The following is a 112,823-nucleotide window of genomic DNA, read 5'->3' as shown; positions in this document are numbered from 1 at the left end:
CATTACTGCCTTCCTCTGTGCTTAGTTGATTTTTTTTAGTGAACTGTTTTGAATCCATTCTCATTTCATATATATATATTCTAGATATTTCCTTCATGGTTATCATGGGGATTATATCTAACATCTTAAATTTATAACAATGTCTTTTGTATTGATACCATCTTAACTTCATTAGCATATAATATCCTACTCTGATACAGATCAGCCACCCACCTCTTACATTGTTACTCTGTACACATGTGTGCCCAATAATACATATTTATAATTCTTTTCCTGCATTTGTCCTTAAAATTATGCAGGGCATGAAATGTGGATTCATTTCTTTTTACAGCTGGCTTTTATCTTTGTCCAACAGTTCCCTTTCCTGGGGGTCTTTATTTGTGCATGTAACTTTAAGTTACTCACTAGCATCCTTTCCTTTCAACCTGAAGGACTCCCTTTAGCCATTCTTTTAGGGAAGGTCTATTGGCAAAAAATATCCCTTAACATTTGTTTATCTGAGTGTGCTCTAAATTTCTCCTTCATTTTAAAAAACATTTTTATTGATTGTAGAGAGAGAGGAAAGGAGAAAGAGAGAGAAACGTTGATGTGAGAGAAGCATCGATCCATTGCCTCCCGTATGCACTCGGACCAGGGATTGAATCCGCAACCTGGGCATGTGCCCTGACTGGAATAGAACTTGTGACCTTTTGGTTCATGTGAAGAAGCTCAACCAACTGAGCCACCCAACCAGGGCTCTCCTTCATTTTTTAAGATTACTTTTGTCAGATACAAAAGTTTTGGTTGATTTTTTTTTTTTTTTTTTTAGTAATCAAATTTGTCATTCCACTGCCCTATGGCCTTCATGGTTTCTGATGAGGCTGCTAATCTTACTGATGATACCTTTTATATGATGAGTTACTTCTTTCTTGCTGATTAAAACTTTCTCTTTGTCTTTGTCTTTTGACTATTTGATTGTAATGCATTCTGCTGTGGATGTCATTGAGTGAGTTGAGCTTCTTGGATGTGTAGATTTATGTTTTTCTGGTGGCCACTAATCTACTCCGGTCTCTGTGGATTTGCCTATTCTGGACATGTCACATAAATGAAACCATCTATAATAATAAAATCATAATATGCAAATTGACCGAATGGCCGAACAGCCGAACGACCATGACCTTCCGGATGAAGCTGGAGCTGTAAGGGCCGAGGCAGCCGGGGCTGTGAGGGCCGAGCCCCTTGCACGAATTTTGTGCATAGGGCCTCTAGTACAATATGTGGTCCTTTGTGACTAGTTTATTTCACTTATCATAATGTTTTTAAGGCTCATTCATGTTGTAGCATGTATCATACTTAATTTCTTTTTATAGCTGAATAATGGATATATCACATTTTACTTACCTATTCAACAGTTCATGAATATTTGGGTTGCTGATATTTTGGGCTATTGTGAATAATGCTGCTACAAACACTCATCTACCACTTTTTGTGTGGATATAGCTTTCAATTCTTTAGGGTAAGCACTCGGGTGGGATTGCTGGGTGTACAGTAATTCTGTGATTACCCATTTGAAGAGCTTCCAGACTGTTTTTGAAACTGGCTACACCGTTTTATGTCCCTGCCACATTCTTGCCAACATTTATTTTCCTCTTTAAAAAAATTATTTAAAAAAAAAGAAAACAAAACACACACGCACACGGACACACACACATGCGCATACACACACACATAAATAAAATAAAAAGTTCTAGAGCCCTCCTTGTTTGACTGGCATTTCCCTATGGCTCATGCTGTTGAGCACCTTTTCTTGTACTTCTGGGCTTGTTGGCTTTTGCATTTCCATCTCTCTCTGTACATTGGGTTAGCTCCCTGTCTGTTTTTAAGGACAATTGCCGCCATGCCATGCCTCCACTGCTTTCCAGCTTTATGTCATTCTTTGAGCATGTTCTGTACCTTTGTCACTGACTGGATTCTGTAGTCTTCCAATGCCCTCCGGTCTAGCTGGGGCAGAAATGTAAGTTGCATCTGATTGGGTTTTGTGGGTTTGGCCCTGTGGGTACAGCAATAAGGTCACAAATCATTGAATATTTAAATGTCACAGAAAGGCATAAAGAATATAGAATACCTGTAATTTACAATACTAGATGTAATCGATTTTAACATTTTATTTTCTTTCTGCTGTTTTTTAAAGGAAATTAAACATTACAGTAAAATTTGTTTTTAGTTATGATTGCATTGTTCTGTGAATAACGGGAAAAATCAATTTGTTAGAGCAGACTGGCTGCAGGAAATCCGGCCGTGGCTGTGGAGGGCAGTGCCTGCCGCAGGGTGAGGGCCTCTGCAGGGCCATCACGGGGTGAGTCACAGGTGTAGCTGGACCGGGGGCTGGGACACCACCTGCGCTTCCCATGATGCTCCACATCCGGGCAGGGGCTGCAGCACCTTCTCCTCAGCACAAAGACGCATGTGCTGCCAAGCCGTGTGCGATGGGTTGGATCAACCCATAGAAGGGGCACTATAAGGGCTAATTAAAGTCCTGGTCCCAGGCTTAGCTTATCGTGTTTCTCTGACATACATGGGTCATGGACCAAGATGGCTCCAGCGTTGCTATTGTATTCCAGTTAGTAGGAACAAGGAGGGAGGGGAGAACAAAACACTCACACACTCTCTTTAAAAATATGTCCTGAGTGTAGCCCTGGCTGGTGTGGCTCAGTTAGTTGAATGTCGTCCTGTGCACCAAAAGGTCACCAGTTTGATTCTTAGTCAGTACATGTCTGGGTTGCAGGCTCAATCGCCAGTCACAGTGCATACCAGAGGCAGCTGATTGATGTTTCTCTCTCACATTGATGTTTCACTCTCTCTCCCACTTCCTTCCTCTTTCACCCTAAAAAAAAAATAAAAAAAAAATCAGTCAACAAAAACTTATTTATTTATTTATTTAAAGTATTTCCTGAAAGTTGCCCATACCAATTTTGATTTTATCCTGTTGGCCAATATTTAGTCACATGGTTATACCACGTTGCAAGAAATGTACAAGTAGCCTTTAACTCTGATGAGCTTATTTCTGTGAAAGATAAAAAAATGGATTTTGGTAGACAAATTGTGGTCTCTGCCAAGAAATGTTAACAGTTGTGGCTCTTAAAGTTCTCATACATTCATCTTGCCAAATCTCAGGCATGCTCCTGCTTAAAAAAGAAGTTCCCTGAAAAAGTTATCATTTATTAATGGGAATGTTAATGTAAGAAATGTCCAAACCTGTGGAGAATGTTTATAGGAGTTTATCTGAGCCAAACTGCTAACATAGGACAGGGAGAAAGATCTCAAGTTCTGCAGAGAGTAACAGTTTGCAGCTTCTTTTATGCATTTGAAAGTAAGGATGATTACATGGAGGTGGGAGAAAGCGAGGTGGGGGTGGGATTTTAGGATAGTTAACAAGTTTATGTGCTTTCTTGAGGGTGTAATTTCAAAGGTGTATTAACCTAAATGCACACAAACAGGGACAGGGTTAGCTTAAGGCAAAGATATATATATATAATAACTAGAGGCCTGGTGCATGAAATTCATGCATGGGGTTGGGAGGTGTCCCTCAGCCCAGCCTGCACCCTCTCCAATCTGGGACCCCTAGAGGGATGTCCGACTCCCCGTTTAGGCCTGACCAGGCCTAAATGGTCAGTCAGACATCCGTCTCACAATTCAGGACTGCTGGCTCCCAACTATTTGCCTGCCTGCCTTCCTGATTGCCCCTAACTGCTTCCGCCTGCCAGCCTGATCACCCCCTAACCACTCACCTGCCAGCCTGATTGATGCCTAATTTCTCCCCTGCCAGCCTGATTGCCCCTAACTGCCCTCCCCTGCAGGCCTGGTCACCCCTAACTGCCCTCCCCTACAAGCCTGGTCCCCCCCCAACTGCCCTCCCCTGCAGGCCTGGTCCCCCCCAACTGCTCTCCCCTGCAGGCCTGGGTCCCCCCCCAACTGCCCTTCCCTGCAGGCCTGATCGCCCCCAACTTCCCTCCTCTGCCAGTCTGGTCACCCCTAACTGCCCTCCCCTGCAGGCTTGATTGCCCCCAACTGCCCTCCCTTGCAGGCCTGGTCCCTTCCAACTGCCCTCCCTTGCTGGTCATCTTGTGGTGGCCATCTTGTGACCACATGGGGGCAGCCATCTTGTGTGTTGGAGTGATGGTCAATTTGCATATTACTCTTTTATTAGATAGGATATATATATATATATATATATATATATATATATATATATATTTTTACTAAAGGTTATATGCCTGGGGAGTGACTTACCCACCATAACATGCCCAGTTAGGAATTTATTATCAGACTAGAGGCTCAGTGCACGAATTTGTGCATGGGTTGGGTCTGGCCGGCCCGGCCCCAATCGGGGTGGAGCGGGGCCAGGCCTGTTGGGAGGAGGAGATGGCGGGAAGTTGGCCAGCCAGCCCACCCCAATCAGGGCCCAATCAAGGCCTGACCAGCTAGAGGGAGGGGCCATAGGTGATTGGCCGGCAGGCCCTGCCCCGATCAGGATGTGGGGCCAATTGGGGGTCAGCAGCCGGGGGAGGGGCCATGGGAGGTTTGCCAGCCAGTCCCACCCTCAATTGGTTTGGGGGGGTGATCAGGGGCAGAGCCAGCTGGGGGTAGGGGCTGTGGGCCAATCAGAGTGGTGGGGGCTTATCGGGGGTGGGGCCGGCCATGGGGAGAGACTGTGGGTGGTGGGCTGGCTGGCCCCGGCCCTGAATGGGGTGCGGGGGGCCATCAGTGGTTGGCTGGCTGGCCCTGCCCCTGATTGGAGTGGGGGGGGCCGATCGGGGGTGGAGCTGGCTGGGGGGAGGGGCCGCAGGCCGATCAGGGTGGTGGGGACTCATCGGGGTGGGGCCAGCTGGGGGGAGGGGTTGCAGGAGGTTGGCCAGCTGGCCCCATCCCCTATTGGTGTGTGTGGGTTGATCAGGAGTGGGGCTGGCCAGGGGGAGAGGTGCGGGTTGATTGGGGTGGGACCAATTGGGGGGAGGGGCCATGGGAGATTGGCGGGCTGGCCCCACCCCACGATCGGGCCAGTTTGCTGGCCACAGTGGGCATCATAGCGACTGGTCGTTCCGGTCATTACAGCTTTCCGGTTGCTGGATTTTTATATGTATATAGACTAGAGGCCCAGTGCACGAAATTCATGCATGTGTGGTGTCCCTAGACCTGGCCAGAGATCATGGCCAGGCCAATCAGGGCCAGGCCGGAGAGGATGTGATGGTCGCCAGGCTGGGTGCAGAAGGAACGGATGCCGGATGTCGCCGTGGCCATCGTCAGCACCCTGCCACCATGTGGTTCCTCGCTACTGCACAGTTCCCTGCCTCCCCTCTTCTCATTTCCTCGCCGTAGCAGGTGGGCAGTGGGCCAATCGGGGCCTTCCAGCCAGGGGGAGGAACAGGGCATGGGAGGTTGGCCGCCGGCCCTGAGGAGGGAGCCGGCCCTCAGACCCCCTAGGAAAGGGGCCATGTCTGCTGCCACCCACCCCTGGTTCCTGATTCCAGCCCAGGGCCTGGCCCCAATCAGGCAATCAGGGCCTGCCGGCCAGGGGGAGGGACAACGGGAGGTTGGCTGGCCGGGGGAGGTTGGCTGTGAGAGTGCACTGACCACCTAGGGGCAGCTCCTGCACGGAGCGTCTGCACCCTGGATGTCAGTGCGCATCATAGTGACCGGTCATTCTGGTCACTTAGGCTTTTATATATATATATATATATATATATATATATATATATATATATATATATATAGATAGATAGATATAGATAGATATAGATAGATATAGATATAGATATAGATATATATGTGTGTGTGTGTGTGTGTGTGTGTGTGTGTGTGTGTGTGTATATATATATATATATATATATATAGATAGATAGATAGATTACCTTGTGAGTTACTTTTTATAAAACCCCTTTTTCATCCACATGTCCCCCTTTTTGTCAAAAATCAATCCAAAGGATGCAATGATGGCAAATATTTTGGTTGAATACTGTCTGTAGTCTCACAGCTCTAGGAAAGCTCATTCCTAGGAAGTTTCAGTATATTTTTTATTTTTTAAAAATATATACTTTATTGATTTTTTTTACAGAGAGGAAGGGAGAGGGATAGAGAGTTAGAAACATTGATAAGAGAGAAACATTGATCAGCTGCCTCCTGCACACCCCCCACTGGGGATGTGCCTGCAACCAAGGTACATTCCGTTGACTGGAATCGAACCTGGGACCCTTGAGTTCGCAGGCCAATGCTCTATCCACTGAGCCACACCAGTTAGGGCGGACATTTCAGTATTAATGTCATCTTGTTGATGATTGGAGATGGGGCAATACTGTAATTATGGGTTCTGAGTTGAGGCTGAATTTTTTTCAAAAAGGGAATGCAGGTAAATGAAGGACAAAAAGGGGGCTTCCAGTCAAGATGGCAGAGCAGGTAAATGCAACTCACTCCTGCACAACCACATGAAAAATACAACTAAACAATGGAACAGTCATCATTGAGAACTGCCTTAAGTCCAGCTGAACAGAAGCCCTGTAACTAAGGACATACAGAAGAAGCCACATTGAGACTGGTAGGAGGGGCAGAGACATGAAGCAGACCAGGCCTGCATCCATGTGCGGCTGTTAAAAACTGGGAGGGGTATCTTGGCTGTGGAGGTTCCTCCTGAGGAGCAAGGAATCCCAGCCCCACAGCAGGCTCCCCAGCCCACGGTTCCAGGGCCAGGAACAGAAGCCCCATAACTGTTGGCTGTGAAACCAGCAGAGATTGTGCTGAGTGAGACAGGGCTCCTGGAGGCCCACACATTTCTCTTTAAGGGCCTGTGCACAGACTTACAGACAGAACTCACTCACTCTGAGCTCCAGCCCCGAGGCAGCAGCTCAAAAGGCACCAGAGATGTGGAGGAGGGACCGAATTGTCTGGCGTCAGGGTGAGGGCTGCAGGGGCAGCTTTCTCCCAGGCAGAAGTGCTGGCAGAGGCCGTTGTTCCTTTGCTGAGCTCTCCCACTGCAGGCAGGTGCCATATCAGAGTCTCCATCAACCTGCCTAACGTGGGTTGCCCCTCCCCGGTGATTCCCGGAGACCCTGCCCCACCCAACTTGCAGGCCTACTCAAGTTGCTTCCAGTGTCTGTTCATGCAAACCTTGTCTTGGCTCATGCTGTGGACGTTCCTAAAATCTCTCCAAGGTTCACAAGTCCTAAACAAGCATCATCTGGCTTTGGCATGCCCTCTATCTCTTGCTAAGAGACTCAAGCCCGGCACTAGTGGCATCCAGTCCCCAGCCCCCTCCAAGCCCAGCACAGTGGCAACAATCTGCAGATGACTTTGTAGCTCATACTGCGTGGCCCTGCCAGGGCAAAGGCAGTAGCTGATCTTTGCCTGCACCTCCCCAGAGGCCCAAGAACCAACACACCTGGTGGACAGCTTCACACACCAGAGTGCCACCCAACCACCTCCATGAGTGACACGCACAAGGGGCAGACTCAGCAGGCACCAGAGCCCACTAAAGTGAATCCTGCTTTATAGGGTCAGCCCTTGTACAACAGCTGTACTCAGAGCGAATCCTTCCAACCAATCAACCTGAGGGTCAATCCCTCCCACTGACATTCCAACAGCAATCAAGGCTCAACTGCAATAGAGGGCATACACAATCCACACAAAACACACACCTGGATAATGTGGCTCAGGTGACCACGGAGACTGCAGCCCTAGACCCCACAGGACACCTACTACATAAGGCCACTCTGCCAAAACTGGGGGTGTAGTAGCTCTACATAATACATAGAAACAAACAGGGAGGAAGCCAAAATGAGGAGACAAAGAAACATCCCAAATGAAAGAATAGAACAACATTCTATAAAAAAGTTAACCAAAATGGAGATAAGCAATCTGCCAGATACACAGTTCAAAACACTGCTTATAAAGATGCTCAGTGAACTTTGGCAAAGAGTAGATGAACTCAGTGAGACATTTAACAATGAGATAGGAAACATAAAAGAGAATCAGTCAGAAATGAAGAAGACAATAACTAAAATGAATAATACACTAGAGGAAATCAATAGTAAATTAGATAAAATAGAGGACTGAATCATCAATTTGGAAGACAAGGTAGCAGAAAATACCCAATTAGAAGAGCAAGAAGAAAAAAGAATAGAAAAAATTAAGATAGTTTAAGGAGCCTCTGGGAAAACTTCAAGTGTACCAACATTTACATCACAGGGGTACCAGAAGGAGAAGAGAGAGACCAATAATTGAAAACCCATTTGAAGAAATAATGGCAGAAATTTTCCTTAACCTGGCAAAGGAAATAGATGTACAAATTTGGGAAGTGCAGAGAGTCCCAAGTGATATGAAACCATATAGTCCCACACCAAGACACATCATAATGGAAATGCCAAAGTTAGAAGGGATCCAAGATGGTGTGGAGTAGGTGGAAGTTACACTCACCTCCTCACAGGACCAAACTGGAACTACAACTAAAATATAGAACAATCAACCTGGATAACCAACTGAAGACTAGCTGAACACGTCTTATGACCAAGGATCTACAGAAGAAGCCACATGGAAATTGGTAGGAAGGGCAAAGATGCAAAGAGGGAAGGCCCCTGCAGCCAGCTGAGGTGGCTGAGGATCTGAAGGGATATTGCAGCTGCAGAGGTTTCCCAGGAGCAGTGGTAGGTTTCAGCCCTATGCCAGGCTCCCCCGCTTAGAGCACTAGAGGTGAGAAGAGGTACCCATATAACATATGGCTGTAAAAATCAGTGGGGATTTTGACTGCCAGAGAGAGACAGGAATTGAAGAAACCTTGGTGTCATCTTAAAGGGACAATGCACAAAATATCATTTGCAGTCAGTCACCCTCCGCTCTGGTGGAAGGTGGAGAACATGAGAGTCATGTGAGGAGAGACTGGGTTTTGTGGTTCTGGGAAGAGAGCGGAAGGGAGAGCTGCTATGGGCCTTGTGCTGGGTCCCTCTCCCACACAACAGATGCCATCTTCCTTGGGTTGAGCACTCGCCTCCATACAGCATTAGCCTGGAGGAATGCAATAGCTCCATTCTCCAGACTCCCCGTCACCTGCCCTGCAGAGCTCATGCCCTGCGGATAAGTCCACTGCCTGGGCCTAAGGCGTAGCAGTCCGGGTGGACTCAGACATTACAGTGACAGAGTTGTGTGGCTCTGGGGCAGAAGTTATTGCCCCCACCATCTCACAAGCCAGGCCAACCACTCCCCCTCACAGTGGAACCACTAGCCCCACCCTCCAAACTCCCAGCGGCTCAGGTTGCTGAGCTCAGACATTCCAGGATGTCCAGGCAGAATTAGGGACAGACTGATTGTGTGGCTCTGTGACAGAGACCATTTTGCCATTGCACACCAAACCTCCTTGCATATAGCCGGATCCTGATTTTGGGGGGGCCCTGATACACTCTGCTGGCCTCACTCTGATGATTCCCTGAGACCCCACATGACCACAAAGGTCTGGGGGAAACTAGCGGGTGGAAACTAGCTTCAGTGCACCCTGGGATTTTGCTGAGTGGCCTCAGACCCAGCACTGGCACCCAGTTTGAACATATAGCAATCTGGCTAACATCACTTGCCCCTGCCTACCTGGTGCTACTGAGGACCTACCTCACACAACTTGTGTACTGCCAGAGGCTCTTTGAGTGACTGAGCCTGACAGGCAGCAGCAATTGGAGGCAGCTCTTGAGGTTCCTTGGGCCTTTTGATGATCTACCTCTGCACTCTGTGCTGGTGGAAGCCAGCGTTAGTGCACAGCGTGGCACTTCCCACACACATCCAGGCATAGCGAGGTAGTCACAAACTCTGAATCGCTTTGTAGCTCCAAGCAGGTTGCTCAGGGCCAGTAACAGGCAGTGCCTGCCGTTGACCTGAGCCAGAGTCCCTCCCAGAGCTCCCAGAAACAACACACCCAGTGGCCAGCTTTAGACCTCAATAGAGCATGATCCAATTAGCTCCATAGCAGCACCTTCAAAGGAAGACCTTGGCAGGCACCGGAGTCTGCTGAGGAGAATTCCACTTCATGTGGTCAGCACCCACACAGCGGCTCATACACTGTGGTCAGGGCTGATCCTCACATTCGGCCAGCCTGAGGGTCAACCCCATGAGTAGATGGGCCCACAGCAATCAAGACTCAGTTACAACAGGGGACTCACATAATGCACACAAGGGACATTTCTGGAGCACTCAGCTAAGGAACCAAGGAGACTGCACCACTTGGTCCCACAGGACAGCTACTACATACTGGTAAGGCCACACTACCAAGACAGAGACATAATAATAAAACTATATTAAAAAATAATACTTTAAGGGACATTTGGGACCACATTTAGTGTAACGGCATCTGAATCATAGAGATTCCAAAAGGAGAACAGTAAGAGATTGAGAATCTATTTGAAGAAATAGTGAATGAAAACTCCCCTAGCTTGGTGAAGAAAAAGATACACAAGCCCGGAAGCACAGAGAGTATCCAACAAGATGAAGCCAAAGAGGCCCACACCAAGACACATCAAAATTAAATGGCAAAGGGTAAAGACAACAAGAGAGCTCTCATAAGACTGTCAGTTGATTTCTCAACAGATATTTCAGGCCAAAAGAAATTGGCATAAAGTATTTAAAGTGATAAAAAACAAAGGCCTACAACCAAGACTACTTTACTCAAACTATCACTTCAAATTAAAAGATAAATTAAGAGCTTCCCAGACAAGAACCAGCTAAAGGAGTTTATTACCACCAAATCAGTATTATAAGAAATTTTAAAGGATCTTCTTTAAGAAGAAGAAAGAAAAAGCAGAGGAACATAGTTTTAATCATTTTAAATAAAAATGACATAAGTGGCCAGGGTCGGTTTGGCTCAGTGGATAGAGCGCCAGCCTGTGGACTGAAGGGTCCCGGGTTCGGTTCCGGTCAAGGGCATGGACCTTGGTTGCGAGCGCGTCCCCAGTGGGGGGTGTGCAGGAGGCAGCTGATAGATGTTTCTAACTATCTCTCTCCCTTGCTCTCTGTAAAAAATCAATAAAATATATTTTTTTAAAAATGACATAAGTGTTCCAATCAAAAGACATAGGTCAACTGAATGGATAAGAAAGCATGACCCATCTATATGCTGTCTACCAGAGACCCCCCTCAAAACAAAAGACACACACAGACTAAAAGTAAAGGGATAGAAAAAGGTATTTTATGCAAATGGAAATTTTTAAAACGCTGGGGTGACAATACTTATATCAGGCAAAATAGACTTTAAAACAAAAACTATATTAAGAAACAAAAAAGGACATAAAGGGAGAGACCAACAGTAATACAATCACAGTAGAAAAATTTAACACCCCATTGACATCAATGGATAGATCTTTCAGAAAGAAAATCAACCACAACACAGCAGCTTTAAATTACACACTAGATCATATGGATTTAGTTGATATCTTCAGAGCATTTCACCCTAAGGCAGCAGAAAATACATTTTTTTCAAGTGCACATGAAACATTTTCTAGGATAGACCACGTTAGGACACAAAACACGTATCAATAATTTTAAGAAGATTGAAATCATACCAAACATCTTTTCTGATCACATGGCATGAAACCAGAAATCAATCACAAGAAGAAAACTGAAAAACACGAAAACACATGGAGGCTAAATAACATGTTACTAAACAATGAATGGGTTAATGATGAGATCAAAGAAGAAATCAAAAGATGCCTTGAAACAAATGAAAATGAAAACAACACAACCTAAAATCTATGGGACACAGCAAAAGCAGTCCTAAGAGGAAAATTCATAGCATTACAGGCCTACCATAAGAAATAAGAAAAATCTCAAATAAACAATCTACACTTAATGTAACTAGAAAAAGAACAATTTACAAAGCCCAAAGCAAATGGAAGGAAGGAAATAATAAAGATCAAAGTGGAAATGAATGACATAGAGAATTTTAAAAAGTACAAAAGATCAATGAAACCAAGAACTGGTTCTTTGAAAAGATAGACAAGATTAGCAAACCTTTAACCAGACTCATCAAGAAAAAAAGAGAAGGTTCCAGTGTTTAGTAGTCGCGGTTGGTTGGTAGGCAATAACCGAGCCAACATGCTGCAAAATCTGCTGTCTCTTCGTCAGATTTCCCAGAGGACCATAATTACTGCTTCACGCAGGCAGTTTGAGAATAAAGTTCGAGAGAAACAAAAGCTATTTCAGGAGGACAATGGAATTCCAGTGCATCTAAAGGGTGGGGTAGCTGATGCCCTCCTGTGTAGCGCTACCATGATTCTTACAGTTGGTGGAACAATTTATGCCATATATCAGCTGGCTATGGCTTCATTTCCCAAGAAGCAGGGTGACTTCAGTTATCCTCCCAGCAATCAGCTGGTTCAGTTTCATTCAGCTCTCTATGGATCAGTAAGCTGACAATAACTGAGTTCTTCTTTGGGATCAATATTTACTGACTTGTACTAACTGCCACCAATAAAGCAGTCTTTACCATGAAAAAAAAAGAAAAGGAGAGAAGACCCATATAAATAAAATCATTAGTGAAAGAGGAGAAGTGACAATTGAACCAAAGAAATACAAAGGATTACAAGAAAATATTATGAACCACGATTTGCCAACAAGTTGGACAATACAGAAGATATGGCTAAGTTCCTAGAAACATACAATCTCCAAAACCAAATCAAGAAGAAACAGAAAATCTGAAGAGTTGATTACAACTAATGAAATTGAAGTAGTAATAAAAAAATTTTAAAAAACCTTTCAACAAACAAATGTCCTGGATCTGATGGCTTCACAGGTGAATTTTATCAAACATTCAAAGAACTAACACCTATTGTTCTCAAACTATTTTTTTTTTTCATCAAGGAAAGGGAAGACTCCCAAGCTCATTTTATGAGGTCAGCATTATCCTAATTTCAAAATCAGATAAAGACACTACAAAAAAAGAAAATTATAGGCCAATATTCCTGATGCACATAAACACAAAAATTCTCAACAAAATATTAGCAAACTGAATCCAGCAATACATTAAAAAGGCATACATCATAGTCAAGTGGGATTCAAGGTTGGTACAATATCCAAAAAACAATTAATGTGATGCAACACATAAACAAGGTTAAAAATCATATGATCATATCTATAAATGCAGGGAAAGCATTTGACAAAAACCAACACCCATTTATGCTGAAAACTCTCAGCAAAGTGGAAATAGAGGGAAATATTTCAACATAATTAAGGCCATCTGTAAGAAATCTATAGCTAAAATCATACTTAATAGGGAAAAAATAAATCATTTCCCTTAAGATCAGAAATAAGAAAGGGATGTTTATTTTCACCACTCTTATTCAACATAGTACTGGAAATCCTAGCCACAGCAATAAGCCAAGAAGAAGAAATAAAAGGCATCCAATTGAAAAGGAAGAAGTAAAACTCATTGTTTGCTGATGACATGATACTGTATAGAGAGACCCCTAAAGATCTCACCCAAAACTACTAGAACAGATAAATTAATCCAATAAAGTAGCAGGATACAAAATAAGTATTCAGAAATCAGTTTAAATTTTTATACACCAAATATGGGAACCTAAGAAAACAATCCCATTTACAATTGCATCAGAAAAATAAAATCAACCCTAGCCCATGTTGCTAACTGGTTAGAGGGTCTGCCCTCAGACTGAAGGATCATGGGTTTGATTCCTGATCAAGGGCATGTACCTGGGTTGCAGGTTTGATCCCCTGCCCTGTTTGGGGTGTGTGCAGGAGGCAACCAATTGATGTGTCTCTCTCACATCAATGTTTCTCTCTCTCTCTCTCTCTCTCTCTCTCTCTCTCTCTCTCTCTCTCTCTCTCTTCCTTCCTCTCTCCCTCTCCCTCTCCCTCTCCCCCTCCCATCCTCCCTCCCACTCTGTCTAAAAATCAATGGGGAAAATATCCTCAGGTGAGGATTTATCCCTGAAGAAATAAATTGAAAAAAATACAAATAAATGGAAGTATATGCCATGCTCATGAATAGGAAGAATTAACATTGTTAAAAATGTTTATGCTCTCCAAAGCGATCTACACATTCAACTCAATTCCTATCAAAATATCAATGACATATTTCACAGAACTAGGAAAAATAATCCAAAAATTTATATGGAACCATAAAAGACTCCAAATAGCCCCAGCAATCTTGAGAAAAAATAAAGTTGGAGGAATCACACTATCTGATATCAAATATATTCTGGCATGGAAACACACCTATAGATCAACAGAACAAAGAGCCCAGAAATAAACCCATGTCTATATGGTCAATTAATATTTAACAATGGGGGAAACAGTCTATTCAATAAAAGGTGCTGGGAAAACTGGACAGATACATGCAAAACAATGAAACTAGACCTCCTTGTTACACCATATGCAAGAATAAACTCAAAATAAATTAAAGACGTAAATTTAAGATTCAAAACCATGAAACTACAGAAGAAAAAACAGGCAGTAAAATTTTGTACATTTCTCCTAGTAATATTTTTTCTGACATGTTTTCTCACACCAGGGAAACAAAATAAAAAATAAACAAATGAGACTACAGCATAATAAAAAGATTTTGCACAGCAAAAAATATTATCAACAAAAAGACAGCCCACTGAATGGGAGAACATATTTGTCAATGATACACATTTGTTAATGGGTTAATATCCAAAACTCATAAAGAACTCATGCAACTCAACACCAAAACAAAATCCACTTAAAAATGGGCAGAGAACCTGAATAGACAATTCTCCAAAGAGAATATACAGACGGCCAATAGACATGTGAAAAGATGTTCAACATCACTAATCATCAGAGAAATGCAAATTAAAACCACAATGAGATGTCACCTCACATCTGTCAGAATAGCTACCATCAATAAAATAACAAACAATAAGTATTGACAAAGATATGGAGAAAAGGGAACCCTCATGCCCTGTTGGCAGGAATGCAGATTGATGCAGCCACTAAGGAAGACAGTACGGACAGTCCTCAAAAAATTAAAAATGGAACTGCCTTGTAACCCAGCAAATACACTTCTGGGTATATATCTGAAGGTACCCAAATTACTAATTTGAAATAATATATGCACCTCCATGTTCACTGCAGCATTATTTACAACTAGAGGCCCAGTGCATGATTGAATCATGCACGTGTAGGGTCCCCTACAGGCTTTCGCTTTAGATCGCGGGGGAGCTGGGAGCCTGTCCGCTGGTGCACCAGGCCTTTCAGAAGCCTCCGGCTCGGCAGAGGCTTCCGAAAGGCCTGGTGCCTGAGCAGACAGGCACCCAGCTCCCCCGCTTTTGATGGTCCGCAGCAGGACGTGAGCTCGCTGCCCCAGAGGCCCCTTCTGTGACGCAGCACAGCCATGGCGCAGACGCTGAGCTCGCACTGCCACTGGCAATGGGAGCTCAGCGTCTCGCTGGCCCAATTGTGGGCGTAGCGGAGTGATGGTAATTTACATATTACCATTTTATTAGGTAGGATAGCTAAGCTATGGGAGAAACCCAACTACCCATCAATAGATGAGTGGATAAAAAAGCTGTGGTACACATATACAATGGACTATTAAACCTCCATAAAAAATAATGAAATCTTACCATTTGCAAAAGCAGAGGATATTGTGCTCAGTGAAATAAGTCAGTCGGTGAAAGACAAATACCATATGAGTTCACTTATATGTGGAATCCAAATAACAACATAAACAAACAAAAAAACAGAAACATACTCACAGGTACAGAGAATAGACTGATGGTTGCCAGAGGAGAGGGGCATTGGGGGATTGGGTGAAAAAGATGAAGGGAGTGAGAAGTACAGATTGGTTGTTACAAAATAGTATTGGGGATATAAAATATAGAATAGGAAATACAGTCAATAATATTATATAATAAAAGGCTAATATGCAAATAGACCAAAGGTGGAACAACCAGAACAACCAAACAACCAGTTGCTATGACGTGCGCTGACCACCAGGGGGCATGTGCAGAACATGGCAGGTGTTGGCCACAGCGGGATGGTGGAGCAGGTGAGCGGGGGTGCCAGACCAAGGCGAGGCGCCGGTCACTGTCATTGGGGCGAGCCTCTGGTGGTTACTGAAAATTCTTTGCTCCTGCACGCTGAGGTCCTGCCCGGTGTTCGCACCTGCTGCCAGCCCCCTCACACCTGCAGCCAGTGCTGGAGCCACCATTCACTCCCACTGCCAGTGCCCAGCGCTGGTCCCAATCACTGGGCGCCATCAATGGGTGCAAGCGGCTGCTGGCCCCCATTGCCCCTGAGGGCTTCTCCATCTCCCCCTGCTCTTGAGGGGCAATCGGGGCAGCAGCCACCGCTTGCACCCACTGACAGTGCCAGCCCCGCTTGCACCCACTACTGGCACTGGCCCCAATCGCTTTGCGCCGTCAGCGGGTGCGAGCAGGGCGGTGCTGTCAGCGGGTGGGAGCGGCGGCGGGGGTGGGGTTTCTGGCAGACAGGGGACCAGGGCTGCAGCAGGAGAGGCAGGTGGGGTTGCGGAGGATGGGCTGAGACCCACCCCTGTGCCTACCGCAGCCTCGCCGCCCACAGCTCCTTTCAAGGTGCATGAATTCATGCGCTGGGCCCCTAGTATTGTAATAATTATGTATGGTGCCAGTTGGGTACTAGAAATGTCATGGGAAATGCTTTGTAAATTATGCTGTTGTCCAACCACTATGCTGCACACCTGAAACTAGTACAACATAATATTTAATGTAAACTATAATTAGAAAAAAAATTAAAATAATAATAAAATGCCAAAAGTTGAAGACAGTGAGAATTGTAAAAGCACTAAGAAAAAAAGAAGTTAGGCCCTGACTGGTTTGGCTCAGTGGCTAGAACATCGGCCTGCGGACTGAAGGGTCCCAAGTTCGATTCCAGTCAAGAGCATGTACCTTGGTTGCAAGCACATCCCCAGTAGGAGGTGTGAAGGAGGCAGCTGATCGATGTTCCTAACTCTCTATCCCTCTCCCTTCCTTTCTGTAAAAAAATCAATAAAATATATTTTTTTAAAAAGAAGTTAGTTGCCTACAAGGAAGCTCCCATAAGACTGTCATCTGATTTCTCAACAGAAACTTTGCAGGACAAAAGGGATTGGCATGGGATATTTATAGTGATAAAAAGCAAGGTCTTACTACCAAGATTATTCTACCCAGCAAGGCTATCATTTAGAATTGAAGGACAGATAAAGAGCTTCCCAGGCCAAAAAAAGATCTAAAGGAGTTCATCACCACCAAACCAGTATTTTGTGAAATGTTAAAGGGTCTTCTTGATGATGAAGCAGAAGGAGAAGAAAAAAGAGAAGAAGAAGGAGGAGGAGATGGAAGAGGAGGATGAGGAGAGAGAGGAAAAGAGAGAGGAGGAAGAAGAGAAAAAGATAAAAAATATAAATAACCAGCCCTAGCCGGTTTGGCTTAGTGGATAGAGCATCAGCCTGTGGACTGAAGGTCCTGGGTTTGATTCTGGTCAAGGGCTCGTACCTCGGTTGCAGGCTCCTGGTCCTAGTCAGGGTGCATGCAAGAGGCAACCAGTGGATGTTTCTCTCTCACATCAATGTTTCTCTCTCTCTCCCTTCCACTATCTCTAAAAATCAATGAGAAAATATCCTCAAGTGAGGATTTAAAAAAATATATGAATAACCAAAAGACATGGCTGAATGGATAAGAAAACAAGACCCACATATGCTACCTAAAAGAGACTTACTCCTGTTAGACACACACAGACTTAAAGTAAAGGGATGGAAAGATATATTTCATGAAAATGGAAACAACAAAAAAAGCTGGGGAGGCAATAGTTACACCAGACAAAATGGACTTTAAAACAAAGGCTATAACAAGAGACAAAGAAGGATCCAGCAGTTCCACTAATGAGTCTTTATCCGAAAAAATCCAAAACACTAATTTGAAAAGACGTAGGCATTCCATGTTCATTGCAGCATCATTTAAAGTAGCCAAATTATGGAAGCAACCTAAGTGCCCATCAATAGATGAATGAATAAAGAAGATGTAATATATATAAATGGAATATTACTGCGCCATAAAAAGGAATGAAACCCTGCCTTCTGCAACAACATGGATGAGCCTAGAGGGCATCATTCAGTCAGAGAAAGACAAATGGCATATGATTTCATTTATATGTGGAATCTAAAAAACAAAATAAATGAGCAAAGAAAACAGAAACAAACTCATAGATATGGAGAACATTTTGATGGTGCCAGATGGGAGTGGGGTTGGGGGAATGGATGAAAAAGGGAAGGGATTAAGAAGTACAAATTGGTAGTTACAAATTAGTGATGGGGATATAAAATGTAGCATACAAAATATCCTATGTAATGAAGAGGGAATATGCTAATTGACCCCCACACCATCACAAAGATGGCGGCACCCACAGCCAATAAGGAGGGAATATGCTAATTGACTGCCCCACCCTCAAATATGGCGGCACCCACAGCCACAGTAGCGGCAGGCGCATGGCAAGGCTGGGCCCACCTCCAGGCGGGCCCAGCCACTCTGTGCGCCTGCCTCTGGAGTCCCCCAGTTCCCTCAGCCCCCCCAGCCACCCAGGGCCAGCCTGAGGCGCAGGCAAGCCTCAGATGGTGGCTGCCCCACTGCCCAGGGCCGCCCGAGGCTCAGGTAACCAGGGCCGGCTGAGGCTTGCGCTGCCGGCAGTGGCAGCAGCAGAGGTGTGATGGGGTGTTGTCTTCCCCTGATCGCCAGGTCCCCTCCCGCCCCTGAGGGCTCCCGGACTGTGAGAGGGGGCAGGCCGGGCTGAGGGACCCCCCTCTAGTGCATGAATTTACATGCACCGGGCCTCCAATAGTTAATAATATTGTAATACCTATGTATGGTATTAGATGTGTTGTAGATTTATTGGGATGATCACTTCATAAGTTCTATAAATGTCTAATTATTATGTTGTACACCTAATATTATGTAAGCTAATATAATATTTTATGTTCACTGTAATTGAAAAATATATATACATTTTAAAATAATTGAAAAACTCAGTTTTTCTGACTTTTATTGTAAAAAAACACTGGCTCATTTCTATCTTGTAAGCTATCATGATTTATGTTCTGCCTTCTGTCTCATTTTTCTGTATTTGGCATCTAGCATAGCATTTACATAAGTTATGAAAAGATTATTTACAGTTAACTTATACATGTTTGGTGATTATAAACGTTGAACTGTATACAGAAAACTAAAGAGCAAGTATAACTGTTAGTATGACTAATGTCATTAGCAGACAGATAAAGACAATCCAACGGGATGGATTCTGAGTTCACTGTCAATCTGTAGGCATGAAGGCCTCATAGATTTATTGGGAAAGCTGATATGTCTGCTGTCCGCAGCTTCTCACCCTTGAGGACTTAGATGACGGTTGTAGGTAAAGGCAGGAGTCAGAAACAGGGTATATGTTCATTCGTAGTTGGACATCCCATAGGGTAAAGTCTCTTCCAATGAAATTGGAATATCTTTTATTTCATGTCCTTACCCGCCCCTCCCCTCCTCGCCACTCCCCCCCCCCCCCCAAAAAAAATCTCCAGGTGGAAGTTAGTGACCTTTAAAGTTGTTGTCTCCTGGGACTTGCTGTGAAAGGAAGCAGTTACCAACTTGGCATTTTCTTGAAATGACTCTGTCCGCTGCCCCCTTTCAATGACGTCAGTCTTGGCAGGCTCCAGGCTTCCTGAGGTAAATCCCACTCTGTAAACTCAGCCCCCACCCCACACAGCAGATCATATATTGTGGTTGTGGCTAACCCTCAAAACCAGTAAGCCTGAGGGTCAACCCCACCCACGGACATGCCAACAGCAATCAAGGGGCCACTACAACAGGAGGGCACACACACCTGCAGAAGGTGTTCTCCTGGAGCACCAGGCTCAGGTGATAAGGGAGACCATGCCAATGGGCCCCGCAGGTCACCTACTACATAAGGCCACCCTGCCAAGACAGGAGATGCAGCAGATCTACCTAAAGCATAGAAGCAAACAGCGGGAGGCAGACAAAAATGAGGAGACAAAGAAACTTGTCACAAATGAAAGAACAGGAGAAAACTCCAAAAAAGAAGTAAATGAAATAAAGACAAGCAACCTATCAGATACAGAGTCCAAAACACTCAAGGAACTTAGGGGAAGAAGAATAGATGAAAAGCAAGGACCTACAACCAAGACTGCACTACCCAGCAGCGCTATCACTTACCATTGAGCAAGAGATAACAGCTCCCTGACCAGAATAAGCTAAAGGAGTTCATCACCACCAAACCAGTATTACAAAAAATATAGCAGAGACTTCTTTAAGAAGAATTTTAGAAAGATAAAAAATATAAATAATAATGACAATAACTTCATACCTATCACTAATCACTTTAAATGTAGATGGGTTAAATGCTCCAATGAAAGGACATTGGGTAGCTAAATGGATAAGAAAACGAGAACTGTCTACTATGCTGTCTATTAGAGACCTACCCCAGATCCAAAGACACACACAGACTAAAAGTGAAGGGCTGGAGAAAAATACTTCATGCAAATGCAAACAAAAAGAATGCAGGGGTAGCAATATTTATGTCATACAAAAATAGACTTTAAAACAAAGGCTATTATAAGAGACAAAAAGGACATTTCATATTGATAAAGGGGTCAATCCAACAAAAGGGTATCACCTTGTAAACATGTGTGACCTCAACCCAGGAGCACCCAAGTGTACAAAGCACAGCTGGAGGGACATAAAGGGAGCGATCGGCAGTAATAGGTCTACTTAGCAGGGAACTCATTTGACAAAATTCTCAACCATTCTTGTTGGAAACCTTTAGTAAAATAGACTCCATAAACACGTCCTGAACAGGATTTTAAAAAGCATGCACACACAAATGTGTGTGTGTGTGTGTGTGTGTGTGTGTGTGCGCGCGCACGCGTGCACATGCATAATACATAGAAGAGAAACTTGGGAAGCATTATCTCTGAAGTCCTGAACAAGACAAGCACACTAACGCCACTGGTACCACAACACTAATTCCAATAATAGCGCAACGATTTAGTATACCAATAGAGGCATTAGGGCAGGAAAAATAAATCAGTGATATAAAATCAGAAAAGGACAATATAAAATTAAGATTATTTGTAGAACATATGATTATATCTTTGAAAACCCCATGAGAATCAACTGAAAACTAGTGCAAACTATGAGTAATTCAGAATTGCAACAATATACAAAATTCTCGACAGCCATTAACAGCCCTCCCCCTACAAACAACAGCCACTTGAATTATGCAACGAGAGGAAGACCTCATTTACAATGGCAACAAACGGATAAAAAGTCTGGGAATAAACTTAACAAGAAACGTATAAAAGCTTGACAAGGAAATGAGGGGAAGCTAGCACTGCCAACCTGCTCAGCAGATATCTGAACATGGAAGTTGAGAGAATCAGAGAAGCACCCGTTTTATGAAAACAAAATGGCTTCCAGGTCTTGGATCAAGATAATGACAAAGAAAATTTTACTTCTTCCCTTCCACTAAGGGAGCCTTTTACTTTTATTTTTCTTGCCTTCACCTTTCAGCACTATGTTGAATAGAAGTAACCGAAGTAGGCATCCTCGTCTTGTTCCTGATCTTGGGGGGAAGCTTTCTGTCTTCCATACTGAGTATTATGTCAGCTGTCAGTTTATATATGGCCTATACCATGTTGAAGAATCTTCCATCTTTTTTGAATCACTTTTACATCTTCTTCTCTCCAGTTTCATTTTTAAAATTGATGTAAGATGTACATAGCATAAATTTGCCTTTTTAAAGTGTACAATTCAGTGGCATTAAGTACATCCACCCTAGCCGAGCCCCGTGTGATTGATTTTAATGCTCCTGGTATTTTGGCAGCTAGCATTAAATAATTTAATTATTAATTAGGCCTTGGTTCACATGTTAACCCCTCTTCCTGCTCACCTCCTTTGTCCTCACAGATGTAGTCAGAGTGTCTCATGGTCAAGCAGAAGGAGGTGCCTTCAGGGTCGCGAGGAGAGTTTATGGGTTTGTTTTGCAGAAGGAAAGAGATCCTCAAGGTAGCTGCAACCAGCTGCTGACGCCCAGGAGTCTGTGACTAAAGACTTCTCTCTCTGTTCCTGGAACTCCCTCCCTGCCTGCTCCCTCGCTGCATAAAAACTCCCTACTTCTGCTTTTTGAGAGACGAATTTGAGAGACCTTGCTCCCCAGTCCTCTCACCTCGGCCAAATCAAATAAACCTCTCACTGTCTTCAAGCACCACACCTCAATGTTTTGGCCTACCAGTGCACTGGGCACACGAACCTGAATTTTGAGGGGTAATTTGGTCCCATCACCACCATCCATCCATCTCTCAAACCTCCTCCACACTCCACATTAAACAGAGCTCCCATCACCCCACTGCCCTCCGGTCCCCGTGACCACCGTGCTGTTTCTGTCTCTATGAATTAGACTGCCCCAGGTACCTCCGAGAGGTGGGATCAGCAAGGAGGTCCTATGTGTGTTCCTTCTGTTGCTGAACTGTGGACACGACAGCTGCGTCAGGCATGTATCTGCTGGCGAAGGTGTGGGAAGAGTTCGGACAGGCGGCCAAGGCCGTCTGAGGCTGCGATGCAGGTTTGCTGTCCTAACACTTTTCATCAACTCTGCTATCCCCTGCCATGGACACATATGTAAACAGCCATCAACATATGAAAATGTGACCTTATCATTAGCCACTAGGGAAATGCAAGTTAAAAACACAATGAGACAGCATTACACACCCACCAGAATGTTACGTTTTAAAAAGTGACATTATCAAGCCTTAGAGAAGCGGTGAAGCTACTAGACTGTCATATTACTGGTGAGGAATATGAATTGTTGGAAAACTATTTGATGACTGGTGAAGTTAAACATGCAAAGCATTTTTTTGCTTTCACCCAGAAATTCTGCGGTAGCGCTTGGGAGGAGCGTGAGGACGCCGGCGATGTTCCGGGTGGCAGGTGCATCGGTGGCTGATGGTGGTCACTCACGGCACACAGCTACAGCTATGACTGCTTTGCATTTACCCCATGTCCAGTAAAAATGCAACATTCATGCCCCCAAAAAGGTGTTTGCAAGGCCTAGACGTTGGATCTCCTCAGTTGTGATCTGGGAGAGCTTTCTTAAAGGCAAGGGTGAAGCAGACACTTATTCTCTCAGCCACGGAGGCTCTGGTTATAACATAACCGGGACGTCCATCTCCTCCTGGCCCTAATGTGTTCTCCTGGGAAGGCCAATGATTTGCCATGACGTCTGCTCCCCTGCCAGGAACACACCCACTGCTCCCACAGACTTCAGACCTTCACCCCCCGGGGAGCTAACCTGAGGGCCTGGCAACAGAACCAGGGAAATGTGACAAGTCGCTCTGTGATCAAAGTCTCTTTCGGTAACAAGTGGCAAAAATTCAAGTTTTGGTTCCCTAACATTTGGGAAAGAATTGGCTCATGGGATGGTGAAGGTGTGCTCACAGGCGTGCTTTCAGCGTCAAGCCTTACCAGCCACCTGAGCTTGTGGAGACTGCCTCTGGGCTGCTCCTTCCTCTGCATTAGCTTTATCCTCGGCAGCTCTTGCCTTCCGAGTGCTGCGGGTGGCTCCATAATTATGTCACCCACTGGGGTAGAGAGCCCCCCGGGCAAAGCTTGTCTCTTCCGCAATGGTGCTAACCAAGTCCCAGGGAGGCTGAACGCCCGGCCCGAGCCACCTGCACATTCCTGAACCGATTGCTGTGCTGGGAAGACTTGATTCTCCGACTAGATGTGGGTCATATGATAACCCTATGGTTGTGAAGGGGAGGGGTGACGGAGTGGATCACCCACAATAAAGAAGCTCCTTAAGGACATAAAAAAGGGGGGAGAGTAGGAAAAGGCCTGCGGCACACTAATATGACCACAGTCTGCATTTCCTGAAAGAAGTCGCTTGTGAGCGTTTAGCCCCTGGTCCTACCTCCTGCCGAGGTGATTTCCTTGGCCCACAGTCCTGAAATCAGTGAGTATATCATATTCAAAAAGTTGGGAGAATGTTTCAACTTGGAAATTTGGTAAAAAAAATTCCCAGGCCTCTCTTTGGTTACATAAATATATCACATTGTTTATTAAAGCATTTGGATGTGGTTTTAAAATATGCCCAACAAAATGCCATCAACTGATTTCAACAGTAAAGAAAATGTTCAAGAGTTGGTGAGGAGTCAAACTCTTGGTGATTGTGTCATTAGAATAAAAATATTCTTTTCAGGAAATGCCCACATCTTTTCCTTAGCAGAGAAGTAGCTCTTTGCTACACAGAGATTAACTTGCCTTAGATGATACTGATTTCTGTTCTGTTTTCACATTGAAATTCTGTTCATTATTAAAAAAAATTTTTTTTAAAATTGTGGCATGGCCCGGCTGCGGTGGCTCAGTGATTGAGTGTCGACCTATAAACCAGGAGGTCACGGTTGGATTCCCGGTCAGGGCACATGCCCGGGTTGCAGGCTCAATCCCCGATCGTTCAGGAGGCAGCCGTCAATGATTCTCTCTCATCATTGATGTTTCTATCTCTCTCTCCCTTCCTCTCTGAAATCAATAAAGGTGTTTTGTTTTGTTTTTAAATTGTGGCATGATTCATACCTCAAGTTACCTAATCCCTTACATAATGTTTATTAGCTCGGGGTTAATGGTCCTCGGATCAGATTAAAGAGATAATTGGGACAACTGTGGTGAACTTTGAGCTGATTTTAAATGGTGCTCCACAGTTCCAGATAGCAGCAGTACGGTGGCCAGCTGTGCACAGGCCGCCCCGCAGCTCGCAGGGAGCTGGTCTAACGACTTGGTGTGTGTTGGAGGCTACAGCTTTCCCCGGCCATGTAAGAAGATTGCTCACCTGCAGTCTCCCATTTAACCATGGCATCCCCGTCGGACTGTCCTTTTTTTTTTTTTCTTTTCCAAAAGAACACAGAGTAAAAGTAGAGGTAAAGAGTTTGATGTTCATGCCAACCCCCTTCCTTCATCAAGAATCTCTTTAAGCCTCTACTTTTACAGGCTGTTGAGAAAACCACAACAGTGGAGAGTGCCAAGACACTGAGGCTAGAGTATTTGATCGTTTACTGTCCATTCTGTCAATAATTTATTGAGTACCTACTACTGGCCAGGTTCTATAATAAACACTGATACTACAGTGAGCACGAAAAAGTCCCTGACTTTGAAGACTTTCAGTGGGGATGACAGACAGAAACAAACTAAAACATGGCAAGGGGCCGAGTAGCAGGCTCCAGGTGGGGTTTAAAGCCATGGTGATCGCCAAGGCTTCTTTAAGAGGCAGCACGTGGGCAGAGATTGAGCTGGGAACGGCAGGCAGCGGGCACGCAGGCAGAGAAAGCAGCGGAGCGCAAAGGCCCCGAGCGGGATGCAGCCAGTGCACAGCGGGCAGCAAGGAGCCACTCCGGCCGAGAGAATATCACAAAGTGCGCCCGAGGGGAGCTGGGGGCCAGGGCATGCCGGGCTCACCGCAGGCGGTGTGCGTTGGGCTTCCTTCTCTCTAAATGACATAGGAAGCCGTTGGGAAGTTGTGAGCGGGGAAGGAACACGGTCAAGGCACCTCCCGAAGGGTTGCTGAGAGCAAGTTGTTCCGGCCAGGACCCAGCCAGGAGGAGAATCACTCCAGGCTTCCGGGCAGAGGGCATTGTAAGAGCAATGCGCGGCCAAGGAGGACGGGCGGTACGGACCAGCAGCCCACCGTGCCCGCTGGAACCCGTGCCGCTGGGAGGCGCTGTCACCGCCAGCCTCCACTTCCTGGGTGGCCATCGGGACCACGGCCGGCGCTGCTGGTCCGGAGCCATCCTGCCTCCCTGCTCTAAGCAAGTGGCCACACACTGACTCCCGGGGCAAAAGGAACGCTCCCTTCCCGCCTTAGTTCCCGCTCGTGCCTCCTCCGTTGGAAGCCGTGGGGTGCGAGAGCAGGGGCAGCGGTTAATCCGCTGGGGCTGGGGCCCTGCGGGCAGCACACAGCGTGGCAGACGCGGAGCTGAGAGGCGCAGGGCCTCGAGTGCAGAGTAGGACAGGGAAAGCAGGAGGGGGCCGGGGCCGGGGCCGGGGCCGGGGCCGGGGCCGGGCCCAGCGCAGAGGCTGCCCAGGACGTGGGCCGGGGCGGGAGTGGTGGGTTCCCTGTTTTTGAAGACGGGGCCAGAGAGGAGGGCACGATGGCTCCGGCACTGTGGCCTGGAAGTGGGTCAAGGCGGGCCCCTGGCGGAGGCGGGCTCGTGTCTAAGTTCGCAGAGGCCTGGTAAGTTCAGACGGACACGGGGCAGGCGGCCGCGCCCCTCGGGGCTCAGAGGAAGGGGTGCGGCTCCGGGCGGGCCCACGGCCTTCGCCGCCGCCATCGCAGGGACGGCGGAGGAGGAAGAGCGGGGCCGTGTCCCGGCGGCCGCCGCCTGGGCCTGGGGCCGGCGAGGGCCGAGCCTGCCTCGTGGGTTCGGAACTCGGAGGCGGAGGGGCGGCGGCTCCCCGCGGAGCTCGCTGGGAAGGGCAGAGGGGAAGGAGCGGAGGGTGGCGTGGGCGGGGCGACCTCTCCCTCCGCCTGGCCCGCGGCCGCCCGCACCCCGCAGGCACCGAGCCCGGCCCGCCCGCGGCCGGTGCACACACACTCCGCCGCAGGGCCGCGCCCGCGCCTCCGGCCTCCCGCGAGCGCCCCTGCCCCGCCCCGTTTCCCCTCCGGCGCCCCCGCCCCGCCCCCCACCCCACCGGCACCTGGGCCGCTCCGGGATCCCCCCGCCGCCCGTGGGGTTGGGAGGCCGCGCCCCAGCCCGGACCCGCCCGCGGTCAGCTCCCGGCGTGGGCGGTGGGCGGGGCTCCGGCGGGGTCACGCGTCCCGCCCGACCAATAGGCGCGCGGCTCGGGTGGATGGGGTGGAGCCCGCCCCCGGCGGCTGCCGGCAGTCCGGCTGGGCGGGTGCAGAGGACGCGTCGGGCGGGTGAGTGGGGTGCGGCCCGGGGTCCGCCGCGGAGGGGGCGAGCGGGGGCGGCCGCCGGGTCCCGCGCAGCGCCCCGACCTCCCTCTCTCCTCAGTGCAGGGAGCCATGGAGCGCCTGGTCCAGCGGGTCCGAGACGCTTTCCGGAGCGGCCGGTCGCGCCCGCTGAGGTTCCGGCTGCAGCAGCTCGAGGCGCTGCGCAGGATGGTGCAGGAGCGCGAGAGGGACATCCTGGCGGCCATCGCCTCGGACCTGAGCAAGGTGCGCGCGCGGGCACTGGGCCGGAGTGGGGAGGACGCCAGGATTGGGGGACGGGGGTGGTCTCCAGCGGGGGTGGGGTGGGGGGTGGAGCCGAAGGTGCCCCCACTCTCCCGGCCGCCCCTCGCTCAGGCAGCCCCGCGGAGCGTGTTTGCAGACACAGAAGTGCGTGCGTTTTCTGGCTTCTGTCAGTGAACTGCCTTTTATAGTTGTGCCTGTTTTTCTGTTGCATTTATGGTCCTTTTCCCGTAGGAATGTTTTTATATCTTGGATTTCGGTAATTTGTCGGCGTAATATATTGCAGATATTTTTCTCAGAGTCTGTTTCTTGTCTTTTAACTTTGTTTACTGGTTCTTTTGAAGAAAGGTCTATTGGTTGCCGTTGTTGCACTTACATTTTCCTCCATGACTTGGTTTTAGGCCAGTGCTCCTTAAACTGGCGAATCCCTGGGGATCTCGTTAGAACGCGGACCAAGGTTCAGAAGGTCTGAGGGGCGGGTGAGAGCCGAGTTTCTGATCAGTTCCCAGGTGATACCATGGCGCCTGTTTTGGAACCAAGCTTTGAGTAGCAAGGGTTAGGGTGGTGCTTAGGGCATAAATTTATAACCCTGTGTTTTCTAATAATATTGTCGTTTTGGTTTTACTTTTTTTTTAAAATAGTTGTCCCCTTTATGTTTTTACTTTTTATGTTTATTCCACAGGGAACAAGATTTTGCTCTGGCTTTGTGAGTCTCCCTCTCCCTCACTTCTCCCAAAAGATTATTTTGAAGGGTAGTAGTATCTTAGTATTAGTAACAACAGGAACTATACAATTCCCTTTAGTGTGCTTTAGGTGTAGAGTGGTTGTGGTATCAAATAAACAAGATGGAATAATTAAGATTTTTAAAAGTCTGAATCATTTATTCCACAAGCATGAAATGTTTGTGTGAATCTGTCTATCCTCCTTTATTATAAAACCCTAATATGCAAATCTACTGAAAGGCAGAACGACTGGTCTTTATGACGTGCACTGACCACCAGGGGGCAGACGCTCAATGCAGGAGCTGCCCCCCGGTGGGCAAGCGCAGCAGCGGTGGCAGGAGCCTCTCCCACCTCCGGGGCAGCGCTAAGGACCCCTCATGGGATGTCTGACTGCCGGCTTAGGCCTGCTCTGCACCAGCATTCGGACATTCCCCCAAAGGGTCCTGGACTGCGAGAGGGCGCAGGCCGAACTGAGGGGACCCTCCCCACTCCCCCCCCCCCCCCCACACACACACACGAATGCTGTGCACCGGCCTCTAGTCTTCTATATAATAAAAGCCTAAGCGATAAGAACAACTGGTTACTATGATGCGCACTGAACACCAGGGGGCAGATGCTCAGCAGGAACTGCCCCCTGGTGGTCAGTGCGTCAGCGCACTCCCACAGGGGACCGCCACTCAGCCAGAAACCGGGTTCATGGCTGGCGAGCACAGAGGTGGTGGTGGGAGCCTCTCTCGCCTCCGTGGCAGCACTAAGGAGTAGCAAGCTGAGCAGTAAGGAGCATTGAGCAGGCAGGTGACTAGGAGCGAGGGGTCCCAGGCCATGCTGAGGGACCCTCCCCCCCCCACACACACACAGGCCTCTAGTATGTATGTGTGTGTGTGTGTGTATAAAAGCCAAGCAACCGGAATGACAGAACAACCAGTCACTATAACACGTACTGCAGCAGCCAACCGGCCCGATCAGGGCCCTGATTGGCCCCCCACAACCTCCCGTAGTCCCTCTCCCGGCCGGCTTGGCCCCTGATCCGGCCCCCTACCCCAATCGGGGGCAGGGCTGGATGGCCAACATCTTGCATCCCCTCCCCCCGGCCAGCCTGGCCCAGCCCTGATAGCCCCCATCGGGCAGGCTGGCCGGACCCCACCTGTGCATGAATTCGTGCATTGGGCCTCTTGTTAGTGTGTGTGTGTGTGTGTGTGTGTGTGTGTATGTGTATGTGTATGATTACTAAAGAAATACAGTAACTTCCTTGTCCTTGAGTGTTTTAAATTTGGTTGGGAGACAAAACATACACAGATAAAATATGAGAATAGTTATAAACGACTGTATTAGGGTAAAATATTAAGATGCAGGTCAAAAGCATAGTTGCTATGGTTTATAAAGTGTGATCAGGGTAAGCCATTATTAATCAGGGAAGTCATCCTGAAGGTAGTGTTTAAGCCTGATTTTAAATGCCTTGGATGAGCAAAGAGGTTTTAGAGGGATTGAGTCTATTAGAGAGGGAATTAGCAAGTCTGACAGCTTGGAGGAGCAAAAAGAATCTGAATGGCAAGCCCGCTGGTCTGATAATGCCAGTTTTCACTGCAGGTGTACCTGGCCTGAAGTGTTAGACACTCGGGTTGAATGTGTCGTACTTATGCAAGGTTTACTGTGACTCTTTGAACAGAGTGAGCTGAACGCATACAGCCAGGAAGTCATTACCATTCTCGGGGAAGTTGATCTCGTGCTGGAGCAGCTTCCTGAGTGGATTACTGCTACGCCAGCCAAGAAGAACCTGCTCACCATGATGGACGAGGCCTACATCCAGCCAGAGCCCCTGGGGGTCGTCCTGATTATAGGGGCTTGGAACTACCCCTTCGTGCTCACCATGCAGCCACTGATCGGAGCCATTGCTGCAGGTCTGATGTCAGCTTATGTCTCTATACCTTTTCAGAGGGTCCTGTTCTCATTGATTACAAATTAAGGATGGTGGCTAATTAAATATATTTGCTTTGATGGCATGCCTTGGTTGACACCAGCAATGTATGGAGAATGTAAGAATATAAAGGCATGAGCTGACAGGCTCAGGAATTGGAGTCAGGCATCCATATTCTAATGTGGTTTCAGTTGCCAGCTGTGGCCGTGGGTAAACCATTTGATTCTGTCTGACCATTTCTTCACTCAGATAAGGGCTATGGGAGCAAGGCTGGCCTGGGTTTATGCCAAGAGATTAAGGTCTCATTTCTGCAAGATCCAGAATGACAGCTTTATGTTGACAAGGCCTGTTTGCGCGATAATTCCAGGGCAGAGAGGAAAGTCCAGGCATGGGAGTAGGAGAAAGGTGATGGAAATAGAGAGGAGTGGGGGTGGTTAGTTATCTGAAGATGATGAGAACTAAGAAGTTAGCATTTGGAAAAGAGAAACTGAGATTAAACTCTTATGCTCACAAGGAAGAACAGAATTAAGAGCAGCAGAAATAATTGGCATACTTAGCCTGTACTCCCTGCATGAACACCATTTTGGTAGCTATTAAAAATTTAATCAAGTATTAGGTGATACTGTTCTGCTTTTTGCTTTGTTTAGGAAATGCTGTGATTATCAAGCCTTCTGAACTAAGTGAAAATACAGCCAAGCTCTTGGCTAAGCTCCTCCCCCAGTATTTAGACAAGGTAAGAATGCCTTGACCGTCTGCCAAACATCTGTTTGTGGTGGGAAATGCCCATTTGACCTCTCTTCCAGTGCCTGTCATTGATGGCGGGGGTCAGTTTGCAGTGTCCTAAGCCTCCAGCAGTTGGCTTGATAAAAGAAGTTCGCTCCAAAAGACCCTGAACAGCTCAGCTGCTGTGCTTATGCCATACATTGGAGTCAGTGGCTGCATGGGCCCCCTGCTATTACAGACCCTCTTCTGCCCTTCGGCGTTGGATCAACCTTTGTTTTTAGGTTAATCCTAACGTGATTTTAGGTGTGTTCTTTTGGTGAATTACTTAATGAGGGACTAGCTCGGTGCTGGGTTCTGGTCACCTCTTGTCTTAATGGAATATGTCTATATAAGAACACGTCACTTTAAATGGGCCTGTTTGTGGCCTGAAGCTACAGGGAGAAAATGGCCTCCCAAACCAGAGCTGTCCCTCGGGTTAACGTGCTGGCATTTAAGGGTGTCGCGTTGGGTAAAGAAGATGCGCTCTGACCACAGGGTTCCGTCTCTGTTCGAGTCGGAGGTCCTCCTGCCACCATCACGGCGCTGGGACTGTTTAGTTCGACCTGGGATTGCTGCAGGAAGGAGCAATGACACTTCACTGTCATTGAAAGGCAACTTTAAATGTCATACTTGTAGTTGTACGCGTTAACTTATAATAATCTAACTCCGGCCCTTGGAATAATACTGTTCTTTGTCGTCTTAACCACAGAACAGGTTTGTTCTAATAGCTGTGGTTATCTAGCTCAGAAGGATGATGAAAACAGAGAGATGTCGTGGATTGAGTAGGATTAGAAACCAGGGGTAAATTCTTCACTATCTGACTGTCCAGATGGGCATAGTGATGCCCACCCTGCCTCACCTAGCTGTTGGGGCATCAGTCACACACGCTCTGTAGATTGAGCCATACGCAAGTTAAAACCTGAAACAGCTGGGCAGTTGAACTCTGAAGTGAATGAGGACTAATTAGCCCTAATTAGCAGGAGACCAAGTGGAAACATGAGGCCCACAAACCAACTTTTACTTCATGCCAGCACCTCAGAATGTTCTAACACATCTCCCTCTGTCTTCCTCGTCATCTGTCCTCTGTCGCTGCTCTTCATGTCGTTTTTCAAAATGTTCCTTCTTTCATAGTAGTGCTGATGGGAGCGCAGTCCTGTAAGGGCTCAGCCCAAAGCCGTGGGACCTCCCAGTAACAGACGAGGAAACTGTCCAAGACACGTAACTAGTAAGTCACAGAGCGAAGAGTTAGTCAGATCTGACTTCACAGCCAGTTGCCTGCCTGCTGCGCTTCGCACCCGTCAGTCAGCAGGCAGCTACTTGGTTCCTACTGTGGGCTAAGCCCTGCGCCGTGTTGTAGAGAGAGAACGTTCCGGTTAAGACATTAAGTGGGGGCCTGTTCTGCGGTCATTCATAGCAGCCACTTTTTCTCACCTAAATCCTCAGCTTGCACAGTCCCCATCTTACACATTTCCCTGGTCCAGTCCACCCATTTGCTCTCTTCTCTTTTGTGTCTTCATTGCTGAGCTCATGTAGAAAACACTGCACTCTCCAGTCGTCCCCCTGTGGGATGATGGCTCTCAGATGCCACTGGCCTCTTCCACCCTGTCCTCCATCTGCTCCCTCTTCTACCCTCACAGGACTGGTCTCCATCTTTTTGCGGTTTTACTGAATAGTATATGTCCATGTTGAAGAAACTGCTCTTTAGGCAATTGATTAATTTGGCAATGCAAATGTTTATCTTTCTTTTTTTAAAAAAGATTTTTTAAAAATTGAATTTGGAGAGAGAGAGGAAGGGAGGGAGAGAAATGTCGATTGGCTGCTGCCTTCATGACCGACCCCCCAGCCCTGCGGGGGGTGGGGGGGGGGGTTCGAGCCCTGACTAGGAATTGAACTAACAACTTTGAGGTGGGTAGGACAACACCCAACCAGCTGAGCCACACCAGCCACGGCTGTTTTCTTTCTTTAAGGACCTGTATGTTGTGGTTAATGGTGGTGTTGATGAAACCACCGAGCTCCTGAAGCAGCGATTTGACCACATTCTCTACACTGGAAACACTGCGGTTGGAAAAATTGTCATGGCAGCTGCTGCCAAGCATCTGACCCCTGTGACTCTGGAACTGGGAGGGAAGAGTCCGTGCTACATCGACAGAGATTGTGACCTGGACGTCGCCTGCAGGTGAGGCTGGCCCCGTCCATGGGGCTTTCCCAGCAGAGTGGGGACTTTGGGTTGATGTATCCTCTTTGCTCTGGAGCCCTGCGCCTCTTGACCCTGAGAGACACGAAGCTTTGGTGGTTGATGTCCTCACGGGTAACAGAATTCTTGCACAAACTCTCTGCTGCCACTGCCAGCAGCGATGAGCAGTGGGTGCTCACTCCCTAGGAGTCATGGGAGAGGGTCTTCTGTACTTGAGATTATAGAGCGACAAGAAATTTTACTTCTCTGCTGGTAGGTGACCCAGGAAGTAGGTAATCCAAAGTATTGTGTATGCCTAATAAGATCTTTACATTCCCAATAGGAAGGGTATTCTGTCCGTTTCTTAACTGAGCTCCTTTGTTGGTAAACCAGTATTACTTATCTTTAACTTAGATTAGCATCTTGCTCTGGGAACTCGTAAACAAAAGGTGTCAGGTTCTCTCTGCTAAATCAGGTTTCGCCAGCAGGAAGGACAAAACCCCGAGGGCTGTGTGCTCAGGGGTGTGTGGCTTCTCTCTCCTTCGGAGACACGGAGCAGGAGGAGGTCTAGCGGGTTAGCTGGGGTCCAGGTTGTCTTCGTAAGTAGAAGTCTGCTTCCAGAATATGGGACTCTCAGTTGGTGAATGTCCGTGTCCCAGACTTTGACCCATCCATGGGCACAGCTCTCCAGGGGGGCGGCTGCTGTTCTGCCTGCCTGAGCTTCCTGCCAGCAGGACTAAAGCCGCAGCCAGGAGGCGGAGCCTGTGTGGAACTCCTGCCGTCCCTCAGGTCCCTTTGGCGGGAGTGGGGGAGGAAGAGGGTGTTGAGGCTATTTCTCTCTTTCCTGTAGCGGGCAGAGGTCTCTCTGCGCGCAAAGGGCTGTTTCCCATGAGTTGGCATGAGAACTCCCCGCTCCTTAGAGCACTTCACATCAGCTGGAAAATGCATTCCAAATTCCAGCCAACTGATTTAGAGACGAGTTCTTAAAATATTTTTATAAAGATTGCCAAGTGCCGTGGATGGTTGCTCAGTGGTTAGAGCATCAGCCTACGCATGGAAGGGTCACAGGTTTGATTCCCAGTCAAGGGCAGGTACCTGGGTTGCAGGTTCGATCCCTGGCCCAGGTTGGGGCGCATGCATGGAGGCAACCAATCGATGTGTCTCTCACATCGATGTTTCTCTCCCCCTCCCCCTCCCCCTCCCCCTCCCACTCTCCTTCCTTTCCACATTCTCTAAAAATCAATGGGAAAATATCCTCTGGTGAGGATTAAGAACAACAACAAAAGATTACCAAGTAAGTGTTTGAACACACGTTAGTTGAAAACATTCAAACAACACCAAAGTGTGTAACAAACGAAGAGTAGACTTAATCCTGTGGCTCTCTGGGCTTTCCCCTTCAGACGCATAGCCTGGGGGAAGTACATGAACTGCGGCCAAACCTGCATTGCTCCCGACTACATTCTCTGCGAACCATCTCTCCAGAGTCAAATCGTGCAGAAGATTAAGGAAACTGTGAAGGTTAGTGGTTAACGTGTCTGACGCTGTTGGTTTCATGAAGATGAGTCAGATCAGCTGTTTGCAGGCAGCATCCTTACACCCTCGCTTCCCCGAGAAAATCCCAGAAGTCTATGTTCTGCATTAACCCACTGGCTAATTAAAATGCTCGCACCCTTTCCGTGGAGTGTCTGCTGGGAGTAAGGTCAGGTTGGTGTTAGGTCCACTTGTCTAGTTGATTTGCTGATGGATAAGCGGGTTAGCTGTGGTACATGCTTTAAAGCAGCAATTTCAGCCTTTTTCATCTCATGGCGCACAGACTAATTACTGAAATTCTGCAACACACCAAAAAAATTTTTTTTCCTAATTTGACAAAAAAAAAAATAGGTATAGTTTTGATTCCTTCACACTGGATGGCTGTTGTTGTGTTTGCTCTTGTAATTTTTTTTTATTGGAAAAGCTAAAGGGAAAGAGGTCAGTGCCCCTGACTGAGCAGTCAGGTATTGCACGTTTTAAAAACGCTTGCTGCACACCGGGTAGATGACTATGTGTGTGGTTTTGAGAGAATGTTGCCCGTCCTTTGAGTGTAATCAGGTGGCATAGTGGTCATGCCAATTAAGGTTGTCGGTGCTTGTGTATGTAGAGTGTTTGGAGGAGTGAATTAATCAACCACCTGTTTATAGTATGTTCTTGACATGGTTATTGGTCTTCCAGGTGTTTAAAGTAAAGATCTCTAGGGAGGAAATCAAGGAAGGCTGTATGGGAGTGTCCGAGTGCCTTGAAGAAAGGAAGGGATAAACCAGTGTGACGAGTTCCCCGGAGGGAGGGGTCACTGAGCCCCCTGGGTGGAAGGAATTATTGTAACGATCATAGTTCACTTGACAGGCGCTAACTGAGCACTGAACAGAAGGATCCAGAACACCAGAGAGCACCGTTTGTGACCAGAGAACAGAAACCACACCGGTAATTTAGGGAAGTTCACTGCTCCAGGCAGGGTCACCGGCCTCAGGTGCCGAGGGGCTTGGACAGAAGTGATGGGAGGGAAGATGGAGCCAGACAAGAAGAAAATGAAAGCAGAATTGGCCAGACCCGGGGGATGTGAGATGGCAAAGAGGGGATTAAAGACCCCTGTGAGACGATGAGGACGTGAGAATTGGGAAGTCGTGCTTTGTTGAGAACCTGGCTTCAAAGGAATAAGACGCCGTGGCCTTTGAGGCATTTATTCTCTGGACTGAGGTCCCCAGGGAGCCATGTGAGAACAGTTCCCGGCCCTCACCCTCCAGCTGTGGTTCAGTTGGTCTGGCGTCTCCAGGGGATTCTAAGGTGCCACCAGCGTGGAAAACCGTGGTTGGTGGCACGGGTCGGGGCGGGGGGGTCGGCGCCAGGAACATACATGTCCACAGGCTGCTGGGATGATGCTTGTTTGTTTGGGGGTGTTGTCTGGGTTGAGAGGATGTATTAAGGCCGGGGCAGTGAAACAGGGCGGGCGCGGGAGAGAAGAAGCGGCAGGAGAGCCTGGCCGGGCTGCTCTGGCTCTCTGGGGTCAGGGAAACGGGGCCTTGGAGACAGGTTCAGGGGTCAGCCCCGGACGGGCTCCGCTGCCCATTTCTCCCCTGGTTGCAAGTCTCCTGGGGTCCCTTGGAGTTTGGGAGGTGCCCGCCTGAGAGGGAAGGAAGGCGTGGCTGCTCCTGCTTGGAGATGCTTACCCAGACTTGAGCTGTGTGTGGAGGTATTTTGACTGGAGAGTAAGTTGAGAGCTTTCATAAGGCTTTGAAGTGATGCAGCAACTCAGTCATTTCGTGTTTGTTTTACATAATAATATAGATTGATGGCCTTTGAGGTTTTTTGCCTTGTTTAATTGACTGGGCTGTATTTGGATCTTCTGAGTGGTTGCCCTGTTGTCTATGACGGGTGGAAATGCCCGTCTAGAGAACATGGAAAAGCGCAAACTCAGCGACCTGCATGAAAAGGGCAAGGTGGCAAATACTCTAGGCTTTGCAGGTCATGGGGTCTCTGCTGCAGCCACACAGCTCCGTGCAGGGAGCAGCCACGGCCATAGGGAAACAGGGTCCTCAGATGGAGCAAGACCTTCTAGCTGCCCTCGCGGCCCCGCTCGGGCCACAGGTAGACACAGAGATCCCTCTGAGCCCGGAGACGGAGAGGGACACACGTGTGCGGCTGCTTGAACTGCTGTCCCTGACATGCCAAGAGGCCTGGCTGTGCCACTGTTGCAGGTTCTCCGTGACGTGCGGTGGGGACCTGATCAGCCGTTAGAAGTGGGAAATGAGTGGAAATGGGTTTGGCACCGAACCTGCTGGACGTCCTCGCTTAGTGCAGCGGGGCTTCCCCGCGCTCCGCCTCTCACGTTGGCCGCTTTTGGGCGCAGTCACCGCGCTGCCGCTGCCGCTGCCCACGCCTCACCGGCCCGGGAGGAGATCACAGTTCGGAATACACTTCTACTCAAGTCGTACCATTTTGTACCGTCATAAGGTCAACAGATCTGAAGCTGAGCCCTCAAAGTCGGAAACAGTCAGTGCCGTTAAAGCACTTGGTGGGGTGGAATGTGGTGATTTTTGAGCATGAGTGGGTTTTGTACCTGTAAAGAAATGGAAATATGGGTCTTCTGTGACAGTGAAACACTATTGTTTTAAATAGGAATTTTATGGAGAAAATATAAAGGAATCTCCTGATTATGAAAGGATCGTCAATCTTCGTCACTTTAAGAGGCTCCTGAGTTTGCTTGAAGGACAGAAGATAGCTTTTGGTGGGGAGACTGATGAGGCCACCTGCTACATAGGTAAGGGAGCCCCCTTCCTCGTGGGAGAGGGCAGCTTGACAGTATTTGTTGACACTAAGCAAACAGATCTTTAGTGTAAAATAAACTTAAATGCGCTTCGGGTAAACTGTAAAGATGATCACACACACACACACACACACACACACACACACACACACACACGTTGAAGTAAACCACTTGTGTGGCACTAGCTTTTCTGTGTTTACGCATAGTTTTTTTCCTACCTACCCTGAGAAGCAGAACTCTGGAATTACTTCCAGGTTACGCCTGGAAAAACGGCTCAAAGAAATAGCCTAGCCATCATTCCACAACTAGCCACTGGCAACGCTTTCGCAGAAATTATTTTTTGATCTGTCATGCTTGACATTGTTTGTTTACTTTCTGTGGCTTTTATTTTCTGCCATAAATCTGTATTAGTTTTGAATTTTAAGCACTTTTTCCAAAGTAATATATAACAGGAGAATGACACATTTAGTTGGCAAAAAGGCTGCCCCAACCAGCTTTACTTGTCTTATCAGATAGGATGCTGTGCATTCCAAACCCCACTTAAAACTCCCAGGGCTCAAGCCGTAAGGAACACTGTGTTCTCAGGTAAGGCGCAGCCCAGTGCCGGCCTGTGAGTTCAGTGGCTCCGTCATACCTCAGGAAGCCCCAGTTGTTGGTCTTTCTGTCCCCCATCCTCAGCGTGTTGGCTTGCCCACTGCTCTCTAATCAGTGGCCTGGGAAAGGGCATTCATGATGAGCTCAGACTAGTCAGGAGCTTTCCTCTGACCAGGAGTCAGGGTCACTTTATCTGAGCTCATGGCTAGGCCAGGAGGGTGGACACCCAAACCGAGTCCGTTCTCTGCCCCGGGGAAGCATGGGTGGGGGTGCACATGTATACCCCCGAGTGCTGGCAGGACTGTCCACCGTGCTGCCAGGACCCGGTCGGAGACAGTCGCTGCTGTCGGGTGCTTCCTTTAGTTGACCGCCCAGCGTGTGACAGGTCCTGGGGTGTGCTGCCCGGGACGGCGCGGCATGAGGCTGGGGTGCTCGCCAAGCTCCTTCCGCGTCCACAGTGCCGCCCTGTGCCCCTGCCCGCAGTGGATGGAGCACTGACTGAGGGGGAGGGAGTCTTGGCCACTTAAGTGTGTTTTCTTAACGTGTAACAGAATGGACTCAGCTCAGTGAGACTCTGCAGGAAAGCACTGGTTAAGAAACGTGGATGTGACCCAGAGGGGCTGTCTGTGCTCCCAGACAGAGGTACACACTCGTGTCAGGCGTGTGCTTGGCCAGGGAGGAACGTGAGGAGGCTACGTCCAGGCACAGCTCTTCTCTTGGTTTGCATGATGGCCCCGAGTCTCGTGCTTGCAGACATTCAGTGAGCACTGGCTCGTCCCATACTCGGGGCTTTTCCACGGCGGGTCCCTGGGGGAAGGAGGGATGGAGAGCTGGCCTGCTGAAAGGTAGGCGGGGTTTTGCATCTCTGTCTCCTGTAGCATTTTCATTTGCTTATTTTGTTTTCAGCCCCAACAGTACTTACTGACGTTGACCCTGAAACCAAGGTGATGCAAGAAGAAATTTTTGGACCGATTCTTCCAATAGTGCCTGTGAAGAATGCAGACGAAGCCATAACGTTCATAAATGAGCGCGAAAAGCCATTGGCTCTCTACGTGTTTTCTCACAACAACAAGGTAAACGTTAGAGTGCAGCCGCTGTGAGTCGTGTCCCTCTTGGCAGCAGAGCCTGCGGCTTCCTTTGTGTGGTACTGGGACCCACCGCCGCTTCTCGGGAGGCGTGGGGCGGTGACCGTGCGTACCCCTTGGGGATAGGTCTCCGGGGGTGCGTGTCCGACTCCTCCCCTGTAACTGGGAGCCTCATGGACCAGCGTTAGAAGCTTTTCTGACATTAACCCACTGGGCGTTTCTGTGAGGGCCCCCCTTACCATGCAGCGTGCCGCCGCTCGGGCTGGGGGCAGGGTCTCTGGTGCTGCCGGGGAGGTGGTGCGATGTCTGCAGTTCCTCGCTGCTGAGCTGGCCACCTCGCTTGCCGCTTGCGGGGGAGCGTCCGGCAGGGGGTGGGCGCTGTGCACTGTGCCCCCAGCCTGCGCAGCCCCACCCCTTTTCTGAGTGGCTGGCCTACTTGCATTAAAGGGGGCTGGCTGCTGCTGAGGGACAGTGGCCTCGAGGTGGGCGCGTGGGGTTCAGAGGCCTCCAGAGAAAAGCGAGGCTGAGGGGAGCCCACGGTCGAGGTCTGAGGCGCCCCCCCGATGCAGCGCTCAGGTGCGGGGAGACGGTGAGCGGGCTGCGTGGAGCGTGGGCTGTCCACACGCGCAGGCCGACATCTCAGAGGCCGTAGGCGTGGCGATGCGGCCGGAAGCTCAGGTCCCCGGAGGCACTCGGTGGGTGGCCGTGCACAGTCCCCACGGCGGTTCCGTGAAGAGCTCCGGGCTTGTCGGCTCCCACGTGATGTGGCACTTACCGCCAGGTCTCTGTCCCCATTCAGATCTTAGGACAACCATTTCTTCAGAAACTGGATGCTAAGTCTTACGTATTTGTTGCATTCCATAAAAACTAAATGACAGCTAGAAGTCATGATCTATATCTTAAAGCAGAGATAGAGAAGTACTGACAGTTTTAAAAACCAGAGTACAGTCCGAACTCGCCCTTCCTTTTAAAAAGGCTTTGCTACCGTTTTGGCGAGTCCGGCTCTAAGAGGGCGATTCGGGGCGCCTCCCGTGGAGTGCCTGCGAAGTTCAGTGGGGACGCATTTGCTGTCTGCCCTGTGCGGGCGCCTCTCCTTGTTCGGGCTCATGTTTGAGAAGAGCAGGGGCTCCCCGAGTTCCATTGGAGGTGAAGCGCGGCGCCCCCACGCCCGCGTGCAGCCTGAAGCGCTGACCCCGCCTCGCTCTGTCCCTCAGCTCGTCCGGCGGATGATTGACTGCACGTCCAGCGGGGGTGTCACGGCCAACGACGTAATCATGCACTTCACGCTCAGCTCTCTGCCCTTCGGAGGCGTGGGTGAGTGTCCCCGCGGGCGGTCCTCTCCTCAGCGCCTCCCCGGTGGCAAGTCCTCTTGCTCCCTGCAGGCCCCCTGCTGGGGCTCCTCTCTGTCCTGCCACCCACCTTTCGTCCTGACCGCACCTGCCACAGGCTCTGGTTATTTGTTCCTTCCGTTGCTTTACGTGCTGATTGTCCTTCTCCCAGATGTAGGGGTGTTTGGAGCCAGCAGTCAGGTGCCCCATCTTGGTGAGGGAGGGAGTGGGTGGCCGGGGAGAATGCCGAGCTGTCCCCGGCACTCACCTCGGTGGCGCCCTTTGGGCTGGGACCTGCCTGCCTCTTCCACCCCTGGGAGGGCGGCCTCAGCTTTTATTTTTCCTTTGGGATCTCAGTGGTGGCGTCCCTGTTACCGCTCAGAGAGGTTACGAGCTGACAAGTGCGCAAACGTTCTCATAGCAGACAGCACACAACACAAGCCCTGTCTCACCACCGCCTGCTTCCCGCCCTCTGTCGTGACATAAACGGCCGCATGGGCGGCACCTGGCCCGCTTGGCCCGGTAGCACCTATCCAGGTTAAGGCAAGCCCGTCCCAAGAAGCCCGCTGCCTTCCCCGATGCCAGGGCCTCGCAGGATGTGCGTGCGCTGCCAGTGCCCAGCGCGTGACTAACGGGAGGGGCGGGGCGGGGGCTGCAGGATCCGGACTGGCGGGTGGTGGTTTGGGCGAGGATGGTGGCGGAGAGCTAGTGGGAAGGGAGGGATCTTTTGGGGGTCGAGCAACATGATTTGCTGATGGATTGGATGTGTTTGGGTGTGGAGAGTGGTGAAGGAAGGGGAGGATGGTTAGTGAGATTTGGGCTGTAGTTATGTGGTCTCGCTGCCCACATCCTTCAAGGATTAGAGTAGACTCCGTTGTGTCTGGTTGCTCAGTGCCCACGGGATCCCCGCTCCCACCGGCAGGGGCAGCCGAAGACTCCGGTTGGCCCTGCGAGGCCACAGGGCCGCCAAGTGCTGATCCAGGGACGGGCTCAGTCCTGTCTGAGTGGGTACATTTGGCACCATTGACCAGACCCTCTTCTTTATAACAAAACAAACCTTCCCCCCAAATGCGAAAGGCATTCGGCTTAGTAAGAAAACCCGGGAAAGATGGAAGAGCCCAAAGAAACAGATTACCCGTAACCCACTGTTTAAAGACGGCCTCTGGTGTGTGTCTTCTAAGTTCTTTTCAAAATGCTTATCTTGGGATCCATCTCGCAGATTTCCCTGCAGCTCAGCTGCCATCTAAGTGCTGGGCCACTGAACTGCCTCCCGCCCCGGGTGCCCGGGCTGCGCACGGCGCCGGACACGTGTCTGTCCAGCACACACAGTAGATCTGAGAAGTGAAAACTGGCCCAGGGAAGGCTTTTGAGAGGGCAGAGACTTACCTTGCCTGTCACCACCCAGCAGTGTCGCCGGCCATCCTGGTCTTGGGTGCTTTCTGGGAGCTTGGAGGAAGCCAGTGGGTGCGTAGGGCTGTGGAGTGGAGCCGCGTGGCGGTCTGGGCTCCATCCTGGCTTTGCGTTTTCACCGCGGGCAGTTCCCGCCCCTGCTGGCTCCCTTCCCCTCGGGGCGTGGGGGTGGTGAGTGAGGTGAGAGGCCGCACGGCACTGTCCCTGCCGGGGAGCGTCCTGTTTGTAGGGAGACCGCCTGGCGGGGACGCTGGGAAGAGTGTCCTGAGCAGAGCCCGGCGCCGGCCCAGAGGTGGAGCCGGTCCGAGGCCGCAGCGCCGCCTGCAGCGCAGCCACGGTGTCTGTTCCCTGTGTTTCAGGTTCCAGCGGGATGGGAGCTTACCACGGAAAACATAGTTTCGATACTTTTTCTCATCAACGTCCCTGCTTATTGAAAAGCTTAAAGAGAGAAAGTGCTAACAAACTCAGATACCCTCCCAACAGCCAGTCAAAGGTGGATTGGGCAAAATTCTTCCTTTTGAAACGATTCAGCAAAGGAAAACTCGGTCTCCTGCTCCTCGCCATCCTGGGCGTGGTGGCCGCCGTGCTGGTCAAGGTAAGTCCCGCGGCGCGTGCCGGCGTCGGGTCCTGCCTGGTGGCCGCCAGCTGCATTCCCGTGGTGGGGGCTCCTCGGGTCTTTCCACTAACTCCGCTCAGGTTAAGGCGCCGGGCGCACGGCCTGCCGGCCGGCCTCCTGTTTCTGCAGAAAGGTCGGGCACAGCCCCGCCTCGCGGGCCTGGCCTCTCGCTGCTGTTGTGCCGAGACTCGTGGCCACAGAGCCCAGGTCCGCGGCACAGTCGCCGACCTCTGGTCTCCGACTTCATGCCACGAGAACCGCCTGGCCGGCTCTGAGCTGCCTAACCCTCTGCCTTTGCTCCTGGTGCCTCCGTTTCGGTTTCGTTCTCGAATTGCCTGAGGGAGGAGGAGTCCCGGTGGCCGTGGTGGTGGTGAGCGACTTCGGTGAGGGAGGTCTGAGTGCTCTCCCTCCAGGTCTGACTCCGTAGAACGTCTCTCTTTGGTGACTAGCGGCAGAGCGGCGGGCTGACTGAGGCCCTGACCGCCCCTCCCAAGGCAGCGTGTGCCCTCGAGGTGCGGGCGATGGAGCTGAGGTGGAAGGGAGGCAGTGGTTCTGGGGGCTGTCACTCCGCCCCCCGAGGCTGCATTGAAGGGGCACCGCCTGTGAAGAGCAGGCTTGGGGGGGCGGAGCTCGAGCACGCAGTGGGAATAGCATGTGTGTGTATCTGTGTCCTGTCCCACCTGAACGCGGGGCTGGCTCCTCTTCCAGCTGCATGGCTCTGGTGGGTCGGAGATCCCAGCTGCATTTGAGGTCATTTGGGTTTTCTCAGAAACACCGGGCTGCGCTGAGGAGGGAGGCCCTGCTGGGCTTCCTGGCCGCCCCGGGAGCCGTGTGAGCGGACGTGTCGGGAGCCAGCTGTCTGTGGGAGTGAGGTAGGGACTTCTCCTCTCTCTGCAGCGGGCTGGGGCTGTGGAAGGAACAGTGTTCATCTGCCTTCGATTGTGACGTTGGGCAGGGCCTTTCCTTAGGCCGCCGCACCCGCACCTGCAGCGCGAGGGGGGCACCAGGCTCCCGGTCACTTCCCGCTCCGCCTCAGGTCTCAGCCCTGAGCTGGGGTGAGGGCAGTGGTTCAGGCTGGCTGAATTCAGGGTGAGACTCTGTAAAGATTTGGTTTTCTTCTCCTCTTAGCTGCTTCTCTGCTATTCTCTCTGAGCTTTTATCCATTTTTTTTAAATCACCTTTTATTGTAAATAAATGACGGAGCCTATATTGGTCATTTACTTGAGGAAGCTTTATTATAATTATGTGTGGATGTGATTGTATTCATTTTGCTAGAATTAGGATGGACTTAAAACACTTTTTAAAAATCCTCTCCCAAGGATATGTTTTTACTGATTTTAGAGAGAGAGGAAGGGAGAGGGAGAGAGAGACAGAAACATCAATGTGAGAGAGAAACATCACTTGGTTGCCTCTCACACGCACCGACCGCGATCGAACCCGCAACCTTTGGAGTCAGGACGATGCTCCAACCACCTGAGCCACGCGGCCAGGGTGGGTCAGAAACACTTACTGGTACATGGGAAACGGAGAGTGTGAGTGCTGCCTGCACAGAGCCTTCAGCGCTCCGGCAGCTTCCGCAGCCAGCGGAGCACGCACACAAGCACGCACGCTCCCGTGGAGTGCAGTCCAGCTGCAGGGGCCGGCGGAGGGCGTGAGGAGGGCTGACGTTGATGAGTGTCACTCGGCCTTTGAAACTCAAACATGACAGTTGAACCCGAAGGTGTGTGGCAGCGCTTCTTCAGCCTCAGTAGTACGGGTTGGAGTTAGTAGGACTTGGAATTTTAGTAGTGTTTTTAATTAATTTTTAAAGGGTGAGAGAGAGAGAAACACCGACTTGTTACTCCACCTCCTTATGCGTTCATTGGTTGACTGCTTGTATGTGCCCTGGCCGGGAGCAAGCCCTCAGCCTCAGGGTATCAGGGTGGCGCTCTAACGGGCTGAGCTCCCGCCCTGGTGAAGTCTTGGTGGCATTGCAGCTGTGAGCAGTTTTCAGCTTTCACGGAGCGGCTGCGGCTTCCTGCTCGCAGTGTGAGGACAGTGAACAAGCATTTCAGCGCCGTCTCTGCCAGTGCTGTCCTGCCGGCACGGAACGGGGTGCCGCCGTGTGGCTACAGGTGTGGGGAAGAGCGTGATCCCCACCCCAGCTCAGACCGCACTGAGGCTTCGGAGGGATACGGTTTGGAGTTCGCATACGCAGCTCACGTTCCAGGCTGGTCGGGTAGTTTTAAACCAGCAGAGTAACCGGGTCTCTCTCTCCTCTCTCCAGGCTGTATACTACTGAAGAGTGATCCTGTTCCGCCTCCTCGCCGCCCCCACTGAATTATTCCTCTGTGAAGCAGTTAATGAAGCCATAGGTTTAGCATCCTACCAAAAATGGAAAGAGAATATGCAGCACTGTAATCAACCGACGTCTTTGCCAAGCGCCATTAATGCGACTTGCATTTCAGCCACATCCCAGCGTTCCCCACTGAGGACACTCAGGACCTACTCCAGACTGTGCTGCCGGATCGGGGCCAGGGAGGGAGAACGTCTGGAGCTGCCCCTGCGATCATTCCCTGGCAGCCTAAAGGCGTCTCGGAACAGCTCGGGGACTATCTCCCCCCAGGTCATGGGACTTGGGACACCCCGCCCCGTCCCTGCTGTTGCCTCCATCACTCGGGAAACTTTCAGGAGTTCAGTCCAGGGAGGTGAGGATAGACTGTCCCAGGCTCTAGAACCGGGGAGAGGGGTCCCTGTCCCTCATCCGCCCCTGGGGACCTGCGGACCTGACCTCCACGAGGCGGCCCCCCCCCGCAGACCAGGCGCTCCTTGGTTCCCGTCCACTCACCGTCCGGCCTTGTGTTTGGTTTGTGGCATCTCTGGTTCCTGCCCACAGAGGCTATTGTGACGGCAGCCCCCAAGCACCTGTAAACCCTGGGGCCTCCTGGAAGACAGCGCCCGTGTCGCTCGGGTGTCACCGTCACTCGCACGGTGTAGGCGTTCTGGGATCTAATCTCACAAACCCTGACCGGCACTTTAAAGGGAGCAGTGGGAGAGCTGTACTTACAAGGCTTACCCTCTGTCAGGGCCTGGAAGTTGCAAGTTAGTGGTTTTCCAAGGACAGATCTTTAAGTTTTTTATTTCTGTAGCACAATGCAAGTAAATTTCACTTCTTTAAGCTTCAGAGAGGCCCCTTTTGGGGAACCCATTTCCTGTCTGTCTTGGACAGGAGGCCTTGGATGCTCAGCACCTCGGGGTGGGTCATTTGGAGAAACCTGCAGGAGGACTCGACGCTGTAGCAGTTGGCCAGGCTGAGGGGATGGAGGACCGAGCAGCTCACTGGAGGGTGGCAGGACCTGCGGGCCCTCAGCCAGGGATGAGCTAACCAGGAGCCCCGAGGAGGGCGGGCTCCCCGCGGGGCCTGCTGAGGGACTGGCGGCCAGAGCCCCACCTTCCCCAAATTGAAACAGACTCCGCCCACTCAATGAGAGAATGTCGTTTACTTGATGGAATGTATAATCAGCTTTGTTGAATGAGTTTGTTCCATGAAGACTGTCTGAAGTATATCTTTATTACAGAATGAGGCGTCAAGAATTAATCACTACACTGGTTTAGGAAAAAGTTGCTTAAACTGTAACAATAAAATAATCATAATTTCAATATGGCACTTTCATTTAGTAAATTGTAATTATAATTTCTAGTTAAACTAAATTATTGGCTTGTCTAGTAGTATATTCTGCTTCAGAATAAACCATTATATTTGATGAAAATGGTATGATTTCCATAACATTCTTAGCGTGGAACCTCAGACATGATCTTTGGGAGAGAATTCTTTGATCATATATTTTCTCCAACTATAAATACATACTTTGTCTTTACCAAAGGTGGTGTCTCAACTTTCTTTAAGACATGCGTCCTCGTTTTAAATTCTAGCTAAGGAGATTTTCTCAGGCTTTGCTTTCTGCCCTTTGTGAGTTTGGTTTTTGTTTTTTAAAATACCTATGTAGTAAATAGTTTTTTTCCACCTACATCCTCTGGGCTGTTGTAATTTGTAATAAGAAATAGATATGGTCTTTGTCCCTGTTCCTGCCACAGAATTCCTAAGTGATGAGAGTGACTAAGGTGTCTTGTTAATGTTAATGATGAGGATTTTAGGGCAGGGCCTAAGGATGAGGGATGGGAGGCGGTTGCCAAGGAAAGCAGCTGTTTGATTAGAGGGGTGGAACTTCCCCTCTAGACCTAAGAGGGGGAGGGGTGCTGGAGGGGGAGTTAAGTCGCCCGGTGCCAATGGTTCGATCAGAGCCTCTGATGAAGCCTTCATAAAGCCCCAAGGCAGGAGTGGGGAGCACGGGGAGACAGGCAGGGAAGCCCTCCCCCTTTCCCTGCTCTGTGCCTCTCCCATCTGGCTGCCCCGAGTTATATTTTTTAATAATCAACATCCAGTCAGTAAAATATCCCTCCGAGAGTTCCGGGAGCCACTCTGACACGTTAATTGGGCCTGAGGAGGGGTCCCTGGAACCTCCCATCCGTGTCTGGTTGGTCAGCAGCTCAGGCGACACCTGGACTTGTGTTCAGAGCCTGAAGTTGCCGGTGAGGGCGGGGCGGGGGGTGGAGCATCTTGTGGGACCCAGGCCCTAGCCTGTGGGATGTGATGCTGTGTCCGGGTAGATAGTCAGAGCTGAGTTAAGTTGTGGGACATCAGCTGGTGCCAGAAATGCTCTGGCCTGGGGAAGGAAACATCGGAACCGGTGTCAGACTCTTACCCTCCAATCCCCATTTGCTGATCTAAAGAGTTTTTGTGAGCACATTCGTAGGACCCTAATCCCACAGCTTTCACACAAAAGGTCCCCCCTCCGGCCCTGCCCCCGGGGCTGGTGGAAGACCCCCGTGTATCCAAGTGCCCACAGCGCAGGGCCTCCCAGGTGCCCGTGTTTCCACGGCTCGCTTGACTATGGACCTTTCCCTCCTTGCCTGGGAACCACGGACACGGTGGGAGAACCAGCGGCATTACCTCGCCGCGCTCTGTACCTGGTGGGTGACGTGGGTGCTAGAAGCTCGCGAACAAAAGGCGTTTGTGTCAGACAAGGGTGCAGGCTTGCCTTCCTGCGGGCTGGAGGCTGGGTGTCTGGACGCTGCGAACAGGAGACTGAATTCACAGCACGTTGGCCTTCAAATCGGAGCTAGACCCCATCCTGTCTCTGTCTTTGGTCACTCATCGGGTTGGTTTGTGAGCGGTTACAGCCGCTGATGCTGAGGGACGGCCATGGAGGCCGGACCGCCCTCTGCCCTCGCCATGTGCGTGCGGCTGAGGCAGCGAGGAGCCCGCAGGTGTTCACCAGGCTCCGCATTCGGGTCAACCCGCGTTCCTCCTGCGGCGAAGAGAGCCGGGCTCTGCGCCCTCCTGCGTCACCACTGCGGTGGGAGCGCGTTTCTCGAGGTTCTGGCACGGGAAATGCCATGGGATGAGGGGGCGGTGGGACGGTGAGGGCGGGCTGTGGACAGCCTCGCTGGCTGCCGGGGGGGGGGGGGGGGGGGGCCGTGGGGCCGGCAACGGGCGGGGTCTCGGCCCACTGGCCCCTTCCAGAGCTTCGCGAAGGCCGCGGACAGATTGGGCAAAGACGGGCTAGGAAATGCACCCTTTTTAATGTGACGGCGTTTGTTTTGGTTTGAAATGTCCAATTGGAAGCCGTTTGCGTTATTGAATAGGCGGCGATCCCGGAGCCTCGCCTTCCCGTCGGGGGCGGAGGAGAGAGCCATTGACCACACGGAGTCGCGCAATTCAGACCTGCGGGGCCGCGGCTGGGCCCTTCGGGGAGTGGCCCGGTGTGGCCCGGCACCGCATCCCGGGGGTACAGCGTAGGGGGGCCCGGGGTCTGGCTGTGCGGTGGGGCGGCCTCGCAGCTTCCTCCCAGCAAGCCGCTCGGCTAGCGCCTGGAGGCCAGGAGGCTGACCACGAGCCCCACGGTCAGCGTGGCCGACGCGGCCCCCAGAGCAGCCCCGCGGCGGAGGGCCAGCTGCTTCCCCGACAGCCCGCCGGGAGGAGCTGGGGGCGCCAGGGCTGCGTCCGGCGTCCTGAAGAGGTCCGCGTGGCACCCGGGGCTCGAGAACTTGGTCAGGGAGACGCCAGGGCAGGTGCCTGTGGCCACTGCGGAGCAAACGGAGCAGCTCAGCGACCCCCGGCAGGGAGGGCGGCGGGGAAGCCTGGCGGCCCCTCAGCCGCAGGCCCGCTAACGGCTCTGCCCCCACAGCGAGCGGCACGGAGCCCCGCCTTTCTGCGCGGCAGCGGGGGGCCCCCCCGGGAGGGACCGTGCGGGAAAGCCGTCGCTGACTTTTACGCACAGATAACGTTACTACGGAGGCCAGGCGAGGCGTGTCCCTGTCTGAGCCTGCCTTTGTCATGACAGGGCACGCTCTCAGTGGTTTCGAGTGCGTGTGACACGCCTCGTGGGTCATGCGCCCAGGCCGCGGCGGCCACTGTGCCGGCTGGGGCGGCGGGGATCAGCACAGCCGGGGCAGGAGCCGGTGCCCTGAGCCGGGCCGTCGTTCACCACAGACACCGGTGTAACGGAGGTGCCCGCCTCCGGTGCGGTGCAGGCAGACCTGCCCCCGCCGACAGGACAGCGTGGGCCGGAGCGGCCTCCTGCCCTGAGCAGCGGGAGCCTCAGCTCTTGCCTTTGCCAGAGGAGGGCAGCGGGGAGGGGACTGAGCTCCCCGTCTGAGAGCGGCGCTGTGGCTCGCGGCCTCACGTGAGGGCGTGTGTGAGGGTGCCTTCCGGGGCTCAGGCCTCCTGTCGCGCTGAGCGCACTGGGCTCCCGCTTCCGCCGCCGGCGACAGGGCCTTGAGGTCTGAGCCCAGCAGAGGCGCCTCCGGCATTACCTGCAGACACGGCCGCTTCCTCGGGCCTGGCTCTGGGGGCCCCGCTCGCGGGGTGCTCGGTGCCCTGCCGCCGCAGCCCCGCGTACTTCCCAGCCTGCAGGAGAGAGCCTGCGGGTCAGCTGCCAGCCCTCCGGCTCCAGGGGCTGGGCCCACATCGGGAGCTCCCACCCCCCCACCCCTCGTGCTGGGACTGCGCTCCGCTTCCCTCCCTGCTCCCGCTGCCCCAGAGCGCGGCCTCAGAGCAGCGTGGGGGAGAGGAGGACGTGGGGGAGAGGAGGGCGTGGGGGAGAGGAGGACGTGGGGGAGAGGAGGACCGTGGGGGAGGGGAGGACGTGGGGGAGGGGAGGACCGTGGGGGAGAGGAGGACGTGGGGGAGAGGAGGACCGTGGGGGAGGGGAGGACGTGGGGAAGAGGAGGACGTGGGGAGAGGAGGACGTGGGGGAGAGGAGGACGTGGGGAAGAGGAGGACGTGGGGGAGAGGAGGACGTGGGGGAGAGGAGGACGTGGGGGAGAGGAGAGAGGAGGACCTGGGGGAGAGGAGGACGTGGGGGAGAGGAGGACCGTGGGGGAGAGGAGAGAGTAGGACCTGGGGGAGAGGAGGACGTGGGGGAGAGGAGGACGGTGGGGGAGAGGAGGACGTGGGGAAGAGGAGGACGTGGGGATGAGGAGGACGTGGGGGAGAGGAGAGAGGAGGACCTGGGGGAGAGGAGGACGTGGGGGAGAGGAGGACGTGGGGGAGAGGAGAGAGTAGGACCTGGGGGAGAGGAGGACGTGGGGGAGAGGAGGACGTGGGGGAGAGGAGGACGTGGGGGAGAGGAGGACGTGGGGGAGAGGAGGACGTGGGGGAGAGGAGGACGTGGGGGAGAGGAGGACCGTGGGGGAGAGGAGAGAGTAGGACCTGGGGGAGAGGAGGACGTGGGGGAGAGGAGGACGTGGGGGAGAGGAGGACGTGGGGGAGAGGAGAGAGAAGGACCTGGGGGAGAGGAGGACCTGGGGGAGAGGAGGACCGTGGGGGAGAGGAGAGAGTAGGACCTGGGGGAGAGGAGGACGTGGGGGAGAGGAGGACGTGGGGAAGAGGAGGACGTGGGGGTGAGGAGGACCGTGGGGGAGAGGAGGACGTGGGGGAGAGGAGGACCGTGGGGGAGAGGAGAGAGTAGGACCTGGGGGAGAGAAGGACATGGGGGAGAGGAGGACGGTGGGGGAGAGGAGGACGTGGGGGAGAGGAGGACGTCGGGGGGAGAGGAGGACGTGGGGGTGAGGAGGACGTGGGGGAGAGGAGGACGTGGGGGAGAGGAGGACGTGGGGGAGAGGAGGACGTCGGGGGGAGAGGAGGACGTGGGGGTGAGGAGGACGTGGGGGTGAGGAGGACCGTGGGGGTGAGGAGGACGTGGGGGTGAGGAGGACGTGGGGGAGAGGAGGACGTGGGGGAGAGGAGGACGTGGGGGAGAGGAGGACGTGGGGGAGAGAAGGACGTGGGGGAGCGATGGGCCGGGTGCGGCCCACCGGTCAGGGCTTCTGTGTAAACGGCGAAGGTCCTGGCGGGCGCAGTGGTGCTGGTCCAGCTGCGCCTCAGGCGGCCTCACGTCCTGCTGGGTCGGCCGGCCCCGCTCTGCCCCGCCTGCCTCCCGTGGCGGCTCCCTGCTGCGGGGCAGCCTCCCTGGCCGGCTGTGACCCCCCGCGGAGGCCGCACACCCTCGAGGTGGGCAGGCCTTAACGTGGTGCTGCTTTAAACGCGTGTTACCGTGGTCTACATGCCAGACGACTTGCTCCCCGCATGAGGGCACAACCGTACCCCTGGGACCGGGGCTTGGAGGGGACACACCCTCCTGCTCTGCCCGCGGGCGGCCTGCGCGGTGTGGGCAGGGGTTTATGACCGCTCCCCAAGGCTCGCCCCGCCCCGCCCCTGGGCGGGTTCCGGCAGTTGCACCAGGTCTCTGCCTGGGGCTGGGCGCCGGGCTGGCTGAGGGGGTTTCTGGTGTGCACGGCTCTAATCGGAGAGCGGGCCGCTCCCACGGCACCATCTGGGCTCCGGTCCAGCACCGAGCAGCTGGGCCCTGAGGCCCACGAACCTGTGGCCTGGGCCTGTCCGGCGGGCAGCCGCTTCACCTGGCTGGCCAGGCGGGCGTGTCCCGGGCCGGGGCTGACACTCACCTCCGCCGCCGCCCGCGCCCAGTCCATCCGCGCAGTGTAGGCCGCCAGGGCCGCCGTGGCCAGCACGCCGCAGGCCAGCAGGCCCAGCCAGAGGCCTGTCGGGACAGTGACAATGGGCGCGTGTCCAGTGCCCACCCAGCCCTCCCCTCGCTTCCCACACATACCCATGGTTCTCATTCTGACCACAAAGGCCAGAACGATGCCCAGCGGGAGGCCGATGACGTAGTAGGCGATGGCGTTCACCACGGCCCCGAAGGCCTGCCGGCCGGTGCCTCTGAGGACTCCGCCGTAGACACACTGGCGGGAGAGAGGGCGTTAGCAGGGATGGGACGGTGCGGGCAGCAGGTGCTTGCTAGGCGGTTTACTGAACTCTCACACATGCTCTCAGCCCTCTGCTCTGTGCGGAGCGGAGCCCGGGAGCCCGGGAGCCCAGGTCCCGCCCGTGGAGCCCAGCGTGGCTGCGTTTGGAGCACAGCTCAGGGCCCGCCTTGGCCTCCGCGTCCTCGCCGCCCCAGAAAGGGGGTAAAACCGGAGACTGCCCGCCAGCTGGCCTGGGAGACTGGCCTCACTTCTTTCAGAGATTGAGGTGTTGTTTTCTGTTCGTGCCATAGCAAATCACTGCAGGCTTAGTTTTAAAACAAGACACTGCCATTTTATAGTTCTGGAGACTGGAAGTCCGATGGGTCTCACCACACTGAAGCCAAGGCTGGTGCCTTCTGGGCCAGGGCCAGTGTCTCCGGCTTCCCCGGCTCCTGAGCCACCTGCGCCCTGGGCTCCAGGGCCCCGGCTACAGCAGCGTCGCTCCCACCTCGCTTCCCTCACACGTCTCCTTCTCTGGCTCGCCGCCTCCCCGCGCAGGAGGCCCCTGGGACGGCGCTGGGATCTGGATAATCCAGGATCGTCTCCCATCCCAAGACCCTTAATGGCATCGGCAGCATTCCCAGGCCCGGGGTTAGCACGGGGTGCTCCTGCCGGCCTCTCTTCTGCCCCCCACCTGCCAGGCGAAGGTGCGGTGCGGTGCCGTCTGAGAGGCAGCCGTGCCGGCCGGAGAAGCACGGCTCCGCTTTATTTCCCAGCCTCATCCTCCGGGACCGGAGCTAACGAGCTGAAGAAGCGCAGGCACAGCTCACGCGTCCGCACCCCAGTCGCTGGTGTTGGGTTGTTTTTACTTTGTTAAGATGAGGGCTACGATATTTGATGGCTTCTACACATTTGAGCAGAGAGGTCACGCCCTGGGGACAGGAGGTGTTGCCTCTTGAACTTTGAAATCTGTGCACACATTGCTCATTGTTATGCATCAAGATATAGAAGATGAACTTTTGATTAAGAAAAAGATGTCTCCAAAATTATGCTTGACATGCTCTGGATCAGTATGTCTCAACCTGGCCGTTTGGCCTCCTGGAGGTGTTTGGCAATCACTTTGATGTCACAACTGGGGGGAGGGTGCTCCTGGCATCTAGTGGGCTGAGGCCAGGGATGCTGCGGAACATCCTCCAGGGCCCAGGGCAGCCCTCCTACACCTGGGAATGGGCCGGAGGCCAAGCTCGAGAGGCCTTTAGAGCATGGGAGTCACCATGCCACGCAGGGCAGTGCACAGGGGGCCTGTGGCTGCGGGTCTGCTTAGGAGAAGCAATGGGCCGGTGGACTCAATAGTGAGCTCCATGCGCTGAGATGGCCAGGGGCGTGGGGGGAGCTTGCTCAGTTCTCCGTGTACCCACGTTGGCTGGAAGCTGAGCGTGTGTGTAGCAGGGATGAGCAGACCCATGCCACCCACACCTCCCAGGCAGTGGAGCCTGGCATGGACAGAAGAGACACAAGAGGACCCGGAGGGAAGTCAACACTGAGCAGACAAAAAAAACAAAAACACCTGAGTGTGCCCCCAGCCCACACTCGGATCCTCCAGCAGGAAATGGGAGCCTTACCAATGGTCAGAGGTATCTGAACACAATCTCCAATCAGTACTGGCTGGCCACTGAGCTATGCAGACAGGGAAGTGACCCCTAGGAAGCTAAGCTTAAACACACACACACACACACACACACACACACACACACACACACACACAAGCAGAGATACCAGCTGCAGGCTGTGGAGGCAGGATTCATAGAATTAGTCCAGGAAAGTTACTAAACAGAACAACAGTGCTTGGGGAAAAGTCACACACGACATTCTCCAGGATGGACCTATGCTAGGCCACCAAACAGGTCGCAGTCCATTTTAAAATACTGAATTCATATAAAATGTGTTCTCTGGCCATAACAGAACTAAATTAGAGATGCCTACCAGAAAGAACCTGGGAACAGCCCAAACATTGAGAAATTAACTCACTTCTAAACCATGAGTCAATAACTCACAAGAGAAATTTTAAAATATTTTAAACAGAATGAAGAGAAAAAAACAACATGCCAAAGCCTACTAGCTGCAGCTGAAGCAGTTCGTACTAAGGGGAAACGTGTGGTTATAAATGCCTAGATTGGGAGAGAAGAAAGAGTTCCACCAATAGCCTGTATTCCGCCCGCTGAGGCCAGTGAGGAGGAGCACACTGCGCCCGCGGGAAGCAGGCGACGGGACAACAGCGGTCAGAGGATTGTCATCGGAGCCCAGCATTCTAGTTCTCCGATGAGATCCACACAACCGGCAGACACCAAGGGCTGACACTGGTGAATAAGACCGAGAAAATAGCAAAGTGAAGACACAGATTACCAAAATCAAGAATGAAAGAAGGGACGTTGCTGCTGACTATAAAGAAAGGATTATGAGGGAATATTATGAGCAACTTCATGCCAAAGAATTAGACGGCTTTGTTGAAGTGCATACATTCTTAGAAAGACACAAGTTAGTAAAACTAACGCAATAATAGAAGGTAAATATACCTATGACAAGTCAATAAACTGAATTACTTTAAAATCATCTGACAAAAGCTCAGGCCCAGATGGTATCATTGGTGAATTCTATCAAATATCTAGAGAAGCAATGCCAATCCTTCACAAACTCAAAAAGTATAAGAGTAGAGAAGACTTTCAAAATCATTCTATGAGATCAATGTTTCCCTTACACCAAAGCCGGATCAAGATATTACAGGGAAAAGATAAAACTGCAGATGAGCACTGGCTGCATGGCACAGTTGGTTGGAGCATCGTCCTATACAACAAAAGGTTGCAGGTTTGATTCCCGGTCAGGGCACATGCCTCGGCTGCAGGTATGATCCCCAGTTGGAGCATGTAAGGGAGGCAACTGATGGATGTTTTTCTCTCACATTGATCTCTCTCTCTCTCTCTAAAAAAATTGATAAAAACATATTCTTGGGTAAGTATTACAAATAAATAAATAGAAAATTTAAAATTACAGGTGAATATGCCTCATGAATGTAGATGCAAAATCTTTAACAAAATATTAGGAAGCCAAATTCAGCAATATATAGAAAAGATATACACCATGATCTGGAGGGGTTTATCCTAGGAATGCAAGGTATAACATTTGAAAATCAGATCATGTAATTATACCATATTAATAGAACAAAACCCATGTGATTATCCCAATAGATACAGAAACAACATTCTTCAAATCCATGAGAAAATGTTTCGGCACAGCAGGAGAAGGGCTCGTCCTTAACCTGGAAAAGGGTGTTGATAAAAACCCTGCAGGTAACGTATTTGATGCTGAAAGACTGAAAACTCCCCTCAGCATTGGGCACAGGCATAGAAGAAATTCTACTCAATATCGTACTGAGATTCTAGCCAGATGAAAAGGAAAAAGCAAAACTCTATTCACAGCTGACACGGTCCTATATGTAGAAAATCTTAAGGAATCCACATACAGAAAATGACTAGAATGAATTAACCAGGCCACAGGAGAAAAGATCAATAAACAAAACCCCTTCACTTTAAGCTCTCTGTTGGCGATAGTTTGAATTCTTTCCTACATGAAGCCAAGAGCCCAAGTGGGTGGTGGACCCCGGGCCCCGAGCCCCCGGGATGCCTGCACCACAGCCACTTCGGGAAACAGTTTGGCAATGTCTTGGAAATTTAAACATAAGCTTATTATTCAACCGAACAATTCAAGTCCTAGGACTGTACCAAGAAAAAGGGAACCATCTGTTCACACAGAGACTTGTATGAGAATGTTCCCAGCAGCCTTAGAATAGCCAAAACCAGAATCAACCAGAAGCCCACCCACTGGTGACTGATAAGCAAAAGGTGCTACACCCACACAATGGGCTATTATTTACTCACAAAAAGGAATGAAGTCCTGAAAAAATACTACAACATGGATAAACCTCAAAACGTCATCCTAAGTTAAAAAGGCAGCCACAAAAGACTACATATGTTTCATTTACATGAGATGTGCATAAAAGGCAAAGTTCACACCAGTGTCGAAAGCACCTCAGTGGGTGCCTGGGGCTGGCCATGGGGCAGGGACTGACTGTGAAACACGCCCCCGGAAATTTGGGGGGTGATGGAAAGATTCTGAAATTAGATTGCCGTGATGGTTGACAACTCTAAATTTACTTAAAATCGTTAAATTATTCACTTAAAATGTGTGAATTTTATGGTATGTGATTATAATTCAATGAAAGTATAAAAATGAAAATAATGTCCATGGAAAACATAAATGAAGAATAATGTCAATATAGCCAGGCGGAAAGGCCCCTTGCAATTGCAAAGTTGTTTCCAAGTTCCGTGAGCGCGAGCGTGAAGGTGAGCGTGAGGGTGAGGGCGAGCGTGAGGGTGAGCGTGAGCGTGAGTGTGAGCGTGAGGCTGAGCGTGAAGGTGAGCGTGAGGGTGAGCGTGAGCGTGAGGGCGAGCGTGAGGGTGAGCGTGAGCGTGAGGGTGAGCGTGAGGGTGAGCGTGAATGTGAGGGTGAGGGCGAGCGTGAGGGCGAGTGTGAGGGTGAGCGTGAGGGTGAGCGTGAATGTGAGGGTGAGGGCGAGCGTGAGGGCGAGTGTGAGGGTGAGCGTGAGGGTGAGCGTGAATGTGAGGGTGAGGGCGAGTGTGAGGGTGAGCGTGAGGGTGAGGGCGAGCGTGAGGGCGAGCATGAGGGTGAGCGTGAGCGTGAGGGCGAGCGTGAGGGTGAGCGTGAGCGTGAGGGCGAGCGTGAGGGTGAGGGTGAGCGTGAGGGTGAGGGCGAGCGTGAGGGCGAGCGTGAGGGCGAGCGTGAGGGCGAGCGTGAGGGTGAGCGTGAGGGTGAGGGCGAGCGTGAGGGCGAGCGTGAGGGCGAGCGTGAGCGTGAGGGTGAGCGTGAGGGTGAGGGCGAGCGTGAGGGCGAGTGTGAGGGTGAGCGTGAGCGTGAGGGCGAGCGTGAGGGTGAGGGCGAGCGTGAGGGCGAGTGTGAGGGTGAGCGTGAGCGTGAGGGCGAGCGTGAGGGTGAGGGCGAGCGTGAGGGTGAGGGCGAGCGTGAGCGTGAGGGCGAGCGTGAGCGTGAGGGCGAGCGTGAGGGTGAGGGCGAGCGTGAGGGCGAGCGTGAGGGTGAGGGCGAGCGTGAGGGCGAGCGTGAGGGTGAGCGTGAGGGTGAGGGTGAGCGTGAGGGTGAGCGTGAGCGTGAGGGTGAGTGTGAGGGTGAGGGCGAGCGTGAGGGCGAGCGTGAGGGTGAGCGTGAGGGTGAGGGTGAGCGTGAGGGTGAGCGTGAGGGCGAGCGTGAGGGCGAGCGTGAGGGTGAGCGTGAGGGTGAGGGTGAGCATGAGGGTGAGCGTGAACGTGAGGGTGAGTGTGAGCGTGAGGGTGAGCGTGAGCGTGAGCAGAGCAGCGCTGCCCGGGAGGGAGGCAGGCTCAGCTCCCTGAGAGGCACAGCTCTCCGGCCACTGTCAGTGTCAGCAGGAAAACCGTGGCTCGTGACCCTAACGGCATCCTCTGACGAAGGCAACGCCGGGTCCCACAGGTGGTTTCCCTTCGTGGTCCGTGAGAAAAGCTACAGACGTGACGACGAAACACGGCCCGGAGGACGCGTGCTGCCAGGGCCGACGGTGGCTGAAGGCCCCGCCAGGCTCAGAGGGAAGTCCCAGGAACGCAGCAGCCGGGCGGGCAGGGAGCCTGGGCCCTAGAAAAGCCCACCGCAAACCGCTCTCCCCGGGCTCGGGTTCGGATTCGGGAGCTGGGCTCCGCGCTGCTGGCTGAGCACACGCCTGCGCAGAGCTGCTGGCTGTGATGCAGGGATGCCTCCCAAAGGGCTCGCTAACTCAGATGCAGGAGAAGACGCAGGATGCAGTGCTTCCTTCTCTTCCGCCATGCTGTTTTAACCCGCCCCCCGCCAGTTCAAATCTGCGCTACACGGAACCTCCCTTTAGTGGGCAAAGGAGCAGGAAATTCAAGCCCCCCTGCACTCTGGGTTGACTCCCGCCCTCTCCGAGGTGTCCCTCTGCACGGGCTCCGGGGTGTGGCTGCTGTGGAGCTCCCGGCCAGGCAGGCCCAGGTGAGGGCCTGTGGCCCCGGCTCAGAGGAACCAGGACGGACAAAGGTTTGTGAGCTTACACTGGTGCAATTTTTCAGTTTGGCTTATCTGCATTCACCGTTTGGCTTGTTGGAATTGCAGGAGGCAAGGGAGCCATTGTTTTGAATAAAAATAGACCTCCTATGAGTAAAGACTCTGGGCGCTCACTGACCAGGTAGCCCTCTCTATGTGTCGATGCTAATCCTCACAGCGTACTCACACAGATGGCCTCAAACAGGTGGCAGACGATGTAAACGGGCATGACCTTGTCCACCAGGGCGATGACCTCCCTGCAGGGGAAGCAGGAACGAGCCTGAGCCTTCGTTGGGGCACTGAAGCAGGACTGTATTCGTAGAGACCTGGCTGTATTCCCTCTATCACACCTCCTCCCACATTGTCACCCACGCAAACCCTGGCCCCGTGTCTCCATGTCTGTGGGTCACTGGACGGCAAGTGATGGGGGCCAGGCCTGGGGGAACGAGCCCAGATGCTGGCGTCTCTCTGTGAGGGCAAAGCCAGGGCTGGCCCTGCTCCCTGTGGATCCAGGGCCAAGCCAGGCATGTGACAAATCTCTGAAGACCCGCGGCCACCCACTGGGGCGTTTCCCAGAGTCAGTGAGGAAACCGATTGCCTACTCATCATGGGTAAAGACGGAGCCCAGGTCATTTTTCAGGAGGCTCAGCAGGGCGCCGATAACCAGCGAGGTGCCAACTGAAAGAGACAAAGGAAGAGCATTTGGCTAAACACCGCCCATGGAGAGTCCAGCACGGTCGGTCGGTCGGCACAGGCCAGCCCCGCCCCCCACACCAGGGCCTCACGTCCTGCATTAGAGCCAGTCACTTGGACAAGGACATTATTTGACGTCCTGTGGGAAGGACAACAGAAAACGCCTTTCCCGTGGCTCTCCGAGTGGGGGTCCTGGGCAGCAGCATCAGGACCGCCTGGTCACATGCTAGAAATGCAGCTGCTCAGACCCCATCTCTAACCTACGAGCCAGAAACTGCGCGGCGGGGGGGGGGGGGGGGGGGGGGGGGCAGGGGGCTGTGCCGTGGGCTGCCTCTAGGGGACCCAGTGCCACCTGAAGCCTGAGCACCCTGCGCTCTGCAGAGGAGCTGATCTGCACCTGTCGGCCAGAAGGCAGAGCCAGGTGAGGACACCAGCTGGTTCCTTCTGAGGGGGGGCCTGGGTGGCCCCAGCTCAGAGCTCCCTGGGCGGCCGGAGGGAAGCGCCTGGGGAGTCACACTGAGGTGCGTGGTGGCAGGCTGCCCCCAGACGGCCCGAGAGCCCTGCAGAGGGGCGGGAAGGAGCACAGCAGGCTGGAGTGGGGGGTGAGAGCCGGGGCCGCTCTGGGCCTGACGCAGGTGAGGCCGGTGGAATGAGCCTGGCTGCCCCACGGCTAGTCCTGCCGCCAGCACCCAGGCCTCCCCGGCCAGGCCCTTGACCCCCAGCTTGCCAAGTCCCCTCCCCCGGGAGAGGACGCCCCCACCTGTGCAGAGGACGCCTGAGGCGGCGGAGCGCTGGGCTTGCACGGTGTCTGCGGCTCCCAGGGACGTCCCCACTCGGACGCAGACAGAGATGCTGAGCCCCATGGGAATCTGGGGTCAAGATGAGAAGGTGCGGTCAGTGGAGCCAGCCCGGGCTCCTGGGATGGGTGGCTGCTGAGCCAGCAAGAGGCCGGGCTGGCTGTGAAGCAGCCCCCCAGCCCCCCGGCCCAGGCCGAGGAGGAGCAGGAAGGCAGGTGGATCCCAGGCAGGCAGCGTGAGAAGAGCCTGCTGCACACAGGTGGTGGCCTCTGACGCTGGGTGATGGGGTGGGGATACCCTGAGTGAGCCAGCAATCGCCGCCCCATCCCCTCCATCAGACGTCGCAGGCAGAGGGGCCTGCAGTCAAACTCACTATGTTCCCCAAACTCATGAGAAAGTGAATGTTTAAATGGCCCTGAGTTGCCAGGAAAGCTCCCTGAGGAAAAATGTTTCAGTAAAAACCATCTGTGAAAGTAAGAATCACCTTATAAATTAGTTCTGTAAGTGTGGGTTTCTATGACCCTCTGCTAAGCCTGAGGTCACAGCCTGCATCCCGGGAGCCTGCTGGGGTCGCACATGAGAGACACCGACACCCATGTCTCCAGAGAAAGGAGGGACCGTACGGGAGAAGAGGAATCCCCCCCAGGGGACTCTGTCACCCAGTTCTCTCTAAGGGGTGCAGGAATATGGGCCCAATGCTAAATAGAAGGTCCCATTTTTTCAAGAAAATGCAGAAATCCAGATCATGGTGTAAAACCTCCTAATTTTAAAATGGTGTTAATTAGGAAAGAATTCTTCTAACACCACTGAGTTCAGTATTAGCCCCGGGGTGGCTGCGGGTTGTCTGTGTGAGTCTGGCAGGGCCTGGACCTGACGGGCATGGGGAGCCCGGGGGGGCCCCTTGGGACAGAGTGACAGCCTGCTCCCTCCTGTGACGCCCAGGGCAATGGGGGTGCTGGTCGGGTGGAGGACACTCACCATGTAGGTGACTGTGGACACCTCGTAGATGATGGCCTGGGCAGAGAGGTCCACTATGCTCAGCAGGCCTGCGGAGGGGAGGGGGTGAGCAGGCCTGCGCGGGGGGGGGGGGGGGGGGGGGGCAGGCTGGGGCCAGCCCCGAGGCCCGCAGCTGACGGGCGCCCTCCGCTTTGGGGTAAACGGTTCTGAAGGGCAAATTCACAACCAAACATGCCCTGCTGGGCCTCCAGCCGCCCGGGAAGACCCTGCCAGCCCTGGCATTTCCTCAGGCTGCTCCCGGGAGGGCCTGGCTTTCCAGTTGAACCGAAGCATGTGGCCTGGTGCGGAAAGAGAACTGGGCCAGGACCAGGACACCCAGTTGGGCCGCTGTGCGAAACCGGCTCTGGACAGCCGCTCCGTCCTGGGGCCCGGCTTTCCTGTCTGTCCGTGGGGCGGGGCGGACTAGCAGGTCTCTGGGGGCGGGTGCTGCCCGGCCTGGGTCTCAGGCAGTGTGGACCCCGCGCTGAGTGCTCAGGTGAGAGCCCACGCCGGCCAGGCCCACGCACACTCGCGCACCGCCCATTCCACCTCCCCCTCGCTCGGTGACTTGCCACCTGCACTGGGTGCCCCCTCGGTGCCAGGGCAGTGCTGGCATTCACCACGGAAGGCCCAGGCCTGCCCCCGGGAGCTCACAGCCGGAGGGGAGAGAGTGCGCCCCCGACCTGGCCTGGGTGACTGGCCAGCTACCTGTCAGGAAGGGGCTTCTGAGCTGGGGGAGCCGCCCACGGGGTCCCCCGCCCCCGCCCCACCCCCTCCCTTCCACATACCCATGAGGAAGCTGCCGATCTCGTAGGCCCACCACTCGATGCAGATCATGAGCATGCTGGGGAGGGCCAGGGAGAAGAAGGGGCCCCAGTCCTGCAGGCACTGCACGGACCAGCCTAGGAGCAGAGGCCGGAGCTGAGCCGCCGCTGCGTGCCCCCTGCCAGGCCCGACGGCCGTGCCTCTGCCCATGTGGCATTTTACCCAGGGCATGCCGCTGGCCCAGTGCTGGTGGGAGCGTGGAAAAGGACGTGGGGACAGGGCACCCTCCACCTGGCCAGGGCCACGGAGCCCTGAGGGGCGGGGGGAGGGGACCAGGGAGCCCCGGGTGCGGGCGGGGTCTGCTCCATCCACAGGATCTAGGGAAAGTGCCCTGCCCTTCTGGGCTCTGTCTGCTCATCTGGAAATCCGCGTCCTTATCTTTGCCCTGCTTCCCGGAAGGGTCACGGTCACGGAGGCGGCACGATTGAGGCCAAAGGACAAGCCCTAGGGCCGTGCAGACGTGGGAGGGGCACCCTGGCCTGGAGGAGGCCGGGCCTGAGCTGTGCCTGAAATGCCTGGAGACGGAACCACAGGCTGCCCTCAGGTGTCAGGAGGCAGAAAGGCTCGGAACCGGAAGCCTGGGAGTGGACAGGCATGGGTTCGAGTCCAGCCCCCACCGTGTACCATCTTTGGCATTTGGGGAAATCGCTTAGCCTCTCTCCGTTTCCCCGAGTGAAGGAAGTAGGAATAATAAGGTGTGCCGGCAGCTGGGTCAGGAGTGCCGGCCGCCGGGCTGACACCTAGGGTTTTGCCTGTTGCTACTAACACTCCTGAGGTCCAGGGGCCAGTGGAAGGCTCCCTGAGCCTGACTCCTGCAGGCTCTGCACCGGGGCGCACGGGTGAGGGGCCCCAGGACTTCGAGGTGGGAGTCCTGAGGGGTAGAGCAAGGCCCTGAAGGGAAATAGAAGCAGGTGGGGGGTGGGGCTCCTGCAATAGGGCTCCAGCGGGCCCTGGCCCCGCGGGGCTGACGCAGGCGGCCCACCTGCCCACGTCTCCAGATGCAGCTTCCTCAGCACGATGTAGAGCAGCAGGAAGACGGTCTGCACGAACTGGGAGAGGGTGTTGGCGTAGGCAGAGCCCCTGGGAGGGAGACGCGGGGCTGGCTGAGGCCAGCAGGGCTCCCTCCGGCCCCCGGGGCCCCTCTCGCCCTGTCTCTTTGATGGGGCGTCCCCACCAAATTCCGCATGACCTCCCACTTCTGGACGGTGCGAGCGTCTCCATAGCCTTTGTCGTGGGTGAAGCAAGGATGACAGCTGACCTGCCCAGGCGGGGTGGGCACTGGGCGCGCATGTCCCCGACAGGCCCCCGAAGCCCGCGGCCTCACCTGACCCCCAGGCTCAGCACCAAAACCAGGACGTAGTTGGCCAAGGCGTTGATGCAGTTGCCCACGAGGCCGCTGAGGACTTGGGGCCAGACGATCCCCTGAAATAAACAAAAACTGGCCTGGCCTTGCTATGGGCTGGGCAGGACCAGGGGTGCGGGCAGATATGGGCTCCCCTCGGGCCCCGTACCCGAGATCAGGGTGTGCAGACTCAGACTCGGACACTGAGAGGGAGAAAGCCCCCCGCCCGGGGCCTGGGCAGTGTGCTAGCCACCCTCCAGCCAGGGACTGGTACCTGATTTTGCAAATATTTTGCCAGCAGGTTGTAAAGAAAAATCACCTGCATAAAATAAAACACACCCACAGGTAAACAACTACCAAAACATGACCAGATGAACATTAACAGGGATTTCTTAGGGATCTGAGTTTGGGGCAATTACTTCACCAAAGTACGTAGGGACCCCACAGGTAGGCTTCCCCTGGGTGCGTGCTCTGGCCCTGCCCATGGGAGAGGCCTCGGGTGACAAGCCGGCAGGGAATGTGGTTCTGAGAGCACAGGCAGCAGGCTCCTGCCAAGGCCGAGGGCTGGCGGGTGCTGGCAGCCACCCCAGGCCTCCCATCCGCTCAGGGAGGCTGCCCAGCGGCCTGGGTCAGGACACACCAGATCCTGAATCCACAGGTGTGACCACCTGGCGCCTGGCTCTGGTCGCTGGAGACCACAGTGTGGAGGGAGTGGTGGGAGCTGAGCAGGCTGGCCGTACCAGCAGCCTCTCTGAGCGGGTTTGAGGCCCCATGAGGGGCAGGGCCTTCTTTCTCTGTGGAGCACACAGGTCTGGGGGGGTGTGCGCATGTGTGCGTGTGAGCGTGTGTGTGTGTGTGTGTGTGTGTGTGTGTGTGTGTGTGTGTCTGTGTGTGTGTGTGTGTGTGTGTGTGTGTGTGTGTGTTGGGGCTCTCTCTGTGCTCTCTCTGTCCTCTGTCAGCCTGGCCCCTGTGCCCTGTGCCCATCCCTTCCTTTAGCCTCTCCTGTTGAAGGTAGCACAGTGTTGGGAGCGCGGAGCCAGAGCTGCACTGCCTGCGCTCAAAGACTGGCTCTGCCACTCAGGAGCTGTGTGGTTCTAGGCATCACACGCCTTTGCCTGTCTCCCCGTCTGTCCTGGGGATATTATGTGCACCTATTGTATATGCACATACATAAGCAAAGTGATTACACAACAGCATCTGGCATCTTTAAGCATTCCAAACGTTAGGTAAGCATTATGTAAGTCTTACTGTTGCTCATTAAAGTTCGCAACTGCATCTCGTGGGAGGGACTTGCTTTACTTAACACAGGAGTTTCCCTGGGTGACTTTGTAGGACGCTTTCCCCTGCGCTGGCACATGGCCCTGTTGGACAAAATACCACCCTCTTGGACTGAAGAGCAAAGCCTGGTTTCTAGGGAAGACGTGGAGGAGAAACCAGCCCTTTCACGTGGTTTCCATGATACAAAAGAAATCCGGAGCTGGCCTTTCAGCGTGGGTGGCCGGTCCGCCCTGCCAGACCCGGGCGCTGTAAGGCACTCTGAAGTCCCGCGGCCCCTTCCTTCCCAGTTTTCTCCTCAAGAACATCGCCCCCTGGTGCCGTGGAGGGTAAAGGGGTTTGAGAGACAGGAAGGCAACTCGAGCTGGCAAGGCCAACCCTGCCTGCCAGGGAGTGAACGTATCCCTGAGCTTCCATCCCCTGAGCGTGGCCGTGGACTCCAGAGCAGTCGCAGGAATTGGCCCAGTGGACACGCTGCTCATTTAGCTCTCAGTAAGTTCACGGAGAGGAAAGAAGGGAATCCTAGCTCATAAAAGAGTACTATGCAAATTGACCATCACTCCAACACATAAGATGGCTGCTCCCATGTGGTCAAAGATCCTGCCCCCATGTGGACACAAGATGGCCGCCACAAGATGGCCAGCAGGGGAGGGCAGTTGGGAGGGACCAGGCCTGCAGGGGAGGGCAGTTGGGGGCAATCAAGCCTGCAGGAGAGGGCAGTTAGGGGTGACCAGGCCACAGAGGAGGGAAGTTGGGGGCGACTGGGCCTGCAGGGAAGGGCAGTTGGGGGGGACCAGGCCTGCAGGGAGGGCAGTTAGGGGTGACCAGGCCTGCAGAGGAGGGAAGTTAGGGGCAATCAGGCTGGCAGGGGAGCAGTTAGGTATCAATCAGGCTGGCAGGGGAGTGGTTAGGGGGTGATCAGGCTGGCAGGCAGAAGCGGTTAGGGGCAATCAGGAAGGCAGGCAGGCAAGCAGTTGGGAGCCAGCAGTCCTGGATTCTGAGAGGGATGTCCGACTGCCTGTTTAGGCCCGATCGTACCTGGTTTGGGCCTAAACGGGCAGTCGGACATCCCTCGAGGGGTCCCATATTGGAGAGGGTGCAGGCTGGGCCGAGGGACACAACCCCCGTGCATGAATTTCATGCACCGGGCCTCTAGTAGTCAATAATGAGTCTTAGAAAAAGTTTTTTAAATGGATTAAAGTCTTACATGTAAAAATGAAAACCATGAAGGGCTTCAAAGAGAATGTACACAAATCTACACTAATAAAAGAGAAAGATGCAAATTGACCATACCTTCGTGACACCCACCAGCCATTCAGGAGTATGCAAATTAACCCAACAAAGATGGCAGGTTAATTTGCATATGCAGACACAGAGTGGCTGGGGGTGGGGCGGGAGGCTTGTGTCGTTGCCATGGCAACAATGCAGGCGTTTGGCACCGCCCCAGCAGCTCCGGGCCCTCTGGTCAGCATGGGAAGGAGGAAAGGTGGCTCCAGCCGGAGCAAAGATGGTGCCGGCAGCCAGGGGAAGGAAGGCCCATTCTTGCACGAATCTTCATGCATCAGGCCTCTAGTGTTTATATAATCTTGATATAGGTTAAGTGTTTTTAAGCTCATCAAATACAGATACTATAAAGAATAGGATTTATCGATCTGTTCCGTATATATTAAAAATTCTTTAAGTGGCCCTGGCCAGTTTGGCTCAGTGGATAGAGCATCGGCCTGCGGACTGAAGGATCCCAGGTTTGATTCCAGTCAACCATGCTCAGGTTTCAGGCTCAATCCCCCAGTGGGGGGCATGCAGGAGGCAGCTGATCGATGATTCTCTCTCATCATTGATGTTTCTATCTCTCCATCTTCCTTCCTTTCTGAAATCAATAAAAATATATTTAAAAAAAATTCTTGTAGTCAAATATATCAAAAAATTGAAAGGCAAGTGACAAACTAAAAAGTGCAACATATGTGTCAAAGGGTTAAGCTATTATTTAACAAATTGTAATTAGAAAAAGATTAACCCATTATAATAAGCAATTCACAGAAGAAAAACAAATGATCAGCCTGGCCTGTGTGGCTCAGTGGTTGAGCATCGACCTATGAACCAGGAGGTCACGGTTCAATTCCCAGTCAGGGCACATGCCTGGGTTGTGTGCAAGCCTACAGGAGGCAACCGATCAATGATTCTCTCTCATCATTGATGTTTCTCTCTCCCCCCTCCCTTCCTTCTTGAAATCAATAAAAAAATATTTTTTAAAAAAGAAAAACAAATGATCGATAAATACATGAAAAAATGTTTCATTTCATCGGCAATAAAATACATGTTAAAACAATTTATTTCTAATTGGAAAAAAATAATACTCTGCTGATGAGAGTGTTGTGAGTGGGAGTAGAAATGCTACAAATTGATATCAAAAGCTGTTAGCAGAGTAACTCCAATTCTAATAATGCATCTTAAGGAAATCATTACAAATGTTCACAAAGTTTTTCTATAAGAATGTTTATCAAATCTTATCCTACATAATAAAGATATAATATGCAAATGGTCGTTACTCCGTGAAGTGTAATGACCGACCGAGTAACAATCGGATCACGGATCAGCAGGAGGGTGGGGCAGTGAGCTACAAGTGGGTGGCAGAGAGCTACAGGAGGGGGCAGGGCAGCAAGCTATGAAGGGGGTGGGAGCTACAGGAGGGCAGAGCAGCGGGCGGAGAGCTACTGGAGGGCAGCAGCGAGCTAGTTTATAATAATGAATATAGGGAACAACCCAAATACCTAACATATAGGGGTTGGTTAAAAAATTGTGGCACAATGAGGTACTATGTAGCCTTTGAAATGGGTGTGTAGGAGGCTGTTTAATCATATAAAGGTACTAAAGACATATTTGAAAGAGCAGGTTATGATACAATATACACATATTGGCCTCATTTCAAACTGCATATGTGTATGTGTGTTTGAAACCACGCATCCATGAGTAGAAATAATCCTGGAAAGAGAACCTATGTTCTCTCTGGATGGTAGGGTTATAGGTGATTTGAAATTTTTCTTCCCCAGGCTTCCACAATAAATGGTTTTCTAATCAGAAAAACATGTTCTGTTATTTTAAAAGTTCAATCTGCACGGACCAGAAAGGGAACTTCTCTCGGACCCTGCCGCCATCCTCTCTGCAGTGGGAAGTCGCTGCAGGCTGATGCCTCCCAGCAGATCGGGCGGAAAGGCGAAAAGCCCGAATTTGGGAGAGGGGAAGCCCACCGCGCCCAGGCTCGGCCCTTACCGGAAGTGCGGGCATGAAAATCAGCACGTATTCGTGGGTTAGCCTGCAAGAGAACAGAGCTCCAGCGCGGGCAGGCGGCGCCCTCCTAAGCCGGGGACACCCTGGGACCCCGGTTTGCGGAGAGGCTCTCCCAGGCCTGCAGATATCCGCCAAGAGGAGTGGGGTGCTGCCACCACGTGCCCGAGGAGGACGAGGACCGAGCACGGGGCTCAGGACCAGGGCACGTGCATTCGGGGTAACGTGTGGCTTGTAAGGGGGTAAAACGTTCTCCTGTCAAGAACTAGCCAGTGAGTGCACATCCTATAAAGTGAACAAGGCATTCCTATGAGGGGACGCTTCCCAAATTAATAATAACCGTGTAATTCATCAGAAATTGGTTCAGCCCTCTTTCTCCTCTTTGGAATATGGGGTAGTGCACACTTCATTTCTTTCTTCTTCTTTTTTAATCCTCACCGAGGACATTTCTCCATTGATTTTTAGAGAGGAAAAAAATCCGATGTGAGAGGAACACATTGATTGGTTGCCTCCACACGGGCCCTTGAGCAGAATAGAACCTGGGTCCACAGGCCAACGCTCTATCCACTAAGCCAAACCGGCTAGGGCCACACTTGTCTCTTCAAAAAGCATCTGTGATGTTCCAACTGGTGCTGGGACACAAATGCAAATAACATGCAAATCCCTTATTGGTCTCTTTCCTCCGGAATTAAAACTGGCCGTTTGTCTGCCCCCTGCTGGTCGCAGGCAGAGCAGCATGCTGTGCCGAAGAATCCCCAAACCTGACCGGGACCCCTCCCCCAAGCTGCACCTGTGGGGTCCCCTGCCCGGCCCGCCTTACCTGGCCACGGCGGGGTCCTGCCTGAGGAGCAGCAGGAGGTGCTGGGTGTTGAGGAAGAGCGCCCAGCAGGGGAGGCAGCAGAGCAGCAGGATGAGCGCGCCCCGCTGCAGGATGACGCCCACGTGCTTCTTGTTGGGGCTGCCGAAGCTCTGCAACAGCCGCCGGCTCAGCGCGCCTGGGCCCGGGGCCCCGCCGGGGCCACCCCCAGAGCCTCGTGCCCGGCCCAGGGGCTCCGGCTGCAGGGGCCGCGGCCCAGCATCTTCAGAGCTGTTCACCGAGCACCGCCCGGGTCCCCCCGGACTCCCCGCCCCCGCGCCCCAGTCCTTCCGGAGCCGGAGAAGGCGCTGTTTCCCCTCCCGGCCAGGCTGGAGGCTGGGGAGCATTCGCCAAGTCCCCTCTAGTAATGGCAGCCAGGGCCCAACCCAGGGCCCCAGGTCCACCGGGAGCCCAGAACTCGGGTCCCCGAGGCTGGGGGTCCCCGGGGCAGGAGTCCTATCTGTGCACCCTCAAAATGTGACACACCGGGCAGGGAACCTCTCCACCCCTTCCTCCAGGCTCGCTGGCCCCTGCCCCGGCCTGCGGGAGGGTCTGTGTGCCTGGCAGCACTCGGTCCTTAGGGAGCAGGTGGGAGGGGGAGGCAGCTGCCCACCAGGGCTGCTTGACAGGCTCCCACTCCAGGGAGCACCGGGGAGCCTTTGGGGGCCCCACCCCCCTTTGGGCAGCAGTGGAGGGACCGCTCTACCTGGGACATCAAGGTGTCACACGCTGAGGAAAAGCCGAGGCCCACGGAGACTCCGCACACATTGACGAACTGACGCCAACGGGAGGAAACAGGCCGGTCAGGCGCTGCCCACGGAGGGGCCTGCATCGGGGCAAGGCCACCCAGCAGCAGCTGAGACCCCCTCTGGGCGGCCGTCTGGTGAGGGGCCCGGTCCCAGCTGGGGTGCAGCTGTCAGCCCTGTGCCGGGTCTTCTCCAGGAAGCCCTGGGGGGCGGGGGGGGGAGGCCCGGGGGCGCCCTCCGGTCCTGGCTGTACTTACGGCCACTGAGAGGGTCACGGAGGACAGCTCCACTGTGCCCAGGTGCCCACAGAACACCGAGCTCACGACATAGATCATGAAGGACAGCAACTGGAACAGGAACTGGACAGGCAGCCTGGGTCAGGGGCGCCGTCACAGCCCGCACTCACCGGGGACCACAGAGACCCCCGAGCCCGGCCCAGCGCCGCACCCGGGAGCTGTGCCCTGAGCCGGCCCGGCGGCCAGGGCCGGGAGCCGGGAGACAGCGCTGCTCCCACCGCTGTGCGGACCCCGGCGGCGGGTTTATTGCCTAAACGGGCAGGAATGAGACGCCGGGCAGGAGCCCGGGATAACGCAAGCCTTCGCCGCTGCTACCCATGTCACGGAACCATTGGCCAGGCCACATATAAACAAAAAGGAGGAGGAATAAAACCCATCAAAATCTTAGCAATGGCCCTGGCCAGTGTGCTCTGTGGTTAGAGAGTCTGCTTGCTCACCAAAGGGTTGGGGGTTCGATTCCAGTTAAGGGCATGTACCTGGGTTTTAAGTTCGATCCCCAGCCTGGTCGTGGTGCTTGTGGGAGGCAAGCAATCGATGTGTCTCTGCCACATCAATGTTTCTCTCCCTTACCCCCTCCTTCCCACTCTCTCTGAAAATCAATGGAAAAAATATCCTTGGGTGAGGATAAAAAACAATCTTAGCAATGACTCTGTCCAGGTGGTGGGATTGGAGATGAATTTCTTTCTTCTTTATAACTTTTTGTTTTGTCTGAAACTTTTATAAGGAACACATATCAATTAGCTTTTGTAATCAGAAAAAAATGTATCTGAAGGCATTTTCCTTTGTCAATAAAAAGGGCAGTGCCCGGCTGGTGTGGCTCTGTGGTTGAGTGTTGACCCATGAACCAAGAGGTCACAGTTCGATTCCCGGTCAGGGCACATGCCCGGGCTGTGGGCTCAATCCCTGGCAGTGGGCGTGCAGGAGGCAGACAATCAGTGATTCTCTCTCATCATGATATTTCTCTCTCTCGCTCTACCTCTCCCTTTCTCTCTGAAGTCAATAAAATATATAAATACATACATACATACATGCATAAAAAGGGCAGCGGGCTCCCTCTTCCCCTCACACGCCTCAGGGGAGGCCTGTGGGCTCCTGCCTCGGTGGCTCTCACTTGCCCCTGTAGACCTTCCACCCCCACCTGCCTGTGGGTTTCTGAAGGACAGGCGGTGCCTGCTGAGCGTGGCCAGGCCCCACCTCTACCCCCGGCACCGTCCAGGGACAGCCGTCTGCTGTCACCCGCTCTGGGCGGCAGCCCCTGGTGCAGTCTGAACGTGGCCAGCCTGGGGAGTTCTGGGGAAGGGTTGTGAGCAGCCCCTGGCACACCCAGGTCATGCCTGGAGCAGCTGGCCCCCAGCCCCCCTGGCCCCGCACTGCCCCCTCCTTACCAGGGGTCCAGACAGGACCAAGAGCCTCCACGCCTCAGCCCGAAAGCCGACGGGGACCAGCTTGCAGGGGGCAGGGCAGCAGCCCCCGCGCCCCCGGGGCACTGCGTCCTGGAGGCTATCCATTCCGAGCCCGGGCTGCTGGCTGGGCTCCCCGCACGCCTGAGCACCCCCTCGCCCGGCCTCCACCGGGCAGCCAAGTCACCTTGCGGCTGGCTAATGAGTAAGGAGGGGGAGGAGTGTTGCCTCGCAGACCAGCTGTGGGATAAGCCTCGCCTCCTGGGCAGCCCACGGGCCCTGGCCCTGGCCCAAGAAAGGACAGCACAGAGCCCTGGCCCCCTGGGAGCCACCTGGGCTGACGCTTGTGGGTGCCTTGTGTCTGCTCTCCCCAAGGGTCAGCAGCGAAGCCTCGGAGGGGGAGCCTGGGGCAGTGCAGGGGTGTGCTGGGCCTGGGGGGGGGACGACCCCGGGAGCCTTACAGGTTGGTGTGGTCGTGCCCGATGGCTCCCACTTCACAGATGAAGAACTGGAGACAGAGCCAGGCAGCAGAGCCCAGGCTCCCTCCAGGTGGGCTGCCTCAGAACCCTGCCCTGAGGAGGGAAGGGTCAGGCGGGAGCCTGGGGTGGGGGTGGGGCTAGGATCCCTGGGCGGAGACCCCTCCCCTCCCTCTGCCCCCACCCTTTGGGCAGCAGCCCTGAGAGCCAGGTGCCCCGGCCTGGGCAGCCAGCCCCCTGCTCTCCGCATCTATTTTGTCAGTGAAGCTGTCCCTGGGCCTCCTGCAAGGTTCCTTCTGCCCCCGGTCTGCCGTCTCTTCCCGTCCACGCAGGGTTGGTGCGCCCCCAGGACCAGCAGGCAGCCCAAACTGGGGAGCTCACAACCGCCCCTCGCTGGGCTCGGGCCTGGATGGGGCTTTCAAGTGTGGGCTGACTCAGGAGAGGAGGAGTGAGTGAGGGGCCCACAGGACTTGCAAGCAGGACAGCTGGCCTGCGGGAGCTGCATGGAGGGAGGAATCAGGACACCAACAGGAGGTGCGCATCACGCCCTCCCCGTGGCTGCCGCCAGCGTGCCCCGCCCACACTCACGGGGCCTCCTCTACCAAAGGTTCCCTGGTTTGGGCACCTGGGCACCTGGTGATGTATTCTCCCTCACTCAGCCAAGCTCCTAGTGGAATATTCTGCAACCTGTGCACTCACAGTGCATTTACCACCAACCCAGAGGAACGAGAGGACGGCATTGCCACTGTCATTGCCGGTATAGGACACGAAAGGGCGGGGCAGAGAACCGCCGCGCCCCTCCAGGGCCTGGGCAGGCGCTCAGCTGTTTGGCTTCCTCTTCTGAAGGGTGACTGAGCCGTCACCGTGGGACCTGAGCCTCGGGGTCCCTGTCACGTGAAACCTGCTGCCCCCGCGCAGCAGGGCAGCGGGAGGGCCGGAGGCTGGCAGTGGTGACTCCGGTCGCCGGCGCTCCTCCAAGACTGCCACGTGGGGACGTGCGTCTCCCGCCAGGACCCTCTGTGCAGCCCGGGCCTCCGAGCGGTCCTGGCCCGGAGAGGAGCCACTGCAGGCGCCCGCGGAAGCTGCATCCTGGGCGCAGCCTAGAAAGCGGACTGTGGCCGGAGCTCCCGCGGCCAGCCCCCACCTCCCGCGGTCCCCGGGGCCATCACAGACGCACTCATCCGGCTCCGCCTTGGCCCTGAGCAAGGGCACAGAGGGTCTCCCGCCTCCTGGCAGGGGCCAAGGACTCACCACGAGGAGGACCCACAGCTACAAAGTCCTGGTGAGGGGACGGGGAGGACAAGGGGAGCAGGGAGTCATGGCAAGCCCCCTGCACACCTTGGCGTTAAGGAGCCTTCCAACCCAAAAGAGGGAGCCTGCTGGGTAGCTGGTACCCGTGCCTGGCAGCTCCGCATGCCACCGGCCAGCCGCAGCACTGGACGGCCCTGCCCGGCAGCTGACTGCCGCGTTCTGCCAGGCGCGGTGGAGCCAGGCCTGTTCACTCGGTTACTTGTTAACTGTTAGCGCCCTACACTGTTACACTTCACCAACCCGGAGCAGTTAGGCGTCTCCTCGGCCTCCCTGAGCCCCCGCACCCTCCCCCCAAGGCCTGCTGATTTCTGGGTTTTAACGCCAGAAAACGCCGTGAGGTTAGAAAACAGTGACTCGAGCCTTCAAACCCAAAAGGGCCTTCTGGGGGGCGCGTGGCCGGGCCTGCGCTCCGCGTGGCGGCACTCTCTGGTTCAGCCGTCCTCCGGGAGTGGCCTGTGCCAGGAAGTCGCCTCAGTTAACCCGCCCAGTTACCGCGCACCATGGCCAGGGCCGGACATGGGCACCGTCCGTGCGACCCTCCTGGTGACCCTGCGGTTTCCGTGCTGAAACCTCTTTACCTTCTCTGTACCCCCGTTTCCAGAACAAGCTCCCCAAACTGCCACAGTCCTCTTGCTGGGATTTTTATTGGCTGGCCACTGCCACCAACTTGTCATAAATACTCTCTACTTTGTAGAAGACTAATCCTTACTCGCTTTTTAAAAAAACAAACAAACATTTCTTTATTGGTTTGAGAGAGAAACATCGACGTGTTGTTCCACTTACTTACACACTCATAGGCTGCTTCTTGTATGTGACTTCCCTGGACCAAACCCACAACCTTGGCGCCTCAGGACGCCAGCGCTCTGCCCCCAGGGGAAAGCCAGGCCAGCTCAGCTGCCTCCTCTGTGCAGCCTCCTCCCCGCCCTCCCTTCATCGGGCCTCCTCCCCGGCCTCTGGCCTCCCTGCTCCCAGGCGAAGGCTGCCTGCCTCCGTGTCCTCAGAAAGAAGGAGCAGCCCCCGCAGGCTGCAGGTCACGCACATCTCATGCTCGCTGTATAAACAGAGGTCGTCTGGGCTCACCTGGCCTTTTTGTTCTGTATCCTTGACACTGCATCTTGGGGTCCTTGCTGACACTGAAGGGACTGCCCCGCCCGGAGCTGGCCACTCCCAGGGATACGAACAGCTCTGCGCCTGCCATGCCAAACCAACCCCAGGCGTGCGCAGCCCGGCACCTCTATGCGCTCCCCGCGGCCTGCTCTAACCCCCCGAGCCCGCTGCCAGCCACCCAGGCCAGCGGGAGTCATTCCAACGCGTCCATCGTAAACCCTTCCTTCCCAGGAAGGGACACTAAACGCTCTTGCCCACGTTCCCCTCCTGACTGACCCTGGGGCTCCCCACTGTGGCCCCCAGTGACATGGAGTGCCCCCTCCTCTTGGGAACTTTGTGTAAGAAACGATCTTTTCAGTGGCAGTTGTCTCCTGATCGCTTGCCCTTGTCACACCTGAATAATCACAAATAATGGTAATAACCTACATGTTAAACCGGCTAGAAAAGGCAGGATCCCTTCATTGCTCAGAGACCCGAAGCTTGTGATGAGCAGAGCCTGGCAGCCACGGCCCCGGGAGGCAGTCTGGGCTGTGCCGTCAGCCATCAGGCCTGTGTTTTCACCTTCCTTCAAGTTCACGCTCACCAAGGGAGCCCTGGGCGTGGTGGAGGGGCACTGTGGTGTGTGATGCACTGTGGGAGGTAAGCCCTTCGTGAGAACATGCAGTGCAGGTGGGGACAGAATCACGGCCCACGGGACAGAGCGCACGGGGAACGGCAGGCCGCATGAGCTGCACGGGTGCGGGAAGCCAGAGACCGGCAGCAGCTGTGGGCCACTCCTCGGTGCGGCAGGCTGCGCTGGGGAAGACCGTTTAAAATTTCTGGTGTGGCCCTGGCCGGCTTACTCAGTGGTTAAAGCATCGCCCCACGGAGTGAAGGGTCCCGGGTCTGACTCACGTACCTCAGGGGCACATACCCTGGTTGCAGGCTCCGTGCCCAGCCCTGGTTGGGAGGCATCCAATCAATGCATCTCTCACATCAATGTTTCTCTCTTTCTCTCTCTCCCCCTCCCTTCCACTGTCTCTAAAAATCAATGGAAAAATATCCTCCGGTGAGGGATTAACAACAAAAATAATAATAAATAAAATAAAATTTCTGGGTGTGGCCTGGTCATTTGCATTTTTATTTTTTTTTTATTTTACTTATTTCCCAATTACAGTTTACATTCAATATTATTTGGTATTAATTTCAGGTGTACAACATAGTGGTTAGACAGTCATATAGTTTACAGAGTGTTCCCCTATTTGCAATACCCACCTGGCACCACACATAGTTATTACTGTACTAGAGGCCCGGGGCATGAAACCTGTGGAAGGCCAGGCCTTCGCAGCCTGTCCCCCACCCGCACGCACCTTGGTCTGGCGCTGCCCGCGTCCACCGCCGCACCCCGCCAGTTCCCCAGTTCCACAGAGCCCTCTGATCGATTGCCCCACAGAGGGTGGGCTGGGCCTCCCTCTTTAGGGTAATCACAGAGTCCCCCCCCCCCCCATCGATCGCCCTCCAGCTGGAGGCCTGGGCCTCCCTCTGTGGGACGATCGTGGGGCGATGGCGGGCCCCCAACCAATCGCATCGCACCCGTCTTGGCTGGCCTGGCACCAGTGTGTGTCATAGCATGGTCGTCTGGACGGTCGTTCTGCTGTTCAGCCGTTCAGTCGATTTGTATATTACACTTTTAATATTATGGATTACTGACTGTATTTCTTACGCTGTACTATTTTGTAACTATCAATCTCTACTTCTCAATCCCTTCACTTTTTCCACCCACTCCCCCATTAGACTAATGTTCTCTGTATCTATGAGCTGTTTCTATTTTGTTTGTTCCTTTATATTGTTCTTTAGATGACACGTATAAGTGAAATCATATGCTATTTGTCTTCCTCTGACTAACTTATCTCACTGAGTGTAATATCCTCTAGGTCCATCCATGTTGTCATAAATGGTAAGACTGCATTCTTTTTATGCCGAGTAATATTCCACGGTATGTAAGTACCACAGCGTTTTCATCCACTCGTCTATTGATGGACACTTGGGCTGCTTCCATAGCTCGGCTATCTATACTAATAAAAGGGTAATATGCTAATTAGACAGGGTAGACTGGACGTCTTTCAGACATCCTTCCGGACAAAGTCGCAGCTGCTGCGAGGGCCGAGGGCCGGTGGCACGGGAGAGGTGGCAGTGCAGGCTGGTCCAGCGCCGTGGACCCTTCCGCAGAGGCGGCCACAGAAGCAGTAGCGCGGGCCCAGTCCCGGCGCCATGTCTCCGCAGAGGCTAGACGGGGTTCGACCTGCTGTGCATCAACCTCCCATAGCCCCTCCCCCAGCCGGCCTGGCTCCAGATCATCCCCTCCCCCCGCCCCCCCCCCCCCGCCACCAGTGGGCGGGGCGCGGGGCCAGCACTAAGAAGCCAGGGCCAAGGGCCGGCAGCTGCGGAGGCCAGCAGTGGCAGCAGCAGTGGGGTGATGGGGGCAGTGTCTTCCCCTGATCAGCACGGTCACCTCCCGCAGAGGGAGGCCAGACTGCAGCTTAGGGGAGTGGGCCTAAGCCATCAGTAGGACAACCCCTGAGGGCCCCCAGACTGTGAGAGCGGGGAGGCCGGGTTAAGGGACCGCCCCCACAGTACACAAATTTTCATGCAATGGGCCTCTAGTTGTAAGCAATGCTGCAATGAACACAGGGGTGCATATATTTTTTTGAATTAGTGTTTTGGGTTTCTTTGGACATATCCCCAGAAGTGGAATAACTGAGTCATAAGGCAGTTCCGTTTTTAATTTTTTGAGAAACATCCATGCTGTTTTCCACTAGTCTGCATTCCCACCTTTCCTCCACATCCTTGCCAACATTGTTGTTTGTTGTTTTATTGATGACTAGAGGCCCAGTGCATGAAATCGTGCACTCAGGGGGGTCCCTCAGCCTGGCCTGCGCCCTCGCAGTCTGGGAGCCCTCAGGGAATGTCCCACTGCTGTGGAGGTGGGAGAGGCTCCCGCCGTGGCCACTGCGCTCACCAGAAGTGAGCCCAGCTTCTGGCTGAGTGCGGTCCCCCTGTGGGAGCCCCCCAATTTCCATATTAGCCTTCTATTATAGAGGAGGATAGCCATTCTGACAGTGTGAGGTGATACCTCGTTATGGTTTTAACTTGCGTCTCTCTGATGATTAGTGATGATGAGCCTCTTTTCATATGTCTCTTGGCCATCTGCATGTCTTCTTTGGAGAAGTGTTAGTCAGCTCCTCTGCCCATTTTTTAATTGGAGCGTGTGTGTGTGTGTGTGTGTGTGTGTGTGTGTGTGCGCGCGCGCGCGCGCGTGTGCTCTGGGTGTTGGTCTGCATTTTTATTTTTATTTATTTTTTATTTTATTTATTTATTTATTTATTTATTTATTTATTTACAGAGAGGAAGGGAGAGGGACAGAGAGCTAGAAACATCGATGAGAGAGAATCATCGACCAGCTGCCTCCTGCACACCCCCCACCAGGGATGTGCCCACAGCCAATGTACATGCCCTTGACCGGAATCGAACCTGGGACCCTTCAGTCCGCAGACCGACGCTCTATCCATTGAGCCAAACCGGTTTCGGCTGGTCTGCATTTTTAAAGTATTCTCTGGGTGCTCCCAATGACCAGCCAGGGTTGGAAATTCAGCAGCTCAACAATGTGTGGGCTCTGGGTCAGTCACCTCTGCACTCTCTCGGGGGCTTTCCCTCCTGACACCAGCGACGCAGCAGCCTGCACCTCATTGCCCTGGGAGCGCCCACACTCACATCTCTGCCTCAGGCCCTTTCGGGAATAACTTTCCCAGAAGTACCTCAACCACCTTCCTCTAATATCACACACACCCACGTTTAAGTCCACCTCCGGGAGATGGGATTACTAAATCTAGGGCTGAACCAGCAGTTCTAACGCTGGCTGGGCCTTTCTGAGGTCAAGGCGAGGCCGAACCGCACCAGAGCGTGACCCACCGGGGAGCGCAAACAGGAAGCCTGAACCCTGGCTCCTGCCAGTACAGGATGGGATAAACTCGCCTTTATTTATTGTGGGTTTTTTTAAAATAAATCTTTATTGTTCAGATTATTACAGCTGTTTCTCTTTTTTCCCCCCATAGCTCCCCTCCACCCGGTTCCCACCCCACCCTCTGCCCTTACCCTCCCCGCACTGTCCTCATCCACAGGTGTACGATTTTTGTCCAGTCTCTTCCCGCACCCCCCATACTCCTTTCCCTCCGAGAACTGTCAGTCCACTCCCTTTCTATGCCCCTGATTCTATTCTATTCACCAGTTTATTCTGTTCTTCAGATTTTTTATTCACTTGATTTTTAGGTTCACTGTTTGATAGATATGTATTTGCTGTTCATAATTTTTATCTTTACCTTTTTCTTCTTCCTCAGGTCCCCTGGCTGTGGGCCTGCAGCAGGTCTGCGCTCGCAGCTCTCTCCCACCCCTCGCCTGGTCTTCACCCTGACCACGCTGAGCAAACCCTGGCCTATTGTCCTTCACGCGGGTCTGGCTAGGAAGGGAGGCCGCCTACCAGGAAGGGCCACCTCACAAGACCCTTCCTGACCAATCCAATCACAAGCCAGCCCAGGGGGAAAGAATACCTCCCCACTTTTCTTCACACCTGCACCCCTTGCATGAGGCCGTCTGCTGGACATTGCTCAAGGGAATGTTAAATTGATTAAACAAGGAGGCCTTTGGACTGAGGTGGCTCTAATACCTTAGCAACCTACTTAAGCAAACCCAAACCTAAGCCTGTAACTGCCTCAAGGTTAAGAAATCAGAACCCAGGACAACCCATCACAAGCAGCCAATGAGGCATTTCCAAGTAAGACAATGGCTTAAGCTGGAGCAAAGAGAATCGTTTCCTTCCTTCACTTGGGCCTCTTCTCTGTAAGTCTCCCTTCAGCTGCTCTCAGTGGCGTGGGCCTCATCACTGCTGGCTGGTGCTGCCTGATTAAACCCTTAAATTTTTTTAAGCTTTTAAAAATGTGATTAAGAGTGGTAAGTTTATTTACATACAATTCTCCTGATCTAAGAAAAAAAATGTGTAGCAGTTTGCAATATATATACAAGAAAATCAGGGAAGCATAAAGGATAAAAGGTAGGCAAAATCTTACCAGGGAAAAGAATGAAAGCAGAAGGCATTCTAAATAATAAAATGAAGACAATAAGCAAGTGAAAGTACATTTTAAAATCTTTTTAAATAAAGAAAAAATCTTTTTGAAATGATACAAGTAATACACTATCATTGTGCAAATGCTACCACACCTGGCATCTTTTGAGGCTTTCTTACATACTTACAAACCTACTCTCTCGGTTGGTTTTTTTAAAATATACGTAGAGGATAATATTGTTCTGTAACTTGCTTCCCCCCCCCCCCCCCCCCCCACTCAGTAGTACATCATAAACTCCTTCTGGTTCAGTACATACAGATCTGACTCCTATTTAATGAGTAGATGTCACTCATGGTCAATGTTGTGGATAAACTGTGATTTATTTTACCAATTTCTTTAGTGATGGACAATTAGGTTGACTTCCTTGTTTTGCTAGTATAGGTAATGCTGAAATGACAATCCTTTCACATATACTATCAATGCCTTTTACATATGATGGTAAGTATTTACTTGTGCTTACACAGATATTTCTGTAGGCTTGGTTCCTGACTGAGAACGCCTTACCCTACTACCTTTTTCCATGTGACAAATTTCTGACAATGTTATTTGTTAACCAAAAAATGACTTCAGTTTCAAAATATGCTGACTACATTCAGCTTCAGTATACTCATATATATGCACTCCCACAAGTATTCATAGTATCTATAATAATAAAAGCTTAATATGCTAATTAGACTGGACGTCTTTCCAGACGTCCTTCCTTCCTTCCGGACAAAGCCGGGGAGGGGGGAGGTAGGGCTGTGGCAGGCAGGGGCTGGGGCCAAAGCCCTGGCATTCATTTCGTGCATCGGGCCTCCAGTACTCGATATAACACTCTTCCATATAGCTTGGAGCTCACACTGTGCCTTGGGACTTGGAGAACCTCAGGATGGAAGGGTCTCTTGGCAGCTTGCCTGGACCGTGCAGTAGTCCCCTTAGGCCTCGCATCTTCATTGTTTCCCAAATTTCCTCCGGATTGTTTTATTTAATGACAACCGCGTAGAAGAACGCTCTTGGCGAAAGGAGATCTGGAACCAGTGGAAAGAATCTGTCCGAGACTTTGCGGCCATTTCTGCCACCGGCCCAAGCTGCCTCTATTCTGTGACTTCCTTCCCCTTCAGGTAGAGTCACTGCTGAGGGGGATGAAACGCAGAAGGTCAGCCTTTTTCTTCACTCTTGGTAGCAAGCCTTTGACCGAATCTGTAAACACGGGTTGGATGGTGTTGTGGAGTGAATGTGAGTAAACGACCACTGGAGTCCAGACCAAATTAAAATTTAGGGAGCCTTTAATAGCCGGCCGGCGTCTGCTCTCTCTCCACTGACGAGTCCAGAGAGCAGCCCCAACCCTTTGTGAAGGACAGTTTTTAAACACATTCACTACATCCTGTTTTTACAGAGCAAACAATTTAAAACAAAGCAGTTTTTCTTAAGTAACATCAGCATGTTATTTACAGGGTCCTGTCACCTGGTGGAGTAAGAAACTGCATCCCGTTCTCAGGAAAGTTGACAATGATCTATCCTGTAAGGCTTACTGCATCCTGTTCTCAAGAAAGCTGACAGTGATCTATGAAAGAAGGCCCACGTGCTGGGAAGGGGCCATGAGACCGTATCTCAAGGCCCGGCCTTGTGTCAGCACTGACAGCTTTATCTGGGGCATAGGCCACAGTCTGTCTGGAATGGGCAGAAATTCCCACTCTCCAACAATGGGAACCTTGTGCCAGCGTGTCCCCAGGCACAGCACAAGGCCTGGGGCCTGTCACAGAGGCCAGGAGTGCAGATGCCACTCCATCCCTGACCCCACTCCAAGGCCTGTTCCCATGAACCTGGCCATGCCGCCTGGAAAGCGTCCAGAAGCAGGAATAAATGTACCCTCCACGGCTCCCACACGGCTCCGAAGGCGCCAGGGCCCACGCAGCCGGTGTGGGGAAGGTGGTGCTGCTGTCTTTCTCCACTCTGTCCCCAACTCTTACCACTTTTAACACGCCTCAGTTTATCTTTTAACAGGAGAAAGGAAATAGATAATTTAAGCTCAGTTAAGTTGACTTGGATTATATTCTGATTCGGCCACTTTTTAACCATGCTGTCCTTGAGCAAGTCACTTATTCTCTTTAGCTTTTCTTCCTTGGTCATACTAAGAATTACCATATTGCCCAGCAATTCCACATCTGGCTATAAACCCAAAAGAGCTGAAAGCAGGAACTCAAGCAGATATGTGTACTGTGTTCATAGCAGCATTTTCACAAGAGCCAAAAGGTGGGAGCAACCCCAGTGTCCATTGGTACAAGAAGGGATCAACAAAATGTGGTATATACATCCAGTGGGTATGGTTCATCCTTAAAAAGTACTGACATTCCCACACAACATGTGAATATTATGAACATTGAAAACATCAACTGAAATAAGTCAATCACAAAAACGACAAAATGTATGGCTCCATTCCTATGAGGTACTTACATGAGGGCCCCAGAGTAATCAAGTCATAGACACAGAAAGTGGAACGGTGGTTGTGAAGGCCAGGGAAGGGGAAGGGGAGTTGGTATTTAATGAATATAGCTTGTTTTGCAGCATGAAGAGTTCTGGAGATCGATTGGACAACAATGTGAATATACTTAACACTACTGAAATTTAAAATGTTTAAGACTAGTAATTTTATGTTCTGTGTGTCTTACTACAATTGAAAATATTTTTAAAAGATCAAATGCTCACAGAAAGTATTGATAAGAGAAGTAGATGAGTTAATAATATGGAAATACCTGGAACAGTAGACGTTTAAGAGATGTTAGGGTCTTTTTTCTTTCTTTCTTCCTTAAATCGTGGTCCTGACTCCTGATTTTTTTTTTAATATATTTTATTGATTTTTTACAGAGAGGAAGAGAGAGAGATAGAGAATTAGAAACATCGATGAGAGAGAAACATCGATCAGCTGCCTCCTGCACACCCCCTACTGGGGATGTGCCCGCAACCAAGGTACATGCCCTTGACCGGAATCGAACCTGGGACCCTTGAGTCCGCAGGCCGACGCTCTATCCACTGAGCCAAACCGGTTTCGGCTGACTCCTGATGTTTTAAAGCTGTAGACCAGTTATTGTCAACCTGTATGCCTCAAGAGTTTTTAAAACACGCAGCACCTGAGAAACCAAGATGGCGGCATAGGTAAACACCTGAAATCGCTGCCTCTCACAACCACTTCAAAAATACAACTAAAAGACAAAACGGACATCATCCAGAACCACAGGAAGGCTGGCTGAGTGGAAATTCTACAACTAGAAGGAAAGAGAAAAGCACATTGAGATTCAGAGGAGGCGCGGAAGTAAAGTTCAGAGGTACGGAGATGTGCGCGTGGAAAGTGCTGGCAACTGAGGACGCTGTTGTCTTTTTCAGTCAGGAGGGAGACACAAGCTCCTGACTGCTCTGAACTCCAGTTCCGGGCGAGACTCTGGGACCCAGACTCATACGGGGGGGGGGGGGGGGGGGGAACTGGACTGTCTGGCTTCAGGCGGAACTCGAGGGCGGCTTTCTCTCAGAGGTGCTTGCAGCAATTACCACAGGACACTGAGACCCAGGGCCTCTTAGCTGTTTGCTCTGCCCTGTTGATTCCCTGAGACCCTGCCCCACCCAAGCTGTGCACAGAGGCTTTTGCATATGAATAGCCTGGCCCTTTGCAATCTAAAATTACCTAACAAACTGCAGCTGGGTCAAAGAGCACCTCATCTGGGCACCTCCAAACCCCAAACAAAGAAGAGGAATCTGCAGATATCTCTGTAGCTCCTGCTGGGTGGCCTCAGGCAGAGGCTAAATTTGCACCTCCTTGGGGATCCAAGAGCCAGTGTACCCAGGGGTCAGAGTAGGACCATCCAGATTACAACTCCTCATATCCATAAGGGACACACTCAGGGGGCAGACTCGGTGAGCACCAAAGCCCCACTGAAGCAAATCTTGCCTCATAAGGGTGTCTCCAGCACAGAAGTTCTCCCATCGTAGACACAGCTGATCCTCACAGCCAATTGGCCTGGAGGTCAATCCCTCCCAGTGATACCAACAACAATCAAGGCTTAACTACAACAAGACTGTGCACACAGCCCACAAAGGGGTGCACCAAGAATGTCCACCTCAGGTAACTGGGGAAGCTGAGCCACTGGGCCCTATAGGACACCTAGCACACAAAGCCACTCTATCAACTCAGGGAAGCAGCCAAAATGCGGAGACAAAGAAACAGGTCACAAATGAAAGAAATGGAGGAAAGCAAACTACTGGATATAGAGTTCAAAACCATGGTTATAAGTTTTTCAAGAATTTTCTAGAAACCGCCGATAAATTAATGAGTCCCTTGAGCATATGAAAAAGGACCAACTAGAAATTAAGCATACACTGACTGAAGTAAAGAATAATATACAGAGATCCAACAGCAGACTAGAGGATCGCAAGAATCAAGTCAAAGATTTGAAATACGAAGAGCAAAAAACACCCAACCAGAAAAGCAAAAAGCAAAAAGAATCCAAAAATATGAAGATAGTGTAAGAAGCCTCTGGGACAACTTCAAGCGTACCAACATCTGAAATTATGGGGGTGCCAGAAGAAGAGAGAGAGCAAGATATTGAAAACCTATTTGAAGAAATAATGACAGAAAACTTCCCCCACCTGGTGAAAGAAATAGACTTACAAGTCCAGGAAGAACAAAAGGAATCAAACAAAAGGAATTTAAAGAGGACCACACCAAGACACATCATAATTAAAATACCAAGAGCAAAAGACAAAGAGAAAATATTAAAAGCAGCAAGAGAAAAACAGTTAGTTACCTACAAGGAAGTACCCATATGATTGTCAGCTGATTTCTCAACAGAAACTATGCAGGCCAGACGGGAGTAGCAAGAAATATTCAAAGTGATAAACAGCAAGAACCTACAACCAAGATTACTCTACCCAGCAAAGCTATCATTCAGAATTAAAGGTCAGATAAAGAGCTTCACAGATAAGAAAAGGCTAAAGGAGTTCATCACCGCCAAGCCAGTATTATATGAAATGCTGAAAGGTATTCTTTAAGAGGAAGAAGAAAAAGGTAAAGATAAAAACTATGAACAACAAATACATATCTATCAACAAGTGAATCTAAAAATCAAGTGATAAATAATTTGATGAACAGAATAAACTGGTGAATATAATAAAATCAGGGGCATAGAAAGGGAGTGGACTGACAATTCTCGGGGGGAAAGGGGTGTGGGAGGTGTGGGAAGAGACTGGACAAAAATCGTACACCGATGGATGAGGATAGTAGTGGGGAGGTAAGGGCAGAGGGTGGGGTGGGAACCTGGTGGAGGGGAGCTATAGCGGGAAAAAAAGAGGAACAATTGTAATAATCTGAACAATAAAGATTTATTAAAAATAAAACACACAGCACTTGACCATTCATTCAGGGGACTGACCGTTCTTCCCTTAGATCCGTGGTCGGCAAACTGTGGCTCACGAGCCACATGCGGCTATTTGGCCCCTTGAGTGTGGCTCTTCCACAAAATACCACAGCCTGGGCGAGTCTATTTTGAAGAAGTGGCATTAGAAGAAGTTTAAGTTTAAAAAATTTGGCTCTCAAAAGAAATTCCAATCGTTGTACTGTTGATATTTGGCTCTGTTGACAAATGAGTTTGCTGACCACTGCTTTAGATTATCAAATAAAAACATGACAACTGCCAGCACAGCATAGCCGTCCGGTGTAATGAATCTAAATTGTACCTATTTTTATTTTATTTTATCCTTTGGCCAGGTTGGCAAAAAATATAATCTATTTTTTGTGTGCCACAGAATTTTAGTAATTAGCTTATGTGTGCCATGAAATGAAAAAGGTTGAAAATCGCTGACAGAGACTAAAGGAGCCCAATTTATAAATAGGCCAGACTTTCCCTTTATGTCAATGAACACTGAAAAAGTTCTTGGGTTCTTAAGTCAATAATCTGCATAATGAATCTTGTTGCATAACAAATCTTATTGAAGAAGGAGAAAGAGAAGGAGGAAGAGGAAAAGACTAAAAAAAAAACACCTTGGGCTTGGCTTGTGGCATTTCGATTCCTGCAGATTTCCCATAGAATGTGTTTTGTTGAGTGTAGAAGTGTATGTGTTAATGTAATAGCATATGTAGGTAGAGATGTCTCTACATTATGTGCTAATTAGACCAACAGCATTAGACATATTTTCTTAATTGGTCTTATACCAACCTTTTCAGGTAGATAGATATACTAACCTTCATTTTTTTAAAATGTATCTTTATTGTTGAACATATTACAGATGTCCGCCTCCCTGCCCTCCCTCCCCCACATTTACCACCTCCACCGCATCCCCAGGTCTTCCCTGCACTATTATCTATCCATGGACTATGTATATATGCATATAAGTTTTTGGGTAATCCCTCCCCTCCTTCCCTCTGAAATTCATCAGTCTGTTCCATGCTTCCATGGCTCTGGATCTTTTTTGTTCCTCAGTTTATTTTGTTCATTAGATTCCACATATGAGTGAGATCATGTGATACTTGTCCTTCTCTGTCTGGCTTATTTCACTTAGCATGATACTCTCCAGGTCCTTCCATGCTGTCTCAAAGGGTAAGAGATTCTTCTTTTTTACGGCTGCATAGTATTCCATGGTGTAAATGTACCACAGCTTTTTATCCACTCATCTGCTGATGGGCACGTGGGCTGTTTCCAGGTCTTAACTATTGTAAATTATGCTGCTCTGAACCTAGGGGTGCATACATTCTTTCTGATTGGTGTTTCTGGCTTCTTAGTATATATTCCTAGAAGTGGGATCACTGGGTCGAATGGCAGTTCCATATTTAATTGTTTGAGGAAACTCCATACTGTTTTCCACAGTGGCTGCACCAGTCTGCATTCCCACCAGCAGTGCACAAGGGTTCCTTTTTCTCCACATCCTCGCCAGCACTTGTTGTTTGTTGATTTGTTGATGGTGGCCATTCTGACAAGTGTGAGGTGATACCTCATTGTCATTTTAATTTGCATCTCTCTGATAATTAGTGACATTGAGCATTTTTTTCATATGTCTCTTGGCCATCTGTATGTCCTCTTTGGAGAAGTGTCTATTCAGGTCTTCTACCCATTTTTTAATTGGATTGTTTGTCTTCGTTTTGTTGAGTTGTATGAGTACTTTATATATTTTGGAAATTAACTCTTTATCAGATGTATCATTGGCAAATATGTTCTCCCATACAGTGGGCTCCATTTCGTTTTGTTGATGGTTTCTTTGGCTGTGCAGAAGCTTTTATTTTGATTTAGTCTCATTTGTTTATTTTCTCCTTAGTTTCCTTTTCCTTAGGAGATGTATCCATAAACATATTGCTATGAGAGGTTTCTGAGATTTTGCTGCCTATGGTTTCTCCTAGGATTTTTATGATTTCCCTACTTACATTTAGGTCTTTTACCCATTTTGAGTTTATTCTTGTGTATGGTAAAAGTTGGTGGTCTAGTTTCATTTTTTTTGCATGTATCTGTCCAATTTTCCCAGCACCATTTATTGAAGAGACTGTCTTTACTCCATCATATGCTCTTGCCTCCTTTGTCAAATATTAATTGAGCATAATGGCTTGGGTTGATTTCTGGGTTCTCTGTTCTGTTCCATTGGTCTATATGTCTGTTCTTATGCCAGTACCAGGCTGTTTTGAGTACAGTGACTTTGTATTATAGCTTGATATCCAGTATTGTGATCCCTCCAACTTTGTTCTTCTTTCTCAAGCTTGCTGTGGCTATTTAGGGTCTTTTTTGGTTCCATAAAAATTTTTCGAGTGTTTGTTCTAGGTCTGTGAAATATGGCATTGGTATTTTAAGGGGTATTGCATTGAATCTATTGATTGCTTTGGTAGTATGGACATTTTAATGATGTTAATTCTACCAATCCATGAACATGGTATATTCTTCCACTTGTTTATATCTTCTTCTATCTCTTTTTTAAATGTTCTGTAGTTTTTCAAGTTAAGTTAACCTCCTTGGTTAAGTTTATTCCTAAGTATCTTCATTTTTTTTTTTGTTACAATGGTAAATGGGATTATTTTTTTTAGATTCTCTTTCTTAAAGTTCATTATTGATGTATAAAAATGCCATTGAGCTCGGCCAGTGTGGCTCAGTGGTTGAGCATCGACCTATTAACCAGGAGTTCATGATTCGATTCCTGGTCAAGGCACATGCCCGGGTTGTGGGCTCCATCCCTAGTGTGGGGCGTGCAGGAGGCAGCCAATCAATGATTCTCTCTGACCATTGATGTTTCTATCTCTTGCTCCCTCTCCCTTCCTCTCTGAAATCAATAAAAATATATTTTTAAAATGCCATCGATTTTTAGGTATTAATTTTGTATCTGCTACATTGCTGAATTCACGTATTAAATCTAGTAGTTTTTTGATGCAGTCTTTAGGGTTTTCTATGTGCAATATCATGTCATCTACGAATAATGAGTTTTACTTCCTCCTTTCCAGTTTGGATGCCTTTTGTTTCTTCTTCTTGTCAGATCGCCGTGGCTAGTACTTCCAGGACTATGTTGAATAAAAGTGGTAAAAATAATCTTCATTTTAGAAATGAGAGAACCAAATCAGAGAAATAAAGTATTGCCCAAATAAAGAGGCAGAGCCAGAATTATGAGGCTGTGTCTGTATTACCTCCAAAGCACATGTTCTTTTTAATGCATCTGGGATGGAAAGAGCTTTTCTCATCCTGGCTGGTGGCTCAATGGTTAGAGTGTCCGCCAAAGCACCAAAGGGTGGTGGGTTCAATTCCCAGTCAAGGGAATGTACCTGGGTTGCAAGTTCCATACCAGGCCCCAGGTGGGGCATGTGCGGGAGGCAACCAATCGGCATGCCTTTCTCACATCTCTCTCCCTCTCTCTCTTCCTCCCTCCCTCTCATTCTCTCTAAAAATCAGTGGAGAAAATATCCTTGGGTGAGGATTACCAAAAGCACACACAGACGGTTCTCCAGGCGTCCAGCTCTGCTCCTGCAGGCACGGGGCCTCGCACCACTGTGCTGTGAACCTCGACAACTCAGCAGAACAGAGCGCTGCGGCCGCTCGCCCGCCTCGTGTGCCCTCCGTTGCCTCTCCCGCCTACCTCACACTGAGCACAAGTTTGGAGCAGAAGTGGGAAGAAAGCTTTTTCTGTCTGGCTGGCCAACGTTGGCCTGTCCTCTGAGACAGCCCGGCACGGCATGCTCACAAAGGCTCACGCACTGGTCCTGCCGGCGGGGCCCGGCGAGGCCTTGTGCTCTCAGCCCTTGGCTTTCTCCGGACGGAGAAGGGGTTCCGCAGTCCCCAGCCCGTAAACGCCCACCAGGCAGACAGGCTTTGGGGAGCAGAGAGCTGTTGTCTTTCTCAAGCACAACAGTTACTAACAAACATTTCTTTCCCAGAAGGTCACATGAGGACATGTGAGCTCATGTCTGGCCCTGGTTCAAAGGCAAGATGATCTGTGAACGCAGTGCCCAGGGCCAGGCCTGGGCAGCATTCCCAGGATGGCCACGTTGTTATCCGGGCAGCGTGGAACCCTCAGGGCACCTTGTCATGGGAGGGAACAAAGCGGGGAGCAAGCCCATGATTTAAAGCGCGGGTCAAACCACACAGGTGCAAACACCTTCCCAGCCCCGGGCCGCCCTCCCAGCCAGCCTGCTGCGCCTCCCTCAGAGGCTGCGGCCAATCCTAAGTGTCGGCAGAGACCAGAGCGCGCCAGCAGCTCACTCAGGATCTGGCAGGGGAGGGCTGCCACGGCGCCGATGGCCATCGCCAGGCAGGAGCCCAGAGGCAGGGGCCGGCCCCGGAGCGGGCGCGAGTGGAGCTGCACCCCAGGAGCACGTGCTGCCCAGGCGCTGGCTCTGGGCCCGGAGAGGGCCTGCCTGGGCTGCCAGCGCTGCGCTCTGGGACTTGCGGGCTGCCTCGCCGCCCAGTCGGCCTCTGTTGCCCGTAGAGAAGTTAAGCAGCATAGGCCACACCAGTTGGTATTTTCAAATCTCTGCATAAACGGAGTAAAGATGCCGGTTCTATAACTGACCCCCTGGCGGGAGAGCCCACAGGTGCCGGCGCAGCTGAGCGGCCAGCAGGCGCCCAGGGGCAGCACGTCCAGGGGGCCGGTGCTGAACGGAAGCTGTGGCTGTCCAGGCCCGTGGTCGGCAAACTGTGGCTCGCGAACCACATGCGGCTCTTTGGCCCCTTGACTGTGGCTCTTCCACAAAATACCACGGCCTGGGCAAGTCTATTTTGAAAAAGTGGTGTTAGAAGAAGTTTAAGTTTAAAAAATTTGGTTCTCAAAAGAAATTTCAATCGTTGTCCTGTTGATAGTTGGCTCTGTTGACTGAGGAGTTTGCCGACCACTGGTCCAGGCCATGGCGGGGCCACCCTCTCAAGGCCATTCGTTCTAAATTCTCTGCCCCCTCCACTAGGTGTGTGGTCTCTGGGCCTGGTTCAGAGTAAGGGCCCTAACCAAGGCTCAGAGAACCGCGGGCTGAAAGAGGGAGTACCATTGGCCCCTGATAAGACACCGAGCCGAGGCCTCGTGCTAAGCCCGGGAGCTAAGCATCGATGTTATGACTACCCGGAGAGCAAAGAGACAGGCTCCCGGGGCTGAGCAGTCACCCTTCCTTCGCAGTGTTTGTTGCACAAGTGTCCCAAGGAGACCCCGGGAAAGGATCTGGGTGTCGATCCAAGGCGTCCTTTGAGATAAACTTGACCCGTGCAGGTGTGGGGCATTCCAGTAGTTGCTGATGAAGAGACTGCTCTGAGTCAGCAGGACCGAGGGCAGGCTTAGGACCAACAAAGACCGGAGGCTTTCATTTCAATGTTAAGCGTACGCAAAATAATTCAATTAACTGCCGGAGGAATTACACCACATGAAACTTATGCAGTGGCAAATCACACAGCCTTTTATTACTCACACGAATTCCTGAGCGGCTGCGGGTACAGGCTTAGTCAGGGATCCCCGTGGTGCTGTCCTCTGGGTCCGGCAGCTGGGCTGGGCTGGCCCGGGTGCAGCGGGCCGGCGTTCTTCTCCCGAGAGCTCGGTCGCGTCTCAGTTGGGGATTACTGGCCGTTCTTCTGTCATCTGGCAGGAAGAGGAGCGTGGAGCGGCGTCGCTTGTCAGACCGACGAAGGGACGGGCCTTTGTAATGTCTCGACAAGACGAGCATCCTTGGCTGGCCGGGGTCCATATGTAAAGCGTGTTCGCACCCGCAGCAGCCCAGGTGGCTATCAATGACTTACGTCAATGCACAGATGTTCATCTCAAACACGGCGAGGGGGCTAAGGAGAGGACTCACTCAGGCAAGTGTTTATCTTGACACAAGTCACTCTGTCAGTTCAAACCCTTATCTCTGGGCACACACGCTTCAGGGCAGTGGGGAATGTGTCTTCAATATCACACTTTAAGTTTTAAGGGAAGTTAACTCAAACATTTTTTAACTTTTCTAACATTCTTTTAACATTTTTAAACATTTCTATATTTTACTACAACAACAAGGTCGACGGTTCTCAGCATCCGTCCGTCTCCTGTTAGCAGCTGTTAACGAAAAAACCATTGAAACCTGTAAAGAATTTTAGTGAGTTTATTTGAGCCAAACTGTCGACATATGCCGGGAAGCAGAACCTCAACGAATTGAGATTATGCTCCGAAGAATGGTGGGTTACATCTGTATTTATACATTGCCATCAAAGGAGGGACATAGGTGGGCTACATGAAATTCATTGGATAAAGTCAAACGGTGGGAAACCCCTGGGATTGGACAAAAAGTAAAATGATGGACACATACTTAGGTGGGTACAGGAACAATTAACAGGATAATGAAGGAATTTGAGGCATCTGTCCTGGCGCCTACCACATTTGGTTGTGCCCCAGGGGCTCCAGCAAAAGAAGGAAGTTACAAGTTACCCAGACATCTCACAGATATGTTATCTTAGAGGCAAAAAGGCAAATGGGCTCAGGAAAGAAGATCTAAGTTGATCTTTGTCAGGGAAGGTATCAGCTTAGGAATGACTGCCCACTATAACCTGTTTGTAGTTAAATATTTAATTTTCAAACCATCCTTTGTGGTTATTCCAGGTCTCTGAGTTTGCAAGACTGCCACGCAGGCCTCCCCTGAGCTTGTCAGGTTAGCATGTGGCTCCTTTTGTCCACACATTCCCCTTTTGGTCATAAATCAATCCAAAGGATGCATTGATGACCAACCTTTTGGTTGGATAATGGAATCCCACGTTGCTAGGAAGGCTCATTCCTAGGATGTCTCAGTGTCAGCATGTCTTGCTGAACAGGTGGACCACTGGGGATGGGGCAAGACCATAACCTTAGATGGCATTTAAGGTCGAATTATATATTTTAAAAAGGCAGGTAAATGGGAGGCAGTCAGATCCTATATGTCCTTGTTAAAAAGTATTCTGGATCATTTCTAATTTTGAGCCACCATGATCCGAGTCTTTTTGCTGTTTGTCTTACGTTTTGCTTTTCTGCATCTAATATAACATTTACATATTATGGACAAAAGTAACAATAGTAAACCAATAACAGTGATTAGGAACAGAAAATGTCTAATATTACACAAGGAAAAGTCTAAGGGGAACAAGCATCCCAGCCAACCGAAAAACCCTTTACATGTATTATCATAATTTTTTATTAAGCTAATTATATGTTTTCCTCCTTCATCCACCGTCATTTGTACCTTATGATATGTTTGGCCAAATGAATTAAGACTCTACTATTTCATTATCTAGAAGCTCTAATTTTCTTCTGGCCAATTAGTTCCCATAAAAATGGCTTCATGGGGAGGAGTTCAATTTCCCAATACATTGGTTTTTCAGTATCAATATTATCACAGATTTTATGAACACCAGGCAAAGTTATTTTGCCTATAATTTCAGTATTACACCATATTCCAGTATTATTTAAAGTAAACTTGGTGTTATTATAGTAAAAATCACTTATTATAACAGAAGAGTTTTTTAACCCTTCCCAGCAAAAAAAAAAACGCCCCTTTCCCATATACCATATGTTGTTATTCATGGGGGTAGATACAGTAAGCCAGGACTGGGTGAATTCAGTATTCCATATGGATTGAGGGCATAACCATTCACTTTTCCAATTTTCACAGACAGTGAGATGGGTTCACATTGTTTATTATTTTAAATATGGCCCATCTACTTCCCATTGGAAGTATTCTAGTATTATAGAGGATAGTCCTTACGCCAGCCAGTTGAACTACTGGGAATTTTAAGCTTAGGATTTAACTCGCACCTGGGCTTTTAAAAAACACAATATTGTAGATCACATTTCCCATTTAAAATTTTCCAAATGCCTGGGGAACCATATGAGTCCCACAAGTGTCTGGCCTGGGCTTCTGCAGCCATTATAGTTGGCCATTGTTTCATAGCCACTTCAGATTCCTTGCATTAGCATAGACAACAGGCCCAGTTGAATTAGGGCACAAGCATGTTCGTTCCCATTGTTGGGTTTGGGCATGAGTTTTTAGTCTGTCGAGCCTGTTCTATCCATTAAACTAAGGCTTTATTATCTTTCCATGCTGCTTCCCACTGTTTTTCCTTCTTCCAGAAACAGCATTCCCTCTCTGTGACCTATTTGAGATAAAAATCTTTTTCTAATGAATGACATTCTTCATTAGCTACATACAACTTCAGCTTGTCCCGGATACCAAGGCCAGCCCCTACTGCTCCAAGTATTCCCCTTTTGCTTCTTTTAGGGGGACCAATGTTGTTGGATCCACCAGGAATGTTGTTGCCATTGGGTAGCTATGGCTTGGGAGCAGTTAGGGTATACTGAGTGGAGCCCAAAATGTTGAGTTTCCCATGCCATAGTTAAATGGGGAAGGTGACCCCCAAATGAACTAGAGTTTGAGTATTCCATAGGGCTTCCCACAAGCATCCAGGATGCAAGGATGGAGGGGTAATTATAAACATCTCTACCCACCAAATGATGTCAATAATTTCTGAAATGGGATCCATTGATTTCTTTCTTGTTTCACAGACATCCAGCCACAAGAGCATGGCTGGTGAGTCTGAGGACAAGATATGCTATGACAGATAGCACAGGCTGCTGCAAGCCTTTGGCCATCATATCGAGGTGTTTTTCTTAGTTATTCATCACCCATCTCTATAGCCATACAATATTCATCCAGATTACATCCATATACAATTCTACCAGTGGAATTATCAGGGAGATATTCTTGGAGGTATTTGCCTAAGGTGGGTCCTTTATCATAGATAGAGCCAGAAAACAACAACAACAACAACCAAAGCTTATATTGATAGCAGAAGACCAATGTGTGGCTAACAAGGCATTAATTTCACTATCATACCTGATAACCAGAACATCATTGTGTAGTAGGTAGGAAAGGTTAGCAGGTATCTAAGTTAAATTTTTCATATCTAATAAAGAAAGAGGTCTGGGGGGTAGACATTGTTTCCACTAGGGAACCATAAGGATGATAATAATATGAAAATCATTTTATGTACATTCAATCAATATCAATCAGATGATATAAAAACAAGCAATATCAGTTTGTGAGTATACAGGCCTTGTTGACGTCATCTTGGGATAGCTGTCTGCCTCCGTGGTCAGCGACTTCTTGTCCTTGAAAAGTCTGTGATCTCCGCTGCAGACGGAAATGGTGTCAGAGATGGGAGTAGATGTCCATTCACAGTCAGATGCCTTTTTTAAATGAGAAATGTGAATCCATGAGCTAACTCCTTTAAGCTTAGCTGCACATGGGTTAGTTAGTAATACCTGGTAAGGTCCCCTCCAATGAGGTTGGAGAGTTTTTTATTTGGTGTCTTTTCCAAGACAGCAAATCTCCTGGTTGTAAGCCATGATCTTTGAACGCTTCGTCTCCCGGGAGCGCACTGTGAAATGAATCTGTTACCAATTTGTTAGTTCCTATAATGCAGAATGTCTGCTCTTTACTTTTCCCTATATTCAGGAAACAAGAGATTTAAGAGTCAACAATATTTTAAATAGAATCATAAGAATAATTATCTTCAATTCATTTAGTCCCATAGTTGTTTTTGTTTATTTATTCCTTGAAGTTCTATAAATCTTCATCCAGTTCAAAATATGACCTACTTAGAAGCCTGCAAGTTAAGAGTAAATCTGAGTCCTTTTCATGGATTTTTCTAGACATATATACCTACAAATGCATCAGAATAAAGCTGTCCACAAATGACAAAAATTTAAAAGTGGCATGGTTATAGATTTGATAAAAACTTTGCTTTTCTATAAAATATAACATTCCAAGACAACAACTTCTTGGTAAGTAATAATCCCTGTAAAATGACATAGAGAATAATATAAAATTTGTATACCTTTAGATTCAATTATAATTTCAACATATAAAGAATAATATGTAAGAGTTTAAAATGAGGCACATGGCTTATTGCAAGCAGTGTATTGAGCATTGAAAATAATACATAAACTCCCAATATGTGAAACGCAAATACCCAGAGTATCACTGGCAGACGCCCCCACAGGGAATCATGACTCTTGGCTTGCCAGTGTCCCAGACTGGACACATGCTACCCTCCTAAAGTTTCCTGTTTGAACTTAGCTCTGAGAATTTTTGCAAGTTTCTTTCTGAAGCAGAGTGCCTTAACAACGCACGTGACCTGTCCTTGCTCTTGATTGGAGCTCAGGCACACGGTCTTTCCCGATTGGCTAATTCAAAGGGAGGGGTTGGCCCTTGCTCTTTCAAGGGAAGAAGCAAACCATGCGGCCAACATGGCGGCTGCCAAGTCACAGTCCAAAATGGAGGCTGTCTAAACTATTCTTTGACAGAGAAGATGATTTGTTTATTCTCACAACAAATAAGGAAAGAGCAAACCAAATCCCTAAAAGATAGACAGCCACAATTATATTTTCAGACAGACAGACAGAAATCTCACTAGCTGTTTCTGGAGGCTGAACCCTGAGAGGGAGAGCAAGAAGAGCCCCCAAGATTAATAAGAATTCTTGGCAGCTGCTGGGACGTTCTTGCAATCTCTCTCACGCTTTCAACCACACAACACACAACTAGGCTTCCCCAAAGCGGGACTTGCCTCTCCTTTCAACAAATTAAACAACAACAAAGAGACACAAAAACATCAACGCTCTTATACAGGCGCGCAGAAAACACACTAAGAATTTACACCAGAGAATGTCTAGCATTAAAATTACCAAAGCAGTGTCTTTTGTCCCCGGTTCGGGAACTGCCTCTCTCTAGAATTTCAGTACATTCCCAAAGGACTATTCAAAAATGGCTGTAGACATTTGTTAACTTCAAAATAGTTCTGAAACAGTCTCTGAAAATCTTTTTTATTAATTTCCATCTTATTGGAAGAAAATTTTTTCTTAGAAGCTTCTAGTTTCCAAATCAAGATACGCTTCCCATATACTCATTCACTTTAATTTCAGAGCCGGCATTTTTTTTTTTTTCTGCATGCAAAATATTAACATAGGTACCCCAAACAAACTGCATTTTTTTTTTCTTTCTTTTTTCTGGCCATTCCTCAGTTAATATTTTCTAGTTAAATTTTCTCATTTCTGTTAAGTACTTGCAAGTAAAGGCTTCTTATCAGGAGTGTTAAATGAGGGCTGGGGTCTTGGGAGCTTCTAGCCTTGGAGGCACAATTTCCCATGTTAAATTTTTTTATTTTTGGATATCTGTAGTCTGAGCAAACTTTAGATATGTTATGTAGTAGGTCAAATGTGGCCTCAGTTTCTCTCCCGGCTGTCTAAAACCACAAAAAAGTTTTGGGGCCCGGGCAGACCAAATCTTATGGTGGCCCCCTAGAAAAGCCATTTAGCAGTTGTGCCGGAACTTCCAGATGGGGCTCCTGCATTTCTGACACTTCCACAAAATTCTTAGTCATCTAAGAACACCTCAGAATCGGACTATTCTTTAAAAATAAAGAAAATGTTGCCCCTTTATCTTCGGAGCTGAATGAGTTCAGCTCATTTATACGGCGAAAGTTACTTTTGCTCAGACTCTCAGCAATTCCAATTGAAAAGCCAAAATCAAAACCAGCCACCCATTTTTTTTTTCTCCAGTCCCGCCTTAGCCTGGGTTCTGCCAACCCTTAACCTGGGGTTCTGTCAACCCTGGTTCCACCTCGAGGATTTTAAAACAGCTCAAATAAAGTCAGACCCTCTACCAAAGCGAGGGAAGGTCCTGGATCCAAGAGACGACTCACCCACATTCACCCAATGGGCGGAGAACCGGTGGGCTCAAGGGGCCCTTTGCTGGATCCTAGCTCCAAGTCCAAGTCCATAGGATGATCCTGGGTGAGTTTTCTTTGGAATCCTGCCGACTACGCCAAGTAATGTTAACGAAAAAAACCATTGAAACCTGTAAAGAATTTTAGTGAGTTTATTTGAGCCAAACTGTCGACATATGCCGGGAAGCAGAACCTCAACGAATTGAGATTATGCTCCGAAGAATGGTGGGTTACATCTGTATTTATACATTGCCATCAAAGGAGGGACATAGGTGGGCTACATGAAATTCATTGGATAAAGTCAAAACGGTGGGAAACCCCTGGGATTGGACAAAAAGTAAAATGATGGACACATACTTAGGTGGGTACAGGAACAATTAACAGGATAATGAAGGAATTTGAGGCATCTGTCCTGGCGCCTACCACATTTGGTTGTGCCCCAGGGGCTCCAGCAAAAGAAGGAAGTTACAAGTTACCCAGACATCTCACAGATATGTTATCTTAGAGGCAAAAAGGCAAATGGGCTCAGGAAAGAAGATCTAAGTTGATCTTTGTCAGGGAAGGTATCAGCTTAGGAATGACTGCCCACTATAACCTGTTTGTAGTTAAATATTTAATTTTCAAACCATCCTTTGTGGTTATTCCAGGTCTCTGAGTTTGCAAGACTGCCACGCAGGCCTCCCCTGAGCTTGTCAGGTTAGCATGTGGCTCCTTTTGTCCACACAGCTCTCGGTGTGGAAGGGCCAGGGGCTACACGCTGGAGTCCCAGACCCTTGCAGCCAGCGTTGTAGGTAGGAAGTAAGTTCTGTCCGTGAGACGCGCTTGTCGGGATCTGACTGCGTGGGCTGGTAAGCAAGGCGTGGCCCCGGGGCCGGCACCAGCCAGCACGTGTCCAGCGCCACTTGGTTGGGTCAGGAGGCAGTGACGGGGCCATGCCCTGCCCGGCACGGAGTGAGCCCCCGAGGCGGAGGCGGAGGGTAGCCCTCCTGGTGGCGGCTACCAGGCATCCTGGGAGCGTTCCCAGAGGCCAGGCCCTTCCCTGACTTGGCAGAGCCCTCATCCTCTGTATTAAATACCTTTCTGTTGGAAACGCCTACAGTGATTTCCATTTCCTGTTCTGGTCTGATTGACTCAGTCCTGGAGCCAATAAGAGGTGATGGGGGGCAACAGCCGGGTGCGCCCCGGGGGCCTCCGCAGCCGCCCGCGGGTTGGGAGTGCTCAGGGTGAGCAGGGCGCATGGGTGAGGAGCGTCAGTCCTGACACCCGCGTGGGGCGCCAGGGAGGGGCCCCAGGACGGAGGAACATGACAGAGTCTCAGGAAGTGCGTGAGTAAATAGAAAAGGAGGAGGAGGAGGATGGAGAAGAGGAGGGAGGAGAAAGAGAGGTGAGCCTGCTGGGCGTCACCGTCACCGTCACCGCAGCGAGGGTGGCCAGGGGCCCGGAAGGAGAGATGAACCCCGCTGAGGGGGGAGGAGGCCGGCCTGTCCTGAAAACAATGGTGGATTCCTCCATCCATTATTCAAATGTAAATAGCTGACAACACACTTCACAATGGTTATTTAAAAAGTAGGGGAGGGACACTTTAGTGTCACATAAAGAGGGTGACGGGAGTCCAAGAGAGGGTGGCTCCCCGGGCTCAGCGCCACCTCCGAGGGCGCGCTGTCTCCAGCTTCTGCCACCCGCTCTCTCTGCTCCGCCCGGGGCTGTCCTCTGGGCACAGGCGGCACCATCCCAAAGGCCACATCCAGACGCTCCACCGTCTGAGCAAGGGGCAGCCCTTCTCGTGCTTCTGTTTTCACTGAGAGAGCCTTCCCCGAGGCCCGTAACCGCCCCGCAGACCCACAGCCCCCATCGGGCACACGCGCCCGTAGTTAATCACTGGCCACACAAGCACACTTCACACGGCTGCTGCCGGGCTCTCGGCCGCTATGCTAACACCACCTGCGGGACTCTACAGATTAACCCCAGTCTCCCCTGAGCCAGAGTCAAACGCTCCGGACGACGAGGACGATCTACCCATGAAGGTTCATCGGTCGTAACAACAGCACCGCTCGGGCACGCTGATGGTGGGAGGCTGTGCGCGTGGGGCAGGAGGTAGATGGCAAATCTCTGTACTTTCAACTCAGTTGTGCTATGTGCCTAAAACTGCAATCAGAAATAAAATCTAGCCTGGTGGTGTGGCTCAGTGGTTGAGCATCGACCTATGAACCAGGAGGTCACAGTTCAATTCCCGGTCAGAGCACAGGCCTGGGTTCCGGGCTCGATCCCCAGTGTGGGGCGTGCAGGAGGCAGCCGATCATTGATTCTCTCTCATCACTGATGTTTCTCTCTCTCCCTCTCCCTTCCTCTCTGAAATCAATAAAGAAAATTTAAAAAGAAATAAAGTCTGTTAAAATTTTTTAAGCTTAGGACCCTAGGCATTAGTATTGTTTTTAAGTTCCTAAAGTTGTTATAATATTCCCGATTTAGACTATTTGGGATTTACTCTGAACTGGGACAAAGTGACCTTTCCTTGCGGTGAATGTCTGAACAGAACGGGGGTTCTGTCGGCAAGGGGGGAGGGGATGGCCTTGGCACGGGTCAGAGTGCCTCTGCTGCTCACCAAGGCCCAGCGGCCCCGCCAGTCCGGACACCCCGCAGAGGCAGGAGAGTCTGGGAAGGCTGCCTGCTGGCAGGAGGCAGGCCCGAGAACCTCAGACACAGGCGGTCGGGAGTCACCCCGGCGTCCGGCGTGTGAGATGGTGGACTTCCGCTGGTTCAGCTTTACAGAGACCAGGCACCGGTGGAGTTCTGGGGGCGCAGAGCGCCGCAGGAGGTGGGGGCAGGCTCCCACCTGGGGAGGGAGAGACAGAAGTCGCTGCAGGCCAGGGGGAGGTCTCGGAGCCTGTGACAAGGGATGCGTGAGGAGCCTTTCTCTCGGTCAACCCCTCAGCTCCTCAGCTCGTCATCTCTAAATGCAGCCGATTCTTCCGCCTCGGCACAGCCGCCCTTCTCCCAGGTGGTTTTTGTCCGTTTATTCATGTGTTTATTGTCTGTCTTGTCTACGGGACACAGACGTTTGCTGCTCAACAAATAACAATATTCCTCCACGTGGCCGCGCACCTTTTCCACTGCGAGTGGCATGTAACCTGCAGACTCCTTCCTGCGACGGGGGACGCTCCGTAGCAGCAGCCTCTGACTTTGCGGGGCACAATTTTCTGTTGTGTTAACCACAGACATTTGGGGGTTAACTTGTTACCGCAGCATCGCCTCACCCATCCTGACTAAGCCACTCCAATCAAATGTCAGTTTCTCCAACATACAGACCTTGTCTGTTTTTTTCACCACCATCCCCAGGACAATCCACTCAATAATATTAATGAGTGAAAAATGAGTGAAGAAAATCTTCCCTCCTGTTGAATAACAACAGCCAAAATGCAGCATTTGAAAGAGACTATGACTACAACAGGTTGTGTTTGTTCTTCTTTATGATCTTTTCTCTGGTTTAGTTTTTAGCAACCCGGGCGATTGAACCGAAGAATGGCCACTGAGGCTGTGCTGCCGGGCCGCCCGCCGGGGCACAGGCGCCCCCCGTGCACTCGGACCAGATGTAGATGGTGAGCAACCAAGAAACGCCGCTGCTCTCGCTCGGTGACACACGAGCTGTGACGAACCTGGGCATCTGTGTTTGGGGCAATCGCAATTGTTTAGAAAGGTTGACTCATAATTGTGCACACATTTCTTTCAGCCCATTCCTTTAAAAAAAATAGAAAGGGAAAACAGGAAATGAATCACAGTGTTATGCTGGGGCAAGATCAGGTTTTTTCTTTTCTTTTTTTTTTTTTTTTAATATATTTTATTGATTTTTTACAGAGAGGAAGAGAGAGGGATAGAGAGTTAGAAACATCGATGAGAGAGAAACATCGATCAGCTGCCTCTTGCACACCTCCCACTGGGGATGTGCCCGCAACCAAGGTACATGCCCTTGACCAGAATTGAACCTGGGACCCTTCAGTCCGCAGGCCGACGCTCTATCCACTGAGCCAAACCGGTTTCGGCAAGATCAGGTTTTTTCCCAACTGTTTTCTTTTGAGTTCAAATCCAGTTTGAAAACGAGTTCATCCAGAGCAGGCCAGGGTTAGGACCTTGTGGATAAACAGGTCACCTTGTAAATGGGAGGTGTTATACTGGTAATAGTAAACAGAAACAGAGGACGAGGAGGAGGGAGAGGAGGAGGGAGGAGAGAGAGGGCAGTGTGCTTTCATCTCCCTCAGTGAACACGCAGGGGAAGCCTTTCGGAACCTAGAGCCACTCTTCTCGGCGCTGGGTTCCCCCAGCTCCTCTGAGCCACTCAGAGCGTCGGCGAAGGGGCATTTCCCGGGTGTCAGGAAGGAGCAGGCTCTCCAGAGACTGGGTGCCTGTAACTGGCACCGTGAGCCAATGACATGCTTCCCGAACCTCAGCTCCCTGGTCGGTAAATAGGTCCCCCAGCCTCTGCAGGGCGGACGGAGTGGGGTGACGGGAGACGGAGAGGGGCAGCCGATGCTCTCTCCTTCCTCCTGCCTGCGGCCTGGCGTGGCTCCGCTCTCTCATTTCTCAGAGCCGTGACTGTGGGCCTCAGTGCTGGAGGACAAGGCGCTCGTTGTCTTTAATCAGGACACTGTCTTTGTCATTAACACGGCTTCACCTCACAACGGGCTTGTGTGAGCTTGTAGTCATCTAAAATAAGGACATTTCAGAGGAGAAGATGCAGGAAGGGAGGACTCAGAGCAACCAAACACCAAGGATGCCCTTAAATTCCTTTACTGAAATACGTATTTAGCACCCTCCCCTGCAGTCCAGGTCCCCCCAAACTGCCCTCCTCTGCCAGCCTGGTCACCCCTAACTGCCCTCCCCTGCAGGCCTGGTCCCCCCCAACTGCCCTCCCCTGCCGGCCCGGTCACCCCTGTGAGACCGCCTGAGTTCGCCGCTGGCCTTATCCAGAGGGAAACAAACTCTCCTGCCTGTGACGAGCTGGTTCTGCAGCTTGGAGCGAGGCACAGCACGTGCGCCCCCCACATCGCCCCCTCCCAGGTAGGGGTGCTGTCTCCCTGGACGGCCTTTCAAAGAGATGGCTCCCAGGTGCTTGAGAAAAAGTCTTGGCTTATAAAGCTGGTCACAGGCCTGTTTACCTTCCGGGAGGATTCAGAGAGAGAGAAAGCATGCCAACACACATGTTCTAACGTGGGAGCTCTAAGCAAAGGGCGGGGAAGGAGGTGCCTTTATATCTTTGACGGGAGTGGGGGTTAAGCCGCTTGCTTTTCATTGTTTGTCCTCGCAGCGGCACGGTTGGCTCTTCGGTTAGCAGTGCCGCCTGGGTCTCCGGGGAGAAGGAACTGTAGGGAGTGGGCGCAGGAGGAAGAGCCGGGAAGCTGTGGGCGCCGAGCCTGGAGCGGGAGCGGGAGAGGAGGCCCCCCACCCCACCCCCGCCGGGTCTGCGGAGGTCCTGGCCCCGAAGGAAGGCAGGAGTCCTCAGTCCTAGGTTTGGGCGTGAGCAGTCCTCTGAGGCTGAGGCAGTTGGGAAGGAGTGGCTTAGAGGGGAAATGAAGAGTTCTAGTAAGAATCCAAGTTCATGTCAAGTAGGCAGTTGGATACAGGCGTCAAGGCTCAGGGCCAGAGCCGGAGACTTCATTTTGGGGGAGAAACTGGTGCGGGAGGAGAAGTGAAGTGTGGGGTCCCAGAGACCCAGAGATGGAGCAGTGTCCGGAGGAGGGGTGCCAGGCGGGGGGAGGGGGGCGACAGGGAATGACTCCGGGGTCTGCCCACAGGGGCTGGTGGTTCAGGGACTGGAGGTGATGGAGGCTCCCTGAGGGGTCGGGTGAGGAGATGGCAGGAAGAGAAGAGGAGTGAGGCAGTAGCTGGAGGGGCCGTGGGTTTTGAGAAGATTCTGGTTTTGTTACGACTCAGGTATTTGAATATTTGCACAAGGTACAATATTGAAGCGATCCACACCCGTTCCGTCTGCCCGCACCCTCCCCGGCCCCTCACTGGAGGGGGTGAAGCCTGGGTAGCAGCCTAAGGGCCTCTTGGCTTGTGTTTGGGGTTTGGGAATGTGAGCTCCTAGACTGGAAAGACCCAGTGCAGACGCGGGGCTGGCGATGGCGGAGAGAGGAGGGGTGCAGAGCGGGAGTCAGCAGAGGCAAGGCCGGGAGAGGCAGGGCCTGGCCGCGGGGAGGGTTGGCCTTTGCTGGGCAGAGACACCTACTGTGCCGTTGGGGAGAGATGGGCGTGGGGTGAGGGCCTAGGCGGGGCCCACACACCGTGTCCGGTCCCATCGGGGCAGCGGCAGCGTGGGGCCGGCTGTGCTGCGGTGAAGTCTGTGAGCACCAGCTCGCTCACACCCAACCCGACAGCGCACAGCGCGCCCAGCTGCCCGGAGGGCACAGCTGAAGGGCCAGCAGGCGGGCACCCCGCAGCCTCCCCCACCTGATTTTTGCTCCTACTCTGCCCGAAGGCCCGCTCCAGACTGTCGTCACTGGATCCCATCTCAGTTCCTCAGACCCCTGAGGCCAGCCCCCCCACACACACACTGTGGGTCCTGAGGCTCGCCGGCTTCCGCCCTTCTGCCCTGAAGTCACCCAGGGGTCCCGGTTGGCCGCTGCGGCCTGGCTGGGGGGCCCTGCCCTAGCGAGACCTCACTTGTGGGGAGTGCTTTGGTTCTTGGTTCTGGAGCCACTTGTCCTCCAGACACAGCCTCCTAGTCAGCCTCCGCAGACACCCCGGAGACGAAGCCGACACCCCAAGTTCAGATGAAAGGTGAACATCTCCACACACCAGCGCCTCTTGCATTGAGGCCCAGAGTGGGGTGCTCATGTGAGACTTTGGGGAGCCCTGCCCCTCACCACTTGTCAGGATGCCGCGGGTGGGGATGGGATAGGACTGCAGGGTGGCTGGGTGCAGGGCTGCAAAGAAGCATGCACACGCAGATATCCGTTTGGAAAACTTTATTGGTCCTGCATGTCCAGCAAGGGAGCAGGGGCTGGGGGAGGGGGGGGAGGCCAGCACCTGGGCGTGGGGGCAGGAGGAGCAGGAGGGGCTGCAGGAGCAGGTGAAGGCACCGGCGGGCGGCGGGGTGCAGCAGGCTCAGTGTCGGGTCATCTGTGAGGAGGACAGGGCGCGGGGGAGGGGCAGTGAGGCCCTGCGCAGGCCCAGAGGCTCCCCGCAGCCTGGTCTGGGTAGCAGCCCTACCCCCGCCTCTCACCTTGGCCATGCTCGGGGGGAATCTGCCTTTGAAGGCATCTTCCTTATGCAGAGACCTCACCAGGCAGGAGCGGCGGTGGGAGAAGGTCACGAAGCTGAACTTGCCGTGGTAGCAGCCCATGCCGCTGTTCCCTGCGGGGACCGGACGGGGTGGCTCAGGCCCAGCACCAAGACCCAGACCCTCCCGGGGAGGCCAGTTCCTGGGCGCCCCCTCGTGCCCACACCGGGAACAACACCGAGCGCCAGGATGAGGGTAACCCTGCTGCGGCACAGGAGGGCGGTGCTCCTCTGGCCCGGGGGGGGGGGGGGGGGGGGGGGCCTCAGGCTAAGTGTGGCTGCCCGGGATGCAGGCAGGGGCCAGAGGGCACACGGGAAAGGTGATGGGAGCTGGGGCCCAGGACTGCTCCGGCCCCCTGAATTCCCAGTCCAGGGCTGGAAGGGCCGCCACGGGGAGCAGGTGGGCAGTGCACTCCCCCCATACTCACCCACACCCCCGAAGGGTAGAGTGTGCACGGACAGGTGGACGATGACGTCATTGGCTGTCACTCCGCCGCTCGATGTCTCGGCAATCATCTTCTTGATCACCTGCCACGGCACCCAGCGCCTCAGGCTCCTGCCCCAGAGCACCCCCCTTCCCCCCCCCCCCCCCCCCCCGCTGGGTGGGCACCGCCTGGAGCCCAGGAGCGAGCTGTGGAGGCACAGCCCGGGCGGTCTGCCCCCCGGGCTCCCGCTGCCGAGGACCAGGTGGGAAGGGGGAGAGTGGCGGTGCCCCTGGCTGCGGGCCCAGCCCACCTTGTCGTTGTGGGAGAACACGTAGAGCGCCAGGGGCTTCTCGCGCTGGTTGATGAAGCGGATGGCCTCCTCCAGGCTGCGCACGCACACGATGGGCATGATGGGCCCGAAGATCTCCTCCTGCATCACCGGGGACTCGGGGTCCACGTCCGTGAGGATGGTGGGGGCTGGCAGGAAACCAGCAGTCAGCCCCGCCCAGACCCTCCCTGCCCGCAGTGGGGCACCTGGCTCCCCCCCTTGACTCGTTTGCTGGTGGCTGCCGGCTGCGAGGCTGAGAGAGGGGCCCACAGGCCTCCGCCCGCCTGTGGCTCCAGCCCTGCAGCCCTGGCTCCAGCCCGGCAGCCCTGGGGGCAGACCTCGGGAGAAGGCGGGGCTCATTGCATGGAAGGGGCCCAGGGCCCACCCTGAGGGGACAGGACTGCCTCCCAGGCCACCCGAGCCCCTGCTGAAGCTCTTAGTCTCCTGGAGGCTGTGTGGGGCCGGCTGCTGGTCCTCCCGCCTAGGCCCTGGGCCCCTCCAGCCCTGCGCAGGCTCTGCGGCTGCTGTCACACCCCTGCTGCAGCGGGGCTGGGAGCTGCCCTCTAGGCCTTGTGGGGAGGGGCTCCTGGGCTGGGCCAGGCTGTCACCTGTCCACCCCAGGCCTGCACCCCCCCAAGGGGTTGTCTGCTCTCCAGGTGTCTGTGCCCACTTGCTGCCAGCTTGCAGGGCCCTGGTCGCTGGGCAGGAGGGCAGTGCTTGCAGGGACACACCTATGTACCGGGTGGCCGCGTCCCCAGTGCCTCCATAGGCAACCTTCTGGCCCTCCAGCAGGCCCATCACCCTCTGGAAGTGCCGGGAGCTGATGATCCTCCCGTAGTCACGAGACTTCTTGGCATCGTCCCCGTAGAACTCCTGCGGGCGAGGGCGACGGGCTTCAGGGAGGGACATGGGCCTCGCCACAGCCGAGGCCGCAGGTGGGTGGCGCCGGCCGGGCAGTGACACCACAGACGCCAAGCCCTGCCGGGCTGCCCAGCGCGGCGGCGCTCGCACCTGCTCGGCGCGGGGCATCGGAAGGAGCAGCTGTGGTCACAGAGAACCCGGGAAGGGGACGACACCCCGGCGGCAGCGGCTGTCGGGGGGGTGGCAGGATTCTGGGGGGACATTTTCCCTTCTTGATGCTTTTTTATCTTTTTCCAAATTATCTACAGAGTGTGGATTACTTTTACGATCGGGAAAAAAATCCCATTTTCTAAAGTCCACACCCACCGGCCACCTGCAGCCTCGCCCCCGCGGCCGCACTCACCTTCACGGCCTTTATGAGCTTCTCCACGACCTGGCTCTGGATGGAGGGGTCGCAGAGGATGTAGTCGGGGGCCACACAGGTCTGGCCGCTGTTCATGAACTTCCCCCAGGCAATGCGCCTGTGGAAAGGCCAGGTCAGGCCGTATCCTCACCCGGGAGGCGCCCTGTCCCCCGGCTCAGGGTCAGGCCTCAGGCAGAGGCGGTGTGACTGCCAGCAGGGCCGCCCCTGGCTGCCAGATTCGGGGCTGAGGCGCCCCCCGTCCCTGGACATGCTCCGGGGCCCCGCACATCTTTCCCTCATCAGCGAGTGCGGGGGTTTGGGGGATGTCTGGGCGGACAGCCTTTGTGCCCCCGTCTGCCCTGGAGGCGATGCCCGTGAGATGGGAAGCTGGGCAGAGCTCCCCTCCCCTCTCCTGCCTTCCTGGGCTTGGGGCTCCCCGCGGCCGCCCCTGCTCCGGCCCAGGCCGAAGGCCCTTCGGGCAGGGACGTGTCCGTGTCCCTCAGCACGGCGCGGGCCCTCAGAATGGCCGCTCCGGCTCAGACAGGCGCTGAGCCCCTCACCGGCAGGCGATGTCCAGGTCACAGTCCTTGTCCACGTAGCAAGGGCTCTTGCCCCCCAGCTCCAGGGTGACCGGGGTCAGGTGCTTGGCCGCAGCCGTCATAATGATCTTGCCGACACCGGTGCTCCCCGTGTACAGGATGTAGTCAAACCTCTCCTTGAGCACCTCCGTGGTCTCGGGGACGCCCCCATTGATCACCGGGTACAGATCCTTCCAACGGGGAGAAAGGTGAGGCTCAGAACGGACCCCAGCCCCTCCCCCGCCCGGGCAGCCACAGCCACGCAGGCCACACACACACACACACACACACACACACATCGCTCAGGGCCCTGCCCCCAGTGGCAGAGGCCAGTGGTCCCACCACCGCCCGGGCTGGGCTCTGGCCGCAGGCAGTCCTGGCCCCCGCTCCGCTCTCCTGTGCCCACCTTGTCCAGGTACTGAGGGATGAGGGAGGCCAGCAGGCTCGCCATGTTCTCGCTCAGCTCCGAGGGCTTGATGACCACCGCATTCCCTGCAAAGCACACAGTCAGCCCACTGTGTTCTACCCCCTCCCCCCACCCCAGGGACCCAGCCGGCTGCCTCCCTCCATCCTGTGTCCTGGGAGGAGAGGCCACCGGACCTGCGTCACCTGCCGCAGGGGATGAGACGTGGGAAGGAGGGAAAGAGAGGGGAGGCGAGCTCGGCCCAAGCAGTGGGCCGACTGGAGGGAAACCTGGCACGTGGCAGGGAGAGCGGCCGGCGGCAGGGAGGGCGCTGCCGGGCCTGGGAGCCTGGTGGGGCCTGGAGGCCGGTCGGCCTGCTCCCCGCGGCCCCAGTGAAGACAGGCCCTTCTCACACCTGACCCAGCGCCTCTTCTCCAGGCCCGAGCCCCGGCCACCCGCAGGAGGAGCAGTGACTCCCTCCCTCCCTCTCCTTCCCCGCGGCCTCGCACCTGCAGCGATGGCGCCCACCATGGGCTGCACCGTGAGGTCGAAGGGGTAGTTCCAGGTGCCGATGATGAGCACCACGCCCAGCGGCTCCGAGTGGATGTAGCACTCGTCCTGCTGGGTCTGGGCCGTCTTCTCCACGTGCTCGTCCACAACCCACTCCGGGAGATTCTTGATGGTGTAGTCGATCTCCTCCAGGCAATACACCAGCTCGTCGTGGTACGAGTTCCACTCGTTCTGCCGGGAGAGGCGCCCGTGAGCTCCCAGCCCAGAGCGCTGAGTGGGTTACTGGGCTCCCGGGCTCTGTGACCCTGTCCCACCTGCTACCCTTTCCTGACCTCAGTCTCCCAAACTGCAAGATGGGAGCATGATCTGTACCTCCTAGCCGGGCCTGTTCAACTTGCCGGGGTGATGGGGGCCGTTCACCACAGTCTCCCGGGAGGCGGGGGAGGGCACAGGGGCACAGGTCTGAGGGGCGCCATGGAGCGGTGGGTGGGTCTGCGAGAGCCCGGCTGCAGGTCTGGGCACAGGTGAAGGTGCCTGAAGGGGGGGCGCCCCTTGGGAGGGAGTGGGGATAGGGAGGGGCGCCCCTTGGGGAGGAGTGGGGTGGGGTGGAGGCGCCCCTGGGGGGAAGTGGGAGGTGGGGTGGGGCGCCCCTTGGGGGAAGGGGGGCGCACCCTGTGGAGGTCGGCGGCCAGCGCGCCCGCGAGGTCCTTCTCGCGCTCCTTGATCATGCGCCGCAGCGCCTCCAGCTGCTGGATGCGGAACTGCAGGGGGCGCGTGCGGCCCGAGTCGAAGGCGGCCCGGGCGCGGTGCACGACCTCGCTGATCTTGCTCATGGTGCCTGCGGGAGACCACGCGCTTGGAGCGGCGGCGGGGCTGCGCCCTCCGCCCCGCGCCCCCTGCGCCCCGGGCCGCACCCGCCCTGCCCCTCCAGGTTCGCAGGGGAGGGGACGCGCTCCCGGGCGCGCCGGGGAAAGGACATTCTTTTGCCTTCGCCGCCCCCTGACCAGACGTCTGGACCCTCTGGCCCTCCGATCGCCCGGAGAAAATGCCACTCTCGCTGCGGGGAGGCGGGGAGGGGTGACGTGGGGCCGAGTCCGGTTCTGATGGCGGGTCAGGCCCTGCCCGCCCGGGGCCCCCTCCCTCCGGCCCCCGCCGCGGCACCCAGGCGGGCGCTCCGAGCTCCGCACGCGCCCGCCGCTTCCCGGACGCTGTGACTCCGCACCCAGGCGGGTTAAAGGGAACCCGAGCCGCCCAGCGGCTGCTCGGTGGTTAGAGCGTCGGACTGAAGGGCCTCAGGTTCGATTCCCAGCCAAGGGCAACCCGTCAAGGTCGCAGGTTTGATCCCCAGCCCCATGCGGGGGGCAACCAATCTGTGTGTGTCACATCCATGTCTCTCTGTGCGCCTCCCCCTCCCACGTTCTCTAAAACCAAGGGAAAGCGTGTCCTCCGTGAGGAGCAACAAAAACAAAAGGCGAGCCCAGAGTCCACATAGCCGTCGTTCGCAGAAGCCCTGCTTGCTTGGGAGGCAGACCCCGTGCGTGCCCGTGACGCGGGCCGAGGTCAGCAGCCAGGCGCCTCCGGAGAGCCGGGCTGCACCAGCCAGGCCGTGAAAAGGCGGCCCGGCACGGGGGCCGGTGCGGGCGCTCACAGAAACCACAGCAACGTTTCCGAACAGTCACGAATAAGAAAGTTCGTCCGTTTGTTTGTAGCAGGGAAACTGGAAACACCCTCCATGTGCGTGTCAGGGGGCGGCTCTGGCGGGAGAGTCGTCCTGTTTACCAGAAGGGGCGGGCGTGATTCCCGGCAGGGGCGGGGCGGGCAGCAAGGATCCAAGGACCGCCCCCCTCCTCTCTCTAAAAATCAAGTTTTAAAATAGTTAAATAAAACTAAAAGGGCTCTGTTGCCCCTGTGTGAAGGCTGAGGCAGGTGCAGGGGAGCAGAGCGAGGTTCCGGCACCTTCAGGAAGGGCGCTCGCTGTGCCTGCACCCCACGGGGGAGGAGAAAGAAGCAGGCTTGGCGCAGGGGGTGTGCCCATGAAGAGGAGGCCACAGGGCGGCCCCAGGGTGACGACCCCGAGGGGGGGAATTAGTGGGGACCTGGTCCTCATCTTCTGTAGCGCTAAACGTTCGTGCAATGAACTTGCATCTATTTAAATAGTGGTTAACGCAATGAGATATGTCACCTCACACCTGCCAGAATGGCTACCATCAATAAATCAACAAGTAAGTGCTGGCGAGGATGCGGAGAAAAAGGAACCCTCGTGCACTGCTGGTGGGAATGCGGACTGGTGCAGCCACTGTGGAGAACAGTATTGAGTTTCCTCAAACAATTAAATATGGAGCTCCCATTTGACCCAGTGATCCCACTCGTAGGAATATATCCCAAGAAACTAGAAACACCAATCAGAAAGGATATATGCACCCCTATGGTCACAGCAGCACAATTTACAATAACAAAGATCTGGAAACATCCCAAGTGCCCATCAGCAGGTGAGTGGATAAAAAGGCTGAGGTGCATTTACACCGTGGAATACTATGCAGCAGTAAAAAAGAAGGATCTCTTCGAGACAGCATGGAGGGACCTGGAGAGCATTATGCTAAGCGAAATAAGTCAGAGAAAGACAAATACCATGTGATCTCACTCATATGGGGAATCTAATGAACAAAATAAACTGGTGAACAAAATAGAAAGAGAGGCATGAATACATGGAACAGACTGACAGCTGCCAGAGGGGAGCGGGAGGAGAGGACTGGATGAAAGAGGTGAAGGGATTAGCAAAGAACATGCATGCGTACCCACAGACACAGACAACAGTGGCCAGAGGGCAGGGGCGCAGGTGGGCAAAGGGGTGGGAGGATGGGGACATCTGTAATTGTGCCAACAATAAAAATAAAAGTAAATATTTGTTAACTTTCTGAATAAAGGTGATCGGCAGTGCTCATGGTAGAACATGCAAAAGAGACGAAAGGGGTCACAGAGAAGTAAGCCCCCCCTCAGCAGCGCCTGCTGTCCCCCCGAGGCTCACCCCACTTCAGGCATCGCGTCACTTCTAACATCAGAAGGAAAGTAAAACAAAGAAAACGCTACAATACGGCTATTTCCATTTTGCTAAAAAATTACATGTACCATGTATAGTATATGTATTTATACCAATATATAATTTATGTATGTAATATATGATATATACTATATGCCATATATGTGTGTTTATATGGTATGTATTATTATATATGGTATATATAATTTTTGAAAAAATGGAAGTGTGTGTGTGTGTGTGTGTGTGTGTGTGTGTTCCTGTAAGTGGTTTCTGATTCCCCCCCACCCCCTGCCCCAACCCATGGCGCTGACCCCTCCAAGCCGCTGCACAGAGACAGGGCCCTGCTGGCATGCAGGATGCCCCAGCCTGGAGGTATTGTGGGCCCCTCCCTAGGCCTTTTGGGGGGATGGAGGGAGCCCTCTCCCTGGGTGCCCCTGCTGGCCTTGAGCCCAGCCACACAGCCCAACAGGAAGGCCCTCCTGTCCTGCCAGCCTCGCGGTCACCCAGAGCAGCCCCCTGGCCCTCGGAGCCATGGCTGGGCGGCCCAGCTAAGAGCCCGTGAGACAGGGCGGCTGGCACCCGGTCCCAGTCCTGCGCCTCCCTCTGCACAGCTGATCTCAGCCGCACGCCCTGCACAGGCGAACGGAGCAGAAAGCAGCCGCTGCGGGAGCAGGGAGCGGTGCAGTCCACCTTCCTGAGCCCGGGCCTGCCCGCCTCACCAGGGCCCACTGTGCCCCAGGCACCCGGGGATGGCTCCTTCATCATCCCCTCTGATCCCCAAAGAGCTCGGAGCCGTCAGGGGCCGCTGCACAGAGGAGGACAGCAAGGCCCGAGGCATCAGGTGCTCTCACCAGCAAGTGGCCAAGCAGGACTGCACCCGCTCTACCTCCAGCCTCCGCTCTCGCCCTTACCACTGAGCCTGCCCCCTTCTGGGGAGGGGATGGGGCTTTTCACCCACCATCCCCGGGGTGCCCTGCTTCTCCAGTCCTGGGTGCCCTCCCAGCGCTGGGGTGGCAGAGCTGCCCGAGGTGGGCTCTGGATCCTCAGGGTCAGCCGCAGAGATGGACCTGCCAGCAGGGCCGGCTCCCGCTAGGCACCCCCACCCGGAAAAGGAAAGACCCTGGGGGGAAAGGGTTACCTCTGACAGTCTCGGTGGCTGGCGCTCCTGGAGTACACACCCGCCTGGAGGGGATGCTTTTAAGGGCCTTCTCCCCACCCGCTCAGCCCTTCTCCCGCCCACTCAGCCCTGGCACCCCCCGCCCCCCCCCCCCAGGTTGTGTAAGGGTGTAAGGAGACCAAAACAGTATTCAGATGCCGGGTGCTCCCGGCCTGGGATTAGCCCTTTGTTCTACTCTAAAATGCAAGAATGTGTCTTTGAAGGCTTGGGCGGGGTCACAGCCAATCTCCAAAGGAGCCCGGGCGTGTTTGCCCTGGGTGGGGGCTCTGCTGGTTGATTCAGCCTGACTGGACTTCCTCCAGGTTTCCAAAGTGCAGCTGCGACGCTGTGCTCCCAGCCTTCCAGTTACGTAAGCTCGGCGGGGTGCGGTGGGAGATGGGAGAGTCACCCGGCTCCTGGAGATGCCCACTGCGTGGCACAGCCTCGTCCTCTCGGCGCGGCCACCAGCGAGGCAGAGGCTCCAGCCTGAGGCCCCCCCCTGAGCAGCAGGGAAGAGGCGGGAGCCGGTGGTAACAGCCAGGGGCTCCCTGGGGGGTCGGCCCGGAAACCGGACGTGCTTGGGAAGGAAGGGGTCTGCAGGCCCCTGCTCCACCGTTCACCAGGCGTTTGCCGGGCACCTGCTCCGTGCCATGCAGGGGATGGCGGCACATCTGCAAAAACAGCCACTCACTTCTCACACGTCCCGTCCCCCCGCCGCATGGACTCTTGGCCTCCTCCTCCCAGGCACTCTGTCCACCCTCACTCACAGCCAGCGTCCCCGGCCTTCATCTCACTGCTTTTCCAGGGGGGCCTGCACGCCCCGGCTGTGTTCCTGTCCTTCTCCCCCTCCAGCTGGAAGGCCCTTCCCATACACCCACCACCTACTCTGCTCACACGTGACGTGGAACGGGCCGGCCTGCCATCGCTTCTGCCCGCTTCCTCAGAGCACTCTCCCCCTCTGACATGCTAGTTCCCGCCTTGTTTTGTTTGCTACCCGTCAGCCCCCCAACCAGAATTTGACCTGTGGCCTGCTACAACCCTTAGCACCTAGAACAGTGTCTGGCACATAGTAGGTGCTGAGTGACGGGTAAACAGAAAATTTCAAAACGCTATGAAAACTGTAGCCATCGGAATGTACATAAGGTGCTGCAGGGACTCTGATAGGATCCATGGCGGGGAAACCGCGTCTGAACTAAAAGAGAGGTATTTAGGCAAGGAACAGAAGCAGGACTTGGAACAGTAAAGGCAAAGGCACAGAGGCAGGGACCAAAGTCAGATGTCCACCACAGTTATTTTTTTTTAAATGTATTTTTATTGATTTCAGAGAGGAAGGGAGAGGGAGAGGTAGAAACATCAACAATGAGAAAGAGTCACCGATCGGCTGCCTCCTGCACGCCCGCCATGGGATATCAAGCCCGAAACCCAGGCATGTGCCCTTGATCGGAATCGAATCTGGGACCCTTCAGTCCACAGGCCGACGCTCTATCCACTGAGCCACACCAGCCAGGGCTCCGCTGCAGTTATTAACGTGTGACGTGTACACGTTGTTGGCAGGAGGGGAGGAAGGAGGGGCTCTGGGGCCGCGGGCTCAGGAGGGCTGTGGGCTGGGCCGGCTGTGGGGGCGCAGGAGCATGCAGAGGCCTATACCTGAGGTTTCTGTTTTTAGGGAATCCCTCCTAATGGGGTCCAGACTGAAAGCTGCAGCCTCCAGGGGTGGGGACAAGAAATGACAAGACCCCAGTGATGAGCAGAGTGGGAACCTTCCAGAACAGCAGAAGGCCACATTGGCAGGCTCTGGTGCCTGGTGCCTGGGCTGGGCGGTGGGCAGAAGACGGGGCACCCTCTGAGATGGGGCGGAGCAGGTGGGTGGACCAGGCCTCTGTGTCAACCTGGAACCCTCCCCCCACCTCCTGCTCCCACTTTTCTGGGGTGGCACCTGGTTATCTTAGGAGATGACCCTTGCCCTCTGCTGTAGACTTGGTGAGGTGGCCCGCCGGGCGCTCGGCCGCAGACTCGCCCAGGTGAGCGTGGGTCTCGGGGAGGCCCCGGGCTCTGCGGGAACCTGCCGAGGGAAGGCAGGATACAAGGCTGGAGCCAGAGGAGCTGAGTCACGGTGACTGCGGCTCGGCCTGACTCCAGCCCCAGCTCCCCGCGGCTCAGGCCTGATGCCCGCTGCTGCGACTCAGCGGCATGCCCTTCCAGTTCGTGCCTCTGGCCTCGGCTCCCCGGTGAACATGGTCTCGTGGAAGGGAGCTGAGATGAGCCCCTGTGCCCCCTCCTCTCGCGCCCCCCCCATGGATCCCCCACTGCCGTGTTCACTGCTCCTAAGGCACCGTCCACCTCATTTCCTCCTTCCTCCTTCATCCTTCAGCAGGAGGCGACCCCCGGGCGAACCATGGAGGCAAATGGAAAACACACACGAAGGCAGCGGCTCGTGCAGCAGCGGGCGGGTTGGCACACGGACGCTCGTGCAAACATGGGTGGAGTAGCAGCTCC

General features: G+C 52.8%; 4 protein-coding genes across 8 annotated transcripts; 2 read left to right on the top strand and 2 right to left on the bottom strand.

Moving 5' to 3' along the window:
• The first annotated feature begins 12,073 nt into the window (after positions 1–12,073).
• On the top strand, positions 12,074–12,458 carry LOC307115654 (cytochrome c oxidase subunit 7A2, mitochondrial-like). Its single transcript, XM_079798958.1, has one exon. It carries the CDS (start codon positions 12,094–12,096, stop codon positions 12,409–12,411), a length of 318 nt encoding a protein of 105 aa, XP_079655084.1. The 5' UTR covers positions 12,074–12,093; the 3' UTR covers positions 12,412–12,458.
• Positions 12,459–26,129: 13,671 nt separating this feature from the next.
• Positions 26,130–45,888, top strand: ALDH3A2 (aldehyde dehydrogenase 3 family member A2). 4 transcript variants are annotated; one of them, XM_079798483.1, is made up of 12 exons: positions 26,130–26,277; positions 27,059–27,222; positions 29,626–29,857; positions 30,522–30,607; positions 32,604–32,812; positions 34,210–34,327; positions 36,959–37,100; positions 38,607–38,773; positions 40,000–40,099; positions 41,883–42,118; positions 42,909–43,011; positions 44,406–45,888. In XM_079798483.1, the coding sequence occupies exons 2-11, from the start codon at positions 27,070–27,072 to the stop codon at positions 42,972–42,974; spliced, it is 1,509 nt and encodes a 502-aa protein (XP_079654609.1). In that variant the 5' UTR covers positions 26,130–26,277; positions 27,059–27,069; the 3' UTR covers positions 42,975–43,011; positions 44,406–45,888. The 4 variants fall into 4 exon arrangements, with proteins under 4 accessions (XP_079654609.1, XP_079654607.1, XP_079654608.1 ...); XM_079798481.1 differs by lacking the exon at positions 26,130–26,277 and adding an exon at positions 26,340–26,964; XM_079798484.1 differs by lacking the exon at positions 26,130–26,277 and adding an exon at positions 26,874–26,964 and having other exon boundaries at positions 27,064–27,222.
• Positions 45,889–48,033: 2,145 nt separating this feature from the next.
• Positions 48,034–70,499, bottom strand: SLC47A2 (solute carrier family 47 member 2). 2 transcript variants are annotated; one of them, XM_079798338.1, is made up of 17 exons: positions 70,095–70,499; positions 68,671–68,772; positions 68,374–68,442; positions 67,632–67,780; positions 66,797–66,839; positions 62,529–62,573; positions 62,237–62,334; positions 61,895–61,992; positions 60,876–60,989; positions 60,070–60,137; positions 59,055–59,163; positions 58,204–58,279; positions 57,789–57,858; positions 51,310–51,442; positions 51,146–51,240; positions 48,995–49,088; positions 48,034–48,263 (listed from the first exon to the last, which is right to left on the bottom strand). In XM_079798338.1, exons 1-17 carry the CDS (start codon positions 70,215–70,217, stop codon positions 48,043–48,045), a joined length of 1,707 nt encoding a protein of 568 aa, XP_079654464.1. In that variant the 5' UTR covers positions 70,218–70,499; the 3' UTR covers positions 48,034–48,042. The 2 variants fall into 2 exon arrangements, with proteins under 2 accessions (XP_079654464.1, XP_079654465.1); XM_079798339.1 differs by having other exon boundaries at positions 67,632–67,735.
• A 31,815-nt stretch (positions 70,500–102,314) lies between these two features.
• Positions 102,315–110,361, bottom strand: ALDH3A1 (aldehyde dehydrogenase 3 family member A1). The gene is made up of 11 exons (XM_079798977.1): positions 110,310–110,361; positions 106,806–106,972; positions 106,134–106,365; positions 105,628–105,713; positions 105,204–105,412; positions 104,644–104,761; positions 104,111–104,252; positions 103,362–103,528; positions 103,055–103,154; positions 102,571–102,701; positions 102,315–102,467 (listed from the first exon to the last, which is right to left on the bottom strand). The coding sequence occupies exons 2-11, from the start codon at positions 106,965–106,967 to the stop codon at positions 102,453–102,455; spliced, it is 1,362 nt and encodes a 453-aa protein (XP_079655103.1). The 5' UTR covers positions 106,968–106,972; positions 110,310–110,361; the 3' UTR covers positions 102,315–102,452.
• Positions 110,362–112,823: the final 2,462 nt, after the last annotated feature.

Source organism: Cnephaeus nilssonii (genome assembly GCF_951640355.1).
Source record: "Cnephaeus nilssonii genome assembly, chromosome: 19".
NCBI lineage: Eukaryota > Metazoa > Chordata > Mammalia > Chiroptera > Vespertilionidae > Cnephaeus > Cnephaeus nilssonii.
This window is presented reverse-complemented; position numbering and strand designations above follow the sequence as displayed.

What these genes read in the sequence shown, in the direction of transcription:
- ALDH3A1 (XM_079798977.1), bottom strand. Translation starts at nt 106,967, where the DNA reads ATGAGCAAGATCAGCGAGGTCGTGCACCGCGCCCGGGCCGCCTTCGAC. An exon ending in GGTGGGCGCCATCGCTGCAG is followed by an intron (nt 105,714 to 106,133) that starts GTGCGAGGCCGC and finishes TGTGCTTTGCAG; the next exon opens with GGAATGCGGTGGTCATCAAG. An exon ending in AGCTCATAAAGGCCGTGAAG is followed by an intron (nt 104,253 to 104,643) that starts GTGAGTGCGGCC and finishes CCTCGCCCGCAG; the next exon opens with GAGTTCTACGGGGACGATGC.
- ALDH3A2 (XM_079798481.1), top strand. Translation starts at nt 26,895, where the DNA reads ATGGGGTGGAGCCCGCCCCCGGCGGCTGCCGGCAGTCCGGCTGGGCGG. An exon ending in GCAGAGGACGCGTCGGGCGG is followed by an intron (nt 26,965 to 27,058) that starts GTGAGTGGGGTG and finishes CTCTCTCCTCAG; the next exon opens with TGCAGGGAGCCATGGAGCGC. An exon ending in AGATTAAGGAAACTGTGAAG is followed by an intron (nt 34,328 to 36,958) that starts GTTAGTGGTTAA and finishes TGTTTTAAATAG; the next exon opens with GAATTTTATGGAGAAAATAT.
- SLC47A2 (XM_079798338.1), bottom strand. Translation starts at nt 70,217, where the DNA reads ATGGATAGCCTCCAGGACGCAGTGCCCCGGGGGCGCGGGGGCTGCTGC. An exon ending in CAGGACCCCGCCGTGGCCAG is followed by an intron (nt 66,840 to 67,631) that starts GTAAGGCGGGCC and finishes GTTCTCTTGCAG; the next exon opens with GCTAACCCACGAATACGTGC. An exon ending in GGGCGCGGGCGGCGGCGGAG is followed by an intron (nt 49,089 to 51,145) that starts GTGAGTGTCAGC and finishes TCTCTCCTGCAG; the next exon opens with GCTGGGAAGTACGCGGGGCT.
- LOC307115654 (XM_079798958.1), top strand. Translation starts at nt 12,094, where the DNA reads ATGCTGCAAAATCTGCTGTCTCTTCGTCAGATTTCCCAGAGGACCATA.